The 121,896-nt window shown below is 42.7% G+C and overlaps 8 protein-coding genes across 14 annotated transcripts in view; 5 read left to right on the forward strand and 3 right to left on the reverse strand.

Annotated features, from left to right (window-relative positions):
- The window catches only part of si:ch211-171h4.3 (serine/threonine-protein kinase SBK2), a 2,139-nt gene extending 874 nt beyond the window's left edge, over positions 1 to 1,265 (forward strand). The window contains exons 4-5 of the mRNA XM_040121939.1: positions 253 to 414; positions 627 to 1,265. Of these exons, the coding sequence (XP_039977873.1) occupies positions 253 to 414; positions 627 to 1,265 (801 nt within the window). The remainder of the gene's footprint in view (positions 1 to 252; positions 415 to 626) is intronic.
- Positions 1,266 to 8,355: 7,090 nt separating this feature from the next.
- Positions 8,356 to 17,157, reverse strand: necap1 (NECAP endocytosis associated 1). Its single transcript, XM_040121365.1, has 8 exons — positions 17,038 to 17,157; positions 14,877 to 14,977; positions 14,350 to 14,454; positions 14,118 to 14,199; positions 13,569 to 13,677; positions 12,824 to 12,971; positions 12,303 to 12,396; positions 8,356 to 11,328 (listed from the first exon to the last, which is right to left on the reverse strand). The coding sequence occupies exons 1-8, from the start codon at positions 17,130 to 17,132 to the stop codon at positions 11,274 to 11,276; spliced, it is 789 nt and encodes a 262-aa protein (XP_039977299.1). The 5' UTR covers positions 17,133 to 17,157; the 3' UTR covers positions 8,356 to 11,273.
- On the forward strand, positions 16,862 to 29,007 carry epn1b (epsin 1b). Of its 6 annotated transcripts, none has more exons than XM_040121362.1 (12): positions 16,862 to 16,927; positions 17,379 to 17,417; positions 18,743 to 18,890; positions 19,001 to 19,109; positions 19,840 to 19,995; positions 21,220 to 21,348; positions 21,787 to 21,907; positions 22,038 to 22,213; positions 22,715 to 23,993; positions 24,990 to 25,136; positions 25,621 to 25,782; positions 26,332 to 29,007. In XM_040121362.1, the coding sequence occupies exons 4-12, from the start codon at positions 19,041 to 19,043 to the stop codon at positions 26,880 to 26,882; spliced, it is 2,790 nt and encodes a 929-aa protein (XP_039977296.1). In that variant the 5' UTR covers positions 16,862 to 16,927; positions 17,379 to 17,417; positions 18,743 to 18,890; positions 19,001 to 19,040; the 3' UTR covers positions 26,883 to 29,007. The 6 variants fall into 6 exon arrangements, with proteins under 6 accessions (XP_039977296.1, XP_039977295.1, XP_039977297.1 ...); XM_040121361.1 differs by having other exon boundaries at positions 16,895 to 17,153; XM_040121363.1 differs by lacking the exons at positions 16,862 to 16,927; positions 17,379 to 17,417 and adding an exon at positions 17,852 to 18,203 and having other exon boundaries at positions 19,036 to 19,109.
- Positions 29,008 to 34,961: 5,954 nt separating this feature from the next.
- On the forward strand, positions 34,962 to 42,488 carry si:ch211-232m10.6 (uncharacterized protein LOC572203 homolog). The gene is made up of 6 exons (XM_040122097.1): positions 34,962 to 35,157; positions 37,005 to 37,199; positions 38,885 to 38,944; positions 39,147 to 39,305; positions 39,602 to 39,713; positions 41,109 to 42,488. The coding sequence occupies exons 1-6, from the start codon at positions 34,962 to 34,964 to the stop codon at positions 41,689 to 41,691; spliced, it is 1,305 nt and encodes a 434-aa protein (XP_039978031.1). The 3' UTR covers positions 41,692 to 42,488.
- Positions 42,489 to 47,060: 4,572 nt separating this feature from the next.
- On the reverse strand, positions 47,061 to 51,413 carry LOC120786575 (visinin-like). The gene is made up of 3 exons (XM_040122075.1): positions 51,033 to 51,413; positions 48,226 to 48,337; positions 47,061 to 47,146 (listed from the first exon to the last, which is right to left on the reverse strand). Exons 1-3 carry the CDS (start codon positions 51,411 to 51,413, stop codon positions 47,061 to 47,063), a joined length of 579 nt encoding a protein of 192 aa, XP_039978009.1.
- Positions 51,414 to 60,130: 8,717 nt separating this feature from the next.
- On the reverse strand, positions 60,131 to 63,414 carry tmem238a (transmembrane protein 238a). Its single transcript, XM_040122039.1, has 3 exons — positions 63,250 to 63,414; positions 61,958 to 62,115; positions 60,131 to 60,613 (listed from the first exon to the last, which is right to left on the reverse strand). Exons 2-3 carry the CDS (start codon positions 62,106 to 62,108, stop codon positions 60,450 to 60,452), a joined length of 315 nt encoding a protein of 104 aa, XP_039977973.1. The 5' UTR covers positions 62,109 to 62,115; positions 63,250 to 63,414; the 3' UTR covers positions 60,131 to 60,449.
- A 1,202-nt stretch (positions 63,415 to 64,616) lies between these two features.
- Positions 64,617 to 71,375, forward strand: ccdc106b (coiled-coil domain containing 106b). Its single transcript, XM_040120978.1, has 7 exons — positions 64,617 to 64,816; positions 66,107 to 66,277; positions 66,987 to 67,178; positions 68,494 to 68,640; positions 68,762 to 68,971; positions 69,669 to 69,829; positions 70,737 to 71,375. Exons 1-7 carry the CDS (start codon positions 64,777 to 64,779, stop codon positions 70,890 to 70,892), a joined length of 1,077 nt encoding a protein of 358 aa, XP_039976912.1. The 5' UTR covers positions 64,617 to 64,776; the 3' UTR covers positions 70,893 to 71,375.
- Positions 71,376 to 74,713: 3,338 nt separating this feature from the next.
- On the forward strand, positions 74,714 to 108,709 carry cnot3b (CCR4-NOT transcription complex, subunit 3b). Of its 2 annotated transcripts, none has more exons than XM_040121776.1 (19): positions 74,714 to 74,916; positions 79,943 to 80,005; positions 83,897 to 83,964; positions 85,512 to 85,586; positions 88,467 to 88,556; positions 91,316 to 91,444; positions 92,683 to 92,778; positions 95,010 to 95,138; positions 95,491 to 95,581; positions 96,422 to 96,555; positions 98,009 to 98,065; positions 98,236 to 99,220; positions 99,721 to 99,826; positions 100,360 to 100,507; positions 103,060 to 103,156; positions 103,485 to 103,686; positions 106,139 to 106,271; positions 106,779 to 106,904; positions 108,184 to 108,709. In XM_040121776.1, exons 2-19 carry the CDS (start codon positions 79,981 to 79,983, stop codon positions 108,280 to 108,282), a joined length of 2,790 nt encoding a protein of 929 aa, XP_039977710.1. In that variant the 5' UTR covers positions 74,714 to 74,916; positions 79,943 to 79,980; the 3' UTR covers positions 108,283 to 108,709. The 2 variants fall into 2 exon arrangements, with proteins under 2 accessions (XP_039977710.1, XP_039977711.1); XM_040121777.1 differs by lacking the exon at positions 74,714 to 74,916 and adding an exon at positions 75,004 to 75,112.
- Positions 108,710 to 121,896: the final 13,187 nt, after the last annotated feature.

Raw genomic sequence — 121,896 nt, forward strand, 5'->3', positions numbered from 1 at the left:
ATGGTTAGGTGAAATGAAAAAGCATGAATGATGAAGTGTAAAGAACCGATCCTCATCATAACCGACAGATGGTTAGACGTCTTGGATCTGGCGGTTCTGCCATTGGAAAGTTGTCGATTTCAGTCATGACTGTGAAGCAGAGGGTGACGGAGATTCACTCCTCAGATTCCTTCTCATTCAATTAGACGTTTTTTCTGATTATAACTCACATCCATCTCCCTCCATTGTCCCCCTCCCCCACCCCCTCCCCAGGTCGGTATGGAGGAGGACTGCTGTCAGCGGGTGGTGTCCCAGCTCTGTGGCGCACTGTCCCATCTGCACTCCCTTGGTTTTGTCCACAGAGACCTCAAACCAGAGAACGTCTTCCTGTGCGACTCCGCCTGCCGCTGGGTCAAATTGGGAGATTTCGGCATGGTCAGCATAAAGATTCATTCAGCTTTCAAATGAAAGCATTTCTGAGTAGCCTAACACCGTTAGGCATGTCTAGCTAAATCATACGCCAAATTGACTGTACCATCTGCTTAGTGAAGACAGAGCAAAAGGAGTCCAGGCTTCAAAACGATGGTAAAATTAGATGTAATTAATGTGTTTGTACAAGCAGCAAATATATTAATGTTTTACCCCAGGTGAAGGCCAGGGGCACCAGGGTCCCGGAGGTCTGGTACAGCTCCCCTTACTGCACCCCTGAGGCTGAGATTGCTCGCAGAAATGAGGACGGCCGGAGAAGCGTGAATGACGGGAATGGTGGTGTTAACAAGGATGAAGCGAGAGAGAAGAAGTCAAGAGTCTGGGTGTCTGTGGAGCCCAGCACAGACAGCTGGGCGCTTGGGATCCTAACCTATGCCATGCTCACCGGCAGTCATCCCTGGGCTGAGACAGCCAGCAACTGCCGCTCATACCTGAGATATCGGGAATGGTTTGACAGAGCGAAAGGCCCTGAGGATGAACTGGACGTGTGGGCCGAGCCGCAGACAGAGAGCGCACGGGATGCCATTGATTTAGATGGGCCAGAACTTGGACGAAAAGACCGCCCTCCCATAGCACCCCAGTTTGCGTGTTTCACCCCGCTGGCCCGCTCCTTCTTCCAGTCGCTCCTCGACCCGAGACCCCGGCTTCGCAGACAGCCTGAGGATGCGCTGAGCTACCTCGGAGGTGACTGGATGATGGAGAAGGAGAGGATGAGGCTGGAGGAGGAGAGGAGGAAGAGCAGACGGAAGGGAGCAATCAGAAACATGAAAGAGATGGAGGGGAGAGGAGAGCGATGAGCGGAGACAGTTTATCAAAATGATGAGGAAAGAGACAACGCTGGTGGTCTGTCAACTTAATGATCACAATCGGTGTTATCTCAAGGTTATGTTGGGTTTATTTTATTAAACCTCTCAAATACTGTTTTTAGTTTGGCAAACACCACTGTACTTTGTTGCTTTTCAAAAAACATTGTGGTCATAAGTACACTGTACTATAAAGCTTACACTGATTCGTTTAAATCATCTATCTAGTAAAAAAAACATTATTTGGTTGAAGCTTGTAAAAGGTGAACATGAGCGGTTTTTCTGTTTTTTACATCATTGTAAATGTATTTCATATCTTCAGGTTTAGGGCTGTTGGTCGGACAAAACAAAACATTTGAAGACATCACCCAGAAATCGTGATATAAGGTGGGTCTGTTTGTTTGTTTGTTTTTTTCAAGTTGCTGACGGTGATGGAAAAATCAGTTCCCACACGTTTCACCTCTCCAAGCACGAAGAGAGCGACTTTAGAAAATTCCCCTTTGTTCGATGAAAACAACATGGTTTCTGAGAAATCTGGTTTCAATTTTGAGAAAGTGTTACTGTTGTACTGTTGGAGGCTAACTGCTCTTTTGATCAGGGCCTTATTCATTTTTGGCTGTTATTTAAGTCATTTATCAATATTTTTTTTAATTAATCGAGAATATTTACTATAGAAATAGTTGTATCTTATATATCAGCTTGTAAAAAACTGTGCAACAGTTGCATTTCTGGAGATTGTTTGTGTTTCCTAGTGCTGTAATGCTGTCATATCCTTGAAAAAGACACCTTCTTTAGCACACTGCCTCTATATTTGGGTCTAGTCTTTTGAAAGTGTGGTACGTCATAGCGTGCTATGAACTGTATATAGACTGCAGTGGTGCCCTGTTTTACAGCCATAAACGTGTCCGGTCCTTTGATTTGGCTTCAAATCAATGTCAGTCTTTCTGAAAGTAGAGACTGTTACAAATCAGTTACAAACATTTTAGTAGCGCTTGCGTAGCACTATTCCACTGTCAAAATAGTTAGCAGCTGGCAACTATTAGCTAACGTGATTTTGTTCGCTACAAAACTACGTTCCTTTTAATGTATAAAATTCAATATTACATAACAGTTATACTGTCTTTCAAGGGTTATTGACACAATTTAAGTGCACAATGTAAAATACTTGTTTATGTATGTAATTGTACCTACCATACAGACATGTGCATTTGACAAGGTATAATTTAAATAGAATTAAATTACAGTTTTTTGGAAAAGGCCCTTTTCTGAATAACAGTTTGGTGGTACAATGAGATCATCCAATGTTTTGACCGTACATCAAAAAGACATCTGCCAGTGATCTGCAGATAAACTGATTTTTAAATTGATTTAAAGTGTGCTGACCTTAAAAAGCATGCCCCCTTCTACGGTTATATCTCAATCACGTCCATGTGAGATTAAACACCAATGAAAATAGATCACATACACAGCGGGGACCGCCGGGAGAGCTTCCGCAGATGTCTTCAAAAATAGATCCACGGCCGTAAATTCAACACTACAACCTTTCAGCACTGTGCGAGTGTTGCCGCCCACGGCTCTGACCCCCTCAGCCTCGCGCAGTCCGGCCAAGTCACACGCTGGACACATTTTCCTCATGCAAATACAATCAGCTAGATGCCTACTGCAGAGGGGGACAGAATGACGCTGTTGATATGAAAAGTAAAACCACCATTTTATTTGTCAATGCTGCACATTAGCAGATGACACTGCAACAAGAACTGAGTCATTTTCAGCTTTTTTGAGGAACGACCTTTGATGTATGTTTTACCAGAGCGCTGTGCTTAGACCTCGGCTTTGCCAGGAATATAAGGGCTTTGCATCAGGGGTGAATTATGCAAAGTATCGGGCAAGTTTATAATCTCGAGCCTGTGCATCTTGGTATGTACAGGCTAGCTAGTTTACGAGCTAAACTCTACAGATCAACAACGTCAAGGTCCTAATGACTGAACAATCCTCAGTGTTGATTTATTGTTCATACAGAGGTCAGGTTTGCCACTTTGCAAACTAGCTCCGCTCACTGCACACTTTGATCAGCCAATGCCAGAATTCCTGCCTCAACAGACGCCCTTCTTATGTTTATACATCTTATATTTGTTTATCCAGGTATGTTCATTACTTCTTCCTCCGGTTCTCACTTTCCCAGGCTGGGAAGGTGGCAGGGCCGGCTACCGTACGATTTGTTTGCCAGGAACCATTTGATCTTTGGCATGTCTGTGGAAAAGGGAAAAGTCAGCAGCATTCACAGAGCGAGGGGAGGCCGAGGTCAGAGGGAGAGCAGGAGCAGCGGACGCCGCAGAATGCTGAACTGCCGCCAGGTCTAATAAAAACCGGAGGAGGCGTAAATAACAAGCCGAGGTGAAAACAAAAACAAAGAAACTGCAGCAGGATAAATCCGCTCAGCCTATGTAAGGATGTTCAAGCTACTCTTACACCGATATCAGCCTTAAAAATAGAGGTCTTGTAAAAACCAAAACAAAAAGTGTTGGAAAACAGCATAAGGTCCATTGTTGTGTCTAGTGCGGTGTCTTTTTCGCCCCATTGTGAGGCACCATGGCGTAATCGGCTCATTACCGTCCATTTTGGCCAGAGCAGAAAACACCCAATGGTACATCTCGGTTGATGAGAACTGCAGTTGTAGTGGGTGTTTTCCGCACTTTCGACAAGCGACACAAGGGTGAGATTGATTCTTTATCGGAAGTGTTTTCAAACTGTAATTTCGGTTTTGCTGGAGAAAAGACTTCAAGAACCAAGACAAACTGGTTCTTTTGGGTAAATGTGAGTTTGGCTTGGCTGGAAACCAAGCTACGATGACATAAGTACCGGCCATCAGGGGAGATGTATGTACGCGTGTTTAACTTTGTTAAAATCGCTGAGCTTTCAACTTCTGTCACTGCCGTAGTGGATGCTGATTTGTCTTCGAATACGGAACATCAACTCCGAGAACATGCTTCCATTTTTCGGAAAGACTAATGATGAGGAAAGGCTCAACGAGAAATTGTTTTGAGTCACAGAAGCTGGCAGAACAGAGGCTAGCTCAGACGTGACGTTGTGACTTCAGCTCTCTACCGTGGTGTCAAATTTTACTGTTTATTCTGACGCTGGGATTTATCTTGGCGTTACCAAAGAAGCACTATAAAAGGAGAACTGAGATTGGAGGCATTACAGAGAGTTTAAATAGTAAAGCCTGTGCTGAGGAATGATGAGGCCTCGTTTACCCGATCCAGTCCTCCCTCTGAGGCCTCAGTGACAACTCCACAGGCTGGCTGCTTTAGTTCCTGAAAAGCTGACATCGCGGAGAAACAAGGTTTTCACCCACAAGCAGTAAACTGTAAACTATAAAACCAAACCAGGGTTTAGATTAAAGAGGTATTGAAACACAGTGGGGTCCAGAAGACCAACGCTACTGTATGTTTGTAAGGCTTGGTTTGCTCAAACAGAGGCGATGCAGGTGCGACAGGACAATAATGCAGGATTTATGTACTCAGACACTCACCTACACAAGCCTATTACCAACAAGTATTCACACACACTGACCAACTGCCCATGAGCCCTCCTCACACACACACACACACACACACACACTCACACACACACCCATCCCGTGTTGGTTCAGGTTTCACTGAAAACTTCAAAGCAAAAAGTGATCATGAGTAACTCTAACCTTTGACCTTTGAACCCTCCATCCCGATCCGTACCCTCTGCTCATCCCGGCGGCACCTAAATCATCCTAAACATCCAGTGTCATGTAGTACATCGGCTCCTGGTTTGAACTAACAACTAATTAATGACTTAATAAAGCAGAGCTCAAATAAGGAGAACATCCGTGAGGTGGAACAACTCCAAGTCATCTCAAAAACCGCCCTGATCCAAAACCCATGAAGTAGCAAGCGTGTTATGGGGGATACGGATTGATAAGTGTATCGCACTTTGAGAGCCAGTCCGAGGATCCAAGGGGGTGGGGGGTGGGGGGGCGACCGGTGGCCTGCGAACCATTCCGATACAAACTCCTCTCCTGACATTTCACCCGATTCTGTTGCGTTAGCGCTATGTGTCTTAAGCATGCCGGGGTTGTGAAACGGCGTTTGTGGGTGAGCGTTTATTTGTCTAGACCCAGTGTGTGTGAGAAGTTGACGCGTCATAAATATATCATAGAATTTTAAAACAGTAATACATAGAAAAAGACAATGTTTCAGTGAAAATGCAGGCATCACCAAACGCTACAATATTTAATATACAGTATTATGAAACCAACTGCCCCCGCACCCAGTGATTGGCCAAGTGTGCGGAGGTTAGTTAGCAAGGAAGGTTTCAACTTCTCTCTGAAGTTCCTTTTTTTTTTTTTTAAAACATTTTTTTCATACCATTACTTCTGTCACTCTTTGCGTGTACAGCCAAGTGCCACACCACGAATGCCCTACAGACGAGACTGAGCGCTTCTCCAGCCCCCTGCTGTTCTGCGCATTTTCAGTTGGCCCATAAACAAACCTGAGCGCAAACGTCGAAGGTCTGAAATTAAAACCCGGAAATGTTGCCAAAAATGTTTACACCTGGCCGAGGTGCAAAAGTTGGCGTATAAATAAATGCAACATGGCTACAAATGAATACCTGACCAATCATTAATGCCGTATTTCCATCACATTTTTCCACATTGTTTTCATTTGTTGGATGTTTAACTGATGCTCTTTTAATTCTGTCGTCTCATTTCACCCTGTCCTTCTGCAAAGGTTTAATCCCGATTTGAGAATTAGCGCCACCAGAACTTATCCTCAGAACTTTTCTGTGTTGTCATAACCTGTAGAAATGATGTCTTCCCGGACCTTTTTGTCCACAGTGGCCTAACTGAGGCCAGTTGAGATGAGTACTTAAATTTGTCTTGAAACACTCATCTATTTACTATCAGGGATTCGCTGACTCAGCTGTTTTTCTGATGAAAACCAGTTCATTTAGGTTTTTTATCCTCCGGGGACCACAAACGTCAGTCCACGCAATATTTGTGAAGATATTTCAATCTGGACCAAAGGAGACGGACCAACCAACCGATATTGTCATCTCTGGAGCCTTCCCAATACTCTCACCAAAAAAACACATCAATACTGTTTAGCACCTGACTTTACTCTGAGTTCCTCTGGCGTTGGGAGTTTTTCCAGCAGCACGCGGTACCTTTCTTGGATCTGTACCTTTCTTAGATCTCCAAGAAAGGTACAGATCTCCTCTCGCAAACAGATCTCCTGTAATGGGTACATGTCGTGTTCTGACTGCGACACCGTCTCTCATCACGGCCCCGAGCCACATGAAATTTATTTGTCTATGTAGCTTTATGAAATGCTGATTTATGTAGCTTTGAAAAATGATGCTAAGCTAAGATTAGATTTGTGACCTAAGTCCACCAGGAGTGCGTGTGGTGGCCATCTAGTCCGTCTGATCTGTACCAGACTGAACAGACAGACTGACTCTGTGATAAAACCACAGTCCTTAATTTTCCAGCCATCAGTGGGGAGTTGATACCAGTTTTATGATGTGTATTGGCATTAATGTTGTTTTAGTTTTTTAATAACTTACTGACTGAAATACATACATACATGAAACAATAATTGAGCATAGTTATATAATTTTTAGCAATGCTTGTGGCGGGGTGTTGACCACGCTAAAGATGACACCTGCATAAGGTCAGCATGTTGGCATTGTTAACGTGAGCATGTTAGCACGCTGGCGCTCAGCACCTCTTAAGTACAGCACCAATTCATGTTTTAAAGGGTGTGAGGATCCAAAGCTTGAATGTGCATTTAAAAAGCTTTCAGAAATTTAAAAAAAAAAAAATTTAAAAAAATTACCAAAAAGAATCCAACTTCATATTAGAGCGACTGGATTTATTGGAGTATTGTTTGCATTTGAGTTACGGGATGAACCTTTAAATTTGGTCCCTCATTACACTGATCGCTGAAGATGATAGATGGGAAAGTTCCCTGGAAAGGGAAACTAAATCGTGGGTGAGCAGGCAGGGATATCAAGTGTGTTAACAGTTATAGTTATAAACACTCATCAGCACGCTACATGGTCATAAGTTCACGTGTGGCACATTCAGAACAGGCCTGCAGTCTAAAACACAAATCCCTTCCATGTGCACCCACACGTACACGGAGTTCAAGCCTACAGACCTGTGACCGGTCACGTGCAGTGCTGTCGCACCTTTAGCTAACGTGGACAAAAGCCAAACAGGCTGAAATGGCCTCAGAGGCGAAGAGAGCTGACAAGAGAATCAGAGGAAGACGAATCATGTTCCTGATGAAGCTCAAAGGAGGCCAGTGGTCCGTGCGTCCGTCCAGCTGCCCGTCTCGCTCTCTTTTTTTCTGACTGTCAGCAGGGCTAAAAGCTGCTCGTCGACGCGGCCGTGCCCTGAGCTCACGCAATATTTCTCACGTCTACTGTGACCAACGAGCTTCTTGCAGAGCGTATAATGGTGGGATCTCTCTCCCTTGCCATAGCCAGGGACCGTAGAACAGGCGGTAACTGTGGTTGAACAGGTGTTCCTGATAAAAGAGAACCTTAAGCAAATGCAGGGGGGACAAAACAGTGTGAAGACTAAAGCTATTTTTAGTAAATCTATACAGTCCAGTAGTTCAATCTAGATTGAATAGAACGAAAATGATGCTTTAAAACAGAAATGGCGTAAACCAACAAGCGGCCTCTCCTCACCACTGACTGCTCTGTGTTGGAGGCCAATTCATCACCTACTCCACCCGTATGACACTTCTCCGGTGGCTACTGCCTCCCAGTGACCCGGTTATGTCACACCGGTGTTTTGGACGTGTCCTCTCCCTCTTGACCTTCGGACTGCAGTGGTAATATAATCCATCAAATGGCCCTGGTCCATTTTATCGCCCTTATGTTCCACGGTTCTGGTTTTCCAACTAACTGTAGGAGACGTGGAGTCACATAAGTGGGGATTGCTTTTGGGCTCAGGACACGTAAATGGCAAAACACAGCAGAGTTTTGGAATTGCGTAAATTCTTAAAGTACTTAAAAAAAAAGAAGAAGTCATCACACATCCTGTTTAAAGGATTTATTGCCTCTTTCTCATTAAATTGGTCATAAATCAAAAGTGTTAGTCCAGTGATTTTACAGCCAGAGAGGAATGAGTGAGAAATGGGAGACATTTTTTACATTTAGGCAGCAATATGAGCAACGTAAACACAACATACATATCAACATATTATATCAATCAGCCCAATATCTTAATGCCAATTAAATACAGTTCATGTGATTTGATCACAGCAAAACTTTAAAAAAAAATCTATGCAAACAAAATTAATTCACAGTCAAGAAGTTTATGACAATTCATATGTCGAAATCCTGTAAACACTGTCTAAATTCACAATCAGCCAGACTTAGTTTAACATATCATTCGCTGCCATTAAGACATTCATCGGATGAAGTAACAATCATCAGATTCTGCTTTTCCCGCCCTCAGTCCTGAGACTGGTGTGTTCGAATCTCTAGCAGTGCACATGGGTTCAGTAAAAGAGCATTTTTGTTTTCACTTTACAGTCCACATCATTTAGCATCATGTAGGTTCACTTGTTCAGGAACGTCGCCAGGTAATATAATAAATTAAAGGAACTGCTCACTTTTTTGGGAAATATAAACAAAATAAATATGACGTGTTAATTCGAGAGCTTTAGGAGGTGCCTGTAGGGGGATTTTGTTACCTTTAGACAGAGCCATGCTAATCGTTTCCCCGTTCCCAGTCTATGCTGCGCTACTCTAACCAGCTGCTGGCTCCAGCTTTATGTTAAATGAGAGTGGTATCGATCTGCTCATCTAACTAAGAGAATAAGTTTATTTCCCAAAATGTTCAAACTACTTCTTTAAGTTCCAAATATTTTCCTCAGATTGTCCAAATCTTCTGTCAGTACTGTTTTGGACAATGCCTCTGCATTGTCTGCAATTCCTGCATTACCTGTCAAGATTTATTCATATTTCCATAAAACACAGTATTTCGTACTGACTTCAGCACAGGGGCTGTGTTTGCTCTCCCTTAACATTTTGCCTCTTAAAAAAACAAAACAAAAAACCTCATGGTCGTTTCGCAAACATGAAAAGGCAGGTAAATTGAACACACGTATACTTCTGAAGCGATCACACTCCTTCCACCGTGTAGTAGAAAATTAAGCCGTTCAATTTACCGGCTTAGGTGCTGTAACCGTCGCATCACACGGCGAGATGGTTAAGCCTCCACATTTTCCTCTTGAACATAACACCTGTTGTACGTGGAGGAATGTCTGGGAGATATAGGGGGTGCGGCAACACAACCTTAACGCTCGACTTGAAATCTGGGTGAAATCAATATCTAATGCAGAAAGCGAAGCTAAGATTCACCCGACGACCACCCCAACGTTAGAGCTCCGCTCTGATGATCTCAGAAATCGGCCTGAAGGAATGTGACTGGTTTTCAAGGCGGAATAGGGCTTTCTGGTAAGGAGTCCTACGTCCCTGCTCTGATTCCCCTCATTTATTCACGTCGACAGAATCTCGGAAAATGGATGAAGAGTTCATTGGGATGAGACGCTGTTTCCACAGGACGTCAAAAAATTGATTGGGGTGAGGAAGGCCACTAAGTATGTAAGTAGTTTTAATTTACTGCCAGCAGACAAACACCCATCGCCAAATTCAGCCGAAAGATATGTTATATTTAATTCTTAGCTTATTCAATTCTTTGACAATGGAGTAAATAAGTAAAATGTAAATAATTTAAAGTAAAGAGTGGATGTCTGGATTTGGCTAATTTCAGTGTTACAACAAAATAAACTTGCTGATAACAAGCACCCAGTAGTAAACGCGAACATGACTTCACACTGTAAACAGAAATTGACAGATCGAATGTGCCAGGGAGGAATGTTGATGTACCCCGTAGAATTTCTATGAAGGGCTTTTAAAACACTCCGTCGACCACATGTCATCCCACTTTTAAGTGATTCTAGGCACACACTAAAATACTGCACAACTGATAGTTCCTGATTCCTGTGGTGATTAATATGTAGATGAATTCTCATATCCAATAAAGAAAACCTAATCCGAAGGTTTGGAAGTTGCATCTTTCAACCCAATTACATTATCATTATGCAATCAAACCACACTTTAGACCAGCAGTGGCCTTTTGAAATGCAGACATTTTGAGACATTTGACTTAGATTCTCAAGTTTCCTCCAGCATGAGGACAAGGCTGTACGATTCCACGTTTCACAGTGTGAGGATGGGAACGAGCGAACGGGGGAGTCATTTAATCCCCCCTCCGTCTAAACATCTCGCTTTTCTTAGTGGAAAAAACGGTTGCAAATGAGGTAAAAGAGCGTAATGTGTCTCTAACTGTCCTTATATTAGGATGAAACAATTATTCAGCAAGAAACTTAACTTCAGCAGAAATAGGGAGGCTGATTTACAAAAATAAAATTTAAGTGCCAATTGTAGAACATTAAAGAAATCGTCAAAATGGCCTACTTTGATTCTTTGCACTCGCTTCACAGTGGGTTACAGAAAGCACTGGTGTCTTTTGGTGAGCTGTAGTACTCTGCAGTGCCTGCGGGGGGGGGGTGCTGTTGCTGTGACAAAACCATTCCAGATCAAAGCTAAAGCTCTGTTCAGGGAGCCATCTGCTGGGGAGGTTATGCATAACGTAGGTACGCCCGCTAATCAGGACATCACACATAGCCCTTAAATGTTACTGGAAATGGCTCATGTCATGTGATGGCTTTAACACATTAATGCTTCATTTTCTGTCAGGAATATTTGAAAGAACTATGACTCTTTGTGAGTGGAATGATGCCTTCAGTTGTCTCTACAGCTGTGGTGTTTCACGCCTCTGCTTTGGGATCAGGGTGCGGGAGTTAATCTCAGTGTGATGCACAGGAAGCTACGGACACAGATGCAGGTGAGATGGAAATCGCAACCGACGTAACCGCCGGAGGCTCAGAACTGGATCCAGTTTGCGGTGTTCTGTGGTCGAGATGGAGGTGGAACAGAGCTGAAAACGCATAAGCTCATGTTAGTTTGTGTTCTACATATTCTGATGACATTACATCAGTTATTAAAGAACAGTTCCAGTGTTCTGAATGTTGGCCTTTCCTACTACAAATTACAAATACTTCTTTTAACTAACCATTTTAAGTTATTTCATTTTCTGAATGAGACTGGTGCTGGTGCAGTCGTGTATAATGTCATGTATTGGACGAAGCAATTAAAAATGTCTCTCCTGTAAAGTCTATTTTCATCATTAACTATGAAGAAAAAACATACTAAACTATAACAATTACACACAAAAAACCCAACAAAATATGAGCGATTTTAAATCTATTTCTTTCCGAGCCCTTTGTATCATGTGTTACTATGATGACTGAGTATCAGCAGCACTGTTTTTACAGAGGTGTAAAATAATTCAGTTTATGATGTATAATATGCACTGGATTTGACAGTAAAATTATGCCTAAAATAAAAATATTACTTAGCCGTTACATTTAAATCATATGGCCAAAAGTTTACGGACACCTATTTCCACATACTTTTTGCTGCTCCTAGATTGTGGAAACATTCCTTGAAGATCTACTTTTTATGAGTGCTTTTAATTTCGCTTAATCATCAATGTGACTGTGTATTTGCTTTATTCTCTTACAGTTATTTATTCATTTACTATCAAATTAAGTTTTCCTAATGTAATTGAACTATGTTTGGTGTGGAAAAACCTGACTGGCTTTCACGGAGCCCTGACCTCAACCTGACCCGACACCATTCAGATGAAATGCCACCCGTGAGCCAGGCCTTATCGCCCAACATCCGCCCTGGACCTCACCAAAGTCACTTGTGGCTAAATGGCAGCAAATCCCTGCAGCCAGGTTCCAAAACCTTATGTAAAGTCTTCCCGGAGTGACACATGGGTGCAGCGTTTAGGTGTCCACATACTTCTGGCCACACAGTGTATATTACAGAAAATTAGTTGTCTACCTTGCAGGAGCAGAGAAGTCTCCCCAAAGATCTGAACTAGGGTTTGACTGAACCACTGTGTTAGAGTTGCTGCTGTCCAGCTCCAACAGGCAGCCTGAGAGAGAGAGAGAGAGACAGGAAGAATGTCAGAGCTCATTAAATGTGTCTCACAAACCGACACGTTTGGCTGATTTTCTGCAGCCTGAAGCTCAAAGACGTACAAGTCATGCAGCAACTAATTAACACAGTAACTAAGAAAATAGGTCACTCCTGTGGGTTAAAGCTGCACCAGGCAAGATTCTTGTGTGAAATACAGTCGTATTAGCCTGAAACGCAAAGTGGGGCTGAAACAGATACAAGCCTCCCGTGTCACAAGTCGGAAAGACGTCAACTCGCATTTTGATTTGCTCGATTTGTGCAGGTCAAGTTCTCAGGTTGGCTAGGATCACTGCTATGAAATACCGATGCACGGAAACTGATTTACATTTAGACACAGCCTGGTGCAGCTTTAAAGTACAGTAGGTGCATGTAGCGCCGTCTACCTGTTGCTGTGCCTCCGGTCTGGGGGACTATGTTGTGATTGGATGAGCCCGATGAAGGGGGAGGGGCTATCTTGCCTCCAGGTGGTGGTGGGAGGAGTCCAAACCCACCTGAGCTTTGTGGGCGAGGCTTATCCCTCTTTTTACCTTGCTGGAGATGGAGAAAAGAAAAGCTATTGAGACAACGTGAACATTATCTCAGATTATCAAAGTGTTTTTTTAGTGACGTTTATGTGGCGTCTTTTGAGTTTTAACCATTTGTTTCTTCACAACATTAATAATAATCACTTTTAATACATACTCTCAAAACAAGCCAGCATAAATAGTTATAGATAGACATAGATAGATAGATTATTATATTAATAGATTATTATTTACATTGTTTTAATTATACTATGTTTACTTTTTTTTTTTTTCTTGTAGCATGCGTGCTTCAGAACAGAACAATTGGCAACGGAGATAAAAATGACAACTCTGATTTGTGAACTACAAATTGACAGCATTGCTTTGTCCAGTTGCACTTGAGCTCCATTTATAGCTCATAGACCAACATAGCTTAAAGTTATTTTTAAAGAGCCTACTAAAGTCACGTCTAATTTATGATTTATCACAACTGCTAACAATTATAAAGCCACTGATTAAAATACCATTACTTCCTACAGTCCTCAACTGGCTCAGTTTGTTTAGAATACATTTTCAGAAATGAGCAAAAGCTTGATGTTGCGATGTTTGACAAACCGGTTCCTACCCCTATGTTGAGTGTGATGGTCTGTCCCTCCTTAAAGCCCAAGTCCAGTTTAGGTCCTGAATCCCCGAGCTGGGCGCTTTTACTGATTTCATTCTCCTGTTTCACCCATCTGCAGGGAAGGGGTAGACATGTAAAACACACCATCAGCACGGATACTGAAATAAACAATGCATCTCAGCAGTTTTCAGGACAACTACAGCATGCAGCTCACAAGCAGCTCTCGACAACAACATCTTGCTCTTGCACAGACTGCTTACGCTGCAAACGGTTACGGAAAAGAAGGAAAAGATCCCTTAAAACGGGCTTTTGATGAGTAAATGTTTATAGGAAAATGGATCTCAGAAGCAAACACCACAGGTCAGAGCGTACCCACTTTATACCGAACTCAAATTTCAAAAGTGTGAGAGTCTGGACATTTCATTCATCATAATAACTTATTGAGGCAAGCAAGGTTTCAAAGAAAGGACTGAAAGTCCATTCACCTGCCACGTCATTACAAGGAAGAAGGTGTTCACAGTTTGACCCTACAACCACACAGCCACTGCTTACTTGAAATGGTCCTGCAAAGCCACGTTGAAATCAAAGGCGTCCCCTCGGTCCCCGAAGCCAACACCGATGAAAGCGCTGCGACCTGTGGACAACAGATGAACATGAAGTACCTCAAGTCCACAGGCGCAAAGGGGATTTAGGGTCTTCAAACAGGCGAAATTCATAAACGGTCTCGAGTTGTGTGGACTGAAAAATTATTCATAGTCATTTTGGTAGGTTTCCTCATCCTCACCATTGTCATCTTGTATCCGCAGAACAAAGTATCGGCTGGAGTCGCTGACCGTTTCCACTGCGACGCCGGGATACTCCTTAACTGGTGCCTGGGCAAACAGCTCACCTGTAGGACCGGTGGGCAGGTAAAGCAATCGCAAAATAGTGAACCATGTGTCAAGGCGGCGAACATAACATTGCATCATTTCATCCTCGCGTTTGCAGCTGATCCGGGTTGGAGCTGCGAGGGCCTAGAGCCTATCCAGGATTCACTTTTAACAGACTGTATACTGGGCAAGTAATGCGCATTCGGCTCTCGTGAGCTGGTCTGCCGGGATCAGGTGTCCTCTGTTGTACAAGAGTTTGCATTCTTTTCGTTTTTAAAGTCTGGGAAACCAAAAGAATGAGCGGCAGATGGGTGTTAATTCTCAGCGGAAACATCGGCTTTAGCGGTACTTAGAGGGCAGCTGAGTCTGAGTCAGGTTTATTATAAAAAAAAATATATATCACTTAACGCAGGTTTAAGGATAATAAACAATAAGGCCATACCTGAGACTTTGTCTTCCAGTTTGATGTACGCCACTTTGCCCTTGGCTGTGATCCTCATTCGACCAGACCAGTCCGGAGCGTCCAGCTTCCAGTCAGCAGCCCTGCAGAAATGGTTCAACGCCAGAGTTTACGGCTGCGAGTAACGACTATTTTTTACCATCGATTAATATTCGGATCATTTTCTCTATTGATTGTTTGGGCTCTAAAATGTCAGAAAGAAACTTTTTCCATAGAAGAATTATGGAGGCCACCGTGCTCTCGGGAGCCTTCAATCTAGCAGAAAACCCTTTTTTTGTAGCCTTCCCCAGATCTGTGCCTTGACCCGATCCCGCCTCTGAGCTCTGCGGGCAGTTCCTCCAACCTCACGGCTCCTTGGTTTTTTTTGCTCCGATGTGCACTGTCAGCTGTGAGACCTGATATAGACCAGTGTGTACTTTCTGACTACACCGTACATAAACAAACCTCATTAATGCTTCTACCAAGAAGTACTCCCAATCTTTTCAGCTTCTGACCCCTTAAAAATGAAGTAATGTCTACCCGTTACTCTACATGACAGCTTATGTCCTTGGTGGCAATGTGAGCTGTGAGCACTTCAACCAGTCAGGGAAACTGACCTCTCAGATTTATTCATTTTAACAGGTTTTTACAGGTAAGAAGACGTGAAAGTTTCCAATACTTTTTTTTCCCCCCACGTCTTTAATTTAAGGCTGCAACTAACGATTATTTTCATTATCCGTTAAAATGCTGTTTTTTTTTTTTTGCTGATTCCAATTTAACTGATCAATCATGTTGTCTACAAAATCCCAGGGAAAAAAATGGAAAAGAAGCCAAATATAATTTCCCAAAGCCCAACGTAACGTCATCAAATGTCTTATTTTGCACGACAAACAGTCAAAAACCTAATAATATTCAGTTTATTATCACGTGAGATAAAGAAAAGCAGCAAATCCTCACAACTGAGAAGCTGGAGACGTTCTGCTTTTCTGCTTGAAAAATGAGTAAAAAGATTCATCGGTCGTTAAAATAGTTGCCAATTACTTTTTTTCGGTCGATTGACTCGTTGATCAGCTATATTCTATTTATTTCAGCTCTGGTTTATCTTCTGCTTTATCTGGGGACCCCACAGGTCCCGACCTCCAGGTTGGGAACTACCGGCTCACACTGATTTTACAATACACACTAGTTATTCATTCATTGATGCTCTTAGATGGGGCTGCAGCGAACCCTTATTTTCTTTATCGATTAAGCTGCACATTGTTTTTCTCGATTATTGGTTCTGTCTGTAAAATGTCAGAAAACGGTGAGCGACGCCTGCTCTAACCCCCGCAGCCCAAAGGTGACGTCTTCAGATGTCTCCTTTCGTCTGACTCACGGTCCAGAACCCAAGGATTTTAATTTTACTCCCATGTATGACAAAGAAAAGCCGTCGACTAATTGATTAGTCGACTAATAGTTACACTGTCTAGTGCTAGGGCTTAGGGGCCTGAGGATAAAAGGTGCATCAACTCGCACACTTACATTCACCTCTCTCTAAAATCTCTATTTTGTAATAAGTAGTATCTAAAAATGGACCAAACTGTAAAATAGGGGATGATAATAAATAAAGATTTGATGGGCATTTTATTAAATGTATTGGTATGATTTCCTTCCCTCCATGCCCTGTCCAGACAGTGTTTACAGACCGTCTCATACGTGCCGGTGGCCCAGCGGGCGGGCACAAAGTTTCGATCTGAAATGATCGATCTCAAGCGAAAAAGGCAGATTCCGGAGGGAAGAGATTCGTCGGTGTGCGAAGAGGAGCTCCGAGCTGTCACCCGGCCGAGCGGGACAGTCCTGGCAAATCGCCCGTATCGACCCGGCATGATGACAAACAGCCCCGTCACATCTCCGGCGGCTCCGCCGCTCTGGGCGACGACAGCGGCCAAGAAAACGCACCGAACCCTCCGGCCGCCTCTTTCCCAACAAGCCCTGGAAATCGCGTTTTTTCGTCTGCGGCGCGTCGGGAAAACACAACATAGAGCCCGTGCTCCCTCCTCGTACTTTGAAAGCATGTAACTACTGACAGCGGGGCAGTGAGAGTGAAATGCCCGCACCGAGCGACACCGAACCCCGTTACACCATATCTAACGGCGCCGTTAGCCGCCGACGGTTGTTTCTTTACCTGTAGGCGCGGTTTGAGGCTCGCGGCGGGATGCGATAAACGTTGACATCGGGTTTAACGCACAGGATCGACTCGTACTCGCCCTCGGCCGCCATCTTGACTCAACTGTTATTGATGTGGGAGTTGTGGTTGTGACTCATTTATTCGGTCCTTCTTGTGTGTGTGTGTGTGTGTGTGTGTGTGTGTGTGTGCGTGTGTACGTGTGTACGTGTGTGTACCGGCGTTAGCTGAGCCTCACACAGTAACCCAATGTATCAGCATTGTTTTCAACGCCACTTCACTCTCTCGATATTTTTTTATTTACTTTTTTTTTTTTTTTTTTCATGTTTTGCTTTTCCCAGTCTCGGAACAAAGGACGCAGTACTGGTTGAAAGAAACAGGTACTTAGATACGAAAAAAATAAAAATAAAATAAAATATATCGTGAGGGGGCGTGGATTTGCAGGCTGCGTTGCCAGATTGGACCTTTTTTTTTCTGTAATTGGGCAATTAAAAAATAATTATGGCCGGTTCTGTCATTCAAATCTGGCGGCACTGGTGACTGAGTTATGAGAACCAGACATCATAACTACATTTATTTTTAAATAAAGTGTAACTTTATTATAGCATATTATTATCTCTAATGTCCACCGTGGAATGACATCCACAAATCCACCTAAAATCACAGGGGGGGGAGACACGCTTCAGAACGTGCCAGAGAATAATCGTGTTTTTAAGTTTTCTTCAATTTCAAAGTAATTCATTGGTAGCTGTCAGTACGTCCGATGGTACAAAAGCAAGCAGGTGCTGCTAGTTGCCGGTTCGGTTAACTTAATTTTCCAAAATGTAAACAAATACAGGCTAAGAAACGGGGCTCAATTTGTAGCCCGCAGCCAACTCGCTTAGTCCAAGATTTTAACTTTTACTGTGAACTTTATCCAAAACATTTGGTAGAGGAAAAAGCATTTGATTATACTGATATTCCGTCTATCTGTGCGGGATCTAGGCTCTGAGTTGGCTGCTCTTTGTCAGTCAAACCTGGCAACCCTGCTCGCTGGCGCTGCAAACTGCGGAAGCGGAAACCGTCGCGTCGTGTCGTCTCCTCGAAGGTTCCTGAAGATCCGCTCGGGGGTTAGAGCTTTAATTTTTGCTGTAAATACGCATTTTTAGAACACGGAGATAGACGAGGTCAGTGGGTGTTATTTGTAACTAAAAGCAGGGTCTGTTTCTCGAAATATAACCCCTTCGTTTTGGTCGCTAAAGTCGGATATTTAAGCTGATTCTCGCTGGCTTGACAACAACGCTCGGCCGTTAGCCATATTGACGGCTGCCGGCCGTCTTCAGTCGCTCTCCGAGGTCCTGAAAACACGAAGTGTGACTCCTGACAGATACGTTATTCATTAGCACGTCGACTTACAGTTGCTCACAACGGCTCACACTGATTATCCTATTGTTCTGTAAGTGAGGTTTTAGCTCATATTTTCTCACACCAGCCGCAGGATTGCTGGTAGCTAACTAGCTTGTAGCTTTACGACATAGCTAGCCCAGATGAGTATCTGTGCTTGTCGCAGTGACTATGACAAACCGACACACGGACACAAGCCGTCACTTCTGCCAGCTACACTCTAGCTTTGCAGTCACACAGTCATAACTGTACGCTTGCCACTGTCATTCAGTGCCACCCCTTGCTTCAGCTCTGTTTTGTGTTGACTGGTTCCTCCCTGCAGCGCTGGGATCTGCTGTGTGACATCCTGCCACAAGCCGAAGCAGTCAGGAGGAGGAGAGACCAGCATGATGAATGCTCAGTGAGCAGCAGCTGCACGCAAGCAACTTAAAAAACTAGACTTTGACAGCACAGCCAGGGTTTATTAAAAGGTATGAGAGCTTGTTTGTGCATGTGTTGTTTGATATGTATTTGTGGATTTTTCTGGTCCAGTTCTGTCTGCCAACTCTTTGAGCATGCAGCATTGTTTTCTCTGAATCAGATCGCGGTGGTTTGATTTTCCACCTCCCCCCGCAGAGACCATGACGTCCTCTATGCTCCGCCGGCAGCTGAAAAACCTGGTCCAGAACTACTCTGAGGCAGAGGTCAAGGTAAGAGAAACTAGATTCAGTGGTAGGGGGACTATGTGAACTGTAATCTTTCTATTTAATGTCACTTTAACAAGTAAATTAAAAATGCTTTCATTGTGTTCTGTAAGTTTGGTTCAAGATGATATTTTAAGTGTTTTGGGGTATTTTTGCCTTTGTTAGATAGGGAAAGAAAGGTAAAAAATGTATTGTGTAGCTGTATTGTGCATCATTTTATAGACCTTGATATTGAACAATAGATATGTGGCATCTTTGGAAATATTGATATCTTGAGCAAAATTTGAATAACAGTCCTGAGCTTTGTAACAATTGCTGTCTGCTCAATGGGATTTTGAAAAGATAGACAAACAGGCTGACAATCAGCAGGACAAACCACTAGTTCAAAGTTTCTACAACACTGAAAACATAGACCTCTTATGTCACAGTGAGACATTCTCACGAGCCCTGAACTTGAGGCTTTTTAAGTCAGGGACAGGTGGGGATAAATTTCATGCTAAAATGCTGATCTAATGAGACACTATCAATAATATCCTAGCAAAACTGATTACTAGCCATTTTCAGCAGCATGATGAAAGGAGATGCTAATAGAGAGAACTACACTGCTGTCAATCCCTGTGTCCAGCTGTCGGCTTTCTTTTCATAAGCTGACATCTCCAATTTTTAGGCTGTCACCAACATACATTTCCTCTAGCTGTGTTCAACACTGTCACTTCTCACTTTGCTTCTTTTGCAGGTGAGGGAGGCTACGTCCAATGACCCATGGGGCCCATCCAGCTCTCAGATGGCTGACATCTCCGACCTGACCTACAATGTGGTGGCCTGCAATGAGATCATGACGATGCTCTGGAAACGCCTGAAAGACGACAAGAACTGGAGACACATCCACAAGGTGAGCAACAGGAGGACGATGAATAACACCGAAGAGCATCAACGCTCTACTACTTTGTGTTCAGACCCCGGTGTAACAGCCATTTCACTGTATTTATTGTGGATGTGATGTTATCCTTGAGATGTCTGTATTTATAGAAACAGTCATTTTCAATTACACGCACTATTACATACATGGAATAAACAATACAGACTTTTGAAAAGGAACCTAGGAGTTTAGGGGCTGTATTTTGGGGCTAACTTTTTTATGCTGACATTCAGTATTCACATCCAGGTATGTTTCTACAGTCTTTTTTCTTGTCCAAACATTACAGATGTTTACTAGACTAATGGTTTTTTAGCATTAGCAGCTCTGCTGTAACCCATGATAGGTATAAAATTGGCTTTATAAATAAAAGACTAATTCAATATAAAGCATAAGTGAACAGTAATACATAAAGCAGAGAAATTAAAATTTCATTGGAGGTTTACTCAGCTGTAGTCAGAGAAGATCACATCTGAAGGTGAGGAACACTGAATGGCCAAACTCCATTAAGTAATAAGAGCTCAGTATCAGCCTGGTATGTCAGTATAACCCCTTAGACATCTTTAATACAGCAGCCATCGTAATCTGTTTAATTCTTTTGATTTAAAATTAAACATTGTGCTGTGTGATTAAAACCATGCTATCTTACGTTAGAATGACTATGTCTGTACAGGGTTACACAAAGATTCAAATCTAACTTTGTGTATTGTTGACCAGTCCAACAGCAGTTAAACTGCCGGAGCTGATTTTTTAAATTTATTGGTGTTTATCACAGCTACAGGGAAAGCTTTCCCTGTTCCATCACATTATATGACTAATTTATCTGGTCTTATTAAAGATGTAAACTGTGCTACCACATCTGCTTTGAATTTATTGATATCCCAGTACTCATTACCAGAACGGACCATCATAACCAGCCATGTGCCTCTGTATGCGTACATCTGTTGAACTGGTATCTACTCCTAACAGTGTTTGTTTTTAAGCGTTTTCATATTGTTTTCTCATTTTTACTGAATCTGTGACTTTATACTGAGGTTTTGTTTTGTTCCTTTCATTGTTATATAGTGATACAAATTCCGCGATCAGCTAGAAAACGAAAAAAAACTGTTAAACTGTATGGATTGTCAGTTTATTTTATTGTCAGCCATACACATTTTGTTTCACATAGATTTGTCTGTTGTTATGCTTTTTTCATACTAGTCCCTGACACTGCTGGAGTACCTGTTAAAGACCGGTGACGATCGTGTGCTTCTGAAAATGAAAGACAACATCTACATCGTCAAGGCCCTCACTGAGTACCGCTTTGTAGAAAAGGATGGCAAAGATCAGGTTATACATGCTTCCTGATAATGTACAAAGCAAGCAACCTTTTAGTATCCATTAAATTATCTATTATTAACACCATAATATCCATATCATCATACTTCTTTTAACTTCAAGCAAGGTTCACAGTTAAAGAATTAAAGCACGTTCAGTTTAGTTTTTCTGTATCAAACTAATTTTAGAAAACCATGATTCAGAACCTTTCCAGAGTGCAAATGCTTGTCACTTACAGGCTTGACTACATTCAAAGGGTTTAAGTCAGACTAAATTTATTTATATTTTTTCATATTTTTTAGAGTTTGGCTAAATTTAAAACTTAAAAAGGTTTTACATGACTTTTACAATTTGGGTTTTGTTTCAGGTTTACGTTTTTCAGGCTTAGTTAGGATTATGCTCAAATGGTCAGAGCCAAATCAAAGTCTAATGGAAGCATATCTTGCCCAGGGTGTGAATGTGAGAGAGAAGGCTAAGGTTGTCCTTGTTCTAATGGAGGACGACGAGAAACTAAAGGAGGAAAGAGACTTTGCTGTCAAGACCAGAGAGAAGACGTCAAAAAGTTCTGCTGGTGAGCCTTTCTGTCCTAAAGTATCCCTGCTAAATACCCACTGTTTCAACAGTTTTAGCACAACTCTCTGTACTTGTCTGTGTCTCTCACACAAATCTCTTATAACCTATTTTCCATCCCTTCTAACCAGCTTCATCCTCGGATACCATCAAGGATCCTAGATACAGGCCATGCTATGTTCCCGGGGCCACAGGGCTTCCATCCTTAGACAACATACCCTCAGTGGCTGACTTGACTGCTTCCTTCGCTGCCCGCAAAGAGGAACGGCTCAAACAGGAAGCTGAAAAGAAAGAAGCAGAGAGAAGGGTGAGTATATGACAAGTACAGCACTCAGCTATAGTAAGTGGACGGAATAGCACATCACAACATCACACCAATATAATGCAGTCCAGTACTACAACACCACAAAATGTGCCCTCAAACACAACCGTAAAGTCATATGAACAACACTTTGACAAATTCTCAACTAGCACACAGCAAGTTCTGTTAACCTTGGCCTTTCCAATCTAGACATGAGCATGTTCAAATAAAATAGGGTTTTCTCAAGCAAAAAAAGTGTCGATATATTTTGGCTCACTGTCAGACACAGCTAAGGTTCTGGTGTCAAATTCTTGGACGGGGCTGGACTCCATCATTTTCCATCAGAGTTGCCTCGGGTGAGACAAACCAGGCGGTCATGGGGATACTTATGATTACTAAATACTGTAGGTCCGGTACCAGGTGCAGTTGATTACTTGACTCAAATTAACCAGTTCAGTCAATAAATGTTTGTGTTTACTTTACTGATTTGTTATTGTAATATCCTAGGCTAAGATGAGTGAAGATGAGCTAAAATGGGAAGATGCATGCAAAGGCAATGATGTTAAAGTTGACGCTTGGGGAGGAGAGAAGGCGGAGGAGGAGGCAAAACCAGACCCATGGGGAGCTCCCAAAGAACCTAAAGAGGCCACAGATCCCTGGGGCACACCCACAAGACCTGACACAACTGACACAGCAGGTAGCAGTGATCCTTGGGGGGCTCAAACTACAGCTGATAAAGATCCATTTGCAGCACCAAAAACTGATGAAGATCCATTTGTATCAGCAAAAACTGGTGAAGATCCCTTTGCGGTGCCAAAGAATGGAGAAGATCCTTTTGTAGCAGGAAAAGAAGGACCTGATCCATTTAGTGCATCAAAAGATGACCCTTTCAACGCCCCAAAAGACAGTTCTGACCCCTTCAATGCAACCAAAGACAAGGAGGATCCATTTGCTGCTCCAAACGATAAAGCAGATCCCTTTGGTTCGTCTAACAATGATCCATTTAATACACCCAAAGATGATCCATTTAATGTTCCAAAGGATGATCCTTTCAACACCACAAAGGACGATCCTTTCAACAACCCAAAAGACGATCCCTTTAACACCCCTAAGGATGATCCCTTTAACGCCCCAAAAGATGACCCATTTAACACCGCAAAGGATGATCCTTTTAATGCCCCAAAAGATGACCCATTTAACACCCCAAAAGATGATCCTTTTAATGCCACAAAAGATGACCCATTTAACACCCCAAAAGATGATCCCTTCACAGCACCAGCATCAACACCCCCTAAAGAAGACCCATTTGCAGCCCCGATGTCATCTAAAGACGACCACTTCAGTGCTCCCACAACTAAAAACGATCCTTTCTCTGCACCGACCAAACCTGCTCAAGAGGACCCTTTTGCTGCACCAACAACACCTCCCAAAGAGGATCCTTTCTCTACCACATCCAACCATATAAAAGACGACCCCTTTGTTGCTCCAACAACACCGCCTAAAGAGGATCCATTCGCAGTGCCGTCCAGTGCACCACAAAATGATGCCTCAGATCCCTTTAATGCCCCCTCGGTGAGATCACCCCAAGGCAGTGCAGATGCGTGGGGAGCCCCTGCCAGCTCTCCACCAGCCACCGGGTCAGATCCTTGGGGGACACCATCAGCTCCAAAGGAAACAAAGCGTGGAGATCCCTGGGGGGATGGGGCAAGCGCCTCCTCACCCACTGATAATTCGGATCCATTTGGGGATGTATCCAAACCAGACAATGACCCATGGGGAGCCTCAGGTAAGAAGGAAAAAAAAATGCTTTCAGATTTATTCTTGGAACTTTGGGGCATATTTATGTGATGAATATTCCAAACTCAAGATTCACTTACTAGCATTTGCCAGAGCTTACAACTGTGTCTTTCAGAGAATGGGACTTGCTGAGGTGTCATCAGCAAGAACTTCTGTTATAACAAGTGGTTGTATATGAGGAAGGGGGCAATGTAGCCGCTATGATACCAAAATCATCACAGTGGGACTCCAAGTGGGAGTTTCTTAAGTGGCTGGGCTGTTGAAACATTTAGCGAGTGCCTATTAGGCACAATGAGTCAACAACTACCATAAAACATCAGCAGCTGTTGATGCTAAATGGTAGACAATATGGACAATGTGTTGGCATCTGTGGCTCAGCAGGGACAGTGGGCCGTCCACTATTCGCAAGGTTGGTCCCCAGCTCCCCCTGTGCACAAAGTGTCCTTAAGCAAGACACTGAACCCCAAAATAGTTCCCAGTGATGCAATAGGTGTGTGTGAATGGATGAATGAGAAGCAAAATTGTAAAGCGCCTTGGTAAAAAAATCTATATGAATGCATCCCTTTTCACAGAAAGGATCCTGCATTAGCAATTCAAAGAGTCAGTTACTAGTTGACTGGGAAGGGCTCAAAGTCATCTACCAGGAGTCAGCGGACAGTTGGAGAAATATCAAGGAGGACATTTTCATCTGATACCAGTGACCATCTTCGAATCAGAGACGGAGTTACAATCTGCCATCTATAGATGACCACTTTTTAACCAGTGACTGAAGTTCTGTAAATAGATCACATGACTACACCTACTTCTATTCACTGAAGAAGGTTGCATAATGTGGTCGAAAGTTGTGGAAAAAGCGAGGACATGAACCTTGTGTTTAGAATATTTTGTCACAGAAATAACAAAGCCGTTAGACTGTAATATTGTTCTTATGTGTATATTACTGTTGTGTCCTCTTTGAGCCTATCTGTTCTATTTACCCACTTAGCTTCAGCTCCAGCCAGTGCAGATGATGCATGGGGTTCACCTGCTCCACCCTCAGACTCGTCCCCATCTAGTGACCCCTTTGGAGACGGAGCATCTAAAACCAGTGATCCCTGGGGTGCACCGAGCAATGCAACTAGCAGTGCCACAGGTAAAACACAATTTACACTCTGTCTTAAATGAATTTTCTTGATCCATCCATCACTCATAAGAGTTAACCCTCTTTGTCTGCTTTGTATTCAGCAATCAAATGCTCCGCTCTGTTTAAATCAACTTTGTTTTGAGTACCGAGTAGCTAAAATTTATGCTTGTGCCTAATCAATGGGAGTCTACGGCAGCTGTTTAGTGCTCGGCTGAGAATGGGGACTAAAACTAAACTGTGTGTGTGGTGGCATCTGAATTCATGTGTAATTTTGTGTGAATATACGCTTTTTTTGTCTACATTTTAAAGGTCATTTGCATGTGTGACTATTTTCCTCCATTTTCTCCATTTTCACCTCCATCTTCCCATCAGTCATTTGGCAAACAATCTTAATCAATTAACCTTCTCTTCCGCTTTGCTCTCTCTTCCTCCCTGACCTGTCCCCTAAAGAAAACACCTTTTAGAGTAGAATTGGACCTTTATTTTATTGCAGGAAAGCGAACAGCGCAAGAAGAAGAGATGTATAGAAAGACTGCTTCATTCTTGGGCTCAGCAGGAGCGTCGCTGGTTGATTTGGACGATCTATTTTCTTCTAACCCAAAACCCAAACAACGCCCCCTCATCAACACGCTCGCCGCGCAGACACAAGCCATGGGTAAGGACAGAAACAATGCTTCCCTCTGGGTGAAAAATAACATTTTTAACAAAGGCTTCGCGTGGAAGTATTTGTGGTGTGCTTAATTCAAATGGATGCATGATCAACCTCCAAGACTGACAAATCACTGAGATACTAAACCTCAGTCACTCCGCTACTGTTCAGCTGAAGTTCAGTCCAGAGAGAGACAGAGAGAGAGAGAGAGAGAGGGGAGGGGAAAGTATGACTGAAAAATAAATATTTATCAATAGGTTTGTATGGAAACGCTTTTTGTGATGATGTGTTCTGCCTACCCACCCCTCCCATGTGGTCTTGCTGTAGTGTATAGATGTTGTGTATGTATGTGTGTGTTTGTAAGCATTAGTGACCGACTGACGTTACCCTGTATAGATACTAGTGTATATTAACCAGCAGATATACATAACTCTTCTTACCCCTCTCTCTGCTCTGCTTTGGTGCATTTTCTCTTTGCTGGAATACTGCGAACTGTGTATCCCTCCCTCCTTCCCCTCATCCCTCCATCCTCCCATTACTCTCCTAATTTCCCAGGCATTTTCAAAGCCAGGGGCATGTCGTCTGGCCCTGTGGTCAGTTCAGGGGCTGTTGGAGGGGTGTCCCTTCCAGAAACATCAGGCCTACCTGGCAGTCCTTTTGGTTACACCCTTGCGCCCCCCCATGGTGCACCTTTTCCCACTTCTGGAGCTGCTAATCCTTCCAGGCAAACTCCCCTTTTTCAGCTACCATCCCATACAATGGAAGTGTCTTATTCTGGCTTCAGTATGCTGCAAGCAGCTCAGGTTGCTCCCGAAATTGGAATAGTACAACCCGATTCTGTGGGATGGAGTCCACAAACCCCCTGTGAAGGGGTGGGAATGGTGCAGACTGGAAATCCTGTGGGGAATCTTTTGGCAGAGCCACTTCTGTGGGGAAGAGGAATGGGTCAGTCCAGTTTCTTTGGAGGGAATCTCCAAGCAAGAGTGGGTCACTTGGGAGGATCCTCTCAACAGGCTGGGGGTGGAGTCCCACTGCAGCCGCAATTGCTGTCGAGCAGCGGGTTAGGTGAGCCGGCCAGCAAGAACAACAATCCATTCCTGTTCTGACATCTTGACGTGTAAAATCTCTTTCACATATCCAAACTGAAAAGGATGTTTGACTTGGATTTTCGGACGGACAGTTAAACCACCACACAGGGTAGTCTCAAGTCTTAGCCCTCCAAAAGTATATACTTCATCATCATCATCACCGTTTATGAGCCATAAGATTTCAGATTGTGTTAAAGTGTTCCTTACAGGTAGCCACTGGTTTCTGTTATCTTTATCATGTCATGAAAACCAACTGGCAGAAGCTTGAAACTTTTTGGTGAAAGATTTTCCATCACAAAAAAGACTTCAACATTCATCACACAGCTTTCAGGTTTTACAGGGACAACATGAAATTTGGAAGAACACCTTTTTTTTTTTTTTATTGAAAAGTTGAAGTTCAGCAGGTGAATTTTGAAGCTCAGATATCAGAGTGTCCTTGAATGCACCAGGGAGGGAGAGTTTCAAACAATTGCAGTAATTCAGTTTCAAGAATCTAACATTCAATAACAGTTGTACTATAATTTGCACAATAAAACGGAATAAACGTTTGCAGCGGTGGACCGAAATCAGTGGCCACCTGGAAGGTACGAAACACTAAAGTTATTTTATTTTTTTACTTGATGGGCAAAGCATACAGCTTTTAGGGCAAAAACATGCAGAACAACTTCATGATCCTCTAATAAAACCCATCAGCTCCTCAGCTTACACCCGCCTCCCCTCCAGTCAAGTCAAATTAATATAACAGCCATGGATTCAGTGTACACAGCATAATATATAAATGCAACAATATGTGTGTGTGAAATTGTGCACTTCTTATTTGAGAAACAGAGAGTACCTGAGTGTGAGTGTCTGTGTGGAAAAATTGAAGAGTTTCTCTGTGTTTGAACGTTGTGTTCTGTGACTGGACCTGTAAAACATTAACTGAATTGATCTGGGAAAAACATCACTGTAGGTTTTCATTCAGTGTGCATGTGTTTGTACAAAGCCGTGTGTGTGTGTGAGTGTGTGTGTGTGTGAGTGTGTGAGTGAGTGTGTGTGAGTGAGTGAGTGAGTGAGTGAGAGAGAGGTTGACCTGTATACACCCAGTGTGTATATTGTGCTGATGTAAATAGTGGAAGTAATCACAGATAAACCTTGAAATATACTGTATATCAGAGTGTTACAATCATGAGTAACTGTTTATTGATCTATTTATTGATTGATTTAATGCTTATTTATTGATGCAGCAGTGGCCTCCAACAAAGGCAAGTTCAGGTTAACTTTGATTACAGTGTCATTATCAGACAGTTCGACCTGTTGGTATTGATCCCATGTGATGTCAAGCATGACTGGCTTTATCCTAATTGGCTGTTCAAACACTACATTTTCAGTCAACTCAGTAACCAGTGGTGGCTTTATCGTCTCTGTTTAGGTTCGTTGTTTCGTTCTGGATTCGTTGTGTAATTGAACATGTCCTCTCTGTATCTCCTGGCATTAGACAAAAAGCTGAAATTTATTATTGTACGATGTTTAGCTGCAGTGTTGGCATAAATAAAAAATCGAATTTGAAAATTCTTGCATGCTGTCTGAGCAGATCTTCCTCTGTAAGCATATATGTCTGTCCTGTATTTGGTGCGTGAGCGATGAATATGAAATATTTCAACACACACGTGTCCAAGAAGGTAAATATATGTATAAAAGGCTCCGCTTTACCTTTTCTGCATCCCTTAATGTAGCTGTACAGACGGCCGCTTACTGGGAGCTGAAGCTTTTGACACGTTTTGACTCTGAAGACGTGAACAGTAGCAGGATTAATGGTAGTTTATGAGATCACGGTTCAGTAAATCTAAGCCCCCCCCTGAGAGCAGACACAAACGGTGGCTTCCAAGAGGTCACATAGTTTTGAATTGTTAGCATTCTTTGTGTATCATGGGCCCGTATGTGTCCTTCATGTGTTTTTGACTCCTGTTGAGGTTAACGTTGGTGGGAAAATGGACTGAGACCTAAAACAGTTTGAGTTCCAGTAGAGAAGGATGAGACTGGAAAAAAATAGTCCATAACACTATTATTATTTCTCAAATTTAATTTTGTATGAAATGAATTTATTTTGCGCTGTATTTAAATTTAAAGTTGTGTTGTAAACTGTGACAGTATACAGTACATTTGAGAAATAAAATGACACAAGTGACACACTTCCTGTCTACACTGTTTCCTTTTTCTAGGTCTGATTTCCAAAAGCGGAAATTTTTTTATTTTTATATTCTCAAATCGAAACTTTTTAACTGAATCGCTTCTTGTTCACTGCAGGTTTCCTTGGGCCCAGCTTTGTCTTCTAACCATAAAGAACTTGGCTGCTGTCGCCACAAGAGGGCCATAAATACACACACACTTGGTCACCATATTCCACTTCACTTTACAGCAAACGCTTAACGTACTGTGAGTTGATGCCTCTGTTTGTTTGTATATTGAAAGCAAAATACATGAGGACATACAGCCTCATCATTTGATTATGAAACATTTAACAATAAGGCCATGAACGTGAAAAATATCCTGCTCAAAGCAAAGAAATTCTGCTTTAGTGCTTCAAAATGTTTGATATGTAACTGATTTATAATATATAGAAAGGGTCCTCCACCTCCTTGTGCATTGAGCTCCCCTTCTGCTCAAAAATGTCCTTGGCCGATGGCTACTTGGGTGTTTAACCTTCACCGTGCAGGGATGCGCGCGCAGAGCTTGACACCGAAAGGCCGTTTTCACGTTCACCTGAACGCCAAAGGGAGAGAGTTTTTTCTCTGCGCTCACCTTAAATCTCCGTTTAAGACTTGAACGTACAAGCAGGATTCGGGACATTACACGTACATACTCTACACTGACAGAGGACTTTAAGGTGAAACAGGGACATCTTGTGTACAGCTGCTTAACTTTTCAATCTAGAAAGCATTGAATATTCATAGATTTTGGATTTTTCAATGAGGGAGAAGGGCCAGATGTGCTTTTTTAAAAGAATCTTTAACCGGTAAATTGAGCGTTGTATTTGTATATGCCTTAAAATGTATCTGGAGGGGATCTTTAATTAAACTTCATTCATTCGTTTATCCACTGATTACTTTAGAAGAGTAAGGGGAGTAGTCAGGACCAGTACAGAATTTGTTGAGAAGGGGAGGGAACGCAGGATTGACTGTTGAGCCGGATCCAAGTCTCCCCTAGAGAGGAGAGAAAGGGCTTAGTGTCTGAAAAGAGAGAGGGGGAGATTGAGAATTTGATACTTAATCAGCATGTTACGTTAGGACACGATGGTCAGCTGAGTCCTTGTCTTGCCTTTTTTTTTTTTTTTACACAAGCAGGTCAGATTACATCATCCAAACAGAAGTTTTCATTTACAGCAGTGCAGTACAGTTACGTACTGTAAGTGCTGTAAATAAGTCTTCCTGCTGATCTGAATGTATTGTGATGTTTTTTCCATCTGGCCCGTCTTTGTTTCAGCGCCGTTAACAGGCGATGAAACCTCTGGCGACATGGCCAAGGTTGCTGATTATGTTAGGCACATATAAAAAATAAAACCTCCACAAAAAAGCTCCAGAGCAACAAAACGTGTCCTTTCAGGAGCAGGTGATTCCTCTAGAGAAAATGCGTGTGGTTGCTGAAAGCTGAAAGTTATTGCTTGATAACGGGTAAAAGGAGCAGCGTAAAGAGCATAGATCATAGAAAGTGTAGAAAGTGTGAATAGAGTAAAAAGCAGGGAAGAAGAGTTTGATCGTTAAAAAATAATAAAAAATAATAATAACATGCAGCTCTAAGTTTGGTTGATAAAAGTAAATGTAAATCACTACCCACTGAACTGCTGTACGACCTGGAAATATGCCTTTGTATAAGAGTATAGAGAGCGTCTGCTGTGAGAAATCAGCGATGAGGAAGTGACACAGAGAACATGACTGTGCTCATTAGCACGTGTGTCACATTAAGAATGAACTGTACTCCTCAAAATGCAGGAGCAAAAGCCGCTCCAGTACAAGCACAGTCTGCCTCTGGCAACTTTTTCTTTTCCCTCCGGTGGTTTCACGTCTCTCGTGACGCTCAGTAAGGGCCCGCAAACGAAACATAATGGACTCCTCTCGTATTCTTCCTCTGTGGTGTTCACACCGGTTTAGCTTAAAATGAGCAACGACCCGCTCTTTTCGCTCGGCACAGTTTAGTGAAGCAAACTACCGGCGAAATAAACGCAAATATTTTTGCTCTTATACCAACAATATCTCTTCACATTTGAGAACATCACTGGGTTACCTTGTTTTAAAGCTGTAAACACAACACCTACATTTTATCACCTCATAAAGTCGATGTGCCAAACGTTCCAAACCCAAATACTCCACTGGACTGGACCGGACCGGACTGGACACGGCTGCTGCTGATACCACTTTCAAACTGCAGCTCGTAAGCCGAAGAATCTCACCGGGTGTTGTTATCCTGTGGATATCACTCACTGTGGAGAGGCTCTGCGGTTTGGTTAAGTTACACGACTTTTAGTGGCTGTTAGTGCTAACAATTGTTTTGCATTTTGATTTAAACACATTTAATCATCTCCAGGTTATTTCTTATCTTCTGCTATAATACAACATACCTGCGAGTTCTCCGATTTCTGTTCATTTCCTGTAAAAATAATACACATTTAGCATCGAGCCAACTATCACTGTAAGTTAGGTTAAAACAGTTATTGATTTCATATTTCATCAGCCCTAATTTGGGAGGATAAGGATGCATATTTTGTTAACTTCCGCTCAGTACCGCCGTAACATCGCGCTACTTGCGCCCCGCACTCTGCACTCACCCACCACTGGAAAACTTGAAATACTCGAAATACTCGATACATTTATTGGTCCACATCCAGTATATACCGAGGGAAAATAACACAATCACTTTCCTCTTAGCTGTGTCCATCTGTAGCGAGTCCTGAGGGAAATATCTGGCTCTTTAGCTGATAAATGCTCCACCGTGTTCGTCTTCCAGCCTCTGACTTTGTCTGCTGTTTAGTGCTTTAGAAGCCGGAAAGTCAAAACAATGATCCTAAACAGACTAAAACGCCCTGTAGAGCTGAGGGCACTGCAGAGCCGGGCGATAATTCTCTGGGGGTTTGTAACTACGAGCGACCCCTTGCGCGTTGTAAAATAGTCAACTGATCCCATTTTGATACAAGAATATCGATTTGTGCAGCTTTAGCTGTCATGTTTTAACGCCTCGATTGCTTTCACTGAGCTAAACCGAAGCAGGAAAACTTCCAGGGTTTGAGCAAACTGTTCCACACGTGCTGTTCCTGGTTCACTCGTTTTCCAATCACAGATCCAAACCAATGTCTCTCCGCTCGTGAGATTGCTTAAAGCCAAGCTCTGCACAGATGTGTTGGTTTGCGTTAAGAAGGGTCGAAGTTAACGGAGCAGCGTGTACCGTGAGACCACAACACTGGCACACTCATCTCAGTCCAAGCTGTTCCATACCATCCTGTCAAATTAATCACTATAGGACCAGAGGGTCAGGAGGGTTATGAGTGATAGAGGACGAGAGATGAAGACAATGAGAGAGAGAGAGAGAGCTGTGAGGATGGATGAATAGACACAGCATAGGGAGCAAAGGGGAGGGAAAGCAACAGATGGACTTGTGAGGATTAGAGGGAAATCTGGGTGGGTTTCTGACGGAAACTCACCCAAGACGAAGGAGGGAGTGATGAGGGAGCGCAGAGCAAAGGTGAAGGAAACTGAAATCCACGCCCGAGGAGAGGTGAAGAGAACGCAAGGAGAGCCTCGCCTGGCGTCCCAAACATGGTGAGTCAACTTGTTTTTGAATTTTCCTATGGTTGCACGAGCGTAAGCTGATCAAAAGCTGAGCGCCAACGGCAGCTGGATTTTCCAATCACATACACGGGGGAAAGATTTCAGCTCAGTTTACTTTTATTAGTTGAGAACCTTGAGCTGTTGGAATGTGCGGAATATATTAATGGCTTCTCGTCTTCCACTAAAAACAGCGTTTTTACACCCGAACTCCCTGCAAAAATTACTCAGAACGAATGTTCTGTCGGCCGCTTCCACGCTGAGATGATTTACCGAGTTCACGTCTCAGAGGACAAACACGTCCCCCGAACCTCACTGACACGCCAGCCGGTCAGTCAAACTGTGCAGCCAAGCTTTCTTCAAACCGACAGAGCTTTATTTGAAAATCTAGTGGACATCCCAAAGTTTCCAAAGATAACAACTATGTCAAGCTGCGTTTTGGGGATATGCCTATAGATTGATGCACAAATCATGTATAACATTTCCTTTTGACGGGATGATTTTGTCAGACAGTGCGGATTAAGATGATTAATCCAAATTTAAAGCTACTTAAAGGGGAAATAAAAGTAAACTGTATGTTATGGGGTTAAAATCATGTTGCTTGTGGACCTCATATTGCACTGCATGATAACAGGAAGTCCAAAAGGGACAGTTTGGTCATTTTTGGTGACAACAGCGTTCCGTGGCATTATGATATATAGCCTCGTCATAACCATGTTTCTTATCATGCTCTTTGACGTGTGTGGTGTGTCGACAGACCTCCAAGGGTTTAACTTCTCACCTTGCTGCAGTGATGTACAGTCGTGCTCCGGGACACCGAGACACCCCCATGTTTGCACTGGCGCAGTCCTTTTTCACTTTTGTGGCATTTCTAGTGGTTTTACTGGAGTGGTGAGGGAGAATACCACAAAGCTCCCCAGTCGGACCCAAACCAGGAACATTGCGGTTTATGGTCGGCGTTTTAACCTTAAGGCACAGGGGCGCCCCAGTCCGCCTCCATGCTTTACAGAGAGAAACAACTGAGTGACAGCAACGTCAATAGCTAAAGCAACAAGTCAAGTTTATTCGTGTAGTCGTTGATGGCGAGTAGAAGCTCAAATGTACAACACCCACATTATGAAACAAATCTTCAGCATGCTTTGAAAAAACAACCCCATGAAAACCTGAGAACAGAGTTTAAGTTGTAATGAGCACATAAAAAAAAAATAAATTACAATAAAATTCAGTAATGATAAAACCATGGCACCTGGCAGGATTGACGCACAACATAAATTACTTGAACAAAGATAGACTCCATCTGTCCTGATGACTTTTAATCCAGATGTTTGCCTCCGTCTCCCTTCTTTCCTCTTAGGTGGACCTCCAGACAAAGACATTGTGAGAGTCCGTGGGCATTAATCTCATCCACCTAACTCTGCAAGATTAACAGAGATTACCAGGCCTGACCAGAGGTAGGCTTGAGACTCTGGACTGATCACTCCTTCACAAACTCAATCCGTCTCGGAGAGGTGGAGGAACAGGTTGAAGGACAGGATGAGCCCTGAGAGCGGGACTGATTAGTCGCAAAATCCGCAGGATAAGATTTAGATTTTATCTTCATCCGAGAGGAAACAAACGCAAACGGACACGAGGCGTGAGTTGTCACGGCAGCAGAAGCATGGGGTAGAGTGGCAGCTTCGTAGGACATGTGTGGAGTCAAACGTCTCGCCTGGCTCGTGCCGTAACATCGAGAAGAAAGTAAGGTCCCAAATTTAAATCTGATGAACCACTTTGTTTGTGACGCGGATTTTCTTTGACTGATCCTAGAGCAGGAGGAGAGCTGGAGTTCTTCCCGCAACCTCTGGCCTAAACATCTGTCTTTTCCTTTCTCACTGGCTGGAAGTGATTAAATCCCAGCACTTCATCTTTCTCCTGTCCTCTGACCCCAGCTCATCGACTGTTTGTCCTCCTTAAACCCCGTCCTTCCTCCATCTCTCCACCCGACCTCTTTTATTTTTATCCTCCCCTCTGACCTTTGTTCAATTTCTCAAACATCCCTAATCCTCTTCCCACGCTTTCTCCCTCTTTTCTCCTCTCTACCGTCCTCCGTGAATCAATCTCAATCACAACAACAACCTTTCACAGTTCGCTGGACTTCATCCGGACTTCCCGTCGGGGTGTCACGGAAACCCTCTCGCTTCTCTGATCCCCGTCCTGATTGGTCAACGGGCTCCTGCAGCCACTTTTGAATACGGACCAGCCTCAGAGTCCAGTCGGACTCTTTCCCACTTTTCTCTGAGCGTCTCTGAGTCGACAGGCAGCCATGCTGGAGAATATGTCCAGACGTAACCGCTCCCTGCTGTCTCTGTCCCTCACCTCTCTGGCCCTCACCCTGTCCGTCTCGGCCTTCTGCACCTCCTACTGGTGCGAGGGAACGCACAAGGTGGTGAAGCCGCTCTGCCTGTCGCCAGTCAAGATGAAGAACTGCGGGCAGAACAACAGCCAACCATACACCACAGGTGAGGGCGGGAAATACCGTCAACAAAAATGTTATTCTGAAGGTCCACATTACAGTGTCCACATGGCTCCCCCCGGTGTACGTTTACAGACTGACAGATCCCTCCAGAAGGACATCTGATAATTGATTGATCGCGTCATTTTCTAAATGATAAGAAATCTAATTGTCTCGGCCAAAACGATTTGGTTAAAAAGTGAAATCTTGTAAGAGGTTGCACATAACTGTTGTTTAAACAGCATTTTGACATTTTAATGTGGTTAATTCGTAACTGGGATTGAAACAACAGATACACATAACTTCATGTAAACTTAATGTCACATTTCAGTCATCCGTCATATGACTGCCTGTTTGTTCATTTACGACCTCACTCACTACTTAATCTTTTGTGCAGTAAAAAATGCGATTACTATATAAATATATGATATATGTATACAATTACTTCTCGTTTCAAATGTCCAGATGTCAACATTGTAATAGGGAAGTTGCCAGTGTTTCTTAAAAGTAAACAAAATGATGCACGACAGTGACAATGTGTAAGTTTGAATTCCACAAAAAACAGCAGGTTTGCATCTAAATGAAAAATGTAGTCATTTATATCCTTCAACCATTCACACACCAGTGGCAGCAAGCTACCATGGAAGGTGCTGGCCTGACGGGGCGCAGTGTCTTGTTCAAGGAGACTTTGACACATGGACAGGAGGAGGGTTTGAACCACCAACTCTGAAATGAGTGGAAACCTCGATATGAAATGAAGCTCTACGGCCTGAGCCACAGCTGCCCTTTATTTTAAGTCTCCAGCTCCACCGGTTCATTTGTATGTTTGTTAGCAGTTCGGTATCTTAAACACTACCGATTTAGAAACAAATTTCAGCTAAGTTTGAAAAAGTTGTGCCATGGGCCAAAGGACACGTGATTCGTTTCTGATGAAGGGCCGGAGAATTTTTAAAGAACTTGTTAACGTTGAAACATTGGACCTTTGTGACCAGGAGAAGTTATTTGAGACACTGTTAAATACTGTGTTAATAAACATCATATCTATAATCTACTTGCTGACTGAATGGATCATTGCTGATGAACTCCCAGTTAGCTGACATCGATTTTATCTTTTTATATCATTTGTACGGATGAAACCAAAAGGGTCAAGTCTGAAATAAAAAATGCACCAATATGCTGCCATCGTCTTTTGTACACACCTGCGCGAATGCACAAATAACATGCATTTTAAACTCGTGTAATATGTGTAGTTACTGTACGGGCTCCAACCCCCTCACCCCCCAGATGTTTGCCTCTGTTTCTGTATGGCCTGATAAGGCTGTGTTGATATTTCTGTCAGGAAACGTTATGGTAATGGCAATGATGTAAGAATAACTGTTTCCAAAATACACTTAATAAATAGTAATGAAGTGCAGGGGTTTTATGGCGTCCACAATGTTCCTCTTACACCCTGTTTTCTAGCATTTTACACTTATCTTGACCGTCAGAGATTCACATACGTAATCCCGGCTTTGTTGCTAATCTCAGAAATTTCTATCCGCAGCTGCATGGTATCTGGACTCTCTAACCCGCTGTCTTGTTTTTCAGCACTAAGCCTATTTGTTTCCTTGTAATAGAAAAAACCCAAATTTCCCAGTGAACAGTGCTTCGGGCCCCGATTGTGTTACTCGCTGTGGCCCACAGGAGACCCGTTGGCTGTAAAGACGATCCCACACTGCAACGTAGAGTTCACGAGGAATAGAATTTATCAATAAATGTCATTTTCCTCCTTTTGCTGCACCTCTTTACTCTGGATTTAACCTCTTCTATTTCGTATTTCTTTCATCACTCTTTGCCCCACCTTTCTCCTTTCAGAGGCCCCAACCCCGGACCCCAGGAACCCGGCCTCCAACGTGACGCTGTCTCCGCTACAGAAAGAGGAGCTGGCCAGGATAAAGAAGAAGCAGCTGGCCAACGCCGTCCACTACATCTGGGAGACGGGCGAGGACAAGTACATGCTGCGCTACTTCCACACCGGTTTCTGGCTCTCCTGTGAGAAGCACAATGAAGGTTGGTTGAACAGAGGCCCCGTGGTTAAGCGAAGACTTGTGTTTGGAAGATACTCAGTGTAAAACTCTGGACGTCCAGCGAAGTAATCAGTTACTCTCTCTAATTTGTAGTGGTGTACTCTTGCATAAAAGTCATCATACTCTTTGCACTCCGCTACCACTCTTAAATCCATTACAGAACTGATATTTCTTTCATACAGATGCCCTGAAGTCTGAAAAGTTGTCTATCTTGTACACACAGGATTAAAAAATATCATCTTTCAGGGCTTCAGGGCTTATTGTAGGTAAGTAAGGACCCTGATGTTGTGTCATAGAGTCTGGCTGTCAGTCCCACTGACATACATTTGACCCACATACACACATTTGTTTATGAAGCTGGCGGAAATGTAATGTTGAAACGGGAGAGGACCGTCCCCAAACTGTTGGAAGCACATTACTGTCTAAAATATCAGCGTATGCTAAAGAATAATATTATCAGCGGAAACTAAAGGACCGTACCTAGTCCAGAATAAAAAAACCAGCCCCAGACCAGAAGTACACAGAAGGACGTTGACAGGGCTGTCCAAGAACTTTTGACTTTTGATATTGGTGAGATGTATCAGTTGAAAAGTGCTTCAGTGGATGTTGAAGAGCGATGTAAACATAGATCACAGATGAAGACCGGTCCACTGAATTATAAACCCGTGCCAAAGGTTTGGAACCTTTTTCTTTCCGTGTAACTGCAGGCAGTGAGAGTGTTCTCCAGTCAACACGGGTGATTTACAGTTAATTCTCCTCCTTAAACTCTGACTAAGGAGTATAATGTGTCTCTGGATTGTGCCTGGATTATTGTAACCACAGGCCAGTAAAAGGTCTATTACTGCTTCAGAGTCAAAACAAAGTTATGTCGCCGTAACTGAAAAGCTTTTAATCTTTGATTCAAAATGCTCTTTTCGCTGCTGTACTTTATTTATACCAATTCGATGTTACCGCACCACCTCCTGTTGATGGCACTAATAATTTGTATAATAATAATATAAACAAAAACAAAAAAAACCAAGTACACCTGCTTGTACATCTTTCTTTTGGCTTGGTCCTCCACCAAAAGTTTCCCCCAAACTTCCAAAGATTCTTACAAAGAGGGAAAGATACTCCCAGAAACTAGTGAAACATCGTCCTCAAAAGCACGCACAGAGCAAACGAAGCGACTCCTCCAAACAAAACGTAATCACTGGCCTGTATTCTTCCACTAAAAGAGACTGGTTTTGGTTGATAGTCGGCAGCTCAAAGCAGATTTCTGGATTCTGACCTGAAATTCTTCCTCCTATGTTGGAAGGTGAAGCACTGGGCTTAAGGCAGCACTTTCTATTACGTTTTCAGGATTTATAGCGAGTATAGACATAAGTACTCCGCATGTGCAGGGGATTATTGTTGTCATCCTCCCCCAAAATCCAACATATTGCAGTTGCAACGTAACACTCAGATCCTTGGGCTGACAGAGGCTATAAGGACAGACATAGGTTTTACTTTAATCCACTAAATGATGGTTGGCATTCAGCACAATTCAAATATTACAGATTCAACAAGACTTAAAGACCAAATCGAAGTAACTCTACTGTGATCGATTTGACACGGATGACCTGATGGTCCATGTTTGTACCTGTCAGGATCTCGGTAGTTGAAATCTGTTGTGATTGTTCTTTTTAGGTGATGATCAGGAAGAAAAGTGTCGCAGCTTCATTGAGCTGACGCCAGGAGAAACACAAGGTTGGTACAAGTTCATCACGATTGCTCAAAGCGGAAAATATAAGAAAAATAACCTGTACTCCGTTTGATCCACAGTTACACTTACACGAAGTTGCAAAGGGAAGAATCGCCTCCACCTCTTGTTCTTTGCAGGAGAGATGTGACAGACGGGATTTTACATTCTCTTTTCCCCTTTCTTTCTTTTTTCTGCTCCTGCTTCCAGGCGTCCTCTGGCTCTCCGTCATCAGTGAGTTCATGTACATCGGTCTTCTGGCCATGGGTTTCCTGCTGATGTGTGTGGAAGTGATTTGCCTCTGTGCCAAGAGGGAGATGAACGCCCTCAAGATCAACGCCTTCGCCGCCATGTGCACCGTCCTCTCAGGTCAGGACAGGGGACGCTTTCCGCTGTGTTGTTATAAAATGTCCCTCTGTGACTTGTTCGATCTCGTCTGTGGCAGCTCTTAAATTTCCACTGAGCAGCTGTTTACACTGGCAGCCCCAGATGTTTGCAAAAAGTAGCTGATTGAATTATGTGAACTGATGTGATGTCTAGATATTTAAATGTGATTCGTTCAGGCCTTTGCTCTTTCGACAAAACCCAAACACCTAAATTATTCAACTCGCTCTCCCTGTTTTTCTTTTTTAACTCTCATCTCTGTGTTTTCTATCCTCCGCCAGGTATGATGGGGATGGTAGCACACATGATGTACACCACGGTGTTTCAGATGACTGTCAGCATCGGGCCCAAAGACTGGAGGCCACAGACCTGGGACTACGGATGGTCCTTTGCGTAAGTTTGTTTCACAAAAGCCATTGGTCTGATCACACCTGCATTTACAAGGTTGATTGATTTTTCCGCAAAATCAATTAATTTCGGAGGAACCGTCCCGATCAGTGCACTCGCTTGGAGGTGCAAAGTAAATTTTAAAGTACGACATTGGTGAAATTGTTTCACGTGAATTTGTGATCATGCTGATCAAGAGGAAGCCTTCTTCCAGGATTTCATGTAATTTTATGACCCAAGATATAACAGTTGTGTTGTGAGAGGGGCTGCTGGCTCCAGAAGTGATCTTCCCCAGTCTATATTCCCATTTCAGTTTTTCTTTAAACAGTATTCTTAATGTTATTAAGAACAGAAACACAGAAATCTCGGTTAATGAAACGACCGCGTAAATTGAAGTTGTGGCCACCAGATTACATTATTTCAGCTTCATTTCCAAAACATCATGTTATGTCCGTCATTTTTGGCATGTTGGACGCGTCTAACTCCTACAATACCCATGAGCCTCAGCCTCCGTTGCTACGGAGAATAGAAAGGGCCAATCAGACGCGCGGAGCTGGAACAGCGGCAATTCCGAAACGCTCTGTTTTTGCAATTGTTGACAAAACATTTGGCCATTGCTGATGAACTGTGTCAAAACTAAGACAAAATTTAAAAAGTGAACTGGTTTAAGCTGTAGATTTTTTTTTTCAGTTTTCTCAACACTGAAATCTTTCACTCTAGCCCGCCACTCGTGGCTCACGGGACACAATTTTAAGCTCTGTGACTGGATGTTTCTTGCCAAAATGTACCTTTGGAGTCGCAGTTAACTTGTACCTTTGACTTTTTATCAAAGAACCAGATATTTTCTAATGCAGTTGTTCATCTTTTGGACTCATGATTTAAGTGGGAGTGTTTTCATGCCCACCCAAGCGTAGGAGAGCTCCAACTGTGAGTGACATAACGTTGTCTACGGGAAAAATGAATGGTACTTTTACTTCTGGAACCAGTGAAGCCTGAAATAGGCCCTCCCACTTCGCAACGCTCTAAGCAGGTGCTGTTGACGGTTCCGATCTCTGAGGGAACAGAGAGCCAAAGCCAAAACAGAGGACGCTATCAGCTTAGTAGTTGTTCTGCACCATCAGCTTTTATTTAACCTTTCTGTCTGCTTCACAAAAGAGAAACAGTTTGCAAGCAAAAGGCAACAGTCTTTCTGATTGATGATTAACAAGTTAGCGAGTTACTAACGCTAGCATGTTCTCATGGATAGTGTATAAGCGATTTGCTCGCCAACCAACTAGCGGTTTGTTTGCAGCTTCTAGGACCAAATATTTTGTGAGGAGATGCAGGTGAACTTAAAAAACAAGTTGAATTAGCCTGTGGTCTGACAACAAGGTCAAAACCTTTCCTCCCTGAACTCCCCAGCATGGCGTGGCTGTCGTTCAGCTGCTGCATGGCGGCCGCCGTGGCCACACTCAACTCCTACACGAAGACCATCATCGAGATGAAGCATCGGGCCCGGGTGAGGCTGGACGAGGCCCGAGCCGCCGCCCACGCACCCTCCTATGAGGAGGTCGTTCGAGCCGGTGGCGGAGGGGTTTACTCCGTCAGCCAGCTGATTCAGCTCGGCCAGCAGGGGGCGCTCATAGACCCGCTGTGGCCCAGAGGAGTGGGACCAGCTGTCGGACCTCTGGCATGTGGAGCTGGGGGAGCGTTGCTCGTTGGCGGAGGAGGAATTGGAGTTGGGGGGATGGGAATGGGAGGAGTTGGAGGGAATGGGGTTGGAATGGGAGTGGGAGCAGTAGGAGGAGTTGGGGGAATGGGTGTGGGAACAGTGGTGGCATTGGGAGGAGTGGGAGGCATTGGAGTGGGCATGGGAAGGCTGGTGGACCCTCATGGCGTGGTGGTTGTGGAGGGATGCAGCGCCGAAGGATGTGAAGACTGTGAACGGGAGATGGACGAGATAGATTACGCTCTGCAGGAGGAGAGAGAGGACTCACTCTGCTAAAATTTTGGGGGGTGGAGAACTGTGACGAACAGCTTGTCGGGACTGAAACTACAGTCCAAGACTACGAGACTTGAACACACACCAAACATACCTTTGTATATATGCAGTTCAGAAATGAAATTGTAGCACGATGTGTTTCTAGACTGTTTTCAAGTTTGCAGCAGTTACACCATGGTAATTTCAAGCTGTGTCATTGGATTCCTTGACCACTAGAAGGCATTTAGACTCCAAAACCAACTCACAGACTTGCAGATCTGATTCGCTGTTGGTTCCCCACGTTGTTACGGCCAACAAGTGAGCAGAGAAGTACCTACTTACACATGCAGAGCAAGCATTATTATCCCATTGTTGTTGTGTTTCTGGCCACCCAGTATTCACTCGCCAACCTTCGGGCAAGTAGCGTAGATGAGGCCCGGTTTGTTCGAACTTGTTTGACTGAAACTTTCATGAGGAGGGTTTGTGAGAGCAGTGCGAGTCTACAGTCTGTGCAGTGTAGGAAGCAAGACAACTGGCTAAAAGACACTAAAACCTGCAGAGTTGGGTGTTTATTCTCATTGGGTTCAGCCCTACTAGTGACTCCGCTGTGCTGTCGACTTGGCTGGTAAAGTTGTCGATATTAACATAAAAATAAAGCTCTCTGAAGCTTTAAAAGGTTTACTCCTGGATGTCTTTAAAACACACAACAGTGCCCATCAAACCCCGCAGAAGGAGCTGCAGCAGTTGGAGTGACAGGATGACCGAACCACGTACTCTATGTGCAAAAAAACGTAGGAAGTGTTGGTAAGAAACCATTTGCTTCTTTTTTAATGAGAGTGTAGTTTTCATTGTAAAACATTTTTTGAAATGTTAAACCAAAAGGACCAAAAGGCAATAATGTTAGGGCCATGCCAATAGATGGCTGTGTCTTCTATAATTTTATATTCTGTTGAAATCCTGTTAATACTTGTATCAGTACATTTTGAGGTAATTTTTTTTTTTTTTTTTATCATGTCTGAGGCTGGCTGGAAGAAACTTGCTAACAGCTATTTCAGATTGGATGTACACAGAACATCAGGGAATAAAACAACAAACAATTTGGTTTATGTGACGCTAATAAAAATCACATTTATTATGCAAAGTTATCAAATATCAATGAAAGGAAATAAAAAAAAAAAACAATTATCAGTTTTCTTTCCTTGTGCAATTCCAGCCTTGAAATGACAACTTCAGGGATGGTGTGATGCGATTAAAGTGAGAAAAATATGGTACAACTGTGGGAATGACTTGTATGGAATACAATAAAACTGACATCCTTGTTTTTACTCAGTGTTTGCATGAATGGGTGGAAATCACATTTAGTGTGGTAATAAATAGAAAGAAACCACATTCACTGCATGTTCTACCAATAAACAACAGCTTTGTTGTTCCCTGCTTCAGATGAGTCTCCTTCATCGCTAGTGAGGCTCGTGAGAAGCATTTCCAGCCCCCTAGCTCCTCACAAAAGGACCAATAAAGAAAAAAAAAACAGTGAGTAGCTTCATTTTATATGATAGATATGTTGATATACTCCAGAGTATATCAAGGAAATGTACTGAGACACATGACAGCTGAGCCTTTTGTAATGACTGTGTCCTCCTTAACAACACCCCCTTTTTTCAAGTGCAAATGGCCTGATGCATTTTCTCAACCCACTGTCCGACTGGTACGAAACTGCTGTCACAGGTTCGTCTCTGAACGTCTACAACTGCAGTTCCATTACTGATTAGAAAAACCAAAAAAAAAAGAAATTACATCTTGGAAAGTCTTATCCACAGGATAATCCGCGTACCCCACTGTGAATACTTCTGCTCAGGAACAATTCTTCCTGTTCTCATCGAGGTTCTGTGGATTATCCAGAATAACCAGAACCCCGTTTCCAGAGAGAGATGTCACCGCTCAGAGTTTTAAATGTATATCGGTATCATAATGAGATTCTATTCACCTCCGTTGCATGGTGGTGGCAGAAGAAACCTCGACCATGGAAATCTCAGAACCAGAATCTCCCGCTTAGCTTGACGCTTCAGAACAAGCGGGAAAATACTGTTTTTTTCCCTGAGTTGGCTAAATGAGCCTCTCAGTTGAACCAAGAACACTCATGTACTATTTACACTTCTGTTTCCTTCAAAACTATTGACATGCGATTATTCAGATGGTCAAAGTTCCAAAAAAATATCCTGTTATGGTCGGGTTTCTAAAAAATAGTGCCCAACCCCTTCGTTCCTCCCAAAGTCTCCAGATGTTCACAGCTGTCCCGTTCCACGATGGCCGCATTCTTAAGTTACACAAGACAGACGCAAATAATAGTCTCTGTATAAAAGATGAATAATGTTTCATAATGAGAAGACCTAGTTTACGTTCTTGTTCCACTTTCTGGGAGACATCTGCTATATATTTTAAAGCACGCATGCTGCTTATTTCATTATGAAGTCAAATGAATTTCAAAGCATCTCTTACTGTTTTACCCAAGAGGAAATTTATTTTTGGAAGGTTGCTTCCAAAATAAAATAATCATCTCTTTTAAAAACCCACACTGGGAGTTATTCTTATAGAGCTTCGAAAAAAGAATTAAAAATTGTTGAGTGACTTGAGCAAAAAGATCCTCTATACAGTACAGTGTACTATACTGTATTAAATTACTTAAAAGTATGTAAATGAAATGAATAGAAAGTGGGAATAAGAAGCTAATTTAATGGCAAACTGAAAATGCAACATTCTCAAAATAGCTCAAAACAAAGCGTAAAATGGAAATATACGTATGTCATATTATTATAAAGTTGTTTTTTTGCTGCTGCCATTTAAAACATGGTGACAGACACACACACTGTTGTGTTTAAAGTGAATGAATTAATAACTGAACCCCTTCATCTTTCCTTACATTGCGTTGTTCATGAGGAAAAACAGGAACAAAGGAAAATAAATCATCTCTGATGCGAGAGGCTCATCTTACATAAACTGTTGTATAATTCAAGCTCGTAATTTACATTTTTAATTACTCTCCACATAGTGCTCAGTGACCCTAAAACCCCCTTTATCTCTGCTTCACTGCCTCTATTATGTCAATCTCTCTCCCTCTCTCTTTCGGTCTCATTCTCCTGACTGGGGAGATTATTGACATAATCTTCTGTCCAGCATTTGAAAGCATCTGTCTTAACATCCAAATCTCTCCGCTGCTGTAATCTTTGAGTCTTGCTTTTTCTTTTTCTTTTTTCCAGAGATGCACATAAACTCAAGGTAGCACACAAATGGGTCTGTACAAAAGGTCCTACGCAAGCCAGCTGTATGGGCTGGGGTAATAGTTTTTTAAATGTGTTTTTGTATTTGTCTGTGGTTAGAAAGGTGCAAATATTCACTCTGTCCTCGAGAAATGAGAGAAACACAATTACCAACACATAAAGGAGTGGGTGGAGAAGGCATGATTAGAAACAGAAAGGAGTCTGACATTGTAACTGTCATGGAGAGGATGCCAACTTCGAGTCAGATGGAACTAATGAATGCGAAAAGGTGGTGAGGTCCTTTCATTTCTCCGCATTTAAAAATTCGGTGAAATCGGTGGGACGCTCTCACAAAGAGATGTCAGAGTTTTTCATGTAACAGACAAAAACCCTGGAGTATATCAACATATCTATCATATTTTTTTTCCTTTATTGCTCCGACCTGAAATAGCTGTTAGCAAGTTTCTTGCAGCCAGCCTCAAAAAAAAAAAAAAAAAATTACCTCAACATGTACTGATACAAGTATTAACGGGATTTCAACAGAATATAAAATTGTAGCAGACACAGCCGTCTATTGGCATGGCCTTACAAAAGGCTCAGCTGTCACATGTCTCAGTACGTTTCCTTTTTTTAGCCTCACCAGTTGTGGGGCTGAGATCGCAGTGTCGACGTCGGCAGCTCCACCACTTCGGTCCAGACTGAAATATCGCAACTGCTACTGGATAGATTTTCTGCAGTCATGGTTCCCCGGAGTCTCAACAACTACTGGATGATTGCCATTAAATCTGGTACACACATTCATTTCACCCCTCGAGATGAATTCTGATTACTTCAGTGATCCCTTAACTTTTCATCTAGCACCGCTATCGGGTCAAAATTTTAATTTGTCAAATACTTTGGTTTGTGACCAAATATCTGCGGAACTGACGTTCCCATCAGCCTCATCTGGCCTCTCTGTGCAAATGCTATCATTCTAACATGCTAAACTAAGATGGGTGAACATGATAAACATTATACCTGCCGCACAAAAAAAACATTAGCATGTTAGCATTGTCAATAGCTGACTCCTTTAGGGCGCTGATGATCCCGAAATGCTGACGTTTTTGCTGGATCCAGACTTCTTAAGGCAGCACTGTGTCACACAGCCCCACAGGCTTCGTAGCTTTGTTAATTTCTTGACACTAACATAACAAATGGAAAAAGAGACTGAGAAAAAAAAAGAGAAAACTTCTGACACCTCAGGTTTTATTACAATTTCTCGGTTTTGATTCATTGAATTTATTGTGAAGGAAAAACTCGACCGACTGTTAGTTTTACATGTTGTTGTACATGAAAAAAACCTATTCTCCAATATGCACCACTTAACTAGAACATCAGCCGTGTGGGAGTGCGCCACACGGACGAACTGAACACGGTAAAAGACACAAAACGATATAATAGTGACGGATATGCACTTACTGCGGTTAAACTGTGACCTACATGTTGGTCAGGTTTTCAAAAACTTCCCAGGGTAAAATGAGAAACTACAGAGACCAGCGTTGGCTGCCCAGTAGAGAAAAAAAAGGAAGATATTTCACGGTAATGATACTTGAACTACTGCACATGACATGTCATGATAATTAAATGTGTGCTTGAGCTGCTATAACACACCTTCACAATTTACTTTTCTTCGGAAATGCAAACTAAACAATGACAGTGTCAGAAACTCTGCATGTGCTTTACCTACTGCAATTCCAGTGAAGAAGCTAATTCTTAGCAGAGACAGTATTTTTTTAGATGCGGGGAAAGTGTCGGTTAGGTCACACATTGATGAGGGAACATTGCTGTCGACTTCATGTTAGGCAGACGCTGCTGAAGTAGGGTTTCCTGTGAAACTCTCCTGCTCTCCAGTTTTTAACTTTAACATTTATGTTACGCTCTGTATGATAAAGAAAACAGGTCAGATACCAAATGTCATAAAACCCTGCAGGAAATTCTGCGTCAGTGTTTGATTTTGAGCGATGGAGCTACGTATATCATCACACGTGCTACGCGTGTTCACGTTCTGTGAAGGTGACCTCAGGTGTCGTTGCAGAATGAAGGGTAAAGTAGAAAAGACAGTAATGGAGAGAGATACAGTGAATCTGTTTGATAGAATAGTTACTTTAAAGGCTGATACTGAATCAAACGAAGAGCCTCGTCATTGTTCAACACTCCATGGATGAACTCCCCTTCTGCCACACGGTCTGGATGGACAGAAGAAGAAAATTATGTTTAGTTTATGTAACTGAAATGACCAAAAGATAAAAATCCGTCTTCAAAAAAACCTCTTTGATGAAGATCCTAAACAATCCCATATTAAAGACAGTGGATGAGTCGTGAGGTGTTCAGAGGTTTTGTGGCTTTACAATGGTTTCGCTACGCTAAGATAACTGTAGAACGGAGCTGCATCTGCTGGTAAAACAGAAGCAACGCAGTCAAATGAGGCAGATACTCCATTACTGGTTATTTGATTTTAATGTGACATGCAAATGCACTTAAGAGATAAGGTGCAAAGGAAATGAAGCCCGTACAAATGGCAAACTGAAGAAGGCATTTTCTCTTGTGATGAAATCTCCATCCGGCCAACAGAAACAGTGTTGTGTTTTTTTTGTTACTCTAGCAGTTTGCCAGCATCTCGATTTAGCATGATATTATTACACTACTGAGATTACAAACTGGAGCATTCCACACCCTAAGATGTTCAAACGGACGATAACTCGTAAATACTTCTTTATTACATCTGTTGGACATGAGACGCTTTTTGTGTGTGTGTGTGTGTGTGTGTGGAAGTCAACCGTCACCATGCCTTTACAATCTTACCGTTACAACCTTAAACGAATGGAAGCGTTAATTTTCATGTACTTTCTTGTAATGTTGTTAAAGTCTGGATTTGACCTTTTTTGTTGAAATGAGCTCTGATTCACTACTGGTGAAGTGAATCAGAAGAAGCCAACCGTGCAGTTGACTGACTGTACGAAGCACAGCTGGCATCAGTCGCTCAATCCACACGATTGTCGATTGAGAGCAGACTAAAATCTTTTTGGCGCATGCCTCAGAGCTTCAGTGTCAGAAGTGAGACCCTTTCATCCATCTGTAACTACAGGTAGGTGGTTGGAGTGGCAGTTACTTCTCAAACAGACGGAGCTGTTCAGGAGGCAGAACATTTATATTGGTTTACTCAAACCAGTGGACAGAGCAAACTCAGTCAGAAGCAAGAAGACCACGATTGTTACAAATCTCATTCTTATCCATTCATGTCTCCATTCACACTGTTTCATCTCACCATTTTCTTCCTTGTCAAAGAACTTCCACAGTTTATCTGCCCTCTTTTCAGGTGTGTTTTCATCATCAGGCAGAGCCGACAGTTCATCTTTAGGAATCAGCTTGAAAATCGCCTGTTAGGGGGGAAAAAAAACAAAAAACAGTTCCCCAATTTTACTTCCGCATCATGAATCTTACTACTATAAACTCTGCTATCATGTCTGCAAACAGACTGGAACCATCACTCCCAAATCCTCCTTTAATCGCAACCATTTTGTCACTTCTATGAGCTGATCATGTGTCTAGTGACAAAAACAGCAGCAAACTGCTGTGGTGCCGCGGATTAACTGACCAGCTCTCTGGCTTCTCTGGCTTTGTTCTGTGATTATATAGACTCTTATCTTAGAAACTGAAATGCGGTGGCTATAAATAGATCTGCAGGGGATGTAACGATTTCAAAACACCCGTAAAATAGGGTATTTTTAATTTGTTTTCATCGAGCGCTATAGTGACGTAAACAAGGAAATATTAAACAGCACTTTGATAGTGATAATCTGTACCCTGTTGGGTTCCTGTCTCCTGCCTCTCTTTTTGACCTTTATAACAGTGACTTCTATATGACTTACTGGAACACCAATAAATTGGATCAGTATCCGAAGCATGTCACATTTCAACAAATTCACTGAATAATCTCATCACATGCGGAAAAAAAATGAGGAGGATTGGCAGTGATGAGAAAAACCAAAACTACTAGCTCACATTTCACTGACAATTGCAGGGCTTAAAGAAAAGATTACTGAAAAGCCAGTTGTCAGGCTGTCAAATCAGTGACAAATTGTCTTATTCACAAACACAGTAGTCAGACTGAAGCAGGATGTTTTTTTTCCTTAAACCCTATTTTTCAATTTTTCTGACTAGTAGCTTCATGTTGTCTTTTGTGGCTATTTTTGCAGTGCACAATGAAGAAATCCATCCATCCATTTTATTTGAAGTCGAGCTGGCTGGCAGCAGGTTCAGCAAGGCAGCCAAGACATCCCTGTCCCCAGGAACGTTTTCCAGCTCCTCCTGGGGGACCCCAAGGCATTCCCAGGCCAGATGAGATATACAATCTCTCGAGCGTGTTCTGGGTCTACCCCGGGGTCTCCTACCATTTGGACGTGCCCGGAAGACCTCTTATGGAAGGTGCCCAGGAGGCATCCTGATCAGATGCCTAAACCAGCTCAACTGGCTCCTTTCGATGCGAGGGGCAGCGGCTCCACTCCGAGCTCCCCCGCGGATGTCAGAGCTCCTTACCCTATCTCTAAGGAAACTCATTTCAGCCACTTGTATCTGTGATCTAAACCATGACCATAGGTGAGGGTCGGACCTTCACGATAAAGAAAGTAAATATATATATTTTCTCTTCCACTTTTCTCTCTAAAAACTAAGCAATACTTTGGAGGACATGTTAGTCAGTTATGTTTAAATAGCCAAAAAAGTGGCATTAACGGCGTATTATTATAAACTGAAACGTTTGCTAACATTATATACAATGATCGAACAATTCAACATGAAAAATGCAGCTCTTTGATGTACAATAGATTAATTCAGTGTAAGTTTCAGCAAAATTGCCAATAATGACCTTTCTCTAGAAGCCACTAAAGGATACTATATGTGACAGTCCCAGATCACCATGTATGCAGATGATACTGTTGTTTATGCTTCCTTTTGTTTCTTATAATGCTCATTCACAAAACGAGTGGCTGCCATATTTTACTCAAAATGGTTTAGGTAGGTTACTGAGACATTCATTGGTTTCATCTGCTAATTTGAGTTTAATAGTTAATATGCTATTATGTTGTTCCTAGAAGACATTTACATGCAACCTCCTGTTTGAACTGTATAGTCCACCACATTCTCTCTTTAATTCTTTATACTATATATCCTCCTATCCTCACTCCAAAGGCCTCTGCTGGTTCAGGCCTTAATTTGTCGTAAACCATTTATCAGAGTCAATGAAAGTCTAAATCCTGTGTTTTAATAAATGTAACCTAACAAAGGTAAATCAATCAGATGCAGAATAGCTTTCAGTGCTGAAGTTAAATTTGGTGGCTGAGAAATTGTGAGTGGGTGCAGATTGGGGATGTGATTAGAAATGACCAAAGAGAAAATGTGAATCTACATTTGAAATGAGTCACACATCCAAATAAAGCCACATCTTTTGAGATAATGTGATCACATCTCTGATCGGTACATCTATCTCTTCCATGCTTTACTCCTAACTGAACCTGTAAGCTGCATGAATCTCATCTATAATTATTGTACATATAGCTTTCTTCAGAGTTAACTGCACAGCTCATCTCAATCACTTAGATCTTTCTTCCCTACATATCTTCTATTAAATCATAACTTCTTTTCGTCAATGCCGTCATCTACCAATCAATTTAACAGCTTTCACCAAATGATTTTAATACATCCCATTCCATTATTTTCAAATTTGAGTTTTTAGTAGCTACTACGCCATCGTAGTATTCTGAATTCAAATTTACTTAGTTATTTAGTCAAAAAGCAACTTCTGTGCAGATAAATACTATTTTTCTGTGCTCCATTTTGCTCCTGCTAATGCAGACTCGCTTGACAATACATTGCCAAGCAAACAGCACTATATTTTGAAAATTAAAATGTGGTTTGTGGTTCTAACTGGTGAAAGAGTGATGCAATTGCCCGCAAAGTCTGTGCCCAGTTCAGACGCAAGTAAATAATCTGCTCTTTGCGAGGAAAAATTGTGCCTGTGAGCATGTTAGACACTTCTTTAGGGTCCTCCATCAGTGGCCCTTCTCCAAAACTCACTGTGCAGATTTCCTGGACTTCCGACTTGGTGATGTATCCGTTCTTGTCCACGTCAAACAGCAAGAAGGCCCACTCCAGTTTCCTGTCGATCTTCCCTGTTGACGTCATGTGGAGGGCAATGATGTACTCCCTGAAGTCCAGCGTGCCATCATCGTTTGCATCGAAGGAGCGGAAGACATGTTGGGCATATGTATTGACATCGCTGTCTGGGAAGAATTTTCGGTAGATGGACTGAAAATCCTCACTCGAGATGCGCCCTGTTGGACACTGCCTCTGGAAGTTTTCATACCACTGGACAATCTCAGTCTCTGAGAACTTGGTGTTGAGTTTCAGGTCCTCCAGGATCTCCTTGGACACAGCACAGCTCCTGGTGTTACCCATTGTTGCTGGTGTTGGTGAGGTTTTAGAGCTATATCAAAGTGTGAATTTGTGGCCCTTCTGCTCTTCTAGGGCAGTTAATGGCCAAGTTTAGCCTAGAGAGTTGCCTCTTCTACTGTGTCAAAGTGGTAAACAGAAGACTATTCCTGTAATAATGCTGCAGTGTCCTTCGTGATCCTGGTCCTGGCCTGCAATTCAGCCTCCAGAAACAAATGCTGTGAAAAAAGCAGAAGCCGCTTGGTAAGCTCATTAATCCAATCAGCCGCCAGTAATACCAGCAATAGGTGTCACAGACAAGGTTCAACCCAGTTCAGATTTGAAGTGCTTGTTAATTGACATTTAAACTGTGGTGCTTTGGACAGTTTTGGCAGTTCATCAACCCATTTGCTATTTTCTAAAATAAGCAGCAAGCCAGGTTGTACTTGGCACAATAGAGAGATGGCAACAGGTCTGATTACCCTTCCATCTGTGGCATCTTATACAAAGGTTAGGGGATGCCAATCACCTTTAACAATTGCATGGTACCATTCTTTACTAGTTGGTTCTATGGTAACGACAGAGTATATTTTTATAAGCAATGAAATGACGTTACTTGACACATTTTGACGAATGTGTATCATCAAAAATGTGAAGAAAACAATCTGCGATACCCGATTCCCGTTGGACTCTGACAATCCAGCACTGAAGAGTAGTGCCATACGACCCAGAGAGATGAGAAAAGTTCTCGTCTGACACCTCAAAAACCTCCTCCAGGCTTGTTCAGCTTTCCTTTTATGATCAGTTTTTTCCTCATTATCAATGTGGAATGAAAAGCAGTGCAAAAAGGAAAACCGATGTCTGTTTCATGTTTTACAGTCGAAGTTAACCCTGCTTTCTGTGCACCAGCACGAATGAGCATTTTCAGCCTGGTGTCTTTTCTGTACTGATCTCTCACCCAGAATCAACTCACTTTTTGCTGTGGGTTTGCAGCTTAAATGGCAGTCAAGCAAAAATTTTGTGTTGCAGTTGCATTCAAATTTTAATGGTTTTGAAAGGCTCTGATAGTTAAGCAAGAAAACCCACTAGCTGAAGGGGTCATGGCAGGGCTACAACTTCACAGGTCTGATTGCCCTCTAGGTGGCAGTAAGTGTCTACCAACATCCACATCATGGCTCATGGTCTTCAAAGGGTTCAAGTCAGTCTCCAGCTCAGTTGGCAGCGAGAGGTAACTCAAGATTGTTTGCGTCCCAAAACCAGTCCAGAGCTCTTAAAACTGAACTCGGTAGAAAACCGTCAGAACGCACCATAAAATCCAGGCTGCGCCCTGGTTTGTTAAATCCACTGACCAACAGTAACAACACTACGCTTACATTGCTAGAAAAATTAAGACTTAGTTCACAATGGGCAGCAGCACAGTTCTCAGAAAATTAACTGCAGTAATTTAAAATTTAAAGTAATATTGTCTTTAACAAAACAATTCTAACTGTAGGTTTTTCAGGTCTGAAGAAAAGGATGAATATGCCTCTGCTTTGTTATTTTTTACGGTTAAAATACACGGTAAACTGTCTGATAAAGTGTGATGTAAGATAAAAACTTAGTTAATATGTGTAATTGTACCTGACCAGCTCCACGCTGATAAAATGACAGAAAAAAAATCATTCATTTGTTTCTCCTTTGTTCTCATTTGTCTCATTTCTATCTCGTTTTTACTGGTGAATACTGATATTCATCATTTGAATTAAAGAAACATTTTGAAGTTGTGACAGATATAGGACAGCAGTCGAATAATTTTCAAAGTAACAACAAACAAAATATGATCAAAGGTGATGCTGCAAGCAGTTCCACATTTCATACAACAAAAAACTGCACAAAACTGTAGCAGACTAATTCTACTTTTCATACAAAGAAAGCTCTCTTTCCTCGTCTTGCCTGTAGTGGGTATCCACTTAACTAAAGTTTTTTTTCGGCAGAGGGAATCTCACTTAAACTTAGTATAAATTGAATAGTACTAAAAGCACCCAAACTGCAAGAACACCAAAAGCTCCAGTAGTTATTCCCCAACATATCCCTCCTTGTTTGACATCACGAGTCTTTGGCATCAGGATATTTCATGTTGTCGGTGTAGCGCAGCTCTGTTTCTTTTCTTACCTGTGTGAGCAACGGAGGAGTCCAGGACAGACAGCGATGCTCCTTCTGTGCGCAGCGGAGGAAATCAGCCTCCACCTGCTAAGAGAAGATAAGTCAATTAAACGGGATCACCCTGAGGCGGTGACACGGCAGTACCCATTTGAACCCCTGACCTTCTTGAGCTGCTGCTGCTTCTTCTTCTTCTTCTTCTTTTTTTTTTTCCTCCTGTGGTCAAGTGGTCATGTCGCATTTAATATTTATAAGGTGTTTTTCACAAACGGGGCTGCAGGAAGTGCTTTGCAGAGCACAAAGGATACGCATGCAGACAAAAACAGAAGCACATTACAGCCTCAACTCAACAGGTAGTAACTCATATAAGAAAAAGACAAAATCAACTTTCTGGCGTGGTAATATATCTGTTTACGCCCTGGTCGTGTGGAGATTGGGATGTCACAGCACGATCATTCTGTTGCTGGTAGGAATGAATTTGTAAAGTATTTGTGTCTTATATATATATATATTTATTATAATATTTCGAAGGCATCTCTACGTCATCATGGATCTGTTTGGTTCCCCATTGTGTCTTAGACCACCTGTGCGTGAATACATACTGTATCTCTTGGCAGGTTGCTTCAGGTTAGTCCTAAAAATCTAGACCTTGAGGAAAAATATTCTACTTTCAGACAGATTTTCCCTTTACAACCATAGTCAGATGTTTGTTTTATCTGTTAGAGTTGAGTTGAGTTGAGTTGAGTTTATAGGTTGTTTACACCACAACATCTCTGATTTTTGAAATACTTGAAGTGTTTGACTTGAAGATAATTTTGAAATTTCTAAATGATCAGTATCTAAATAAAACAATCACTAAACCCTCCTTGTTATTCGGGGATTATTGTCATTTTGACCAGATAGAGTATTATGCAATGAGAGTGACAGGTAAAAAGGACACAAGGATTCCCAGCAGCTTGACTCCTGCCCTGCTCAAAACAAATCAGCTGACTCAACCTGGCACTGAAATGCTGCCAGCAGCACACTGCCGGTTCCACCTGCTGTAAAAATAAACCCGATCAAATGAAGGGAATGCAAGTCATTAGCGAAACTACCTTGGGCCTTCACGCAGGTAAAGACCGCTTAAAGACAGTTTAAATCTAGAGAGCGGTGGCGGGCGGCTCCAGTGGGTTATTTAAATGCTCTTAGCTCAGTTTTGACTGCTGATCCACCATCTGCTCTGGCGTAAACCAGAACCACCACAGAAAACAAATCAACTCCCAGCAAAGTGCGCCTGTACTATAGGGAAACCATCGGCTCCCTCGATGGGTGTAACCTTCCATGACTGAAGCTTGGTGGGAAGGCAGCGGGAATTTACTGAGTCTGAACACCTCTGAGCTCAGAGGTCATGGCCTTGGTGACAGAGGGGGGCCTGTAAGCGCCCTGACCCTCCCTCTCCCCTTCCTCACTTCCCTGCCAGCTCACCACAACGAATGTAACGGTCATGCTAACGAGACGGGTAGTAGGAACGGCATATGTTACCTGCTGCATGTGGGGCTGTGCAGGAAACAGACGATCCCTGCGTCACGGTTAACGGTCCTGTTGGTCTGTTTGTATCAGTTCTGAGGGCATCTTTCACTGATTGCATGACTTGGAACACAGCAGACCGCTGCTTGCTCTTCCGCTGCGTTGGTTTATCACAGATATTGCACAGGCTTTCCCTGCCTTAAGCGAGAGTAGGTGTTGTGTCTGCACTTAACCACCAGAGCTTAACCACAGAGGTGTCAGATCAGAAAGTGATCATATGATGGGCGCTCTGGTGGCCTTGGGGGGGGGGGTCTTCAAGGAGCTAACAATACTGTTCCTCGCTCCCTTTGCTTCCTCTCAGCTCTGTACAATCAACTCACAAATAAATACTTAAATACACATTAAAAACAATGATCATAGGAATCATTTTGAAACGTTTTTGGAAGATACGCACCGATGATATTGTCTCGCCAATACGCACATCCAACCAGAAAACACTGGCCAACCAATGACAAACAGTAGATTTTGTTGTTTAATCGTGAGGACTTGATGACACTGAATCTACATAGACTAGGAGGGAGCTGTGGCCTTTTTGACCTGTAGCCTCTTTTCTATAGTTTCCTCAGTGACATTCACTATCAGAACGTCCAAATGCTATCTGTTAAGTTTTGGCAATGTGATGAACGACTGACCGAAGTGTCGGACATTAAATGCTCCTCCTGTCCTTTATATTTTCTCCCCACATGATGACGGCAACAGCGCTCAGCCTAAGGGTGCGACGGGGTGAGGAAAATGAGACATCATTCAAATCTGCGAATCGTAATCATTCTCTTATGCTTGCCAACAGGTGAAACGATTTCAGGTTTTCTTTTGATTGGTTATCACGTTCACTCGCCAAATAGCTCGCAAGAGGTAGTTTTCGCGATTGTGGGGCGACGCCGCCGTAAAGTTTTCCGTCGCCTTGTGTGTATGTTGTGTGTGTTTAGCGATGTTAACAGTGTCTTCTTTTTCCTGCAACAACCACAACAGCAACCTGTGAGCTCTGCGCATTCATTCTGACAAAATAACTACGTAACACAAAGAGACAGAGCTGCACGGATTCCTCAGTGCAGGATGAGGACAGAGCAGCATCTGCAGTAAGCTCTCCTGGCAAACCGTTGATCTCTCATTTGTATTAAATAAAACAACTTAATTCCCGCGCTGACGTGCCGAGGCCTAACTTTAGCACCCTGCCTCCCGCCTGGCGCCGTCGGCCACGGCTCCACAGGTGATTTGGACTTTGCCATCTGGCTTTGGAGAGCCCTGCCTGAGGAGCTGGGGAGGACATGCAGAGACCCACTGTCACCTTTTTAAGTCAATTGGGCTGCCTAAATTTTGAAAGATGAAGAAACACAACCTTCCTCATACAAACGACAAAGTTTTATTCACCCTGTGGGTCTTTGCTTCTACAATCTGCCTCGATTCTGTTGTGACCACTGGTTAATCGAGGGCTAATTTTAGCAAACTTTGCATAGGATCAGCTGCTTGTGTGACTGACATTACCGAGTCACTTCTGTGACTTTATGGCTCATTCTACTTTTACACTGCATTTTACCATGTCAGAGATAAACACTTCACTGATTTTATCACAAAAATCAAACACAAACACACCAAAATGCACCATGACATGTTTTTTTTTCCTGTGTGTAGTCTAACTTTCTGTTGGGAAAAACCACCCAAATGGGACAAGAAGTCGCCCAAATTCGCCACCCAAAACCATTTTTACCCAACCTTTCCAAGTAGCGTAGCCCACTTGAGCCGGGCAGCACTGGTCCCCGTCCAGACTCAAACCAGATTTTGTGATTACCTGGCCACCAGGACACCCCGATGATGTGTTTTACGCGACCGTTTAAAGAGAATACTGGAAAAACCTTATCCCTGTAATTGCCACTTGTGGCCACAGTGGCCGCTGCTTAGCAAAGATTACGTACTTTAGTCTTAAAACAGCCCTGACCTCAATAAAGACGTCGAATTAGCAATTAAAGTGAGGAACCAACTTTAAAAACTTCTGGGGAAAATTTTCATTCCTTTTTTTCTCGTTTTATTTGTTCTGTATTTTCCGTCTTGAGTCCTTTCTGCCATTTGAAAACAGTTTTATCTCCTCAGTTTTAATAGAGCAGTTCGCCATTCATAGTGTCATACATAGACTTTGTTTTACCACAGGAAAAGCCTACCGCAGCCTACCGCAAAGTACCGCCAGTTGTGCGGAATTTAGCAAGACTGCAATTTTATCTATCATTTCAGGTGCTTTTTGATATATTATCCCCTCATTTCAATGACCAAAAACAAGGGAAGAGAGAGAAGGGAAACAAAATGCAAAAAACTCCGCAGCCAGACTTCGTGATCAGCCCTTTAGTCCCTTAGGCAACAAATGCACCCCGATGTTTTGGGTGCTGCATTTCTTCCATTTTATGGTGCAGTCCTTTAATAATGGATGTAGATTTTCACTGCTTAGCGCAACTTCTTCTCCGCGACTCTCGGCTTCTCCCATTGAGGTTTAGGTGAACAAATACATTTATTTCTGCCTCCAAAAACGTACATTTTGTAGATCCTTTTTTGAAAAGCACGGTCAGCCAACTTGTTTTAATTTCTTTCCCGTTTTTTTTTTTTTAGCTTAAGCCCCTCGGACTACAAAGGCTAAGATAGGTCCGTTGGCTCTTGAGACGAACGTTGCCTGCTCAGAGTCTAACCTTTAACCCACAACCTGGTTAAGAGAGAGGGGGATTAAAACGGAAGAGAGCTGAAGGAGATGGGCAGGGGGGAGCAATGAAGGTGGTGATATTGGACAGTATAAGGAGGATTTGGCAGCAATGCAAAGCAGGCAGAGAGTCGATATGTGGAATGGAAAATCAGTGGCTGATGAGTACTATCAAACCTCTTTGGTCCCACCTACGGGAATCTATTGAAAGAAAAGAAAGAAAACTCGTCGAGCAGCAGAAGGAGGTCAGATCAGCAGTGAGCTGGAAGAAGGGGACTTTGTTATGACTAGAGTTAATCTGGGATCTGTGGTCATGCCAGTGTTGACTGCTGCGGTTTTAGTGACTGTCAGAGACCAGCTTTGAAGCCCAAGCCGTGGTCCCTAAAACTACAACAGCGTCTCACTACGCCCACATTTGCTGCTTAGAGGGAACAATGACTCAGGACAGTTTGAATTTGAGACTCGGCATCTCTGGGATCGACGGCCTGACTCCACCTAGCGGTATTTAAATCGAGGCCCAGCGAAAACACGCTACGTGCCCTCATAATCCCATCGCTAGGTGCACGAACACTGTTTGCAGGGGGAAAACCCTGCTCAGCAGAAGATCTTTGCATGGCGGGTGGAGGGCGTTTACATACTGAGGGTCTTTTCATTGTCAGGCATCAAAGAAGGTCTCCGACTGAAAGCTCACATAAACGTTGCATATGTTTGTGTGCAGATACAAAAAAAAAAGTCTAAAATATGTATTTTTTCTCTCTTTTTCAGGAAACTAGAGCAGCTACAGCAAAACAACCTCAGAACTCGTCACATCACCATTATTTTCTGTCTCATCTGATCACTCTTTGCTTTACAGACACTGTGTAATAGATCTAATGACTTGGTTTGGGGATTAACGGGTCTTTTGCAGCAACTGTAAAGGAGCTGGTTACAGTAATCCCTAATCCATTACTCTGTAACTCCGGGCATGGCGGTGGTGGTGTCGTTAGCAAGGGGAGAGGTGAATCTGATTAGCTGAGCCGGTGGAGGGAGGATCTGCCTCCTGGCAGGTTCCTTTTTTACACCCTTCTTTGCTTTGAGTTCAGGAGTTCATCAATTAGCCTGTGCAAAAAAAAAAAAACAAACAAACTGTGACGTATATTTTTATCTAATCCATTTTAAAGGAGCAGTAAAGAAGATTTTCACCTCTAGTTAGAAAGTTAGGAAGTTGGACTTTTTTTTCCAGTAGCTTCCTGTTGTTCTGGTGAGATTTCTAGTCCAAAACCCCCTTTTCACTTAGTCTCCTCTGTTCTAGAAGCAGCCAGCCAGGAGAGATCAGTACCCGTCATAGACGTACGGCTGCATGCAACAGTGCGGGAACCTCTGAGAAAATGACGTATACAAGAGATAAATACAACCCCTCCAGCAAACAGGCGTTGAAAACGAGCCTCTCCTCAGGTGTTGGTGCTCTGTTACTTTATTAAAGTTAAGTCCCTCATTTTTAAGTTCAGTAAACGAAAAGCAACAGTGCACTAGCATTTGAGGAAACGCTCATAGGCTTTTTCAACCGTACCAATCCCTCCTTTACCCCCCGAATGTAAGAGAAGATATTGTTCATTGATCCCCAGGGAAAGGAAACAAGATTCTACAGAAGCACAAGAAAGGAACCAGATATAGATACAACTGAGAACAGTTAAGGGGGAACTTGTAGCACTACACAATAAATCAAACTCATAAAGCTATACAGCACAATGCCCCGGGATAGTAAATGGAGTTTAAGTGCATCCATGTAGTACTTGATTGTTTTTCTTTGCCATTGATTGATTCATTCATTTCACCACTCCACTTTTATTTCTTTTAATGAATTTGGGACTTATTACTGCGCCGTGACTGTATTTTCTATTCGCCTTTTCCTTTTCGTCGAGTCCAATTTTCTTTTTAATTTTCTTTTAAAAATGTTGTCCTAGTGCTCCCCCCCCCCGGTCATGTCTGCAAAAACAGATGTAAAGCCATGTGTGTGTGATATACACACAAAATATACACCTACATTACAGGTGTGAAACAAATGTTAAGTAATGAAATAACAAACACACAATAACACATTAAAACACTAAAGGATAATAGCATACAGTAATTATAAATATATCGCATAACATAAATATGCTATACGATAAAATATACAGTATATGTGCAGTGGTAGATTATATAATCTTCAATCCACAGTACATTTTTCTGTATCTGTGATGACTTGCTGACGTATCAATATCAAAGTTCTCATGTTTTGCCCCTTTTTGATTAAAATGGATGAAAGTTCACACGCGGTTGTGAACAGAGAGAGAGAGACGGTTTTATGTTGTTGTTAATGTGCTAAAAACAGACACGTCTGTGATGTATAAAAAAGGCTTTTATTGAAATCCATAAAGAGGCCACTGCTGAATTCAATGAGTCACATTCAAAACACTAAGAAAAATGTAAAAAAAAAAAAATACTACCCCTAGTAAAACATTAACAGAATGATTGTAACAGGAGAAGAGGTCTACAGTTGAAATGCTTCTGACATGCTTGAAACACTAGGGTCCTTTTTTTCAAATGAGCACACAGTTTAATTCAGTGCCTGTATCTCACGTTAATACTGACAAAACACAGGTACGTACAGCCGGACTTTTAAAGTGAAGCGTTGTCACGACTTCCGCCCCCCCCGGGACTCAGCGGTGGCTCCTGTAGCCGCGGATCTTGCGGCTGAGGTTGCGAGCGATTCGGTCGACGGCGCTGCCGATGTGTCCCAGCTCCTTCTTGGACGTCAGGCCCTCGATGTTCCCGCTGTACCACAACACCCACCCGGCCAGAGACATCAGCACGAACAGGGCTCCTGCACAGAGGTCACGTCAGAGTCAGTCCCCCGCCGGCACCATCAACCTTTTTACTAGCGGGGCTGCAAATAACCATCGTTTTCATTAGTCTGCCGATTATTTTAAGGATTAAAATCGATTAGCTTTTTTTTCTAAATCAATGTTTTTCTGAGACCGAGGCGACGTCCGCAAATGTCTTTATTTTGTACAACCAACAACCCAAAATCCCAAAACGTCTAGTTTCCCGTCATGTGCCACAAAGAAAAGAAATGCGCACATTTAAGAAGCTGGAACAAAAACTAAAGATTAAAACAATTAATCGACTCTCAAACTAGCTGCCGATTCATTCTGGACTTATCGATTCAGCTTTTTAAAAACTAATGGCAAATCATGTTGTTGGAACTATGATCTGCAGCTCTTCCAGCTGCGTGAGCAAATTGAGTGAAACAGCCTCAGTCTGATGAGGTGGTTTCACTGGGATTAGGAGAAGCTAATGCTACAGAGACGAGTGGGATGTGATGCTTTCATTCTTGTGTTCGCATGTAAACGCTTGGCGTTATCTCCGGTACCGGCCTTCATCTGCCTTTTTTCTCTCTCGTTCTTCACCGTCGAACTACCTGCAGACTATTCTCTCAGTTCCCTCCATTTTTTCGTTCTTAGAAGATGTCAGGAAATCGTGAAAAAAGGCCCCCCCCCCGACAATTTTCCTTTCCTCACATTCCTCGGATTGTTTGCTTTGTCGTAAACTGAAGGAGAATTCAGTGTCTTATCACACGTGGGAGAGGAAAACAGAGAAGCCGCTATTTAGTGGTCATGGTTGATGTCTTTTTCTTAAAAATGACTGAAGGGATTAACCCGTGACACGAACAGTTTTCTCTTCGACTGTCCGCTCGATTTAATCGACTCATCGCTGCAGCTCTATCTTCTACTTTTCACGCCACTAAACGAAAATACAGTGTATTACTGCTGACTTCTTTTATTTGGAGGTGAATTTAAACACAGACGCTGTTTGACAGAGCAGTTGTGCAACAGTTTTGCTGCACTGGTTCAGTTTCTATATTATTCACGTTTTGTACATTGTGGTTCCATCGTAATGAGTCTGTTATGAGTTGACACTGATTCGCATGATTCACATTCACGTCTTTTTTAAATAGTTACACTGAAGTAACGATAAAGTCCTTCAGGTTAGTTTCCTGCACTGATAAAAAAAAAAAACGTATTTTATAAAACACCTGCTTCTATCTCCCTTTTTTTTGTTTTGTTTCCTCTTCTCTGCTTTCTGAATTTGTAACTCATCATTGTCTGTTTCATATCGCCCCGCGTCTAGTCCTGATTCCAAGTAAAGGGCTGGGGGGGGAACACACCAGTATAGACCAGTAAGTCCCCAAAGTCCTGTCCTTTGATTTCCAGACGGGCGAAGACCCCCACCAGCAGAGCAGCTCCACCCAGCAGGTCCATCAGCACGGCGAAGGCCAGAGCCAGTTTACAGTGGGAGAAGCCGTCACACAGGCCCATGGTGAAACTGGGAGGGGAAAAAAAACAAAAACAAAACATGTGTCGTTACACCGAATGTAAAAGGCACTGCAGGTAAACGGAGAGACGTGAAAACCGCAGCTGCTCGGTATCAGCGAGGGTCAAATTTAGAACTCCACCTGCTGCAACATCGGGCCGGTATCGGCTCACTGAAACCCAAACTTACGCAGGTGCAATGCTTTCGGTACGATGTTCGCTTACGTGACTGTAGAACCCGCCTTATCACGCATGATTCAGTCTCCATCGTGTCTGAAAACGGGTGTTTCCTCGGATGTGGGTTGAGACTCGGAGCGAAACACGTAATTTCTAGTCATTTCTGGCGTGAAAATGTGAAATACCAGTGCAAAATACGAGCTCTGGACTACTTAACGGACAGCCATTACTGATAGCTCTTTTAATATCTGACACATTTGACAAAAAAAACCACAAGGTGTCCCCGAACGTGACCAGTGAAGATCCTATCAAAGTGATACCGAGACCGGAATCATGTCAGTGCAGCCCAGGAACTGGAGGCTCAAGCCATCGAATCCCAGTTCACCAGTCTGATTAGCGTTAGGGTTATCCTAAAAAACAACAACAAAAAAAAAACAAAAACGAGTTGACACTGAGAGCACAACAGTGGGAAGGAAGGAGGGAAGGAGAGAAAGGACTCGTGGAAGGAAAGCAGTTTTAGTGGTGACTAAAAGAAAAGAATGAGAGGCTCAGAAAGGAGACAATAAGTACAGGAAGAAGAAGAAGAAGAAGAAGAAAACCACACACACACACACACACACACACACACACACACACACACACACACACACACACACACACACACACACACACACACACATGATATCATTGTTATTCGCAGGTGTTTGTTTTCTTTTTTCCAGTTTACAGCCTGTTTTTGTCTGTTGCTCGTAAAAACTTTGTATAAAAGCGAATTAAATTTTGATTTCACTGTTTTTTCCCCCAAAAACCGACCGACCAATCATCGGATCATCCGGAAGTTTGTTTCTTTTTTATGCTCGCGAAGGAGCCGCAGTCTCGGGGGTCAAACCGATTCCTCCGGATGCTCCTGTGACTTCTACTGGAACCGAACGTCTCATTTCACGCCACCAACGCTTCGGCTCCGACTCACTCGTCGCTGTCGTCCGTCCGGCCGCATGTGAATCTCCAGCTCGACGCTTTTCCCGAGGCCTCCACCGACGAGCGTCTCTCCGCGTCCGCGCTTACCTCGCCAGGTGTCTCCGCCCACCTGCGCCCCGCCCACAGGTGACCTGCTTCCGTTGGAGCTTCCGTTGGAGCTTCCTGGGCTTCTTCTTCTTCTTCTTCTTCTTCTTCTTCTTCTTCTTCTTCTTCTTCTTCTTCTTCTTCTTCTTCTTCCTCCTCCTCCTCCTCCTTCCTCTCCTCCTCTTCTTTTCTTCCTCTTCTTTTCTTCCCTCTGTGATTTTACATATTTTAACATAAAACTGAAATATCATGAAAACGAGAAGATCACATGCTGAAATTGAATATTATAATTACATTTTTGAAAATACTCAGATTTCAATCTGGCTTTTCTAAAAATTCTCTTTATTCATTAATCAATTGTATTTTGTATTTTTTTTTAAATTTCATATTGTTTTTTTCCATTTTGTGTTTCCCTTTTAAAAGACTCATTTTCCTTCCATTTGCAATGGAAACCTGTTTTGTTTTTTTTTGTTTTTTAACAGGAACAAAGCCTTCGGAGGAAAATTGGAACAAAAATCTTCTTCGACACAGTGTTGTTGGTGACCTTCATATAAAGTCTGGTCTTCAGTATAACCTGGTCTCTGCCAAATATTTCCTCGATCAATTCTTTCTTAGCTGACTTGGTTTCCCCGAGCCTGAGGAAACGTCTGCAAATGTCCAACCCGCAACCCAAAACCATTTAGTTTCCTGTCATGTACGGCAAAGAAAGGCACGTTTAAGAAGCTGGAACTAATGTTTGGCATTTTCATTACAAAAATAACCAAAAAAACAAAACACTAAAATTATTGATTGATTATCCAAACAGCTGCAGATTCATTTTCTGGCCGTCAGCTGATCTCTGAGTTCAGAAGAGCTTGTCCAGAACTCGTCCGGTTCCTCCCGAACTTAAAGAGCCTCCTTTATAAAACGACAGATTTCTTCTTCTGCGGCAGCTCTGGGCTGATGCTTGTTGCCCCTTTAAGACCACAGACACCCTGGTTTTAAAAAGGCTCTGGGATCCTCCTTGGCTCCCAATAACTGACAGTTAAACGCCCCACAGCTGTTTGAACGGTATTTGGCTGAACATCATAATGGGAAGAAACTTCGTGAAGGACTTTAAACCATAGTTTGACAAAGTGGTTCAGGATGGAAAACAACTCGCTGTGTTTATTCCCCAGTTAAAAAAGAGAGAAAAAAAACAAAAAGTTCACTTTTTGCGCAGAGGTGAGGCGACGCCGCCGTTCTGCGCGTGCGCCAACCCCACACGCCCGAGCGTGCAGCACCTGGTGACGCCACTTATAATCAGGTAATTGCGGCGGGGCGCGTGTGGTCGCGCTGCCGCGGGGCCGCAGCTGTGGGTCGTTCCGGGCTGTATTACAGGAGTATAACTGAGCGCCGGGAGCCGGAGGGCAAATAATAACGAGTTTATCCGAACACCCGAGCGGAGTTTTCCGTCATGAATCCTCCGACCGCCAGAGACGACACAGACCCGCCAGGTAAACCGCCGCGTCCCGCAGCAAAGCCACCAAAAGGACTTTAGCAGATGCGAGGTTTGCTCATGGACTCGAATGACTGATGGCTCCTCTTTTGGTTTTGACATCGTGGCAGGAGACTATAAAGCTGAGGAGGCCAAACGACGCTCTGCCTTTAAACTGCTGGGACCCAAGAGTCATCATTCTTGATAGAACAAGCAGTTTTAGGCCCCGACGTCTCCTGTAGTTTTGAAACCCTGCTTTTTCTGTGTTATGACTGTTTTACTGACGTTGACCTTTTTCCATTTACCTTTTTCAAAAACAAAACATGAATTTCTGTTGCCTATCTGAATGTACTACACAAATAACCCCCACGAGTCATGACTTTACTAACTTTATTATTATCTATTATTAGAGCTGAAACGGTCCGTGAGTCCACAGTGACCGATCTCCAGCTCCGGTGATGCTGGTTCGTTGTTAAAATAGTTGACCTGCCAGGAAAAGTCCTTTCGGTCGCACTTTTCTGAGCTGCGAGGGTTTTTCGTGCGTTTCTCTCCTTCACGTCAGCGTGAAGCTCATATCTCCGGGTTCCGGACGGTGAGTGGGTAAAAAGGAAAAACATCTGCGGGCGTCACGTTGGGCTCTGGGGAGGACGTGGCGGATGGTTTCCACCGCGTCTGGACGTTTTAAAGGGTGCGGAGGTGGTACGCCACCCGGGTCCACGATCACTGCGATACAGTCCTGCAACCAACCACTGCTTTCACTATTGGTTAACGTGCCAAATGTTTTCTTGATTTAAAGCAGTTAATCGTTTCGTCTGTGAGATGTTGTTTTTTTTAAAGCAGGGAAAAACACCCGTTACTACCTTCTCGAACCCAATGACTCAACAGACCGAAACGAAAACATATTTCATTTACCATCATACGTGATGAAGACAAGCAGCAGATCCTCGTGTATGAGAAGCTGGAACCGGACGATATTTGGGGGGTTTTTTGTGCATTAAAATGACTGAAAGTTGCTGATTAATCTTCTCTCTGTCGACTTAATTGGTAGATGAACCGTGGGCTGACTCAGTAAACATGTGGTATTTGCTGTGTCAAACACCACCTGGTTATGATGGTGGTTCTTTATTCCAGGCCTCTGCTATAAAACACTGCGGGGAAACCCTGTTTTACAGACTTGACTTTAAATTGACTAATTAAACACAAGAATCCTCTCACTGCTTGACAAGGAAAATGACCGTGACTTGTGCTTGACTCAGCGGTTTTGCAGGAATCTAATTTTCTGTTGTCTCGTGTTTGGATGTTTGGTCAGAGCACTACATGCCCCAGTCGTCGTCAGCAGCAGCAGGAGGAGCAGGAGGAGCAGGAGGAGGAGGAGGTGGTGGTTTGTATCTGGACGCCTATGAGGTCTCCTTTCCCCTGGAGGAGAGCGTAGAGAGACCACCTGCCTATCACCTGAACCAAGGCCAGCAGATGATGGACGGTACGACACATCTGATGCACGTGACCTTATTTGCTGTGTGTCGGTGGCGAAGTGCGGTGATTTCTCTGTGCTGCGGATTTCGCAGTTTGCAGTTTTGACGCTGCCTTTGATAGAAGTTATAAATCTGGAAATTCTGTCCTCTGATGAACTGAGCTTCAGGTTTCAAGTGGGAAACTTCAGAAGGTTTTTCTGAGGCGCAGTTCACCTCTTATATTGTTCAAAACCTCAAAGACTTGACTTTAAAATCTAGTAAAAGCAGGCTGGGCGTTAATTCAGTGTTGTTATTTATGATTTTCTATTACCTATGTAAGGAATTGTAAGTTTCAGCCTTTTTACAGGTGATTTAATGAAGTTTGAGACTTCACGAGCAGAGGGATTTCCCTTGACTTTCTTTTCTATTCTTTTAAGTCCAAGAAATAAAAAAGTAACATCAACATTTGCAGAACGGATCATTTTTAACTGCAGGAGTTGCAGTTGCTTCTTTTCACTCCAAACGTTATTTAAAGATGTAATTCTCCCGAACCTTTGCCGTTTGTATGTTGCTGTATTGGGAAAATATTCATAGTAATAGTGATTATTAAATTTAGATTTCAGCCATTGTTACTCAGATTCCAAAAGTTTTCCTCCCCACTTTACATTCTGTCTTTCATGAATAGTTTCCCCTTCCCTTTTTCCTGTCTTCTTCTTCTTCTTCCTCCTCCTCCTCCAGAGCCTGTGGTGCAGGAGCCTCCTCACTCTCAGTACAGCCCTTTCATCCTGGTCTCGAACCTGCGGGCTCACCTGTACGTCGCTCTGGAGAAGAACGCCTGGCTGCAGAAGCGCATCGAGGAGCTGGAGGAGGAACGCAACTTCCTGCGCTGTCAGCTGGATCGCTTCATCGTCAGCATGAGGAGTCCGGAGGGTGAGGCGCCGGGAGGGGAAAACGCCCGATGGCGGCATTTCTCCAAAGCAACATAAATGCGTGACGAAGAGATTTACACGTAGTGGGCATGTGCAGTAGACTGGATTCGTGATTTCCCAACAATAGGTGGGAAAAAGGCGGGACTGGATGGATCCCCGGGGGGGGAAATGTTGTCGCAGCAGGTTAGCTGGTTGAGTTCAGCAGAGAAAAATGTTTTAGTGATTCTAACAAACAAGCAATAAAAAAAGATAATGAACGACACGCGTTAAACTGAAAGCAGTGGAAGATGACAGAGGGAAGGACCAGTGCTGGAAAGAGTTCCCAAGTCCTTTACATAGACTCAGAGCAGCTTTATAGTCATGTGAATCAGTCCGTCACTGAGCGTTGTAGGTAGGAAATGTAAAAGTTTAAACAGTCGAATCTGATAATCCACCAGAACTAACACACTTTTTCTAACTGGTAAATTACGGATGTATTAACCCGGAATCAGTATCCTGTCGTCCGTTTGGTGTAACTCAATCAACTACTCATTAGCAGTGGGAACTAAAACGTTCAGTCTACTGAAGTCGCAGCCAACAGGTACGTGTCCTGGCGTTAAAAGCAAAGTAAACTGCAAGTTGTTTTTTTGTTTTGTTTTTTAAAGCACCTGCCTGAAGGTACTTACTTTCAGGTTGCTTTCAGGCTCTTTTGGAAGGGAGCGTTGTCCCATTCGTCAAACAGGAAGCCCCCCCCCCCGTTCATAGAAATCTAGGTGTAAATATGGAACGCCCATGTGTTAATGTCGCTTTCAAAGCAGCCGTCGATACATTAAGAAACATAGAGCGAGAGTTTACCACGTTAAACGTGTCTAGACCTCAGGCGTCAGGGTGAACCTGCACTGTTCACTGTTGTCTCCCAGTCTGCTCCATATGAGACGTGCACAGTAACGTTTAAATCAAAATATACAGTAGATATATGCACTTTTTTTTTTCTTTTCCCTTCTTTGTTTATTTCATCCTAAAAACCGTGGTGATATTTTAAAAAAGCAGAAATTCAAAACATTTTACTGGGTGTCAGGAGGCTTGGGAAGAATAGTTTTCACTGCCATGTATGAAGTAAGTTAACTTATTATGCTACACCTTCACATTTGACCACCTTATTTTAGCTTGGTATAGTTTAGTTTTTAATATAGAAATATCAAGCTGGACCTCACACTCTTTTCTTCTTTTCATCCATTGCTTCTTTGTTCCAGCTTTTGGTTTTCATTGACAGGAAAGTAAAAGTCCAATATCCTCTAAATTTTCATTGTGATTGTTATGATTGCGTACATTGACAGAGTGGTGCGGGGACGCCCAGCGGATTGTGAAGGTCCAGCCCTCCAGCTCTCCCTCGCCTCCCTCCCCCATGACCACCAGGTCTGGGATGACCCTCAAACGGGCGCAGGGGCCAGGGCCTCGGACCCGCCGCAGCACCACCATCCCTGGTGAGGAAGCTGGAGACAGCTTTTTTTTTTTTTTTTCTTCTTCCCCTGAAACTAAGCAGGTTTGACGTATCGCACTTTAAAAACCGACATTTCTGCCTGACTTTCTTTTTCCTGGCTGTAGTCAAGCAGGAGTTTCATCTGGAAGAAGACAAATACTACACTGAGGATGAGTACGTGGCAGAAGAGGAGGAGGAGGAGGAGGAGGAGGAAGAGGAGGACTCGTCCGTGGAGAAGGGGTCAAAGAAGAAAGGCCGAGGGAGAGCCAACGGAGAGCCGAGGATGAAGATGAGGAGGATCTTTAGGATCACCCATGGGAGGGAGAGACAGAGAGGTGCGGGTCAAAGTATATAAAGTACTCTCTTAAAACACAACAATACTGTATTATGTTCTGATGCAGTAAACCGTATTGACGTGGATCTTCCTCTTGGAGCCACGAACGGTTCCGGCGACTAACGCAGCTTTAGGCTGCACTTGAAAAAAAAAAAAAATGGTGCTGCTGAGTGGATGAGAGCTTTTTATTAACCCCACCAGTTTCAACCTGTGCAAGTCGTCACGAAGACCTAATTATTTCACACATGCAAGACTGACACGCTGCAAATGCATCAGCAGCAACCAAAAACGGTTCAGTAAGGAGAGATGAGTTGTGTTTAACGGCATTTATTGAGGTTGGCGACAGAGAAGGGCTTTAAAGATTAGACGCCACTGATGTGGAGCGTCTTCCTTAAACACAGGCTCATGTGAAGAGCGAGGATAGGACAGGGTTCCCCCACACGCTACACGCCGGTGGCGGAGGCGGCGTAAAGCCAGCGGGTAGTTGAATCGCCCTGGACATTTTGGAGGTCTGGGTGGTGGTGATGAGGAGGCGGTGGGTGGCTTAGTTGGAAGGTTTTGAAACGCAGTGGTATCTAGAGAGGGTCGGGGAACGCAGGCAGACGGGTCGTTGGTCACACATGGTGAATCGCGAACGTAGGGACTCTCTGCGACCCTACCCTCCATTTTTCTCTCCGCTCTTCCTGCTCTCTCCCCAGTTAAAGATCCAGACGGGGTCCTGATTCGCTACAAGAAGATCCTGTCCACGTACCAGCGGGTGAGGAGCATGTCCCGAGCCTTCCAGATCCACGGAGTGGACCGCAACACAATGGCGTCCACCTCCCCGATCGCCGAGCTGCTGCTGGTGGCACCGGAGAAGGTCTGAACTGTTTGGATGTGTGTTATATGTTATAAAGCCAGCAGGAGAAATTGTTATTGCTGATCCTATTCTCATATTCCCATTACTTGTATTGCTTTTATGGCACATGTATGTATTATGTAACAGTACACGTTGAAAAGTAGGCTATACTTTCTTAATGTTTTATTTATTTATTTTTTGTTGTTGTTGGGGAACAGATCCGATACTAGTGTGTTGTCAGAGTTTAAACCCAATGGCGAGAGTTCGGAAACTTTTACTTTGTTGAAGGCGGTTTTAGTAGATCCAGCCCAGCAGAATTTATTTAAAAAAAAAAAAAAAATCTAAGTTTCCGAATGAGTTATTGTGTCTCTGGTGGCTGCCCAAACTGGTTTCCTAACACAATAACCCACTGGGTCCATTTCCTATGCGCGTACGCCTCGCTACCTTGTGACTCTTACCAACTGTGGCTTGGTTTGTGCCTAATCTCTACGTTGCTTTCGAGCAAAAGAAATGAACAAATGCAATAGTAAATTCAATACACTCCAGATCAGGGAGACGCGATTCAGTTCTGTTCAAGAATTTGGTTAAAGAAACTCATTTTAAGGGTCAGTGTTTATTTGTTCCCAGAAAAATCTGTCTCTGTACTGCAGTTTACAGTGTATTGCAGCATGAAAAAATGATCACAACGTGGGTATCTGTCTGTGTTGTCGTGTGGCCGTATTGATTCAGAGTTTAACAAAAGAATGAGGAATTTCGCCGACCACCGAGTGGCGGCAGGGATGAGTAACTGTTCAGAAACATTTTTTTGAAGGTGGACACTTTCGCTCTCGAGGAAAGGCTTCTCGTGCTATCATCTGTCCACCACAGGATTAGAAGCTAAATGGTTTCAGTTTTTTCACATTAATGAACTGTGCTGATGTTCCTGTAGGTGACAGAGGTCGGAGAGTTTGAGGCATCGAAGGAGAAGCTTTTGGATTACGCCCGACGGTGCTACAAGACCATGGACGACCAGACGCACGCTAAGGTCCAGAGCATGAAGAAGACTCACAAGCTGCTTCCGATCTCCTACAGGTTCAGAAACTGACCGAGGCTGGATTTGATGGGAGGTGTCTTCACTAAACATCCAGAAAGACGTTTATTTGTTTTTTGACGGTGGTGGTGTTGCAGTTTTTCAGTTTTTATTTATCATTGCCTTAAAAGAGAGAAGAATGAGAAGATGAGATGCTAGATCTCAGGATTAACTTAGTTTGAATACAGTGAAGGATTTTTTGCCAACAAACTACTTGACTTCTATAAATATCCATAATTCTTCTTTTTATTTATTGTGCAGCTGTTTGAGTTGGCAAGAATGTTGTTTTTTTTGGGACTGTATTTCAGTAACAGACTTTAGTTTAAAGTTACTCGACGGGACACCATACTTACCTCAGGAATTACCCGAAGCTATGCATTAAAGGTGCTCTATGTAAGTTCTTGCTATCGCTACATAGCCAACGTTAGCATTAACAGCTCTTTTACTTACCAGTCTAGAGTTCAGCATCAAACTTCGTTCCTTTACTCGCAAAGAGCTGTCTCCAGCGTTGGAAAGCAACGCCAGGGTTAACTCTTGTTTTGCTTCTATTTTTATTTCTTCCTTTATTCTGCTGAGGTTAGCATGCTAACCAGCTAGCCCTGGCCCGTCCCGTCTCGTAAAACCACCTTTCTATCGCGAGTCACCGTAGCGTCCGGTCTGCCCTCGGTCCAACACGACAGGATGAAGAAGCATCGCTGCTCAGAGGACGTATTCTAACCTCTTATCCTGTAAACGCAACGATGGCTGAAGCTCTTGGTGAGTAAACAGCTGTTAATGCCAACGTTGGTAATGTAGCGATAGTGAAAACTGACATATAGCACCTTTTTAACTAGGAGATACAGTATATTGTAAATTATAATGTACTTGGACACAAGTTTTCATTTCAAAGGCTACTGACAAACATTTTATAGAGCAAGTATCAAACTAGTCAATCAGTAAATGTATTATTTTGGACAAGAAGTGTTGAATTTGTGAAAGAATATTTTGTTCTGGGAGTATTTACAGATCCCAGACATGACTGGCCTCAAATTTGTTTCACCTTTTGTTTTCTATTAGAATAGAGAGAGGAATATTTATTATTTATTTGATTTTGACGCAGTATTTTGTAGTTTATAAATTATGAGTTTTGTAAAATATGTACATTTAATATGCATAATCAAAAGGGATACTTGTTTGTACATATTCATCTCGTGCCTAAGTTATATGTTTTATTTAAGTTGGCCAGGCTGATGTTGTGGTTCTTTTGAATTGTACGATATAAGAAAACTTCGAAATGTCACACAGTGTGAGAAAGTAAATGGCTTTGAATGTACGATTGTTTGGGTGGTTTTTGTGCAGTGAAGTGTGAAGGGGGTAAAATAAAAGTAAGAGCTCAGCATTTAAATGAGAATGAGAAATAACACAGACTTGCTGCTAGCTCAGGAATAATAAACACTCATTTTATTTTATTTTATTTTATGTTTTTTTTATTTTATTTTTTTACATTTCAAGCATTTTACATATGCTCCCGTCAAGAAACTCTTGGAATTAGTTTTACTGCAACAATAGGATTTAATTCGACAACTGACAGTGATTTAAACGGATGATTCATTCATAGTCACAACATCCCGAACACAGATCTTACATGCTGAAGTTATTGTTCATGATCAAGAGCCAAAGAGAGAAATGAGAGTGACTCAGATTTTTGCTGATAAGGTCTCACAATACAAACACTGGCGAGTGCCGTGAGTTCATAGCATACACTGTGAAGCGGCTTTCAGACTGCAGTGCCCTCCGGTGGAAGATGGGAGGAATATAATGTGTCAGTTCAGACAAACTGCAGTGATACAGGATCAATAAAACCTGATGGATTGTTTCTGAAATCATTGTTTGGAACCTAAACACTATGACCCTTGATACCAGGTTCAGTGCAGTCACCGGTGAAGAAGCTGCAGTTCATTAATTACTGCATTTAATTTCCCTCCACTGAAGGAGGCGGAACTCGTGGAGGGAGAAGTGTACTTGGGATGTGCCGTATTTTTATACTAACAGAATTTTTCTTAAAATAGATTTTTAATATATTTATTTGTTTTTAGTGAAAGGTATAATCGCACAGCGATCCCTGTCCCTAGATGGCCCTTGATACTGCAAAAAATAGCCAAGACCTGATTTAGGCACCAGGGGCAAATCCCCGTGGCCTGGTTCCAACATCAGGTGGAAAACCTGGAACCAGAAGATTTGAGCCTGTTGCAGTTGCAGATTAATGCCAGTGGCTTTGGAATTAAAATGTTCAACAATCAGGTATGGGTGTAATCTTCAGCTGTCCCCATGCTTTTGGCCATATTGTGTAATAATAATGCTGTTGGAATAAGACTTACATTTCTTGATGATATCTTAGTAAATAAGAATACAATGATGATTGATTTATATTCTTCTTTTGTAAAAACTTTGTCAGCACTTAATCCTATGACCTCGGTGATACAGAGCAATTTTCTATCTCTATTCAAAGACTAAATATCTTAGCGGAGAGCTGAAGATCACAGAGCCTCTGATTCAGAGCAGCATGGAGAGCATGAGCTGCAGTGACCACGGAGGGGGGGGTTGTCAGCAGAACATCTGTCAGCACAGTGAAGCCTTTAAAATCTGATCAATAACTGGCTGTTCTCATCAATCACAATAACGCCCAACTGGCAGCCGGAGGCCACAGGTCAACTATAAAGTGGTGATTTTCATGAATCATAACGAGGGTGTGAGTGACCGCAGGTTCAAAACCAAACGGTCAACTGTGGAACTTTATTTTCTTAAATCACCGGGGAATAACGACGGCAGCCTCCCCGACGCTGGAAACATCGCAGTGCTGCTGACCGTGTGTTTTTATAGGCATCAGGACATTAGTTAATAACATAAATACCAATTAAAAAAAATAACAAAATCAAATGAAAAACAAGATGCAGTAAATGGTCATTTGTGTAAAAATGAACATTTGAATGAATAAATGAACCTTTTCGCTCTTGGTCTGTTGGGGAAAAGAAAAAACACATACTGATGATAAATGTTTAACTCCAAACAGTTAATTCATTTAAAGATCAAATTTAAACAGCTGTTTTTTTCACAACAGCGGTTTATCTTACTGCTCTGCCAGTCAGGGTTACAGGTCTGTCCATGAAATTATCAAATTAATAATGTTTCCATGGAAAAAGAGCAGCAATTATCAAAAGTATTTACCAATTCATTTTCTGTCAATTATTTATGGATGAATCTCTAATCATATATGCTGTTTGGTAAAGCTTCATACTTGATAAGCACTTATTATATTTTTTGGCAAAAATCTTAATCTGTTAAGTGGTGGAATGTAACAAAGTAGGCTACGTTTACACAAATACTGAACTCAAGTACAAAATCGATGTACTGGTACTTGACCCACTGTATCTCCACCTGGTATTACAGCTGCAAAAAAGGCTGCAGTATCCTGAGTAGGGACCACTAGGCTGTGCAGCATCAGTCAGTCAATCAATCAATCAATCAATCAATCAATCAGTCAAGTACTTGTAGTTGAGTGAAAGATCTGAATACTTCCTCCAATGATTGTTATTGTCAGGAATGTAAAGTTTTGAAAACAAAAAAGAAAAAGAACTGAACCTCGTTCAAAAAAAAACAAATAATTATGCTTGTAAGATAATGCAGGGATGAACTTCATTTCCCAGAAGACCCTGCGCCCACTTTGGGGGGCGTACTTTCACCTTTACGATCTGTCCAATCGTAGCGCGAGTTGTACGGGAAGTAGTAAAACCAGCCTCTATTGACAGACAGCAGTCTTTATCGAATAGGAGTGCGGGAGCGGCCGCAGCGGACCAATCACAGGCGAGGTGGGCGGGGCTCCTGTCCACCAGGGCATCGATGGAGGAGGAGGTGTTCCTGGTAGCCATCTTGGATGTGCGGAGTGATTGTTTAGCGAGAAGAATTGTGAAAATTTTTAGAAAATAAGCCTTTATACTGAATCGCAGAAGATTTGCCGGAGTGGGTCGACTGAGGAAAGAAATCGTAACTCGGAAAAATCCAGGTAAGTGGGCTGCAGAGCCAAAGGTGATGGATTTCTGTGCCGTCCCCCCCTTTCTCTCTCCGCCTCTCTCCTCTTTCCAAATTGTGTCTCCCACATTAAACAGCGCAGCCGGTGGGTAGCTGCAGCTCTCCACGCCGCTGTCGTCCGTTGTTTGCTCCTAAAACGGAAAAAACACAACTTCTTCTGCGGAGCCCCGGTGCGTAACTTGAGTACGGAGTTTGTTTTTGAAGTGTATCTGCTTGGAGGTTGGTGCCCACAGGCTCCCGTGGGCACCGACGATGCCCGCGTTGTTTATAAACATCCCGGGAAAACAAATGTTTGACCGTCGGTAAGAAAACACTGCGTGGTTGTTCTGCCTACTTTTTGAATTTGACCATAAACATCTGAGGAAACAGTCAGTAAAAGTGTCCTCAGTTGCTCCATGTTCGTGCACCTGTTTGAAAAAGAACTGCTAAAGCCAATAGAGGCAGGTTTTCGTTTATTAAAGTCGCGTTAATCAACCTACCGTGCAGTTGCCAAACTAACACATGCGGGTGAGCTGAGTATCGGAGTTTGACGTCTCAGTTTCAAGATTGTTTCTCAGTTCAACTGTGAAATGATGCAGTAAAGCTGAAAGGACCAGAGCATGAAACCGACAAAACATATTATCAGCTCAAACACATGGAATATCTAAAGTGTGTTGGTGCAGTCAAAAAGTAGTTTAGGCCAAGGTTTTGATTAGTACTGGGACAGTTCATTGATGGTATATCCCAATGTTACAGATTACATTGATACTAATATCACAAAGAGCAGGATGATATGAACACATTTTTTTTTATATCCTTATGTATTTTGGGCCTTTTTAGCTTTATTTGAAAGCGACAGTAGGGAGGGTGACACGAAAACAGAGGAGGAGAGAGGAGAGATAACAGGACACAACCCTGGGACGTTGCAATCACACCCTCAGGCCAGCAGGACATCTCCATATGATCCAAATTAAAGGATGCGGTTGGCAATGTTTTATATTTTCCTCGTAAACAAAAGCCGAGGAAAGTTTGTTAGGTATAACTACCCTAAATCCTGCAATAAATCCCACCTTCACGAGAGTTTTGGTGTTCATTTTTTGTTTAAAATGTCTTCGAGAGCCGTTGATTCAACTTAATGGCAATTTTGGAGGATGCAGTTTGTAGTGTTGTATCTAAAACGAATGCAGTCTGATACAAGAGCCCTGCAATAAATCCCACCCCTGTGTCATACTGAGCAGTGTTCCTAATATTTAGTCTACGCTGACGGATACATGTGGTGTGGACACAATGTTGGAAACACCTCTTAATGTAACACAATACGAGCAGCACCAAAAAAACCACACAAGGCTTTTGTATTAGCCTGAGTGTTAGCACGGTGTACTTAATAAGCTGTCGGCTGAGGGTAGAGTCTCGGGTAAATGCTGACGGACTTGTTTAATATTAAATACGTGACACCAGTGAGATATGATATCTTCGTACGAAAAAACTGTCACGTTGTGAGTTTTCCTCCGATTGACACAGAAATTGTAAATAACACCAGTATTTATGAAGTCAAATTCAATCATGCAGGTTCTACTTCACAATATACCGGCTGACCCCTGCCCACAGTCAGCGCATTTTGTGTCTTTTTACAAGAAACAATGTCCTGAAGTTAATTCTCATACCGAAGGAAAAACAACAATTTGGAACCTTCGTGAGGTGCAGTTAGTCTTTTTATTTTAGGGTTATTTGTCCCTAAGGCGAGTATCAACTCCATGTATAAAACCGCGTCATATTACAAAACATTACCGTTGCATCCACATATTTGTCATTGACGTCACTGGTGTTAACCAGGGCAGCGATCAATGTCACATTTCACACTGTGCAAGTTGCTCTTGTGACAACAGTGAAAATGAAGAAAGGCTTTGGGCATGTGTTAAAAGTGACTGAGGTGAGTTCAAACTAGGTGTAGTCAGTAGTTAAGAAGCTAAATTACTGGTATTTTCTGAGCACTTAAACATTCAGCTTCTCTTTGATAAACACTTAAACTACATAAAACTTTTTTGGTGGCGTATATAATCAGAGAAGTGTGAGGTTAGACAATGTTCGTAACAGCAGTGGAAAAAGATAAACCTGATGGACCCAAGGCCACCGACTGGGAACCGCGGGCCCAGGATGACAATGACGACACCTTAAGCAGATTAGCTGAACTGGGGCGTTTTATTTGTTCTTCTGTAGCTGTTAGTTTTCCTCAGGGTACGTGTCAGGAAAGCGTTATAAACACTGGCTTTCTGCAGCTCCAGCGTGGTCAGAAATGCCTTTTGTTTAATTGCCTGTGTCCAAAGGTGATAACTGACCCACTGTTGACCTGCTACCGGTTTGTGCCTTAAAGCTGAGACGGCATATTCTTCTCACCTCAGACTGCGGGTTAAAAATATGTCTTCTCCGCATGTGCTACTTTTCTCATCAACAAACACACTCTTTGTGACTTTTTTGAACGCAACTTAGGTCCCTTTCTGGGTGAAGAGGATCCACTTTTCAACTCGACCAAGCATCACGTATGTTTGTGAAATTTAAGGGTTGCTCGGTGGATCAGATGCACAATGGAGGGAAAAGTCGGGCTGAGCTTCTTCAGGAAAGGTTTATATATTTACATGTTTAAACCATCTCATTTGGCCTCGCAGCTGAGAGAAACATGCTGTTCTCTGCCGTACAATTAAAGCACATGTGGTGGTCATGAATCACATATACCAAAGAAAACTTTTGAGAATAGAAAGCAGCCTCCAAATAGTAGTTTTTAATCTGCTGAACTTTGCAGTAGATGTTCTTAAAACCAGATTTAGTACTGAGGCAGGCCTGGCACTACTTAATTTGAAAAATGTTGTTACGTAGAGCTGAAAAATTTAATCTGATAATTTGATAATTTTGATAATTTGATGATTAATTTTTGAAGTCACTTTTCCAGAAAAATCACGAAACATTCCCACGTTCAGAGTTCTCCGATTTCAGTATTTTCTGCTTGTTTGTGTTTTATATCATTGTAAATTAAATAGGTTTTGCATTGTTGATGAGACAAAACAAGCAACGTGACGATGTCACCTCTCCTGATTAGAAAACGTGACTGTTTTAATAATCAGCTGTCCTGCAAATCAGGTACGGTATTTGTTATTTGTTTGATGTTAGTTTGAGGAAGCCATTAATGTCCATGAAAAACACTCTTGTTTATTGACATTAATGGCAACACCTGTCATACCTGTCCTACCCGTTCACCTTATTACAATCTGCTCTGTATAAAAGCATTGTGGAACAATGTCACTACTACTTCTGAGGGTGTCAGGCTGAATGGAAAGGTCCGCCCTGAAATAATCATTACACAGTCGATGGCTACAGGCAGCATGAATTCGAGTTCCTGGCCCGGTTTTGTTGTTTGCTGATGTAATTTTGTCTCGTCTTTGTGTAAAACTATCAAAATATACAGCACGTACAGAAACTCTCAGTAGCTTCAGCGGAGTTTAGTAGCAAAAAATATTACATAATAGGTTTCTTTTATTCCAGATTGAGTTAGAGCATAGCAAATAGCATTTTCTTGAATCTGAATCCCATTCCAAATCTTCTTATTGAATCTGAATCCTTTTCGAATCCTTTATCAAATCTTTTTAGGTAGTTTGTTTGGTGGGAAATGAAGTCATCTCTTACCCAAACCTTTTAAAAACTTTTAAGTGTTTTTATTATACTCAGTAACCTACCTAAACCACAGGGTGCTTGAAGGGTGTAAGGCGTTCACGGCATATTTTGTCAACGCTCTGTGACATTCATTAGCCCTGACCTGACTCATTTTTCCTTTTGCTGCGAGGGAAAACGTGATTTGCTCCACAATGGGTGATCGACGCTAAAGTAAAGACCATAAATTGGAAATAATATTAATTCTTTATCAGTCAGCAAACGACAACTAAATATGTGGTAGATTTTTCTGCGCGCACGATGCACTTAACGTTACCTGAAGCTGAACCCTTTGTTACAGTGCTACAGGTCACAGAAACTGGCAGTTCACAAAATACGGTGTAACACTGGCAGTAGGCTGACCCCGAGCACTCGTCCTTCTCAAGTTATAAAAAATGACACAAGATCATACTTTAACATGATGGACAGTACATAAATATTTAAGCGAGGGAATGAAAGATTAAATAATGGATGTGTTGACCGTGGAGCTCTGTGAATCCTGGTACTTTACCAACTTGGAATCAGCCCTAAATCCAAAAAAATCATGATTTACATCAGGGTTTGGTGTCCACGACAATTGCATGTTATACAGAGGCAGTGGAAATGGCATCAAATGCAACAAGTTCAAACTTGTTCTCTGAAACTTGTGGAAAAACATTGTGGGAAAAAAACAAAAATCATCAACTGACGTAGACACTGAGCTTTGTTTCTACGTCTGCAACTGAGGGGGCAGGTTTAGGGAAAGTAGGAGCACCAAATCAGTTACTCTATACACACACACACACACACACACACACACACACACACACACACACACACTTGAAATGACACCTGCAAAACATTTAATAACACAGGTTAATGAAAAGCATCATCAGGAGGATGTTTCTTTTATTTACAGCCTCAGATTCCTGTAGAAACGTTCGGGAGGATAAAGGTGAAGTTTAACTGCAGAGCTGCACCTCTGGAGTTAGCAGGGATTCAGTGTGTTGCTCAAAGACACTTCAGCAGGGCAGATGCTTGCTATTAAAGAGGAAAATGGCCTCCACAGTCCTGCCTCTATGTCCCATATCCTTCCTCTTTACCACCTTTCCATCAGTGTCTTCTTTGTCTTCTGATTTGTTCAGTTTTCTTTAGTGCAATTCAACTGGTTTCTTTTTATCTTTAAATATCTTGTTTAAATAACTACGTTAAGTTTATATTCTTAGGCTTATTATGTAAACTTTACAGCAGTGTTGAGTAACGTGGATTGACCCAGTCAAATAAACAGATAAATACATACATAAAATAAAACGTTTTTCTCTCTTTTTTTTTTTTTTCTGCAGTGAAAGAAGGCATGAAGACATCATCCTAGTCATCAGTCATGGCCGATAAAAGGAAACTTCAAGGTGAGGCTTCTGACTAAGTGTGTGTGTGTGTGTGTGTGTGTGTGTGTGTGTGTGTGTGTGCGTGCGTGCGTGCGCGCCATTAAACACCTGAGTTGATGCATATAAGCATTAGCATTCGTTGTGGTATGAGCAGGTGCCAGGTGGATGAGGTAAACCACAAATTATAATACAGGGAGTGTCACTACCACAGAAAAGCATTTCACAGTTGGTGTAATTTATGTTGCTGTGATTGGAAAGTCCCCCGGGGGCATCTCCGTGGAAAAAGTCCAGCCTCGTGCTGCTCTAAATAGGCCGAGACAACGGTTTAAAAATGTCTACAGCTTATGCTTGTTTATTTTGTGTTTTGCTTTGTGATCTGAAGTGGAAAAATTTACTTCGGTGCATTTCTGTATTTATTCTTTTTTGCGCTGCTTGGTCTAAGGAGAACCGAAGCCTGTAATCAAAAGTCACATGCGCTCACAAGCAGCTTGTTTACTGAGTTGTGTAAGCCGTCACCCCACCAGGTTGTTGGCTCCAGAGGGAGTCAGAATTAAATCTGGTTTTGCTCCCTGTAGCTTCATCTACTAACATGATGAACTTCAACGAGAGCTTTTTGCCACTTTCTACCTCCTCTGGCATTCGGCGTAAATGAAAACACGCGAAGAAACCGAACCGAACCGGAGCATTGGTCCAGATTGTCCTCAGTTGATTTTGTTACGCTCTGATTTCCAGTGTCACTGTCTTTCTCTTTCTGAACATAGAGGGAGATTTGATTTTTAAAACTCAGTTGACTCATACTACACGAAAACAGATGTGCGTTACAGTGTGTGGGATCAAACACGAATTTTCTGGGAAATACTTTAAATGTTGTTCCGCTATTATTTAATTTAAGAGAATGCGTACAGCTGAAATAATTCAACGACATGAGCTTGAAGAGTAATGTTTGTGTTTTGGAAGCATACACTGAAGTGATTGAAAAAATAGATTAGGAATGAATGAATAAGTAGTGAAGTAAAATAAACATAGAATAAAATTAAAAAATTGAACAAAGATAGAATGAATGAAGATAGAACCTTAACTACACTATACTATGTGCTGAATATTAAACATTACAATAGTAGGACTATGCTCTAATACACTGCACATACTGTTATAATAGAAGAGCAGAAATACTCATTCGGGCTGTGGTGTAGGTAACTGGTAACACTTTGTAAAAAATATGTAGTTATAGTCCTGTGCTTCCACCGAAATCGACAAGAAACATGGAACTGAAAACTTGAAAATTCAAAGGTTTATTTTCAGATTTTATTCTGTGAAGGTAGATTCTGTTATACTCTTGATGCTGTGCCAAGGTAGCTACGGACATCTCTGGGTGTATTGGGACATTCAGTGCAGTGATGCAAACCAGTGAGCAGGGCTGCTTTATGAATTTTTGTGATTGTCGTCTCATTGTGATGCGTGTCTTCATTTGTCACGTGGAGCAGTGGAAAAACAGACACTACTGTCAAATTCTGTCCGTGAACAGTTTTTCTGTCGATTTTCCAGAAAAGTTGTATTTTCTTGCAGTATTAAATGAGAAATTTCACAGTTGACAATTACATCCATATCACCCACTGCGACTTTATGTAAAGGTTCCTGTTTGTGTTTGTGTTTGTTTTCGTTTTGTTTTCAACTGTGACACGTCCTCTTCGTGCACAGGGGGACATGGCATCCACGCCTCTTTGCAGAAATCTGTGTAAAGGTCCGTTCATGACGCTGGCCCCCTTTCACAGACAGTGGAGCACGTGTCAGGCCTCAGACAGACACACTTTGAGTCGGGATCTGACCCCTCTGCAGCTCTTCTGCTTTTATTTTTAAAAATCTAAACAGTATGACCGTACCAGTGAAGCTGACGTTGACTGATGTCTGGAACAGTTCACGGCACTCTGATGATATCCAGCATCCAAAGCTGAACGCTAGCCACAACAAGCCCTGTAACCCAACCCAGACCTCTGTGTAGAGACAGAAAACCTTGAGGCTCGATTCTGTCCCTCGGAAAGTTTCCTCGGAGTCCTTTACTTTGATGTTATTTTCAACTGACGTTTGTCGCCGCAGGCTGAAAGCACAATTTTTGACAGGACTCATCCTTGATGATTCTCTGTCAGTGTCACTCATCTCTTCACGTGCACTCCTGTGACTTCCCCTGCTGAACGGCTGTCACATTGAAAACAAAACGCACGCACACGCGTCTCCCCTTAAATCTGCTCATACAGAAGAAAAGATCGAGCACACGCACCATCTCGGCTCTGTCAAATTGTAATGTATTATTACAGAGGAGGTAGACTTTCATCTAAAAATAACACACCCGCAGCAGTCTCTTAACGTCAAGGCTGTTCGAGGTCAGACTCAGACTGGAGTTTATTCACACAACTCGGGCTGTTCTCGCCCGAACCTGTTCCTTGTCACTATCGGGTGAATATCATGTCATATTTCGAAACTGAAATTTAAATAAAAAACGCTTCGAAAGTTGAAACTCTGTAAAGAGTTGAAACACTATTTTGTGTTTTAGCTTTCATTCTTCACCGCTGCAGCACTCTCTCAAATTTGTCACTGTCAACCTTTTTTGGAGCATTTTTTTTTTTTTCTCAGTTTTGAAATAAGACATGGTATTTCTCCCATAGGTCACTCCCTGTCCACCCAACTGATCAAATAAGAATTTGGAACAGTGTTGAGCTAATGTTTGAAACACTAAGAGCTGAAGTTGGAAGAGGCTGTCATTGTTTCTAAAGCGCTGGAAGGGTTTTTCAGTGCCTTGAACAGGAACTCTGCTGGTCTCCAAATGTCATTTTGTCTTCAGATGTCTGTTGATTTTAATAGGATACAAAACAGGAAAAAGCAGAAAATCTTCATATTTCAGAGGCTGAAAATAGCATTACTGTTGCCATTTGTGTAAAAAAAAAAAAAAAATGTAAACAAATAATCGATTATCCAAATATGATTTTTTTCTGTCAGTCGACTAATCGAATAATCGTTGCATCTCTAACAGAACAGTGTGTCATTGTTTTCCAAATCAGAAATTAAAAGAGGACTGTTCATATGTGTGTTTTTTCCCTATTCAGACTTCACTAAAACCTTCTGCCCTGTGGCATTTTGAAGAGAAGAAAAATTACCGCCTCTGTGTGACCTAGGTCAGAAATGATAAAGCTGCATGAAAACAAGCGTTTTCCTTTTCCCCCCCTTTATTTCCTTTTTCCTGTTTACGTTTAATAGCAAACAACCAATCAGTGTGACGGGGCATGAGGAAAACATTAATCTGGGACATGGTGTTGACAACAAAGCCTAAATGCAGACATGCTTGTCTCTTCCTGTCACTCCCTCATCTATTTTGACTCGTCTAACCATCCGCCAATCATGGACAACATCGTATGTGTGTGTGTATGTGTAAATGGTAAATGGACTGCACTGATATAGCTCTTTTTCTAGTGTTATGGGCCACTCAAAGCACTTTTCACTTAACGCCACATTCACCCCTTCGCACACACACACACACACACACACACACACACACACACACACACACACACACACACACACACACACACACACACACACACACACACTCTATCGCTTACAAGCATAATGCCCTGCTGTTCTGTGGTGCATTTGTTGTTTTTCTGTGTATGCGATCCAAAATGCGAGCAGCACCACGGCTTCTTTCAAGGAGCAGGTTCACTATGTTGCCAAGATTATTTTGTTTTGAGTAAAACCTCTTAAATCTGGATCATGGAATGACTTAAAAAGATGTTTCCTGTTTGTTACTCCAGATAATCAGTGAATCCGCTTCTTTACACTGGCCCTCAGTGTTTTGACACATTTATATTCACTCATTTCACTTAACCTTTTTGTTATTCTGCTCTTTTTCTCCTGCACCAGGTGAAATAGATCGATGTCTGAAAAAAGTAGCGGAGGGAGTGGAACAGTTTGAAGACATCTGGCAAAAGGTGAGGAAGGATTGTGCAGATAATGATTATTGCCACTATCGATTAATCTGCTGATTATGTTCTCAATTAATCGCTTAATTGTTTTGTCTGTAAAACATCAGAAAACGAAGGAAAATGCCCATCACAATGTCCTAGAGCACAAGGTGATGTCATTCAATGTCATGTTTTCATTTTGATTATTGTTTCGATTATAAGAAAATAGTCAAAAATGCCCATCGCTTTTTCCCGGAGCCCTTTTCAGGCCTGACAACAATTGTCAACAATTATATTGATATTTTTGATTTATTAATTTATTTTTATATATTTGACTCAAAAAGACTGAAAAACGAGTACTCAATCATACAATTATTGTCATGTCGATCAGGGAATATACACCGACAAAATGCAGGTATATTTGGACTGTGAATGGGACATTTGTCTACTTTGGCCTACAAGTGACTGACATCTAGACCATTGCAGGATTGTGTTTTTGTGCTGATCCCATCACTGCTTTCAAATTGTGCAATTTACCCCGCTGCAGTATTTAATCATTTTCCTGCTCTAAGGTTAATTTTAGTCAGCGTCTTTAGCTGGGATGAAGGTTTCTGCAGTCAGAATAGTTAAATACATGCTACCATCACCACAACAGAATGCACAGGCCCCATGATGCTTTTAATAAACTGAGTGAAACCAGCAGTTATTAAAAACAGTGCTGGGCCCTGAGCTCACAGCAGCCCGGAGGCCCAGAGTGTAGATCTGTTTGGCTAATAAAGAGACAGAAAGTCGTTAGTGTTTCAGTTACCAAAGATCCCAGTTGCCCTTTTTCCTTCGTTACGTCCTGTATTTATTATGTGGCTGCAGATGTATTATCAGAGTTTTAGGGGCTCTCTGCGCTGAAATCCACTCACATTCTGGCGCCTTAAATTACCCCAGAAATGTTCTTGTTCTGTTTGTTACTTTTATTATTTCTAGCCTATTTTATGACCCATTTTCTTCTTATGTTTTTCTTTTTTCCCCCAGTCTAATAATGTCGTCTTTGCTGCCGAAACAAACTTAATGTACCCAAAGAGATGAATAGAGTTGTCCTAAAATTAATTGGTCGCAAAAAGCTCAAATAAATTACAGATTTTTAATGTTAAAAGTATGAAGAATTGTTTCAGTAGTTCAACATTTATATTATACATGCTGAATTCTGCGCTCCACTTTTCCAAAAAGAATCCAGGAATCTTTTTATTGTCATTTTTTTCTGGCGAATATGCACGCCTTGTTCCATAATATATATATTTGAAAAATATATAAATACCAGAGTTTGGCCAAAAAAATAGAACAAAACACTTGAGATTCCCGACATCACCGTAACTCGGTGGTTTACAGATTTCTGCTGTAATCACACGGTTTACCTCTCTAGGTGTGTGTTGTTTTTTTCCTTATTCCATACTGTGTGCTGTATTTTTAACCCAGACATTAATAATTGGCTTATGGCTTTTTTTTCCCAGTTCAGATTGGTACTGTTTTGGACCAGAACTTGTCACCTGTTTGATCCTTCCACTGTTTCATCTTCTCTGCAGCTTCACAATGCAGCCAACGCGAACCAGAAGGAGAAATATGAAGCAGACCTCAAGAAAGAGATTAAAAAGCTGCAGGTAAATACAGAGAGATGATATAAATCTGAAAATTCGGGGTTATTGGAAGAAAAAGTTTTCCCACTGAAGAGTTGTTGGTGTTTGAATCCTCCCCGGGTTTCCCCAGAACAAAAGTCATGAGGCGAGTCGCCATGTCGGCATTTACGATATAGTTACATCAGACCAACGGTAAATTATTGGAACAACCAGCGTTCTTTAAGTTATGCGGAGTTTGAGTCTTTAAGAGAGTAGAAAACTGGTTTAGAGCTGCGGGACGGTTTTGTGTTAAGAGTGAGTGTCGTTGCCTCAGAGGACTTCAGTTGACAATCTCAGCGAATATCTGTCACTTTCTTGATTAAGAAACTGACCACATTTCAACACTGCAGCTCAGTCCTCAAATGCTGGGTTGTCTGTCAGACACAGTGCACACAGACCCTTATGGCTGCGTTTGTAGCCTCTTACTGAGTTGAGAAACCTGCAAGCCTTCTTTTAATTTGCTGGTTCTGTGACATTTGTACACGAGGACACTGGGAAAGCATCCAAAAACTGCAAGGACACCAACCGACCCTGACCCTGAGTCTCCCTTTTTTGTGTATAATCATTATCATTCAGTGAATGATATTTACACTCACTGAAATGTAAATATCAGTCTCACTACACCGGTGTTTTATGGCTGCTGCTGTTTTTTATTTTCACACGTCCTGTGACCTGCAGGAGTTTCCATATCAAAACGTGGTGAGACTCCTCCACCTCTGTTAACTGACTGTGCTTCCTTAACCGCCTACACGTTGTTATCGAGAAAATAGGTTCTGTCAACGTCACAAAAATCACAGAAACCAGGAACATGTACAACGTTTCTGTGTACAAACGAGCAATGGTACGATGAGCAATAAGACTAGATAACCGTGCAGACTTCTATATATGATGGAAAAATCTTTTGTTAGATTGGCTTGTTACTAAACATTGCATTTGACTGCCTGATAGTGGAAGGTCAAACTGTAAATCTTTCAGAAATCCCTTTGGGTAATAGTAGACTGTGGCCTTTCAGTAGGTTGCTCAAATCAAATCCCATTATCACACGGTCGAACTGCTGTTTAATCTGCCTCTTTGAGAAACTGAAACTAAGCTCACTTTACCTCTAGGTGTTTATAGGCGTCCACGCCGGAAGGAGGGGGTTGAGAGTGATCTTGGAGTGAACCTCACCTTAAAAATCATGAAAAAGAAGTAGAAGAAAACACAAAAACTAGTGCAATGCTTTGGTAGTAGAGCCATAATACGCAACCAGAAAACAAACCATGGGACTTCTATGACCAGTTGCAAGTGACAGTGTGTTTGTGGCAGCTGAACAAGCTCTGCCTGCCAACCTCTGCACAGTGTAACGGTCAGATCCAAATGTTGCAGTTTTGTTTCTCAATAACATAACATTGTCCGCTTCATTTCGCCAACAAGCAAATGCCACACTACATTTTATTTGGAGTGTAATCTTGTATTTTGGTATAAAATGTTGCTGTCCCAATAGATTTTATGAACGCAGCTGCATGGTTCATTACCATCAAACAAAATGAAGAATATAAAGGTCCAGGAATCCCTGACCTTTTTACCTCATTCTGTTTCGCTATAGGAGCAGGCAAATAATGCATTCGCAAATGCTTTGATTCTCAATTCTCACAATATGTATATCATCAAAATGCCACAGCAATATTACAACAACAAGCTTATGATATTCTGTATATCCATCAAATTGACTTTGCAAAAAAAAGGATTTACTTGAGTGAAATAATTCTACTCTGTGTCTGGAATTACTGATTTTTTTTTTCATTCTTAATATGCTATTTATTTACTTGATTAATTGATTTGTTAAGTGTACAAAATGTCAGAAAATTATGAAAGTAGTAAAATTTCCTAAAGCCCAAGGTGAAGTCTGCGCATACTCTTTCTTGTTTTGCAAATCTTCACATTAGAGAGACAAGAACCAGGGAAACGTTGGGATTTTCGCTTCAAAAATTACTTTAGTGATTTTTTTCGATTATCAAAAAGAGATGCTGATTTAATTTTCCGTTCAGTTAATTGTTTTCGGTTCTAGATTGTGTTTCCGATCACAAGGTGCACTAGACAACCTCCGGTCTGGTTTATCTGATAGCGATGTGATTACAGTGTGTGTGCTCTAGCCCTTGTCATTTAATCAATTAATTGTTCTCCCCATGAAATTTCAGAAAATAGTGAAAAAGACCCGTGTTTTTTCCACAGACCAAGGGGACAACTTCACCTGTGTTTTGTCAGACCACCAGTCCAAAACCTAAAGATATTCAGCTTTACTGTGATCGATTATCTAAATTAATTAGATTATCTAATAATCTAAAGATTAACACGCATTTTTCATTATTCGAACAAGATATCCAGCTATGGATTACTTTTTAATACCAGGTGTAACTGGGGTCTAACTTGTAGCCAATCAGCAGGTGAGACAGAAACTGACCGACTTGACTTGACTCGATCTCATGTCGTGACATTTTGGACCCCGGAAGAAAATGGATGAAAAGACGGAGAGTGTGCGTGTGTGTGTGCGTGTGTGTGTGTGCGCGTGTGCGCGCGCCAGTATTTTCGCTTGCTTGTGGTGTGTCAAATATCGTCATGGTAGGCCAGAAGTTGTGTGTGTGTGTGTGTGTGTGTGTGTGTGTGTGTGTGCGCCTCATCTTGATGTTACCATGATGACCCAACCCCAAGCCAAGCCTGTTTGCTGTATGAAGTTCACCATCCATGACTGTTGAAGACAAGCCCCTGCATGTATCACAGAGTTCACTGATGTGTCTGTCTCTCTCTCCGATTCTCTCTGCGTCTCTCCCAATCGTCTCCCCCCCCCCCCCCGTTTCTCTCCCCCTTCTCCTTCTTTTGGTCCATCAGCGTCTTCGAGACCAGATCAAGACGTGGGTGGCATCCAATGAGATCAAAGACAAAAGGCAGCTAGTAGAGAACCGCAAACTCATAGAAACGGTGAGTAGGAACTGAAGGGAAGAGAGGTAGGACACATCCATGTTCATTATAACTTCCCTCCAGGACCCGTGTTTACCCTGGAGGATTGTGTTTGTTTTGAACTTTGGAAAGTCTTAAAGAATAGAAAATGTATTAAGTATTTATAGTTGACTGAAGCCTATCAGAATTATTCTAAAATAACTTGGGAAAAGCAATAGCAGCAAATAAATAAATAAAATTGTCTGTGATATATAGAGTAATTACATAGTTCTGTCATTGGCATGTCGGGTTATAGGGAAACATAGATGACCAGTTTACCAAAATGTATTGGCGTGTTTTATTTGTGTTGTCATTCACGGTCCTGAAAAATTTTCTCTTTGTGCAAAAGAACAAAAACGTTCTTATTTTTGCAGAGTTTCAAAGTTCAGTCTTGACTTTGGAAACAGCAAAAACTTAGGTTTGCGATATAAAAGTTATTGAAGTGTTTAACCCAATAACTGCAGTTTTACCTGTGTCATTTTCAAGTTCTTTTGCAGAAAAAAAAACCTTTTGAATTTTAGGTCTTGTGCTAAAGGAGAAGAAAAGGTGTACATCTGCGATACCTAAATACATAAATAATACTGTAGGTCTGCAGATATTGGTAGTTATTAACTTTATCGTCAACAATGTGAGAAATTATCTCTGAATTCACCACATGCTATAAAAACAGTATAAGACTAATTAATGAAACAAACAGAGACAGAGCATGAAAACAACTTTTTAAAGATATAAATACAGTTTACAAAAACTAATAATTTTCAAAATATAATTTATCAGTTTGTCAGCTTTATCATTTTAATATCAAATACACGACCCTGTGGAAATGAAGAGTGACCTTAAAAAGTTTTCGGTTTCGGTGTTAATGGGCGAAAGTGGCTGGGGTCAGCTTTGATTCCCTCAGTCAGCAGTCAGTGGCAAGTTTTCACAGCCATGGAAACTTGTCAAGCAACTTGTAGAATAACCTACCTCCTCTGCGTTGCTTCTGTGGGCTCAGTATGCTCCAAACAGTTGTATTTTTGCCACGTTTCTACAAGCGCAGCAGCAGTCGCTCTCTCAAAGCTCGAATAAAAGCTGCGGAAGCTTCGTCTTCATCTCAAACTCATCAAGAACGTACATGAATCTTGCATATTGTGCCTTTTTTATAATGGAGCAAGCTCAAAAGCATTGTACCGTAAAAGTTATGGTACATCAAGCATAATCCTAAGCAGAGGTACCGGGGAGCAGACATTAAGCTTAAACCTTAAGACGCCTGCGGGTTTTGATCCAGAGCTTTCCTTCTCTCCCTTCCTTCCTTTTAAGTTTTTTTTTTTTTTTTTTCCTCTTTTAGTAATCTGAGCCTTAGCAATCCTCCAATATACTCCATTAGCAGTGATATCCACCATTTCTAACCGGTGAAAGACAAGATGACCATCCACAGAAACTCGAACTTCAGTAACAAGGAATTTCATTGTATACAGAATGTACAGCAATAACAGACCAAAGATGCTCCCAGAATAATGTCCCAGATTACACCTTTTAAATAAAGAACAGCACCCAAGAGATGCTCATTATGGCGTTCTTCATAGAGAGCTGGGGAATGTGGGAGCTGCCCCCATACCTAACATCTGTTCTTTAGCGTAGCTGCTCCGCCGGTCAGGCCACAGAGCCACACGAGCCTTTGATGAGGGTTATTGAGACGGACTGAATGCGAGCCACCTGCCTGTACAATGAGGGACGAGAGCGACTCGCAAGAGCTCCCTCTGATCTCGATGAGTCGGTTTTTACCCGACGCTGCTCTTCAAGTCTTCCCCGCTTTATTTTGGTTGACCTGAAATTATACGTTCGGTCACGAGGGTCTCGCAGCGAGCGGACGGAGTTTGTTAGGAACATCTTGTCGTGACAGAAACAGAAGACCACAATATGCACGCTGGATGCTTAGACAGAAAGGGGAACCAGTCTTCTACAGTCTCAATTACAGTTTAGAGCCGCATCCTCTGGGTCTTTAAGGCCATGGACACGTCTGAATACTGGTTGGGTGTTTAAATCACTGCTGTGGTTTTTATACAAGACACGAGAGGCTCTAACATCTTCATTAACAGGCAGTATATGGTCTTATCCTATTTCTTGTCTGCTGAGTGGACTTTGATGGCTCCTCTCTGTGGAATAAAAGCATAAGGAAAAGGTTCAGTTGTTTACATGGTTTTCTGGTTTATATACACTCAGTGGCCACTTTATTAGGTATACCCGTATAATCTAATTCAATCCTATACAACTGCTCGGTCGTAAAGTCTACTCATATAATGCTCAGTTCAGTTTTTTTGGATGGTCATATACATGTTAATTAAATTGAATGTTTTGGCATTGAGATCACAGTAAGTGGTGGTGTCCTACTGGATTGCTTTATAATCAGAGTTGCTTCTAATATTCTGCCTCCTTCAAGTATGTAAAAAGGGACATTTAGTTGTCACCAAAAACTGAACATTTTAAATTTCATAAAGTTAGAATTTATGGATGAGCTTTTGTATTGAATTGCAATTCATTGCACAGGCGGAAGTAATAAAGTGGCCACTGAGTGTAGGTATTTGAATTTCTGTTCTTCGGTATCTTTGTATGTATCAAAAGATCTGAGACAGCTGCAGGAAAACTTTAAAATTTTTTTGTTTAAGGTGGTTAGAACGACTTAGCACTTGATTTAATTATTATGTGGTCCTGACTATACAGCTTTTAATAATATTTGTTTTTTTTTGTTATTCTGTCTGCAGCAAATGGAGCGGTTCAAGATAGTGGAAAGAGAAACCAAGACAAAAGCGTACTCGAAAGAAGGTTTGGGTCTGGCACAGAAGGTGGACCCGGCGCAGAGGGAGAAGGAGGAGGTTGGGACGTGGCTAACGGTGAGTGTCAACATTAAGTGATCCCGCACAGAGTGTCAGGCATGGATTTGTGACAGGAACTGTAATGTCTTTCCATGTTAACTACAAGAGCAAACGATGACCAAAGTTCTTTACCGAGAAATGACAGTTACACTCTGATTAAAAACACAGACATGAATCTGTTTTTGATAAAATCACAATCAGTGTTAGTTAACAGTATTGCCCACGGTTTGATTCAGGTAAAACCATAGTTTCTTGTTCATATTCTCAAAGATAAGACATTGATTTCAGTCAGGAAGACTTAATCGGTCAGAGGTGTTTTCCCTCAGGGGAGTTTTCCACTGTGAATGTTTTAAGTGCTTTTTGTTTTTACAAAACCTGGAACTGAAAATGAGACAAAAGCTGAACTAAAACCAAATTTAAGAGAAAAAAAACATTATCTCAACTTGCACAAAAACAAAAGGCTGAAAACTTTATTAATCAGCAGCCTCTCATATAACGACATCGCGGCTGATCATTGTTCAGTGTAGGTAGGCAGGTGTTGCTCTGCGTCGGAGTTTTCAAGATAGGCCAAGAGCATCTTCCTGTGGTTCAGTTCTGTCTGCATCTTTGCAGACAGAACTGATTGACCTGCGGGAGAATGTGGCTTTGAGTGAAGTCAACCGTGACCCTGCGACCTTTTGGACAGAGATGGTCACAGCAGCAGATTCTCCCAACCTTTCAGAAGGTGGCCATGTGGTTGCTCGGTTTTAGTCTGCATTCTCCACAGTGAACGTGGTGAAAAGCTCATACTGCAGCAGCTTGACCAATGAACATTTTGGATCAGTGTGTCCGTCACAGCTTTGTGCCCAGGTTCAAGCAACTGACTGCAGGCAAACAACGCCATTTCTCCCACTCGGATTGAATGTGTTTTGACTGTGTGTTGCTTAAAGGTTACAAGTGAGTTGATTAAATGTTATTTTTTGATTCCCAATCGTTCTGGACCTTCTGACTTTGAATAAAAATCAGCTGCTGACCTTTTGACTAATAACTTTGAGAGCGCCTGCAATAGATAAATCCGCCTTGATGAAAAGAAATGTTAGTTGCAGCCTTAACATTGGGGTGTTTTAAAAGCTTCTTATTTTAAGTTTGCAGATATTATCTAGACATACTTGTAACACTAATAACCACTTGCATCATTTTTAGAGACTCGTGACCTTTGCTGTGATAATAACTCCACTTTTTTTTTTTTTTTTTTAAATATTGCTCTCTTTCCTCAGAATACGATAGACACGTTAAACATGCAGGTGGACCAGTTTGAGAGTGAAGTGGAGTCTCTGTCGGTCCAGACAAGAAAAAAGAAAGGAGACAAGGAGGTCAGTCTGTTCTCATCTTTGATTCATTCATTATTTTCTCCTCTACTCTCCTCGGTGTAGTTTTTCTGCTCCTGGTTATGTTTTTTTCTCGGTTAATAGCTGACACAGATCGGTCGGTCAGTCGTTCCTCAGCCTCACAGCCCCCCCTCTCTCTTTTATCTCTCCTCCGGTGGAGGTCGGATGGTGTGTCCTCCGCTCATCTCTCTCTGTCTCTGCCCTGATGAGGATAACCTTGCTGACCACTTCTCTTTCTTCCTCGCTCACTTTCCTTTTAAAGTCCTCTCCGGGGGCCTCATTTATAGAAAAAGCTCTTGGACTTTATCCTTGATGACGGGGGCAGTCGTTTCAAAAACCATGAGAACAAGCGGGTCCTGCGTAACCTCATACCTTCAGTGTCAGAAAAATTACCTTTTGTTAATGGCATAGAAAATATTTGCAGCTGACTTCATTTGGCATCAAGACTGCCTTTTCTGTAATTGGTTCAAATTCTGAGCAAAGGACCTTTTTATAAATGAGACCCAGTGGGGTTTATTTCTGTCTGTCGCCGATGCCATTGGCTTAGCTGGCCAAAAGTGTAGGACAGTGTTTCTCAGCGGAGATCTTTGAAGAAATGTCGCACAGTGAAGTGCAGATATATGAGTTTCTGGTCCCAGGTTTCATACAGGCTCCACCACGACCAAGCGTCACGGGCCAAAAACATTAGTCTCTGGTGGAAGATTCATCAGAAAGGGTCACATACTGCACTGGCCAGTAATTTCATGAGATGTCAGCGTTCCAGTGCCTGGTTTACCCTTTGCTTTTAGTCTGTTTTTAAATCCTGCACCAGTCGACCAAAAACAGAGTCCTGGTTGGTTGAGGATGATTCATGCAATAGGGAAGATGAGCATGAACATGTTTAGGGGTTTCTGGCTGGCTGTGCCTCACATGCACAGAGTCTTAACCACACCTCTTGTGTAGCTGTTGTGCTGTGCATCACACACACTTGAATTTGGAGCAACAAACCTACACATAGGTAAAACAAAGAACCACATTTACGAAACAACACAAAAACTGTGTCGGAAATCTCTCCCTATTTACTACACAGAGCTCTATGTTTACCCTGCATCATTGTATTCGTCAGAGTGTCGGAATTCTGAATGTAAAATTTATAGACCGTATCAAACTCCATGTACTGATCCATTTTCTCTGTTTTATGCCTTTTATAACATAAGAAGTTTGAGTAGAGCATTGGGAACATTAAGAGTTTAAATTTAGTCTGTGTAGCCTGTTTGCACTCAGCGCAAAGAGTTCCTCATGTTCGTGACATGTGCTGGTGCAGCATTAATATGTATCGAGATGAAACACATTAAGATGTTCCACTCTGCTGCCTGCACTAATGCAGCAGCCGAACAACATGCGTCTAAAGCTTCCTGCCTGTGTGTTTTTAACAGCCGTGGTGTTTTAATAATCACATCAGTTCAGCCAGTCACCCACTGAGTTTCGAGTGAGCTCTGCTCCTGTTCTTAAGCTTTTATCCAAAGGAAACATCCAGAAATGATGGCACCTGGAACACCTTCGAACCTAAAAATATAGAAATAAAAAAAAAAAAGAAAAAGCAAAGAAATACAAAATAAATGGCACGTGAAGTGCACAAGTACTTCAGAACATGTATGAATTAACTGTGAAGGAGTTAAAGGATTAAATATTGAAATCAGAAGTGATGCTGTGCCTGTGCTACAGTATACGATGCATTAAGCCGTAAAGTACACATGTAGCAGCACCTCCTGCTTCCAGGCTTTTATACCTCTTGTATGTTTTCTCACTTCTGTGTGATTTTCTATTCAACTTTTTAAAATTTTAACATGCTTTCTCTTCAGTTTGCAAACTGTTACGCCTGTTTTTCTTTCTAAATGCCATTTTGTTCTTTGCTATTTCAATGAAAAATTCATGTCGGTTTGTGTTTTGCATTGGAATGAATGAATCTTTATACCAAACAATAAAAAGTGCTGTCCAGACTGATGACATTCTGTCGACAGCTTTTTTTAATCCTTTTTAATGTGACCAAATTGAAATGTTTCTTCAAAGAAAATATGATTTCATTGCAGCCTTTGTTCAGAAGGAACATCCTCACATATTGCAGAGTCTGAAAACAAGACAACAGTTTTAATTCTTTTTTATTTAAGTATTTGGAATCCCCACCTTCATCTGTCCCCCATTTCCTCCATTGCCTCACCCCCGTTCTCGTTGTACAGAAGCAGGACCGGATCGAGGAGCTGAAGAAGTTCATTGAGAAGCATCGATACCACATCCGGATGCTGGAGACAATACTGAGGATGCTGGACAACGACTCAGTGCAGGTGGAAGCCATCAGGAAGATCAAGGTTTGTTCACGTCTTTAGAAAAAAGACTCAGGGACAGATTGTTTTTATATATAATTTCTTAGTATTTTGCCTTTGTTTGACGGGTCACAGTAGACTATGACATGGAACAAAGCTCCCCCTTAATCGAAGACATTATAGTAACTGTTACAAGTCTTAACCGCCAGGACACCACAACATCCCCCACAGCTCATAATAACTAGCAAACTGCACTTTAAAGTTGCAATAATTCTTTTTCTATGTAAAATCAAATGGCGTTGTTATGCACAATTCCCAAAAAGATCATTTGGAATATTAAATTAGAAATCAGAATTAAAAGAATATCTTTTCCTTTACTTGATATTTCTTTATGAAGGATGATGTGGAATACTATCTAGACTCGTCGCAGGATCCAGACTTCGAGGAGAATGAGTTTCTATACGACGACCTGGATCTGGAGGACATTCGTAAGTAGAGAAGGAGCTGTGTTGAACCCAGTGTTAGTTCACACTGTTAATGCAAAGTACAAATATGAAATGCAAAAATCCTACCAGGTTAAAATACAAGAAAATAATCAGAACGTAACAGCGGAGGTGCAGGTAGAGCCAAAAAGCCATGAAGAGGCTCATTGTGTTGCTCCCATGAGGAGAGAACGTCACAGTTCTAGAGCAAGTAAACAACAGATAATGTCATCCATACCCTGCTATCATCGGCGTAAACCTGATTCTTCAGTCCTTTGACACATGCAAACTCAAAATAAAACCTGTTATTGTTTGCAATAAAGAATTTAACTCAATTTTTAAAAGCTTTGGAAAGTAGATGTTCTTTTAAAAGAATTGGCTCGTCACGGCTTTGGTTTGGTTGTTTCAGTGTAGCGGAGTTGGTCAAGAGGTTCAGTCATTGTTGATGATTGCTGAGCAGGAGTCTGTTGTCTAATTGGATTTTTGAACTTCACATCAGTGTACCTGCAGATCCACCGAGACCTCTTTGACCTTCACATCTGAACTAACTGCAGAATTTCTGCTGATCACATAACGTTTACATAGAGAAAGAAAAGCACAGATGTGTTTCTTTTTCTATGTAGGAAATGGCTTGATTAGCTCTATGGACCTAAGCTTAGATCAGACTGGGTCTCGGCTAAGTTGGTCTGGACTCCAGCTCTGAGCGTTGGTGGCTCCTAGGCTTTATAGAGATAAGCCCACCAAAGTACTGTGAGGCTCGTAATAGTAATAGTGTTAACAGTGTCTTTCCACTCAGTTCAGGGCTTTTACTGAAGTCTTCTCCCTCCGTGTCTCTGCTCCCTCAAGCTCAGTCGCTCGTCGCCACCTCCCCACCGGGGCACTCGCACTTGGAGGACGAGATCTTCCAGCACTCCAGCAGCACACCCACCTCCACCACCTCATCTTCACCCATCCCCCCCTCACCTGCCACTTGCACTACGGTATGAAAACTTTAGCTGAAAGTACTTAACACTTTTCTTCCTCAGAGTAGTCGGCCTACAAATTGACATTCTTGCACTTTTGACATTCAGAATGTGTTTTGTTTTTTTGTTTTTTTTGGTATTTTTTCCTTTGGTCATGAAATTTATGCAACATTTGGAAGTTTTGCTTCCAAGATTCAGTGAGTATAAAAAACATCAGGCTCAAATTTGGAGTCGCAAGGTTTTTTCTATGCAGTTACAAAGGAATTAAGAGCAATTTGGGCCCTTCTGGCCGCTCACCAGGTTAAAGTCTGTACCTTTACTCATTGTGAAAGCTTTAATCCTGTTCTTTTCAGTCTTCACTGTCTGATCTCATGAGTAAAAAAGGCCTTGAAATAAAATTTAAAAAACAAGGAAGCTTCAAAACCCTTGACCCACTGCTTCTCCACCAAAAACAAACAATCTACCAGGTTATTATCTCTTCGTTGACCTTTGAATTTTTCATTAACCTTGGTAATTTCTGAAGATTAAGCCTTTCGCTGCTTCACTGTGAGTCAGCTCAGGCCTATATCTAAAATATAAAGATAATTAAGATAAGATAATTGCCTTTGTATCTGCTATTGTAGTGCCCTGCCATCTGCTCTTATTTTTCTGCTGTATTGTCATTATATCATCTGTTATTCCTATCCGCCCACATACAGAATGTAGTGAGAGTAGTTATTATATGTCTGCTGTGTCTGAATAGAAGGCGAGGTGCTGTTGAATGCTGCTGAAAGGAAGTAATACTTTGGCACGAAAGGGAATGTAAAAGATGGGATGTACAGTGTGCCGCAATGATTCCTGGGATAGCTGAAGTTCGGTCGCTGTAGTTTTAACTTTTAATTATCCAGGAAAGGTTGCTGGAAATTGTTGTAATTTTCGCTTTAATGAAACTGAGATCTGCTCGGCATAGTCACAGCCTTCTAATACCGACACAAGTGTCACTTCGCAGAGACGTTTTAACAAGCAACTTTCTGATAGACTACAGTAGAATTTAGATTAGGCTAGAACAGAACAACTAGAGTAGAAAAATTACAGCTCACCAAAACATGAAAGCAGCACAAGAATATTTAATATGTAAAACAATTAATGTGTAGAAGAAATGCGATAACAAGAAACTAACAAGATTTAAAAAAACATGCAAACATAAAGTGCTCTGCAGTACACTAGTAAAAAATACAGATAAAATACTTAAATCAAGCATGAACCATTAAAACATCTCATAAAATACTGTGGAGCAGGATTTGTGTCTTAGGTTTTTGAGATTAAAAGGCTAATTGCACTTGGAATAAAAATACTTTTTGGAGGCCAGAGGCACCATATTGCTCCTGCTGGAGTCTCACACCGAGGAAAATAAAGGATGTCTGACAGAATTCAAACTGAAGCATAATCACAATCTCCTACATGTCATTCTTCATGTGTGTTTTTTTTTCAGGAGAACTCAGAGGACGACAAGAAGAGAGGACGTTCAACAGACAGTGAAGTTAGTCAGGTGAGTCTAAAGACACTGAAAGCTGGTGTCCATTTTTGTCTCTTAGTGATGAATTCAAAACCACGTCTGCAATCTCCAGGAGTAGAGAAAGCTATTACGCAACAACATGAGCAACACTTCCAATAAGCACCTGTAGACAACAAGTTAATGTCCTCTTACTTCTTTTCCAGTCACCTGTGAAGAATGGAAACCCCTCCTCCTCGTTATCTTCCTCCTCCTCTTCCTCCTCCTCCTCCTCCTCTTCCTCCTCCTCCTCTTCCTCCGTCTCAGGACTGACCTCATCCTCACTGGTCTCTATGGCGACCATCGCTGGGGGAGGAAGCAGCGGCTCTGGGGGCAACAGTCATCACGGCAACTCGGGGGGTCTCCTCTCCAACACTTCCGCTGGCAGCTACAGCAACGCCACCCAGCAGCAGCTGCACCCATCAGCGCAGCAACAACAGGCCAAAAACTCAGTTAGCTCCTCCTCCTCAGCTCCTATCACCAACTCTAGCACCTCCACCAACAGCCACCCCGCCTCCGTGGCCTCCTCTCCCCCGAACGCCAGCGCACAGGGGCTCCTAACTTCAAACTCCCAGCCCCAGGCTCCGTCGGGGCCCACGCCAACCTCCAACAGCTTCGGCCTCGGCTTGGGCCTCTCTCTGGGGAAAGGTGGCATGTCTGGCTCCATCACCACCAGCCCGATGTCCGGGGGCCTTGGTTTGTCAGGGATGCCGGCATCCCTGAGCACCATGGCGGGCCTTCTGTCCAGCTCCACCCCAGCACCCTACGCTCAGGCAGCTGCCTCGGGCACGGTCGGCTCCGGCTTACCTGGCTCTCTGGGAGGCGTCAGCACCACCACAACCAACAGCGCGGTGGGTTCCATCGGCAGTGGAAGTATCACAGTCGGCGGGCCGACATCTTCGACGGGAGGTCTGCTTGGCGCGGCGGCAGGGTTGAGCGGCGTCGGCTCTGGGATTCTGGGTTTGGGTTCCAGTCAGTCGGGGTTGCAGGGGTCTTCTCTGGTGTCACCGAGCCCAGTAGGAGGCCTAGCTCCAAGCAGCGGCGTAGGAGTCATCGGGAGCAGCTCGGGTCCAGCAGGGAGCGGAGTGGTGGGAGGAAACTCGTCGCTCTCTGTCAGACCGCCGAGCCGACAGAAGCAGAATGGTAGCACTAGTGAGTATCTGTCTGCGGGAGTGATTCATGCACGAATGGAAGAACGATGCTCAGCGCTTTTTCCAGCATCTCTAGACCTTTAAGAAAAGCCAGTGGAGGCTGGAAAATCCTCAAAATTGTCGTTTTGGCACTGATTTCAGTCGCAAGTTGTGACTAATGAGTTTATCAGCAAGTGATTACCAGAGCAGCAACATCTGAGGATGTTCTTTAAGTACCGGTGCTGTGTGTGTGCAGGCATCTCTTAACTGTAGCACCACTTTTTCTGTATCTAATAATGCATCAGTAATACAGTTTTATCTGGTGGGTCGTATTTTTCATCACGTAGTTGTGTATCGTTTCATAAATGTGGATTTCTGAAGCCTTCAAATCCCCCTGCGAGTCCTTACTATTAATTACCTACAGTGTTTACAGTTGAGTCACAAAGCCGAAGACTCAGGATTGCATTTTCTTTGACGTTTATCTCGGCTTTGTGTCCCCTGCTTGTCTCCTCCACGTCACAGGTTACAGTGCTGTGGTAGCAGACAGCACAACAGAGTCCGCCCTCAATAGTGCCAGCCAATCGCAAATCAGCCAACCCTCGTCTTTGACCTCCACAGCCAATCAGCCGTGAGTATGATGGAGCAGGTTATCCTGGGGTCATCTAAAACTGTGGGAACATAATCGTCCCTTATTTCTGTTTCGTTGTTGTTGCAGCAGCAGTTTTGGGCTTTTGTTTTCTTAGTGATATTTACTCTTCGATAGTAAACGAATAAACTTGTTTCTAGTGTAGGCACTATAATATATAATGCTATACTGTTTTACTATTTTGTCATCGTAGAAACCTTTCACCTTTCGATCCCTGACTAAACAGTCGGATCTTTCTGAAGGAAACAGTAATTTTTGCAATAATTTGTATCTAAATATTTAATGAGGTCCTCCCAGTACTTTCACTGGGACCAACTGGGATAATGGTTAAAGGCTTCATCCACATACCATATAACCGTTTACATTTCTGAATCTAAACCGAACATGCAGAAACTTAAAAGCCTTTAAACTTTTTTTTTTGTCTAAAACTGGTCTTTGTTGCTCCCTCTCTGACCCACTGACCCTCTCTCTCTCTCTCTCTCTCTCTCATGTTCCCCCTCTCTCCCCCTTCCCAGTAAGGACACTGGTCCCAGTTTACTGGGCTCTATGAGCTTGTCGTCCAGCTCTCCGTCACCGGCCTCCTACAGCGAGGCCAAAGTGGCGAGCGGCGGCAGCCTGCTGAACGGGCCGCTGTCCTACTCACAGTCCTCCGATAGCATCAAGGTGAGGAGACGATGACGCACTCCAGCGCGCACACGCGCACACAAGTGCCTGTTTAAAAAGAAAACAACTTAAAATCTTCACAGATTATTAACTTGCATTCAAACACAGACACAGTAAAAACTGGTTTCGCTTCCAACAGTTAAATCCAAGGAGGATGATGATGGTCTCATGACCACTGTTTGTATATCAAGCGAATTGTTTCAGACTTCGCTAACAATTTTTAACAAAACTGCAGAGAATAATGAAAGAAAATCCATATTTAAATCGATTACGCCACGCAGCTCAACATCATGTGGTTGTGGTACAGCCTCAGTCACCCTGACCTGGCCTCTCTGAGGAAACACCTGAATTCACTTGTGTAATTCCTCATTACACAGTGATGAAATGGCAGCTAAAGTGCACTACAAATTGCTGGGTATATCTGGCGATTCCATGCACATAAGGACACTTCAGAATAATTTGTTGTGTGAATAACAAGCTGAAACTGTTGACAAAAGCCACAAGTGAGTTACAACCATCTACTGAATTTTCCAGTAGTGTTTTTACAGCTGTTTGAAGGTATTTACGGTGGCCCACACATTTCACTACATTTCTTTTTTTAGCAGTTCATTCTACACACCATAACACAGGTGTGCGCCTTTCTAAATCACCTTTGATCAACTGAATTTGCCACAGGTGGACTCTAATCAAGCTGTAGAGATCTCTCAAGGATAATTAAAGGTGCTATATATAAGTTTTTACTACCGCTACAGGGCCAGCGTTAGCATTAACTGCTGTTTACTCACCGAGCGCTTCAGCCATCGTTGCGTGTACAAGAGGTTAGAATAGGTCCTCTGAGCAGCGATGCTTCTTCATCCTCTGGTGTTGGACTGAAGGCAGACTGGACGCTACGGTGACTCACTATCGTGGTATTATGAGACTGGCAGAGGCTAGATGTTTAGCATGCTACCTTGAGTAGAGGAAAAGAAGTGATAGAGAGAGAAAAAAAAAACAAGAGTTAACCCTGGCGTTGCTTTCCACCAGTGGAGACAGCTCTTGGTGAGTAAGAGAACGAAGTTTGATGCTGATCTCACAACGTTTCTTGTAGACTGGTAAGTAACCAGCTGTTAATGCTAACGTTGGCTATGTAGCCACAGTAAAAACTCACATGTAGCACATTTAAAGCAAAGAGGATCCATCTGAGCTCATTCTAGAGGGCCACAGCAAAGGGTCTGAATACTTCTTAATGTAGTAGTCAGTTTTGATTTATTTTGATTATTTTATTTTATTTTTTCTATTATTGGTTTTTCTTTGTAGAATGAATTGCCAAATGTATATTTAATCACTTTTTAAATTAAATCTATAACACAGTGAGGTGTGCAGCAAGTGGAAGAGTTGAATACTTTCCAGGGATTTCCTGTATCCAGGGCAAGAGTTTAGACACAGGCTTCTTGTGGCTTCTTATATTTATGTACAGAACGTAACTACCACTGCCCTCATGGCTACTGTTTTGTATTTCAAAACATTTTAGACATAGTTCATTTTGCAGTCGGCATATTAAACGTCCAGGTGCAGTACATGGTCAGATGCATTCAGACACCCTGATTTGTGACTATTGAAGCTGTTATTCCAAAACCGTGGGCATTAATCTGCTGCTATAACAGCCTCCACCCTTCTGGTTTCACTCTTTCCACCTGCACCGGGTTGCATGGTTTTGCACCAACTCAGCCAAAAGCGCATAACCGAGGTCCAACACGTCGGGCCAAGTTGGGCGATAAAGCTGATTTATGCTTGATGTAAGCGGTTAACGGGAGTCTTACCGTCTGTATCATTGCATTAATTATTTCCCCAGAGTAATTGTGTTTACTGTTTTTAATTCATTTTAATACTGGCAACGGCGGGAGGGTTCACCTTGTTTCACTGCTGAATATTTTGTGCGGTCACTGTATTTACTTTGTTTCGTTCATGGTGATAGAGAGCGGGAATCGGGGTTGAATCAGGTTGCGTTCACTCTGATCAATCTCTCCCAGTATTGGAAACCAGTAGGAGAAAACACAAGCAGCCCACGTTGACCAGTCACAGTTCTTGCCGTCCTCATGTGGTCTTTCAATAGCCCCCGTAGCTCCAACGTGTGGTAACGTTTCCCGAGAAGCTGCACGTCAGTTAGTATTCGCATGGAGCCGCTGTAACCCCTGAACACACAAGTATAAATCCAGGTTGAGGCCCGGCTCACAGTCTGTGTCCCCGTTCATCCCAAAGTGTTAGCTCAATATTGTCTAAATTATCCCTTCACTGATACTAACCATGAAAGACAGGGGAATGCACATACTGTTGTCATATTGTGTGCTTCAGAAATCTCTCCCTAACTGCCTGATGTTACGTCACAAGCATCTTTTTTTGGGGGGTGGGGGGCACAGGAGCTACCAAAACAAACAGCCCAAAAGTAAAGCCGAAGTGATTTCAGTGACAACATTGTCACTGGGGTGGGAACTCGAGCACGGGCAGGTACGACAACTGCGCACACGTCCAAGAGAATCTGTTTCCCCATGAGTCACCTTGTCTGTCCTCATCAGCCCCAGGAGCCTCTGAGCAGCCTGAAGTCCATGGCCGAGCGAGCAGCACTCAGCTCAGGGATGGAGGGAGACGTGCCTTCCCTGCACCTCACCCCAGGTAACACACACACACACACACACACACACACATATTGTATATATAGCTTAATAAAAGGAGATAGAGGGTTGCCACAGAGCAGAAGTTTAATGGAACAAAATGTCATCTCGCCTCCCACTCTCAGCCTCCTCTGAAAAAAAAAGATTGCTGATGATATTATCATCCCTGACTCAACTTCTCTCTTTGTCTCTCGAACTTAAATCCTGAATCCCTCCCCCTTCTGCGCATCCCCTTGCACTCGCCTCCATCCTCATTTTCCCTAAACCCTCACCCTTTTCTTATCCCTAAGTGTTCCTTTCTCAATTCTCTGTCTTCTGTCTCTCCTCAGACATCTTCCCCAGCAGCACTGCGGCCCCCTCGGGGCCCCCGTCAGCACCTCAGCCCTCGCTGTCAGAGGTCAGCATCCCCCCGTCGTTGGGGGTCTGCCCGCTGGGGCCAGTTCCCCTGTCCAAAGACCAGCTATACCAACAGGCCATGGAGGAGGCGGCGTGGACGCACATGCCCCACCCGTCCGACTCCGAGAGGATCAGGTGCAGAGAAATTTTATTTTGCAACCGCAGCTTAGTGCGTCCTCGTGCTGGTATCTGCAGCACGGTTGGAAAAATCAGACTTTGTTTTTCCTTGAGGACTTTATTGTCCAACAGTGGTAGAAGAAGCACTGAGAGTCCTAGTATCCATTACATGAAGTCCTGCTTTCAATAGCTTACTTAAGGAAAAGTACAGAAGTTTTAGCAGCAAAGTGTAAAGTATCAAAAGCAAAAGTACTAATAATGACTTTGACTTACTGTTACTATTCATGATTATTATCGATGTCTTAATATGTAACCAGATGTTTTATATATTGTCAGTTAGTCTGTAACAATGCCTCATATTTTATGAACTGATCGTATATTTTAAATGCAAAAAATTATGATTTTTAATCCACTACGCTCCTCAAAACTCTACCTAAGTACAGTACTTGGGTAAATGTACTTAATTACTGTCCTCCGCTGTTGGACAGCAAGAGTTAGGCTCATTATTTTAGGTTTCTATTTAAAAATGAATCTGTTTTTATTTTGAATTATAATAAAATTGATAAAAAATCGAATGGAAAAACAATCATTCTAAAATGTGGCTGAAAATCAGTTTGTAAAATAACAACTTGCAGCTTAAACACTGTAGTTAGACAGTTTTTTTTAGCTTCTTGGGACCGTGGCACCAGCAGCTTATCTGCGTCCTCTTCATTTGTCTGTACTTTCTGTTACTGGAAGCGTTTTCTGAGCTGTGTTAGTTGTTGAATGTTTAACGTACACGTCAATGATACAGTATATTCTGGCAGCACATAGCATGACAGAATTAAAATCTGGTGAGAATTCAATGTAAACCGATCTGCTGCTTTAAAAAGTCCAAAAAATTGAACAGACAAAAAAGAGCCTTCGTCACTGATGACGTTAACAGGCCTCCTTGGAAAGAATAATGCATTTGACAGGAAAACTTTAATTGTTTGCAGCTTTTCTTTACCATAATCAGCTGCAGCACACAGTTCATTAGCAGATTAATCACCGTCTCTAGTTTAACAGTTTTTTGTTTTTTTTCTCTTCCCTTTTTCTTACTCAGAGCAGGACCTTGTTGATGTAAACTGTAGTGATAGGTTTGATTTTGTTGCCGATAATAATACTTAAAGAAAAATTGTTAGAAATTAGTTTAAACAGACTCGTGTGTGTGTGTGTGTGTGTGTGTATATATGTGTGTGTGTGTATATATATATATATATATATATATATATATATATGTGTGTGTGTGTGTGTATATATATATGTGTGTGTGTGTGTATATATATGTGTGTGTGTGTGTGTATATATATATATGTGTGTGTGTGTGTGTGTGTATATATGTGTGTGTGTGTGTGTGTGTATATATATGTGTGTGTGTGTGTGTGTATATATATATATGTGTGTGTGTGTGTGTGTGTGTGTGTATATATATATGTGTGTGTGTGTGTGTGTATATATATATGAGTGTGTGTATATATATATGTGTGTGTGTGTGTGTGTGTGTATATATATATACACATATATACACGTGTATATATATATATATATACACATACACACACAGCAGCCACAATTAGAGGACAGATTATAGTGACACTGTATCTACAATGCTGTCAGCCCACACAGGCACAATTGACATTTAAATCCAAACACTCAAACCCTCTTGTCCCACAGCACCTGTTGTGTTTCACAGCCAGAGGAGGACAGCCACACACACACACACACACACACACAAACATACAGAAACATACAAACACAAATGCACGCATTTAAAAACAAGACTCTGGCGTCAAACGCTTGAATGAAAAAAAACATAAACAAACACATGACAGGAAAATCTTTCTGCCTGTTTCTTAATATGTATAATATACTTCCAGCACACACACAATATCACATACTGTATTCTCCACTTTGCTTTATTCTAATTAATAATATTAGTGACCTGCGTGTCTTAGATTGTAAAGTGTGTTGAGTCAGATACTGTACTGATGGTGTGAGTGTTATCGTGCCAAACTTTATGCCCTGTCCTGTTTGTTTGACACAGTTATTACTGTCGGTTACACACTGGCACTGCGCTCGGGCCAGTGGAAACAGAAGGGACCGTGTGGCTGGTCACTGATCTAAAAATACGCGGTTTGGATGGAAAAGTGCATCTGGGCAGAGAGTGTGACCCAGTGGTGAATTTTCCTACTTTGTGCGGATCCATCAGGGTTAATCGATCGTTCCCAATCGTTTTTCATTGAAATGTGTCTCTTCAGCACTTCAGGTCACTTGACAGGTTAACGTTTGGCTAATGTTTGTGCTGCTACTTGTCCTTGACCTGCCGATCTGACCGATGACCGATGAGGCTTTTTCTCTTGTTTTTCCACTTGCACTAGAACTTCTCGTTTTCCCTCCTCCCTCCTCTGTTACGTGCCGTTAACAGCCTCCCTCTGTGTCCGTATTACAGGCAGTACCTGATGAGGAACCCGTGCCCCACCCTGCCTTTCCACCACCAGGTGCCACCGCCCCACTCCGACACTGTAGAGTTTTACCAGAGGCTTTCCACGGAAACCCTCTTCTTCATCTTTTACTACCTGGAGGTAGGCTGCGTGATTACCGCCTAAACGATGATACAAGCACACAACGCATTTACTCATTCGGCAGAAGACGTCTCACAGCATCGAAAATATTAACAGTAAATGTCAGGTCTGAGCTCAGGTTCTTCATGAGTTTGATTAAAAGGCTGAAGCGTTGACGTTTGAAATGGTGAATTCTACACCTAAATTTGATTGGGAGCAATTCATTTAGGCCCATTCTTTGAAACTTTGAAAGGATGCAAAGGAAAACCTAAAGCCACCTGAGGTGAGTCGGAAAGAAGAAACTGCAAAAATGTCCTATACAGCTGTTGGTTCACAAAATAACTACTGGCGTGTACTTTTTGAATAGTACACTACATACAAATATGAGCATTTCTTTTCCTTTACATCTGCACCACAACCAAAACGGTATTTTCTACGTCACCATGATGTGTTGCTCATTACGGTCTTCTCCTCTCCTGCTCTCCAATGCTGTCCGTCCCCCCTTTTCATCTCCTCTCCTGTCCGCAGGGCACTAAGGCCCAGTATCTGGCAGCCAAGGCCCTGAAGAAGCAGTCGTGGAGGTTCCACACGAAGTACATGATGTGGTTTCAGAGGCACGAAGAACCCAAGACCATTACTGATGAGTTTGAGCAGGTCAGCGTCACATCTTTAACCTCTCGTGGAGAAAGTTTGTAAGGGCGCTGAAGGCCCGTACCAGTGTTTTTGTGTATTTTAGCCTGTTTAATACAAACGGCTCACACTTAAACCATACCGCTGTATTCTAGAAATCTCTCATACTTCAGTGCAGACATTGTTTTTTTTAATTTTCAAATTTAATCACGCACATAAACTGCAATAAGTTTACTGTATTAAGATTGACAACAGTTGATGCAGACTTGATGTTCACCGTGGTGGATTATACAGGTCAAAGAAGTTTAAAGAGTCCGCTGTATTTTGGTTTTTTTTTTTATACCCTACAGTTTTGACTGGAGAGCAGTGAGTGTCTGAAACAGTGGGGGAGGGGGAAAACTTCCAGACATCTAAAATTTCACTGCATCGGTTCAAAAATGATAAGCAGAAATGTAAATTAAATAGGATGTATAGTAAAAGACCTTAAACTTGTAAACAATAGTCATTCAGTCTGCTTAGAGGAACCCTGTGGAGCTTTCTCATAAACAAACAAAAGTTCTGTTTACATCCAGTTTCACTCACAGAACACACTGTGTGTATCCTTGAGCTCAGAATACGTCCTTCCACATGAAACACTGTTTTTTTTTTCCTTGTTTATTTTTGTTCAGTTTTGCCTTGTTCATCCCAAGTTTTTCCTGCGGTTTTTCTTCTTCCCTGATTTTGTTGGTGCTTTCCTGCACGTCTCTGTGCGTTACTGCCGCCCGTGGCGCGGTGGATTAGTGTGAGGCCGTCAGCTGTGTATCGCGTATCGCGTCACAAACAAAACGGGAACCCACTCGTAGAAAAAAACGCTCCATAGAGCTACTATAGGTCAAAAACTCCAAAGGAAACCTTTAATCCCACTGATGACAGCAAAAAAAAAAAAAATCCCTGTCCTCTTGGCAGGTTACGGCACAAGCTTTAAAGCAGAATCTCGTTCCATATCTGGTAGAAACTTAATGTTCTTGATACATTTTTCAAGATGAGCAAAATGACTGCACCGCGCTGTCAAAGTTAGAAATGAAAAACTGCAGAGCAGCAGGTACATTTTCGCCAGTGTAAAAAGGAAACCAAGCGCCTGTAGATTCTTTTCCTCACAGCTGCTCTAGTGTTGGACAAAACAGCTGCGAATATCCGGGATATGTCCCTGGCTCAGACAGTAAAACCTGTTTTCTAGAGCAGGTTTTAATTCTCCGGCAGCCGATTGACATTTCATCGATCTGACTCCCTCTTTTAATATGTTTTTCGTATGCTTTGTTTTTAGGGAACCTACATTTACTTTGACTATGAGAAATGGGGCCAGCGGAAGAAGGAGGGTTTCACATTTGAGTACCGGTACCTAGAAGACCGAGACCTCCAGTGACCTGCAGGGAGAAACGTGGACGGACGGCTGAGAAAGTGAGAGATGGACGGGTGGACGGAGATTTAAAAAAAACAACAAGCAAACAAAAGAACGAATGCACGAAGAAGGGCGGTCCACCGGCCGACATTCCTGGATTTGACCCCAGCTCGCTGGGGGAAAAGGAGACGTTTGGGCCTCAGGGGGGAGGGTGGGGCGAGCGGGGTTGCAAAGACACATTTGAAACCCCTCCCTCCCTCTGACCCTCCAGCTCCGCCTCATCATCCTCAGTGATTAACTCCTCCCGCCCTGTCCTCCCTCTCCCCCTCTCCACCACCTCCATCATCAGGCCTTTTATTTCCATCTTTTCTTGAACTAGAACTTTCTTTAAAACAACAAGAAGACTTTTGGTTTGTTTTGGCAGATAAGACACAAAAAAAAAAAAAAAAAATCACACCTAATAACCAGACTATCATGTGCTTTTCCCACTCTGTGTTATCCCGTTTTGTTGGCTTTAAAAGCTGTTGCTTATATGAGCCCCTTGAGAACCAAAGAAAATTGGTTAAGCATACAGTGCAGGCTGTGTCCCCTCTCTAGACTGACTGAACCTAAAGAAGCAGCTAACGCAGAAGGTCCGGGCCGCAACTGCTAATCTGTGCTGCAACATCTGTCGAGCTTTGGGCGCCGGGTGACGCAGCAGCAGGGCAGCGATCAGCCGAAACCCGTGACTCCGTGAGATGGTCAGAGGGGACGGGGACTGACTTCAGATCAGTTCGGCCCTTTTATGACCCGTAACCCGAACTCCTGAAAACCCGTAAGGCGAAGGTTCTGCTTTGTTTATCCACCGTCACCGTTACAGCCCAGGACAACTGGACTATGCACGTAGTCTCAGTTTATTAGGTACGCCGCGCTGACATTAAACCACTCTTAACAACGCAGTCCTGCAAGAAATCCAGCCCTCATGAAAAACACACAGTTCGGTTTTTGGTTGATTCGACTTTAAGATCATTTTGGACGACGTCGCTCGTGACGCTGTTGAACATTAACAGAGAGCAGTTTCTATTATTTAGCCTGCTCTCATTGATGCAAGGGAAGTATAACAAACTAATACGAACACGTGGCAGCATAGCACACCACTGTTCAATAGAGCCGAAACCATTAGTCGATTATTCGTCGGTCGACGGAAAAATAAACCAACTATTTTAATATTCGATCAGTTGTTTCGGTCATTTTTTTAAACAAAAATAGGATTTCTTGCTTTTCTTTGTCATCCATCTTTGTAAACTAAATTTGTTTGGTTAACAAGACAATTGAAGACGTCGTGTTCAGCTCTGCGAAGTTGTTTGGGGCATTTTTAGGTTTGACTAAACGATTCACTGAAAAAATAATCACCTGAGGTAGGATTTATCGCAGGACTGATGTATTAGACGTATTAGTTTAGGCCAGGTGTTCCTAATAAACTGGCCACTGAGTGTACGTCGCTGAAAAGGCAACATCAGGCAAATGTCATCACTTTTGTGCGTTTTTTCTTTTTTTGTTTTTTTTCAGTGGTTGGGACAGACAGTGGACGATGTGGTGCTAATACTGACTTTCTTTTGCATTTACATGAGGTGGTTTTAAAAGTCTTCATTAATATAGTGTTAATAGAAGATCCCCACCTGCAGTAGGAGGTTGAGACCAGTGGAGACCGGCCCCGGCGCCGGCGACCAGCTCTCCAGAGCCGGGGCACGGCGCTCAGAGCGGGTCGGCTGTCGAGCTCTCGCTCTGCTCCACGCCGCCAAAAAAAAAAAAAAAACGTTCCACTCGATTCTCTCCTGAACCCGGTGGAGGAACAGACTCTGGGATATATACAGCACAATCACTCCTCCTCTTTTGTTTGCTTTTGTTCCGTTTTAAGGAAAAATAGAATACAGCTATGCAACCTTCGGTCGCACTTCCCACTGCTGATAGCTCGCCCCTGGAAACGCGACGTGATCGTGAAAATCCCACCGCGACCCAAACGTCGGCGGGAGATGTGGCTGAACCGTTAACGTACGCCCTTCTCCGATAGTTGACACGACGGGTACACTCAGCGGCCACTTTATTAGGTACACCTATACAGTCTGATGCAGACAACTGCTCTGCCATAAAGTCTTTTACGATGCCTCCAGTGTTCAGTTCTCATAATAGTTACACATTTCTGACAATAGCACCAAAAGCTGAACACTGTGGGCTCTTGTATCGGATTTGCATTGGGTCGTCCACGTGGACCTGATAAAGCGGCTGCTGAGTGTGTATAGGACGGCAGCAAAACACACTCTCGTGTGAATCAGAATATCGCCTGTATGCTGAAACTCACCTGCAGTACCTCTCTGAACACGTCCCGCGATATGAATTGCTATATTTACCAGCTGCTGCGTTGCCGCTCGAAGGTACCTGACCTTGGATTTTAGCGGTGCCGAAATTTTGCTTCAGGGACTCGGCCTCCAAGGCGGTGCGAGCTCGACGGAAACCAAAGCAGAACCGGCGATAGGCTCGCCTTCGGTCCGGGGCCCATAAATTCTTGTGGTTGAAAAGTGTTTATGAAGAGTTTGGCGTCCAAAATCGTCCAAAAACCGGATGTGCTGTGGTGCGAGGCGAGGTCACAACCGAGATCAACCCTCGTGCCGACATCCCTGGTAAATGTTGGCTGCTAAAAATGAACTCTTCTTCTGGATGTTGGTAGGAAACAGTGGCTACACCGCGTTGTCCTTCCTGCCCTGCTGCTGCCGCCGCTGCTTGTTGAGCCTCATGGCATCAGCGCCGGTGACCCTTAGAACCCGACCTCTCCACCAGTAAACCCGCCGCTGGTGTGCAGTGACTCGGCCTTCACCCAACCAGACTGCGGTAGCTCAAACACCGACCTGACCGTCTGCTCCCCGGGGTGGAAGAATAAGCACAACCACCAGATAGATGTGGGTAAACGTTGGTTGTGGGTTGCACCACAGGCCTCGCTCACACTTAACTATCTTTGAGAGGCGCCGTTGTTGAATTCTTGTGAAGCGGTAGAAGTGGCTGGCTCATTTTGTGAATCTGCCAGCCGCCGCGGTCTAAAAATATCCCGCCCTGCCTACTCCCATCTCGCCACGGCGGAGGAGCGTGACAACACAGCCGCTGTGGTGTTGGTAGTAACTGTCTTTTACCTGGTGGGCAGAGTTATGTCACGGTTTGGTTTCCGAGGGAAGGGACCACACATGGAAAACTCGAATTTATTTCAGAGTTTAAGGTCAACCTCTGCGCCTGGTCCCGAGCGTTCACAAGCGTCTGTGGCGCAGCCGTCGATCTTGTTTCTTTAAATTAAAGGGTCAGTTCATCCAAATTACATATCAAAACCAACAACCAAACAAACCATTTTTTCCTCTAACAGTATCTAGTCATGCAGATAGTTTTGATTCTCCCCCTCAAGGTATTTCTGAGGTTTTCTGCCTCCGTTCCAACACGGTGGGGGCGACTGCGGTTTTATTTGTGGTGCTCGCAGCACTGAAAAGTTAAAACGGCAACACCCGTCAACAGGAGCAGTGTCCCCGTTAGTCTGGAAAACCCACGGTCCTCCCAGTGTTACAGTTCTCACTGGATCCTCTCCAAACCACAAAAATAGTCCCTGTGAAGAGGCTTCACAGTTTCAGGATCTGGGGCTAATCCAGAGATGTTGCCATAGATTTTTTTTTTTTTTAAGTTATTTTAAGAATACTGGATTTGAGGTAGGCCACTCTAGAGAAGATAGTTTCCCTCCTTAAAAACATTTAAAGCAAAAGTTCGACCTTTTTCCAAATGCCTCTATTTGCTTTCTTTTAATTCAGATCTCACAGAGATTCTCTCAGCAAGAAAGCAAATCAAGGCATTTCCCAAAGCGCTGAACTGTTTCTCTCAGGTTTGTAAATCGCGGTATCGACCCAGCGTTACCCCCCCCCCCCCTCTTTTTTTTTTTTTCCAATATCTGTTTCTGAAAAAAAAGCTTTTGAGGACAGGAAACACTTCGACACTCGTCCTGTCGGGAAAGTTTCCCTGAGACAGTGTTAATCCGAGGAGGGACGAGTCCTCATCGTAATGTGGCTTGTTTATTAGTCACGGACTCGCTCTCTCCTCTTTGGCCCTTGAAGCCTCAGAATCATTTTGTCCGACGCCGTTTTTCAGAGCTCGTCATCCGTGACGGACGTGGTGGGAGACGCCGCGAGCTCGTTTTGCGTCCTCCGTGGCGGCGAATCACGTTAGCCCAGCTTACGGAAGCTCCTGCAGGTTAAGCTGGACCAACGAAAACCCTCGGAGGGCCGACTGACTCTGAAAGGCTCGCTCTAGACAGACTGGAAAAAACGCTCGCCATAATAAGGCTACACAACCCATAATGCAACACTCTCTGTGGAAGACCACGGTCCTCTCTCCATTAATAAATAATACCTGATGATGTGAACACGTAATTGTCTCATTCTTTGAATAAAACACGACGCTCGCTTTTTTCAAACCTAATCTCCGGGAACAAAAACATCGTCTTATATTCGGGCCAGATCAGAAAAACGTGTCTTTTCTCCTGCAGAGATTCTTTAGTCGGCTGCTCCGTGAAGAAAAACTCAGAACCTGAACCTGCTCAACTCGAGACGTTCCAGAGGTTAAAAAAGTAAACGTGAGGCATTTGTTTGTAATTTGGGTGAACTGCTCCTTTAGCGAATAAAGCCCCAGTCTCCCTCCTCCTCTCTGTGCTGGGGAGCGCAAACGGAGCGACACCAGCACCGCCGCCGCCTTCTCCTCCGCTCTGCCCCGTGTTCACGCTCCGCAGGGTCCGACCGAGGCGACCGGGCCCGAGACAAACACACACTGCCCGGTTCTTACTACCGACGAGTCCCGGTTTGAGCTTTTCCCGCATCCTGCTGCCAACACACAGCACCACAGCTTAGTCTTGTCTTCTTCTGTTGTTTTTTACATTCGGATTTTGGTCCACTTTTCTCACCCTCCTCCTCCTCCTCCTCTTCCTCTCTCTCTCTGCCGGTCAGCTCCCCCTCCCTTCCCCTCCCCTCCCTTCCTCTCTTCATGCCAGGTAGATATTTCCTTTGTTTCTCAGGAAGTATTTGATAGATCATTTTATGAGGAAATGTATCCGCCAGCAGCTCCCGTCGCCACAGCACAACAACAACTAAATAACTTTCCCTGACAGATTACTACCGAAATTTTAATTTTTATCTATATTGGTTTGGGAATCTCACGAGCGTTTTCCCCTCTCTTTGCTCGCCAGTGGCTCGAGGCTTTTTTTAAAAAAACAAACAAACAAACAAACAAATATTATCCTCCAATGTTTGGAGCAGCACCTGGAAGAGAGAACATCTTTATATTTTGTATTTTTTGAATTAACTGTGGTAGTTTGTATATTTTTTTTTTCTTTCCTTTTTTCAGAGATGGGGAAAGCATTTTAAAACCCAGAGGAGAACGAGGACCCTGTTCTTTTTAAAGATCTTCTCAACAGGAGTGTGGTGTGTTTTTATAGCCAAACAGACAGACAGACAACTCTACACCAGTTCACTTGACTGACAGTCCTGCTTTTAACCTTTTTGTTTACTTTTTTTTTTTTTGACAAGCGGAAGGGATAAGAGGTCAATCCGAGAGCCGAAATGTGAATCTCTCCCTGCCCCTTGACAAAAGTGTTGTATAGACTCTCATTCTTCAAACCTCTCCTCTGTTTTTTTTTTTTTTTTTTCTCTTTTCTTTTTGTTTGTTGTTGTTGTCGTCAGACAGCATGGAATAATGACACTTGCAAAGTGGCGCTGAAAAAGTAAATAATGAGATAACCATGAATAAAGGATTGTAAAATATTAAAAGAATTACTTTTCAGAAAACCGGGCTTGTGTTGTGGTTTGTGAAATTACTGTAGCATATTTTGTAGAATCACAGTGTCGAACACATCAAGGTCAATGAGGCAAAAATACAACATTCAAGCTCCTGGGTTGTCCGTATTATTACAAGAATCAGCATTACCTGGAAAATATCAGATTTCTTGAACAGTAAAGAAGAAAAAAAAATACAACAAAAGCCGCAGTCAAAGTTAAAACTTGTGCCAGGAAGCAGGTTGTTCAGAGGGAATTGTGGGACTTTTAGTTTCTTCAGTGCATCAGTAAATTAATTCACTGAATTTCAAATTAAATCTGCTCAAAGTGACATTTAAAGTATATTGCGGGAAAGGAACAACTGGCCATTTATCATATGGATCAGTAAATAGTGTGTTTGTTTATTTCTTTAGATGATAAGAAGCTAAATTCAGTGTGAATTCCACGACAACACGAGGTTGGTTGTCGTGTGGCCACATTATCAGCAGAGTGACGCACAGTTTCCCGGTGCTTTGAAACTCTCGGTGTCAAAAATCGAACACGTTTTTTTTAGATTCATCTGGAATTGGACCTTTCCAGGATTTGTCGTAAATACGACGTAGATAAAACCGTGCAAAAACACCAGTATAGTCCTTTAACACTGCATTTAATTATCTATTAAAAGGCTTTAAACGACCTAAATGATACTGATTTTCATCTTGGAGTAAAGTGGCCTTATTATAGTGCGAAACAATAGGATTTAATACAAAGCATTTGATACAGATTTTAAATCAGGGACCAGGAACTGAATTTGCAAAACCGCAAAGTCAAATACCAGGCTCAGGCGTGGGATCAGTATTGATGATAGCCGTGGTGTCATCAATACTAATGATTCATTACTAATAATAATACCTACAAAAACAAAATGGTTTATTTTGTGCGGTGCAGAAATTAGAACTGTTTATTACACCTTTAATTTTACACGAGAAAATCAGTTTCTTATCCGATGATGTGACCATGAGAGGAGATGGAGTCATCCCCCTTCTTGCCCCTGATGGCTGAACTCAGCCTTGTCAGACTCATCCTGAAGCGGATGGAAACGGATGCCGACGTCAGAGCGGTCCCGCCGCCGCGCCTCTGGGACCGGGACGGGCTGAAAGCCGACCGAGGCGCCCTGCGGCAGCAGCCGCCCCATTAGGGCCTCACCTGTCACTTGGCTGCCCAACACTAAAAGGCAGAGCAATGCGGGGAGGGCCTGTCGAGAGTGTGACTGCCTTACGCGGCGCGGTATGGAACAATAAAGCTTTTATGAAGCTTTAGTGGGAGAGGCCGGGGGGGGGGGGCCCATTAGCAGGAGCCGTGTTTGGCTCCAGTTTGACGTTGAGATCCTTTTACCCATCTAGTCTCTGTCTTTGTTGCTCATTGGCTCGTTGCAGCTCCCAGAGATCACCTGTCAGCAGAGGTGGAAACTAATAAAGTCCGTTTCCTCAGTATTGTACAGTTCTGAGGTCTTTTACCTCCATTTTTTCCCCCTTTTTTTGCTGAAATTCAATGTTATAATGCCGCTGTGTGCTCTGAAATGAAAGCACAGAACAGATACACTGAAGATTTAAAAAAAAAAAAAGGAATCAATCTTTTTGTTTAACACTGAATCTAAATTTGTGACTCATCCAGCAGCCGAACACGCTCCTGACGTTCTCTCTACGATGGAAATGAAACATTGTTCGAGAAGTTCGTCCCAACCCTGCCGCAGAAGTTCCCATAAATGTGTTGCTCCTGCAGGTTGCTTTGCTTTCACCTTCCGTCCAGTTCGTCCCAGACCAGCTCCACAGGGGTTCAGGTCTGGAGACTGTGCTGGTCTGGTTCTTTTCTTCTAATGTTTTGGGTCATTATCTTGCTGGAGGGTGAAGCCCTGACCAACCGGTCTGTCTTCCTCTGTCTCTTTTCCTCACCATTCTGATCCTACTTCCTTCAGTACAGTACTGTCCCAATAATGCAAAAATAACAGCTCTGAAATAGTGACCTAAAATTTACTATAGCCATATTATCAATATGATAGAGAGTAGTAATAATAAGCTAAAACATCAAAAGGCCACCTGTATTTTATACTTCCATTGCACGTTAATGTCTGAAAATAATGCATCACTCATTAAGGAGCCATTTAGTGCAAATTGACCACTTGAACTTTTCATAGTTTAAGCAATTTTCTGCGCTTGTCAAAGTCAGAATTTGTGCCTTAAGGAAATTTTGACTATATGACTTTTACTCAGTGGAGTATGATGGATATGAATATCTATATTTTATTCCATTCCTTGGATTTTTCTGTTCACGTCGCCTGAGTTTCTATTCACTGACCTCATGTCAGTAATTGAACCCAACTGAAAGACGAAAGGCTCCTGGGTTCGTTTTGCAGCGACGACTCTGCCGCTCCCCTCGGCTCTACGGAGCTTCGTAACGCGTTTCAGCTCACTGTTCGTCTGTCCAGCCGCAGTTCGACCGAGCGTCTTCCCTCTCACCGTTCTCGTAGCGCCCCAAAAAGCCACCGCGCAGGCGCAGTCGGAGACGAGCGGGCGAACGTCGTAGAGCACTTAGCAGCTACAGAGCCAGATGGTCCCCGCAGTCGCTGGTGGAGACCAAAAACTAAAAGGAGCTAAAAGGAGAGTGAAGGGTTAAAAGAGACAACTGAAGACTTCAGCTGTCAGTCTCCTTTTCAACTGCTTCTCACTCTTTACTGGAGATTCCGGCTTAGTCTTAATCAATAAACACCAACAAAACAAAACCGAAGGCCTAATTTCCTCAAAGATCGTCATACCACCTAGCAAGCAAATCGCCTGCTGAAAAAATACTGTTAGTGGCGACTAAACAGGGACTTAATTTGAACCATTGTAAAACCATTGAGTGACGGTTGTTTTACTGCAGAGTCGGACGTGCCAGAGTTAAAATACCTGCGTGTTTAGTGTCACTATCAGCGTTTTATTATCTTTAACCACAGAGTTTGTTGCTACTTCCGCACTTTTTAGCGCCAAGTCTGATATATCGCAGAAGAAAATTTGGACTCGGATGCTGGCGGGAGCGCTGTTTACTGGCGGGAGACTGGCGATTATGGAACACAACGGAGACCCTTGTCTCTCACTCCCTTCACTTCCTGTCGCTGACTCACTAATAAAAGCATAGAATACATAAATAAATAAAGAGCCTCATTCATTGATTAGATGCGGCCCTTTTTCCACACGTTCACACCTTCCACTGATTGGCTCCTTCACAGCCCGTGTTGCTAAAGGGCACTTCAGCAGTATGACCTCCCCCCCCTCCCAAAACCCAACCAGCCCCACCACACAAACACACACATTTTTCTGGATCCCCGCCCTCACCTCTGGGCTACCACCGCTCCACTTCTTTACACTCTGGCTGCTTTCATGTTGGTGAGCCTGAGTGACGCTTGTTTACTCCTCGCACGATTTTACCTCATGTAAACTGTAGGCGACATATGGAGATGTGCCGCCATATGGCCCGTGTTTTGCTGTGTGGCAGTGCGACGGCTGCAGAGACTCTCGCTCTTTTTCTTGGATGACTGGCTGCATGTACACCACATCATAACACAACTTAACCCAGGTCAAGGCCTGCAGATGCCCCCCCCCCCTCCCCTTTTGGAGGGGGTTGTTGGCACAAGTCGTGAGGTTTCATGTGTGTATGCTTTTGTGTGTGTAAATATTATTGTTTATCTGTGGTGTGTGAGTGTATGCAGCCATGCGTCATTGTTATTCACGTTGTAAATCTAATGTTACGGATGTTTGGATGGATTCCATAAAGTTGGTGGACTGTTAAAAATGAACAGTCTAAATCAAAGCAGCAGAGGCCAAAAAAAATCCAGACTCTTAGTCCCTGATGTTGGTCAAGCTCCAAATACTCTGGAGTCTGTATTTTCCCATGATGCAAACAATATATTTTTGTTAGACAGCCCCCCCCCCGTTTAGAACACACACAAAGTTAAACTCCATTTAAACTCTCGGCAAGAAAGCAAACAAGAGTATTTCCCAAAAGTGTTGAACTATTCCTTTGTGTGTGTGTGTGTGTGTGTTCATGTTTAACTGTGAGTTTGAGTTTCAGCTCCAACTCTTCAGCCGCTGAGTTTGTGAGAACTTTTCAAGAGCCTGTTGGAAAAAAAACCTAAAATTCACCAGAGTGAAGGTAAAAACAAAAGCGGCTTTAAACTTATCCAGCGTTCGTTTCTGCAGCGTTCACCACATTAAACCTGAGACTTTTTAGTGCCTGTTTCATGGTCAGAGAACGACAGAAAAACAGTAGGAACAATAACCACAATTATAGATTATGTATATAAATCTATTGAGACATTTGACATCTTTATTTGCTGTATATAACAATATACAATATACACCAATATATATTTTTCTTTGTATAAACATATATGTATAAAACCAATGTTGGTTGCTATGGCAGGGCAGAGAAAATATTCAAGAGCTCTGTAAATTTAAGACTTGAGGGACCTGTACTCAATATTTTTAAGACTTTTTGAGACCTGCAGATCCACTGGTATCCTGTGAAACCTGTCAAACCCGCAGGATAAACTCGGACTGAACACAAATCTCCTTCCTGGTCTCCGACAAGCTGACGTTGTGGGGCTTTCAGAGGACAGCATTTGCATACGGGTCATACGTGTTTGTGTGTGTGTGTGTGTGTGTGTGTGTGTGTGTGTGTGTGTGTGTGTGTGTGCGTGCGTGTGTGTGTGTGTGCTTCCATGTGCTTGCTCATGTGTACGAGTGACGCACTCTCTGCTGGCCAGAGGACACTTTGACTCATCCCTGTCTGTTGACTGTACTGAGGTCTGGCAGGTTCACCACTGAGAGCAGCGCTGTGCCGACTGCGGCGTCAAACTCCCCCCCCCCCCATCCCATCCCTCCCTCCCCCCTGCCCTGGAGGAAGTGATGTAGAGGCTGAACACAATGAGGAAAAAGAAGAGGAGAAAACAAAAGGAGCAGAAAAAAAAACACCTCATTTTTGTTCTCTCTCCGCAGTTGCTGAAACAGAATGCACAACTTATTTTACTCGAATAACAAAATGTTAGAGTTCGTTCGTGTATAGATGAACTGAAACTGCCGTCTCAATGTGGAACATTTCTTCTGATCCTGCTCTTTTCCTTTTGAAATTCCACAAGTTTCACATCTGATAATGTAACACACAGAGCTACAGTATCTGTCTCCTCCAAAATGATACACAGATGCTGAAAATGTCCAAAAAAACCCTCCTAATTTTTAAGAAATCTCCTCTGGGGATTTCGAACGTGCAGCGTACCTTGCGGCGTGCTGGCGTTCAAGCGGACGCCATCCTGGCTTTGACCTACACACTGCCGTCTTGACGCTGATCCGTTCCTACACGTTTCGTTAGAGATGAGCGCTGGAGGTGGCGGTGCCGAAGCAGAGTCTGGAAAACGCCCCTGAGAAAGTTTCCCAGCCCCAGTGTCACACTCTGAACCGCCGGAGGCTCCGCACGAAACGCTCGCCGCGAAAAAAAAAAAACAAGGCCTCAGAAATCCCTCAGCGTCACTCTCGTGCAGTTTTAGCATAATGAGACAGTCTAAACCAGACTTCGACAGAGCACAGACTACCGAGTCGGACGGCAGAGAGGAGCCACAGGCTCACAAGATTTGAGGACCAGCAGCGACGGGTGTAGGGGCAGGAATGTCTGTGGTATAAAAGACGCGGCTTCCTCGACCATTTGGCTTAGGAAGAACGCGTGCGGTAATGAGGCCGCGATGGCCCCTAACACGTGAAATCTGTCCAACATCAGAGACACGCCAAGCTTGTTCTTAAAATAAAGAAAAAAAACAAATCCTGACACCTGCTCTGACAAAATGAAAGCAAAGAACATTGTGGAACATCATCTTGAAGTTATGAGTCATCTGAAGGACCTTGGCTGACGATGCTGTTTTCTTTTGACTGTTTTGTGTTTCATAGTTTTCTATATTGGATCAATAGTTTAGCATTAAAAAATAAACTCCTGCAAGATTCCCTTTGTTGTATTGACCAGACATCCGGCTGATGTTGGCTGAGTCACAAGCGAGGGCGTCTTAACTTGACTTTCTCAAGGCTTTCCTTTTTGTCATTTGACCAATGTGGGCTTGTGAAGGCAAACACCAACACCAACAACAATGTTAACCAGCTGTCGGTAGCTGGTATTTTGTGCCATTTCACTGTATCTTTCAATTTGACTTATAAAACCAAACTGATGGAACTCTTCTAAAGGACTACGCCACAGTTTTAGCACTGCACTCCTATAACTTTGTCCGACTCACAACAGTTTAAAAAAAAAACACAAAAAAAAACACGTTCTTCTTCCTTGTCGAAACCTGGTGCCTACATTACCCACAATGCAACTTGACCACTGAGAGTTCAGTCATAGATTTGGGCGTGTCGTGCTACCAGCGGCTAATGTAGCTTCGGGCTGCTAGCTTCAAGCAGGGCTGAGGGGCGGGCGACAGAGGTTTGGTAAGATCACTTCTTTCTAATGCCGCGACCCCAGATTTTTTCATTTCCAGACTTGTAGTCTTCAGTCCGGACCAGGGGCTGACTCACGTGACCTGAAGCAATTTGTCGGATTTCACGCAGCTCTCCCCTGCCCCACAAAGGTCATTATACAACTTTTTTTTTTACACACGCATCTGTACTCCCCAACACCTAGGCTTTAATGTGTAAAATCAGTGGAGTTCAACCATTATGGTTAGCAGGTCTTAACAAGATTGATTTTTTTTTATAAAAGCCATAGGCAGCTATTTATTTTAACCTTTTGTTTCTTAATTTTCTTAGTTTTAGACTAATAGCTCGACATTTTGGGAAATACGCTTATTTGCTGTCTAGCCAAGAGTTAGATGAAAAGATTGACATAAATCTCCCGACTGAGAGCAAAGTACGGAGCTGGAGCCAGATTATTTTAGCACAACGACCGTAAACAGGGAGAAACAGTTTGGTGATATGGCCAAAATAATTAACTCCATTTTTTTTTTTTTTTTCACAATTTCAATCAATTTTTTTTCTGTCTATATAAACTCAAGAGAAAACACGATTCAAAAATAGTTTACGTTATCAAAACTATACGCCTTCCCCCAGTAACAAGGGGACTTTTCGCTTTTTGGTTGAGCAAGAAAAGGTCTCCAGTGTGCTATCGTACACAACGATGTTTAACTAGCTTAAGCTCATGTTAGCTGCTTTTGAGCTGTGGTTTTGCATCTGGATCTGAAAAGACACGTCTCCCTGGTTCCACTGCTGCTTTTGTCTCGTGTGCTGGAACAGGTTTTGTCGTGCTGCCACTTTTAGTTTGAACAGCGTTTTTGATTAAAAACCACAGACAGTGGTTTGACGTCGGACTTTGCGAAACCAAAGCAGTTCCTCCACACAAGTGCTAGAAAGACAGACAGAGAGACAGACAGACAGGTAAATTGTTGCTCGTCATTTCTGTTTTCAACAAACAAGAGAAACAGGACGCAGTGTGTCAATGTGTGAGCTTTAGAGGTGTCGGTAGGTGTGTTTTTGAAGTCGGGATAGAGACAGGCTAGCTGTTTCCCTTTACTTCCAGTCTTTATGCTAAGCTAAGCTAAATCTCCTCTTGGTATGGATCGCTCGTTTCCCAAAATGCCAAACTATTCTGCCAGAGAAATTTAGGAAGGTGCTGCCCGTTATACGACGTCACGCAGACAAACATTACAACCAATAAAAACAAACAAATATTAAAAAACTTAAAATTAAAAACAGGTAAAAACGTGAGGTTTTTGTGTGTTCGTGTTGAGGGAGGAACCTGAACTGAACTGATTGATGTCAAT

This window comes from Xiphias gladius, chromosome 24 (genome assembly GCF_016859285.1).
Source record: "Xiphias gladius isolate SHS-SW01 ecotype Sanya breed wild chromosome 24, ASM1685928v1, whole genome shotgun sequence".
Classification (NCBI taxonomy): Eukaryota; Metazoa; Chordata; class Actinopteri; order Istiophoriformes; family Xiphiidae; genus Xiphias; species Xiphias gladius.

Coding starts and splice junctions, on each gene's coding strand:
- cnot3b (XM_040121776.1), top strand. CDS start 79,981: ATGGCCGATAAAAGGAAACTTCAAG. Junction 80,006..83,896: donor CGATAAAAGGAAACTTCAAG/GTGAGGCTTCTG, acceptor CTCCTGCACCAG/GTGAAATAGATCGATGTCTG. Junction 95,582..96,421: donor CCTGGATCTGGAGGACATTC/GTAAGTAGAGAA, acceptor TGCTCCCTCAAG/CTCAGTCGCTCGTCGCCACC.
- ccdc106b (XM_040120978.1), top strand. CDS start 64,777: ATGAATCCTCCGACCGCCAGAGACGACACAGACCCGCCAG. Junction 68,641..68,761: donor CCGCAGCACCACCATCCCTG/GTGAGGAAGCTG, acceptor TCCTGGCTGTAG/TCAAGCAGGAGTTTCATCTG. Junction 68,972..69,668: donor TGGGAGGGAGAGACAGAGAG/GTGCGGGTCAAA, acceptor CTCTCTCCCCAG/TTAAAGATCCAGACGGGGTC.
- epn1b (XM_040121362.1), top strand. CDS start 19,041: ATGACGTCCTCTATGCTCCGCCGGCAGCTGAAAAACCTGGTCCAGAAC. Junction 21,349..21,786: donor AAAAGGATGGCAAAGATCAG/GTTATACATGCT, acceptor TATCTTGCCCAG/GGTGTGAATGTGAGAGAGAA. Junction 25,137..25,620: donor TGCAACTAGCAGTGCCACAG/GTAAAACACAAT, acceptor ATTTTATTGCAG/GAAAGCGAACAGCGCAAGAA.
- necap1 (XM_040121365.1), bottom strand. CDS start 17,132: ATGGCGGCCGAGGGCGAGTACGAGTCGATCCTGTGCGTTAAACCCGAT. Junction 14,978..17,037: donor GCCTCAAACCGCGCCTACAG/GTAAAGAAACAA, acceptor CCATTTCTGCAG/GGCTGCTGACTGGAAGCTGG. Junction 14,455..14,876: donor ACTGGAAGACAAAGTCTCAG/GTATGGCCTTAT, acceptor CCGGTCCTACAG/GTGAGCTGTTTGCCCAGGCA.
- tmem238a (XM_040122039.1), bottom strand. CDS start 62,108: ATGGGCCTGTGTGACGGCTTCTCCCACTGTAAACTGGCTCTGGCCTTC. Junction 60,614..61,957: donor GGACTTACTGGTCTATACTG/GTGTGTTCCCCC, acceptor ACCTCTGTGCAG/GAGCCCTGTTCGTGCTGATG.
- si:ch211-232m10.6 (XM_040122097.1), top strand. CDS start 34,962: ATGCTGGAGAATATGTCCAGACGTAACCGCTCCCTGCTGTCTCTGTCC. Junction 39,306..39,601: donor CATGTGCACCGTCCTCTCAG/GTCAGGACAGGG, acceptor ATCCTCCGCCAG/GTATGATGGGGATGGTAGCA. Junction 39,714..41,108: donor GACTACGGATGGTCCTTTGC/GTAAGTTTGTTT, acceptor TGAACTCCCCAG/CATGGCGTGGCTGTCGTTCA.
- LOC120786575 (XM_040122075.1), bottom strand. CDS start 51,413: ATGGGTAACACCAGGAGCTGTGCTGTGTCCAAGGAGATCCTGGAGGAC. Junction 48,338..51,032: donor AAGTCCAGGAAATCTGCACA/GTGAGTTTTGGA, acceptor CCCCCCTAACAG/GCGATTTTCAAGCTGATTCC. Junction 47,147..48,225: donor CTTTGACAAGGAAGAAAATG/GTGAGATGAAAC, acceptor CTGTCCATCCAG/ACCGTGTGGCAGAAGGGGAG.